We start from the raw sequence: 144,179 nt of genomic DNA, 5'->3' as shown, positions 1-144,179 counted from the left end.
ACCGTAAACCACACTTCCATAGTCAAGGCGGGATTGAAAATGGGCTCCATAGAGGTGCAGCAGCATAGAGCGATCTGTAACCTAGTTGGTGTTGCTCAGGCAGTGGAGAACATTGAGGTGCTGCCAGCTCTTCCCCTTAATCTGACGAATGTGAGGAAGCCAAGTCAATTGGGCGTCGAAAACCAGCCCTAAAAATCGATATGTCTCCATTACAGTGAGTGGATCGTCACTAAGGTAAAATTCAGGTTCCGTATAAATGGTACGATGCCGACAGAAGTGCATAACACACAACTTTGCGGCCGAAAACCGGAAGCTGTGAGCTAGAGCTCATGACTGCGCCTTGTGGATGGCTCCCTGTAGGCGCTGCTCAGCAAGACCAGTTCTGGTGGAGCAGTACGAAATGCATAAGTCATCTGCATACAGAGGAGGTGAGATGGGCGGCCCTGCAGCTGCCGCTAGACCGTTAATGGCAACTAAAAATATACACTCAACACAGAGCCCTGCGGGACCCCATTCTCATGGATATGGGGGGAACTATGGGAGGCACCAACTTTGACACGGAAAGTACGCTGGGACAGGAAATTTTGGATAAAAATCGGGAACAGGCCTCTGAGACCCCACTCATATAATATGGCAAGGATGTAATGTCGCCAGGTGGTTTCATACGCTTTTCCTAAATCAGGAAAGATGGCAACCAGGTGTTGGCCTCTGGAAAAGGCTGTTCGGATGGCAGACTCGAGGGACACAAGCTTATCAGTGGTAGAGAAACCCTGGAGGAAGATGCCCTGTCATGGAGCCAGTAGGCCATGCGACTCCAGGACCCAACCCAACCGCCAACACACTTGATGTTCCAGCAGCTTACAAAGAAAGTTGGTGAGGTGATGGACCGACAGCTATCCATATCAGGCAGGTTTTTACCGGGTCTGAGCACCAGAATGATGGTGCCCTCCCGCCACTGCGATGGAAAGACCCCATCACATCAGGTCCGATTGAAGATGGCTAGGATATGTCGCTTGTAGTCAGACAACAGATGTTTGAAACTTCCTGGCAGATTAAAACTGTGTGCCGGACCGAGACTCGAACTCGGGACCTTTGCCTTTCGCGGGCAAGTGCTATAGCAAGTGAGCTACCCAAGCACGACTCAGGCCCCGTCCTCACAGCTTTACTTCCGCCAGTACCTCGTCTCCTACCTTCCACACAGCGCACACTCCGCTGCAGAGTGAAAATCTCATTCAAGAGATGTTTGATCGGTGGCCCAGGAACTGTGCCAGGGCAATGTGCAAGGGCGCTGAGGAGCTCCCACTCTGTAAATGGAGCGTTATAGGGTTCACTGTGGCACATAGTGAAAGAGGGGCCTTTCTATTCCATCTGCCGTTTGAGGGTGCGGAAGGCTGGAGGGTAATTCTCTGACACAGAGTTGTGGGAATGGTGCTCAGCAAAGTGCTTGGCAATGGCGTTTGCATCGGTAGATAACACGTCAAACTTGGGACGGTGACATATGGCACCCAATGGTCGAGATGTATCTCTCCCAACACTCCTTTTTTCATCTTTTTACAAGCAGGCGAACGCGGGCACCAAGCTGTTTAAAAGTTGTTATGTGCTCCAGGGAAGGGTGCCACTTATGTCGCTGTGGAGCCCACCTACGCTCTAATGGCCTCAGCAATTTCAGGCGACCACCAAGGTACAGTCTTCCGCCAGGGACACCCTAAGGAACAAGGGATCGCCTTTTCCGCAACAGAAACGATTGTTGCAGTGACCTCATCAACCACCACATCGATGGCACCTTGTGGGGGCGACTCAACGGTGACAGCAGCGGTGAAGGCTTAACAATCTGCCATGGTTAAAGCCCTTCTGGGGAGGCGACCATGGGCATGACGCTGGGGGAGTGACAGGAAGATGGGGAGATGGTCACTACCACACAACTCTTGTGCTGTGCAGGGGGTAGGTGGGAGAAGGTCAGGACTGCCCACAGAGAGATCAATGGCCGAATCTGTGCCATGTGCCACACTGAAATGTGTGGGGGCACCTGTATTGAGGAGGCAATGGTCGAGGTGAGTGAGTAGGTCCTCAATGTCTCTGCCATGGCCATTAACCTGGGCTTCACCCCACAAAAGGTTATTGGTGTTAAAATCACCCAGAAGGAGAAAAAGTTGGGGGCAGTTGCGAAATGAGTGCAGCCAAAACGTGGGGTGGTGCTTCACCATCTGGAGGGAGGTAGATGTTAAGATGGTAATTTCCTGCATTGTCCTCACCGTGAAAGCCACAGCTTATAACGGTGTTTGAAGGGACATAGGTTCGTTACAGACAGAGGTAAGGACGAAAATACATACTCCACCTGACAGTCTGTCATAGGCAGGACAGCTTTAGTAGTACCCCCGATAACCACGAAGGACGAGGGTCTGCGATGCAGGAAACCAGGTCTTTTGAAGGACAATGCAAAAAGTTGGAATACTGCTAAAAGTTGAAGTAACTCAGCCAGGTGGGAGAAAAAACATCCACATTTCCACTGGAGAATGACGCTTTCTGTCGTCTCGGTTGGCGTGGAGTAACCAAGGATGCAAATTAGGCCTCAGCATCACCTGTCGCTACTGGGTGAGTGTTCATATCCAGTACCATGGCATCCGAAGTGTCGGCAAAGTCTAGGACCTCAGGGGACGCCAGAATCTCCAACTCGTCCTCAAACGCAGTGCTGTGGGGGAGTGCAGGTGTACAGGGCACTGGAAGCTCCCGTTTCTTAGATGACTTCTTTAAAATTTTGTCCTCTCGCCACTCCTTATGGGCTTGCTGGGAGGGCTTCTCAGAAGTAGCTTCAGGGACAAAGGAAGACCTTGAAGCCCTTCGACCAGCAGCCACAGGTTCTTTGAACCACTGGCTGGTGTCCACTGGATCACTGGGGGGGGGGGGGGACCATGGAAGGTACAGTCCCAAAGGACCCCTTGTGTGTGAGAGGAGCTGGAGAAGGCTGTTTCTTCTTCAGCATTTTTGGGGGCGATCCTCCCAAAGTAGAAGCTTTGGGAGCAACTGAAGAAGATGTGCCCCCAGCAAACTGGAGAGGGGAGGAAGGTGGGCAGCCATGTGGGCCCACTGGAGTAACTTGAGATAATGGGCATAATGGCGTCAGCGATGGCGACGCTGTCGTGGCAGCAGCACAAGAAGATTGCAAGGGAGCAGGGTTAAGTCTTTCATATTTGAGCTTAGCCTCGCGATAAACAGCCTGTCCAGGATCTGGTACTCCATAATTTTGCAGTCCTTTTGGAGTAACGGGCAGTCTGGCGAGCAAGGATAGTAATGCTCTCCATAGTTCACAGAGGTGTGTATTCACATGTAGTGAATGTCCGTAGTCTCTACATGTGGCGCTGGAAAGGCACCGGGAAGACATTTAAAGCACCACGTAGGGGGAGGGACATAGAGTTGGACGTCACATCGGTACACCATCACCTTGATATTTTCAGGCAATGAATCACCCTCAAAGGGCAAGATGAAGGCACTGGTGGCAGCCCTACTGTTTTTGGGTCCCCTGTAAATGCGCAGGACGAAATGAACACCCTGACATTCAAAATGGGCCCATAGCTCGTCATCGGACGGTAACAAGAGGTTGAGATGAAAAATAATTTCCTGGACCATATTGAGGCTTTTGTGCAGAATGACTGAAACATAAATATCCTCCAGCTTGTCACAGGCGAGTAACGCCCACATCTGGGTTGGGGAAGCCATCTAAATCAAAACTGCATTACGCATTTTGTACAACGGTGTCACTTCCCCAAACTTATCCTGAAGGTGCTCAACAAAAAACAGAGGCTACGTTTCCAGAAAGGAGTACCCATGAGTTCTGCTGCACACTAAGTAACTTGGTGAGTACAGATCCTGTGTCTGTGATACGTTCCTCCCAATGTGTTGCTAGGGAGGGGAAAGATTTAGGGTCATACCTGGTAGCATGGAAATCAACCTTTCCTTTCTTAGAGACTGCTGGGGCCATTCAGTCCCCAGCAAAAGACAGTCCACTTCACTGCAGGTCATCCACCAAGATGCCACCCACTCCGATCAGGGGCTCTCTCCACAGGCGACACCCAGTCACAGCAAAGACCACCTGACATAATTGTCAGGGGTCCAATGCCCAAGGAAGACGAGCACCTAGTCCTTGGCATACATGGGGAGTTGACAGCTCAGGCATCAGCAGTGCGATCCCTGTGTTGTCAGGGGCTACCGCCAAATGGGTAAATGACGTCCCCATCACAATGGACTGGCTACTGGGCTGGATACTAGGCGCAGAGGAATCCAGTATTGTCATGGGGGTGAAAGAGGACAGGGGACAACAGAAGATGATGACGTAACGCGGAAAATGTCCTCGCCCAAATGCTTGAATTGCAGGTGACGAGAAGAGGTTCAGGAAATCGAATCTAAGAGCACTATGGAGAACTCGTGAACCATGTAAGGCGCCCTTACCCAAATGGTCCGCACTTCGGTAGAATTTGGAAAGTGGCAGATAAAAGCAGAAAATGTGACCTGGACTGATAGGGCCAAAACTTGTGAGACTCTTTTTAGTCGGCTGTTACGACAGGCAGGAATATCTCGTGCCTATTCGTACCCACAGGGGGATTTACTGCCAGTATCAAGGAGGATCAGTGACAATAGTTGTGGGCTAGCTTGCCACAGGGAAGGATACATGAGCATTATGACAACCTTCCCACCTAGATCAATACATGCATTCATTCCAGATGGGGTCTGATGTCAAACTCATAAGTGTGCTCATACTTTATAAATTTGAGTCCGCAGCTCGTGGTCGTGCGGTAGCGTTCTCGCTTCCCGCGCCTGGGTTCCCGGGTTCGATTCCCGGCGGGGTCAGGGATTTTCTCTGCCTCGTGATGACTGGGTGTTGTGTGATGTCCATAGGTTAGTTAGGTTTAAGTAGTTCTAAGTTCTAGGGGACTGATGACCATAGATGTTAAGTCCCATAGTGCTCAGAGCCATTTGAAACATTTTTTGTAAATTTGACTCGATATTGTAATCACTGAAGTAACACCATATAACTCCTCAATCCAATAAGTCTCTTTTCGTGTCTTCCTTCCCTTCTGCGTGGTTCACTTCTGTCGCCGGCGTCTCTCTAATGTGCCTAGTTGATGTGTGATAGATGCTCGTGACGTTTTTTTGCTTTTCCTCTCAATCCTGATTAACTTGTTTCTGGTGAATGGATCACTTAGACCTTTAACTACGGGGGGCTAACAGGCATAACCTGTTGAAAGAGCAAGTGGATGTAGTTCCGTTTTTAGTTGCAGGCAGTAAACTCTGAATCCAATTTTGGGTAGTCACTTACCCCTGGTCTATAAATTACAGACATCACACTTCTGTGGTGTTCATAAGCCATTGCGTCACTCGAGTTCGTGTGATAATCGTGTGGTACAGGATGGTGAAATCAGAAAAACAACAGTCACTGCGCTCTCGAACCTTGGAATACTGAGTGTGCCTTAAAGACCATATCTGACATTGATCTCCGAGGATCTACGGCCGTAGTTGAACTTACAGTACCATTCTTTACTTTGGCTGTGCTACTGACACTTTCCATGGATTGGTGTGACTGGTACGAGTATCCTGAACGAGTTAGGCAACGAAGTGGCAAGTAGTCGCCGTAAGTGGATACTATGGCCTGAGTATGACGTGGACGCTGTAGAGAGCAGTAAAGTAGTGACAAGAGGCATGACAAAGTTCTATCGGATGCTACCTAGGGGTGGCAAATCGTACCAGGATGAAATATCTCAAACCACCCTTGGCGTGATACAGCTAATAACGACTAACGACCCACGTGCGACGTGCCTCTTGTGCTGTAAGTCTCACGAGTTTACCGGTCTCAACATTCAGAAATCGACAGCAAGTAATCGATACATATTTGTTTGATTGCCTTCAATTAAAATCTCTTTGGATCTCTAACCTAAATTTTCACATCTTAAAAGTTTTTTTAATGGTAACTCTTTAAGCTACAATGTTATTTGAATTTTACTGTTTCTTGTCATACCAATCATTTCACTTAGATTTACTTAGTTGGCAGTCAAAATATAATTAAAATTTTTGGTTTTAGTTTCCTTCTTACAAATTATGTTTAAGGTTGCTAACTGATTGTCAGTCAGTGCGGTAGTAGGTTTTCTGTAGGACAGTTGCCATGAGTCGATCCCCATCAAGCTTGTTTCAAGACACTTTTTAAAAACAACATTTTGATGTAAGTGAATGACTTCAGCTGAAGTAAGGAGAACAATACATAGATTCTGTTGATGGTGTTAGGACAGCAACCAGCCTCAAATTTACTTTCAGTTCCTTGGAAACCGTTACCGGTTTCGAATCGTTGTGATTCATCCTTAGACGGTTTACACGCTTTCTTTATGACATTTGGTGTGTTTTTACAGATTAATTGTCGCGAATCGTCGGTTTCGAGTGTTTGTTTTCATAGCATTCGTCCAACAGATGTAAATCTGTAAAAACACACCAAATGTCATGAAGAAAGCGTGTATACCGTCTGAGGATGAATCACAACGATTCGAAATCGGTAACGGTTTCCTTTGAATAAAGGAACTGAAAGTAAATTTGTGGCTGGTTGCTGTCCTAACACCATCAACATTTGTCTTCAAACAACAGCCACGGTCTCCATCATGTCATCATATGACAAAATTGCACATAGATTCTGTCATGAGGTTTGTCCACACAGTAGACTTAAATTGTTGTAAACTAATTAAAATATCGGCTTCAAACAAAGCGTTACTTTTTATCTACTGTGCCTGGATAAACATTGTTTCAGGTCCATGTTCCCCTCAAGCGAACCTGACGTTATAGCTGTCACGTCTGAAGATGGACAGTGACTGGGAGCCACAATAATCGAGTGTCATATTCAACCGATATTTGTTGATGAATTGTATCAAGCTGTAAGATTGAAATTTATCTCAATCTCATCGACAGACGTGATGGAGGGAATGAAAACTTATGGGGGAAAAGCACCTGGTAATATATGAAATACATATTCGACTATAGAAGAAAATTTAAACGTTTCGACTTCATAATGGTTACAGGGCACAACTGCAGGAATTATTAGAACCGAAGAACACTTTTCTAAAAACAAGCCCTCTCGATCGCGATCGTGAACACCTATTACATTCTTAATTGAAATAAGCTTCCGTTTCTGACAATCTGCTGCTGGTCACCAACCATTAACACCTTCTCAAAAATGTCACTTTTGACTGAATCGTAAACGTTTTTTCATGCCTATAAGCACGTGATCTGCGGTAGATGTTTAATGATTCTGTTTTGCAGTATGCGGTTTTTCGGGATCTGATGACGGTGTCCGAAATGTTCCGACAGATGTAATTCAGAACATAAATTAAATTGATAGGCACACAGAGTAACGAAGTAGTATTGGATTTATTTATAAATGTGTTTCACTGAAAACGTAATCGGCCTGTGAGTTCGCTCCGAATTTCATTTTAATCAAATGAAATTAATTTTAATCAGTGGCGCGGAATACCTTGGATCCCTCTATGGTTTTTTCCTGCAGCAGAAGCGTACTTTTGTACTTTGTGCCACGAGGCTAACAGAATTTCCATGAAGACCATTATGCTACGTATGCTATCGGTGTTAAGAGTGAATCTCTTAACAGTTCCTGAAGCCGAAGCAATTCATAATTAGTTATGTATTGGTAAATAATGTAATTGCGCTTTTTCAGTAATTAAACCGGTTGTTGAATTCCGAAAATAGATTTCATCCGATGTATTTAAGAACGCGGGAGACTACGAGTCTGAGTTGTTTAAAAAAGTCACTCTCAGGAACTTTATCAAATACAGGAGCCACTCCATTACCTGTTCGAGCTGTTACTCGTTTCCGTTGTTGCTTCTGATTTAATGCTGCTCCAGCAGGCTGTGTGTGCCAGCATTAAAGGCTTATTTGAGAGCTCTTGAATGAAGTGAAAGTTTGATGTACTCGGTGTTTTATTCGTGAACTGTTGCCAGACTTAGCTCCCACTCGTTCACCGAATGTTCCAGTGAGTAAATATGAAGTAGCTCGATGGTCAATGGTTGCGAAAAGTTATTAACAGCCCTCAGCACACCATATTTATGGACTAACACCAGAGGAAAGCTGACATGAATTCTCTGAATATTGTAGTGTTTCGTACGCCGTGGTGGTAAATGCATTAAACTGGCAGTTATTCTAAATTACTACGAAAAATGTAGTGAGACATTTAAAGCAGGGATATATACAGCCACCATAGTGGACTCTCTGTAATTATGCCAGCACCTAAGTCTTTATCTACATCTATACATCACTGTGAAGAGTGTGACAAAAGATATTTTTACTGCAGTATATTTTGAACTTTCCGCCTCTTCATCTCATCTCACGAAAGGGTGTATGAATACTGACTGTTTGTTTGCTTCTGCGTGAGCTGTTACAGGTCTATACATTTTATCTATGCGCGACCGATAAGTGGGAGCTAAAAAACGGTCGTAATGATGACTTAATCACGGTCCTTTAAACATCTTAAGGAGGATCTTGCCAGATCTACGTCGTTTTCACACTAGTGTCTGCCAGTTAAGCTCGTTATTTCGGTTAGAGTGTACATTATCTCTCTCTCTCTCACTCTCTGTCTCTCTCTACCTAAACACGTGACACACGTGGATTTCCTATTTGGCAACTGAAGTGTAAGTGTCTATACCAAAGTGCGTGCGATAGATAAGGTGAAGTGGTTTTATTAGCAAGTGGTGTAAACTACTTAGTTCGGACTACGCAGCACGCATCCTCACATATCACTCTTAATTTAATGCTGACAAAATCATGAAGTCCGAACTAGCTGAATATTAACTCTTGAATCAATAGTTCACTAAATGGTACTCCCAGTTAACAGATATCAAATATATGAGAAAAAGTACCACCACAGCTGTATCTTGAGAACGTCTTTATTGTCTCAAACGATTAGTTTCGGCGCCATCCTCAGGCACACTGCCAAAAGCCGAAACTAGTCGTATGAGATAATAAAGGCAGTCTCAAGGCACAGCTGAAGTGGTACTTTTTCCTAGTGTATATCTTCAGCTGACGTCCCTCGTCCATGCAATAGGATGGACATCATAAATTTAACAGATTTGATCTTTAAAGTAACTCTTGAGTATGAACTTGAATTTCGCGAATCACAAATAATTGCAACGAATGTCGAAACACAAAATTGTGAACTGATATAGAGACGCAATATCGATCTTTAATTCTGCGCAGAAGAATTAATTAATTGCTTAATCAGTCGATACAGATGTAACTCTCGATCACTCAAACCGCACACACAGTTTCACTTGCTTGACGAAGTTCAGTCACTTTTTACGTCGATGTCAAGAAGCTGCAGCGCCTCCTGAAACTTTTACTAGGACACACAAATGAATAGTTCTACGCCGTGCAGGTAGATCAAGGGCTCACTGGGTGCAACAGTCAATTTTTTGTTTTATTTGTTTTGTTTTAGGGCGCAAAAGCACTTAGGGTCATACTCGCTGATGTCAGAACTGTAGAACACGAAGACGAAGAAAGAGTCAAAAGCGACTACATGCTAAGTCCAGTCGATGGAAAGAAAGACAACTAAAAACAGGAACTTTGATAAAGGGCCATACAATATGCCACACTGACAATGGAGGTTCTGAGCTGAAGATTAAATGTCCTTCGCCATATTGCTGCTACGGATAAAATCTAAATAGCGGTCGACAGTCTGCGCGTCGTTCGCTAAAATGGCCGATAACTCAAATGGCAAACGTAAATGAGTGATAAAGTGTTTATAAAAATGGCATTCGGTCTGGAAGAGGCAGACCGTCAAAGATGAAGCACAATGAACATGAAGTTGTAAGGAGATAACCACTTAATTAATGGCGAAGGCTAAGAAGACAGTGCCCGATACCCAGCGCAGCTCAAATATTCTCCACGCTGCTAGACGGGAAGACTAGTGGTAGTGCCTAAGTGACACCCTCTGCTGACAGACGGCCACACAGAGATCACTGGAAGGTATGGAAGAACTAGCGGGCCGAGGTAGGAGGACTGCACCCTTGGCAGCAGCGTCAGTGGCCTCGTTTCAGCATCACAGTGGATCCATCAAAAGTGAGCAAGCGAAAGCTTTCCTGGACCCGTTGCACTAATGGATGGACAGTGTACAGCACACAGAAGCTCTAAAGGGTACTGAAAGAATCGGAGAAGATGACACAATTGGAAAGCCTGTATCGCCGGATCTACTGCTTGGCCTGATACAGGGTGAAGAGCTCCGCTGTAAACAAGCAGACATGTTTCGGAAGCCGATACCGAAAATCTTTGGTGCCAATGACGAAGGCACAGCTGACACCACGGGCAAGACGAGGGCCATCAGTGTACCCAAAGGTACTATCGCGAAGTTCCGTGCGAAGGTCGAGAAACGTATGGCGGTAGAGTGAGGCTGGAGTAGTGTCCAAAGGAAGCGAATGTAGTCCAAGGTGAACAACGGCCGCCACACGAAGCCAAGATGGTGAAAGGTTCACGCTCACTGGAAAAGTGGCAGGCAGCGTTAAGTTAAACTGCTGGAGCAATAGACTCAAGCGAACTCCAGGAGGTGACTGTGAAGAGGGGTGCGGCCCATACTGGCGATCAAAGGAGTCACTCAAGAAGGAGGCGTAGGATGGCTGGCCAGGGATGTCAGACAAGCGGCATGCACATCTGCAGAGGTGAAAATCACGGCAGTACGACAACAGTAGTTCGGCAGCTTCTGCAGAGATACTCTGAACTGGGTTAGTGTAAAAGGCGCCAGTGGCCAAACGGATGCCGGGGAAGGTCAAAGCGAACTTGAAAGACATGCAAGAGGTCAAAGCGGTCGAGAGGACGCAATTTTGTTTCGTGGAGGTAGGGAACAGGTGGACGCTGCGATTCCGAGAACAGCCTAAGTTCCTTTCTGTTGGAAATAAGGCCACGAACTTTCCATTGGAGGAGAGGCATGAGCAGGATAGGGGAGGAGGGAAAAAATTACTGGGTGTCATCTCTGCAATTTCTGAGTGTGTCTTCGAAGACTCACTGCTACAGGATGCAGATTCTGGAGGATCCTGTTCCATGAGATCTACAGAGGTGTCGTCATTGTCCCTCTGTCAGTCTGTGGAGTCCAGGGGAGAACAACGGTTGGCGGTGCACACTGGCGACACAGAGGTGGCGTCACCGTTGAAGAGGATCTATGAGCTGGTGAAGGAGAGGACCGTTTGCCTTTGTTTGATGTCTTGGAGCCTTTGCGGGTGGCAGATGACCATTAAGATGTTTGCTAGCTAAAGGAACGTAAAACGTCTTCGCGGGAGTATTTCTTTGGTCCTTTTCGACCTGCCAGCAGTGTAGCAGGCGACTTCGCCATGAGAGGCGAAAGTTTTGGTGGCTTCTTGCACAGCTGGAGGAGGAGGCAGCGATGCTACGGTGACACTGGGCAATTTTACAACTGCGGTGCTTAGGTCGCATGTCTGCGTGGCCATGTCTTTTGTGAAGCGAGAAATAGCAAGAACTGTATTATATGGTCTGGAGGGTAAAACGCAGAATTTACGACCAGCCAACAAGTTGCGAGCGACAGGGTAAGGCACTTTCTCCTCCTCCCCGATCTCCTGGACGGCCTGCTCATCAAGATACACGAGACAATCTCGGGAGGAGGCTGTATGTTTGCCATTGCAATTGATACACTGGGGAGGAGGGGGACAACCACCCTCGTGAGCATCCCTACCACAGGTTACACCTTTGGCTGGATGTCGAAAGGACATTCGAGTGTGGTAACGACGATACTGGTAGCAGCGCATCAGGTTCGGAATTTGGGTCGGATTGTGACAACTTCATAGCCTGCTTTGATCTTTAATGGAAGCACTACTCTATCAAACTTGAGAAAAAAAGTGCGTGTGTCACTAAAGATTCATTTACCATTTTCACCACACTATGGGCTGCAGTGGTGATCTGATGAAAGGTACGTCTCGATTTCTGCCATGGTCAGACCATCGAGCAGCCTAGTGTAAATAACCGCACACTAGGAATTCAGCGTTCGAAGGGGCGCGGCAATGGGCTCCTACACGAACAAGATAGGCAAGGAGGAGCGAAACAGCATGCATTAGTAGTGCTTGAGAATCAGAAGTAGTTTCCAAAAGCAAACTGACATTGTGTGAATGAGAACAGGATTTCACAGAACCGGCAATGGCAGCAACACCTTCCTGAATAAACGGATTTACTGTAGGAAAGGACTGACCATCTTCATTACGTGAAACCATGAGGAACCCTGGTGCAGCAGGGAGGCTCTTTGAATCGTTAGCCTCATCCTGTTTACGTTTAGTGGAGGGAGATTGTGAAGATGATAATTGGCTCATTGCGAGAATGTCCCCCATGATTGCCAGCGTCTCTGATGGCGCGCTCCTTCCAGCTTCGGGATTCGGGATCTTTCAGAGGGGGGAGGGGGGGGGTGTCGCACCCGCCATTAAGTGGTTGTTCACACCTCACGTCACCCCTAAGTAACACCTGAGAGCAATATGAGAAGGGAAGAGCTCAGGCAATCACCCTCCCTGGGTCAGGTCTGTACCTGGGGATACGTGCGAACCCTACTGAAGACCCAGGGCTGGGAATTACTCGTTCCCAGTCACCTGGTACCGTGTCAGACGCGTGGGCCGGCCTTCAGGAGCGCACAGTGGGGAAGAAGAGAAAGAGAAACCTCAAACGCCGAAGCGGTGGAAGGATAGAAGGAACGAAGGAAGAAGAAATGAACTAAAAACACTAGAGAGACTGTTCTGATGTCAAGCTACGGAAAACGCCAAACACATTTCAAAATCTCCACTATAATGCCTACAACGGCGCACTGGAATACCTGTCGCATCAACAACTAAATACACGGCTGGAGGCCTAGGCAATACAACGGGGGAAACCAACGCAATCCCAAGAGGCGGCATACGCTGCTTACTACGTTGTTCTGCAATATAGCACATCTCAGCCAGAGAGCGTCACACTGACAGACAGCGCCACACACAGAAAGTGGCGGAATTTTTTAAAATTCGCTAAAGGCAGGGCCGCACGGCACAAAAATGTTTTAACTTCTTTATAATACTTCATCCTAATTTGAGTTTATTTACTAATTTTTGCTGTGTAACAGGGTAATAATGTAACACATTTACTATTAATTGCTGTGCTGATCAGTTTTTCTCGATTGCAACATTTCAGATTCGAATGTAATACTTGTTGCTAGATACATGATTATGATGTACCTTGTCATAGTTTATCACATTTGCTAACACCATACTTCCACGGAGTAATTTTTTGTAATTTCAGGAAAAAACTGCAGCACACATAAAGTGAACGCCATCATTTCAAAATGCAACGAGAAAAAATATTAAACTTCTGATGCACGTGTGGCTAAAGACGAAACTTTGAAAAGTATTTCAAGGTTCATCAGTGTTCCCTACTCTGTTAAAGTGAGATAGTACACGACCGATTGAATGGCTTTAACTGTCTGCTGGATACAGAAAATTGATTGAGAATAAACCAAAGAAAGACGAAAGTAATCAGGAGTAACAAAACACATTCACTTAGTATCAAAGTTTGGTCGACGGAGTGGTGGATGCGAGGGAGATGGTTCAAATGGTTCTGAGCACTATGAGACTTACTGCTGAGGACATCAGTCCCCTAGACTTTAGAACTAATTAAACCTAACTAACCTAAGGACATCACACACATCCATGCCCAAGGCAGGATTCGAACCTGCGACTGTAGCGGTCGCGCGTTTCCAGACTGTAGTGCCTAGAACCGCTCAGCCACTCCGGCCGGCTGCGAGGGAGATATGCTACGTTGGGAAAAGAAGAAAGAGAAAAGGGAACAGCATTATGTGGGAAGCAAGTGTGATATAAGAAGCGGAATACGGCAGGCAAAGAGGGCTTTCTCCGGTAAAAGAATTGAGCAAATATGAAACATCACGTGTAATTTGAACAAGAAACTTCTGAGAATGTATCTTTTAAGCATAGCGTTTTATGGAAATGAATCATAGCCAGTGGGAATACAGGAAAAGAGAAGAATCGAAGTGTTTAAGTTACATTGTTATGGAACGATCCTGTAAATTAAGTAAACTGATAAGAAACGTCCGTTACCCGTGGTCTAGGGGTGGAGTCTTTGACTTGTCATCAGAACGTCGTGGGTAACGGTTTCGAACCTCGCCACCGCTTAAATGTTGAGTAAAAGTCGTTAGCAGAAGTCTCACTCGTCGAAACAACTGCTTTGGCAAAAGCGGTGGAGGAGCACAAAGAATTTGAGGGCTCTCTCTTACGAAAGAATCCTGGAGGATTAACGTCATGAAGATACAAAAGGAAATGGAAACCACTGCATTAACAACACATCATGTATATCAACAGGACATGTGGCCTGGAGTTAAAAAACTGTCATGATGATCTCTCCATTGGAAAAAATCTCCGGAAAGGGACTTCCAGTGGGGGATGTGACTATGACAAAAAGATTGAATAAACAAGAAAAGGATAACGTTCTACGAGTAGCGCGTGGAATATCACTGGTTTGAGCTTGGTAAGAATGCTAGGAAAACTGAAAATGGAACTGCTAAGGCTCAGTCTAGATATAGTGGGAGTGACTGAAGTGAAATGGAAAGAATGCACAACTTTCAGGTCAGATGAGTATTGGGTAATACCTACAGCAGCAAAAAGTGATGTAACGTTATAAAGAGGAAGGCAGAGGAGAAAGTCATTTACTGTGGATAGTGGAGTGATGGAGTTGTTCTTATCAGAATCGACAGAAAACTAACAAAGACAACAATATTTCAGTTATACATGCCGACGTTGCAAGCAGAAGATGACGATGTAGAAAAGTGTACAAAGATACTGAGTGGGTGGTTGGTAAGAAAAGGGAGATGAAAATCTAATACGCATGGGGGATTGGAACGCGGTTGTATGGGTAGGAGTAAAAGAAATGGCTATGGATAAATTTGGGCTTGGTACTAGGAATGAGAGAGGAGAAAGACAAACTGCATTCTGCAATATATATCCGATGGTAATGGCGAATACTCTGTTCAAGAATCACAATAGGAGGAGGCATCATGGTCAGGTACAGGATTGGAAGGTGAATGCAGGAGCAGATATAGACTCAGATCACAATTTAATAACGATGAAAAGACGGCTGAAGTTTATGAGACTTGGCAGGAATAATGAGTGTGTAAAGAAGGGGGATATCGGAGTGCTAACAAATGAAGAGACATGTTTGGAGTTATGTGAGGCTGTATACGCTGGGTAATGAATAACTCAGCATTTATCTCAGCTGAAGAGGAACATACATCTCCAAGAAGGGTACTCGCAGGAGTTGGAAAGAAGGTAACTGCGAAGAAACCATGGGTAGCAGTTGAAATACAACTGATCGACAAAAGAAGGAATTGCAAAAACGCTCAGGTAAATTCAAATATACAGATTTACAAGTCACTTAGGAATGAAATAAGCAGGAAGTGCAAGGAAGCTAAGGAAAATGGTTAGAGAAAAAATGTGGTGTCACCGCCAGACACCACACTTGCTAGGTGGTAGCCTTTAAATCGGCCGCGGTCCGTTAGTATACGTCGGACCCGCGTGTCGCCACTATCAGTGATTGCAGACCGAGCGCCGCCACACGGCAGGTCTAGAGAGACTTACTAGCACTCGCCCCAGTTGTACAACCGACTTTGCTAGCGATGGTTCACTGATAAAATACGCTCTCATTTGCCGAGACGATAGTTAGCATAGCCTTCAGCTACGTCATTTGCTACGACCTAGCAAGGCGCCATTATCAGTTGCTATTGATCTTTTGATTCATGTACCGTCAGACCGACGTTCACCATTAACGGATTAAAGTTAAGTATTCCACCAGCTACGTCCGTTTTTCTAAATTCTAATTTCCTTGTCCTGTTCCAGACCTCACGGCAGCCTGCGTGAGCTAAAACGCGTGCCTTTCGGCTTCCTCTATTGAGGTATTGGCTCTCCTGCCAACGGACAACAAAAAATATGAAAAGATCGAAGAAGTAATGATTGACAAACAATTGACTCAACATATAGAAAGGACAAAATGGCGTTCGGTAAAATTAAAAACAAGGGTGGTAACATTAAGAGTGCAATGGGAATTCTGCTGTTAAATGCAGTGGAGAGAGCGGGTAGGTGAAAATTGTACTATGAAGACATGATGGGAAGAACTCATGTGTAGCGGCACCACCGTTTAAGATGGAAAAGGTTAGCTCTGGTGTAATATTTTGGAGCGCACAAGTTACAGCCAGGCGTGGTCCTGTTGTAAGTTACACTACCAGTGGTTGCGAAGTAGAATGGAGGTCACAGGACTGTAGACCCGCTTTAAAGAGTAAACGCAGCGGTTTGCATGGCGCAAGTTACAGGCAGAAGGGGTCCGCTGTCCCAACCCAGGTGTTATGAGTAAATGACTTGGAGTGGTTCATTAGCAAAACAGAGGCGCACAGCTGCATTTAAATAGGCGCCGGTTCACTAACAACGCATTCAAATGTGACAGCCCTCCTGGATGGTGGGCCGTGTCACGCCACCGGCTACACGCAGCAGCAGATTGTACACCAGCGTTCCAGTCCACGGCAGGTCACTGTGGCCAACACAGGGTCCGCAGCCAGCCAGTAGTGGTCTGCATTGCGAGCAGTTTTGTTGGGTCCCAACACATGCTGTAGGCATCCCAAGGTGAGGGCTGCAGATTTGGACTCTGGATCATGGGTGCTTGTTGTCGCCGCGGTCTTAGCCATGCCGGCGAGGAAGCACGCCGGGGGATGCCTTGCAGCTCCCAGTGGGTGGCGCAGAGGCGGCAGGGATGGAGTCGACTGAGTCGACTGCCGGCAGATCCTGATGTCGTCACAACTCTGTGGCCGTACAAAGCTGACACACAGAAGGGCGTTGCATGGGTCGCTGAGGCAGCCATTCCGCGCCAAGCCATTTTACAGACAGCGAACTGGTGTAATCAGCATCAGGGACCCGGTGATGCAGACTGAGAGGAATGGGGGCACTGTAGGTGGAAATAATAAATCACTTGGAAAACTTGGATGAGTTTTAATATGGCTCATCCTGACAGCCAATCTTCGTCCAACATTCCTCTACATTTGGTGTCAGAACAGCGGGCGTCGTCTCTACAGTATGACGTTCAAGCCCACCCTGTGCATTACAGATTAAAATGTGGTGGTGTTGACCAATTTTTCTTTTTGAGTGTTGGACGTTTTCTTTTTTGTTTGTGTTTTGAGTATGGCTCCTGGCAGGCTGTTTTAGATGTTTTTTTGTCATAATAAGTGTTAGTGCTTTTGGGGCAGTAAGATGTTGTTTCTCGAGGCATTTGATTACTTTTGTATTGGTATACGATTATACTTAGTATGATGATATGGAGCTGTAGGGAGTCAGGTTATTCTTGTACTTAAATGTTTTATTTCAAAACTAACTGGCAACGAAAGCCACACAATGGCAGAGTCAGGGATGCAAGGTGTGTCGGAACTAGAAGCGGTAATTATTTTGTTGGAAAAGGTAGTACCATTGAAAGTGGACAATATTCAGTTGAGAAGTGAATTAACATCTAGATATGAGCACGAAACCGCGTCGGATCAGTCGTTTTTGCCTAGGGTGCCACAGCAGGATGTTGATCCAGGTGCTGCAAGTTTGATTAATCCGTTTTCTGGCAAGGCATCTGAGGATGTGCGCTCATTTGTGGAGGACTTAGAAACTTCAGCTATCATGAATGGTTGGTCTGATGAACAGTTGTTGCATGCAGTTAAGATTAGATTAACGGGTGAAGCAAAGACATATGTAAGGTGTTCTGAGGCCTTAAGGAAGGCGGGTCAGTTTAATCAGTTGAAGGGGTGCTTTTACAGAGGTACAAGAAACAGAATAGCACTAGGTACTTTAGGGAGAGGGTGAGTATAATGACGAAGAGACAGGGGGAAATGGTAGAGATATTTGCGGAGAGGATAAGAGAATTTAACGAGTATACTTACGAGTTGGGTCAGAGCGATGGAGCAAATGGTTTTCTGTTGCAAGAGGTCGAGCAAAGGGCACTTGATGTATTTTTGAGGAACTGCGAAAGATTTGTATTAGGCCATTCAGCTGGCAATTCAACATGAGGAAGTAGGTGTGGCAACGGGGGTACGTGATAGACAAGCAGTGTTTACAGCGAGTATAAAATATGTTATAGGTGTGGTCGTATGGGACATGTGCAGAAGCAATGTACCCAGTCACCGCGGAATAGAGCAAGGGGTGGAAATCAGCAGTGTGGAGGATGTAGAAGTGGAGTTAGTAGAGGTGGACAGTCGTTAAACTGCAGAGGGCCCCAAGATCCACCCAAGGGAGCTCCTGTTTAATTTCAATGCTACAAATACGTATGCTGAGGTGGAATTTTCTGTCAGTGGCCACTAAGGGTTTAATGGGTCGAAGGAAGTTAGACCCACCACATTATAGGTTGCGTGGTGTGGGGGATAAAGAGGTCAAACTTTTGGGGTCAGTGACATTTGACTTTCGCATAGGGAAAGTCCGATTTGATTCATACGTAGAGGTAGTACCATGGGTAGGAGAGGGCTACGACATTATCCTAGGAGTAGATTTCTTGCATCAACATCATGGCAAAATTCACCTTGGACAACGAACTGTGGAACTTGGTGGAGTGTTATTTCATCTAAGGGAAACTGTTGTCTATGCAGAGCTGTGACAAGGGGTGTTCAATGTAATGAACAAACCAATAGAACTGCGTATATTAGCATTAAGGCTTAATTCGCATGAGTGTGTGTCTAGTGACACCGGGAAGTTGCTTTCGGTAAGTGTAGAGTCAATTTTTTTTTTAATCTTATGGGTCTTAACTGCTAAGGTTACCAGTCGCTAAGCTTACACACTTCTTAACCTAAATTATCCTAAGGACAAACACATACACCCATGCCCGAGGGAGGACTCGAACCTCCGCCGGGACCAGACGCACAGTCCATGACTGCAGCACCTAAGACCGCTCGGCTAATCCCGCGCGGCTAGAGTCACATCTACCTATGGGTACGGTATGTGTTTTTGAACAGCTGGAGAATAATGAAGTTTTGGATCCATTAGGTTGTTTTGTGAAATTTAGTATTGTACACGTACAAGAAGGAAACGACGGGCGAGTAGTCCCCGTGAACGTGGATAATTTTAGCGCTGCAGACGCGAATTTGGGAAAAGGAGTTTTAGTAGCAAAATTGGATGTACCACAAGACGAAGACTGGAGTTCAAGAGATGGGCGTAGCGATCAACCACTAGCTGCCGATAGAACTGCATTGCGTAACAAAGTTAAGCATTTGGAAGGAGGAGAAAAAGAGCATATGGAAGAATTGTTGTGGGAATTTAAGGATTTGTTTCTTCCGCAAGGGCCATTAATAGCAACTCCATTAGTTCAAGATAGGATACCAAAAGGTAGCGAAGCACCTGTTTACCATAAACCATACAGAATACTGAGATATTTGCAGGCGATTGTGGAGGATTTCATTGATCAACAGATTTCGGACGGTATTATAGAGCATAGTAATAGTTGCTGGGGAGCGGGCATTATTGTTGTGCCTAAAATATGGATGGAACTAAGAAATACAGTTTCTGTTGTGACTACCAATACCTCAATAATAAGACAGTAACGGACGCATACCCCATTCCAAACATGTCGGAGACTTTGGATCACTTAGGACAGTACCAGTACGTTTCTACAATAGATTTGACAAGTGGTTATCATCAGTTAGAGGTGGCTCCTGAGGATCGTCCAAAAACTGCTTTCTCTACACCTGGAGGCCTTTACCAATACATCGGAATGCCATTCGGTTTGAAAAACGATCCGGCAACGATTCAGAGGTTGCTAGGCAGTGTGTTGAGGGGTTTGAAACCACGGCAGTGACTTGTCTATTTGGATGACATTACAGTTTTTTAAGTAGTATGGAGCAGCATAGACAGCGGTTAAGGGAAGTCCGCTACAGTCGCAGGTTCGAATCCTGCCTGGGGCATGGATGTGTGTGAAGTCCTTAGATTAATTAGGTGTAAGTAGTTATAAGTTCTAGGGAACTGATGACCTTAGAAGTTAAGTCCCATAGTGCTCAGAGTCATTTGAACCATTGAAGGGAAGTCTATGAGGTTAAGAGCACCTCGTTTAATGTTGGGCCTGGACAAGTGTCATTTTGCATTGGAAGAAGTGGAATATTTAGGTCATATCATCAGTAAGGACGGAGTGCGAACTGATCCGAGGTTGGTACAGGCTGTAAGGGATTTTCGGGAGCCGAAAACAGTTAAGGAAGTGCAATCATTCGTCGTAATTTGCAATTTCTATCGAAAGTTCCTGAAGGGTTTTGCAAATTTAGCACAGCTATTGACGCAAGTGTTATGGAAGGGTGCGAAATTTGAGTGGACGGAGGAATGGCAGAAAGAGTTTGACAAACTGAAAGAAGTGTTAACATCAAGTCCAGTTCTTGTGTTTCCATATTTCGAAAAGGAATTTATTCTGGCATGCAACGCATTGAATCAAGCATTAGGGTGTGTTCTTAGTCAGGAAATTGATGGGAAAGAACATCCTGTAGTCTATGCGTCTAGGCAGTTGAATGCAGCAGACAGGAACTGCTCAACAACAGAGAGGGAGATGCTTAGCGTAATGTATGGATTCACTTTTCTTAAATGTTATTTATATGGGAGAAGATTTCGGATAGTGACAGATCATGCTGCTTTGAAGTGGTTCTTGTGGTTGAAGGATCCATCCACTAGACTCGCTAGGTGGGCTGTGAGGCTTAGTGAATTCGACTACGAGGTGGTGCACAAGCCTGGGAAGAAGCACGGTAATGCGGATGCACTGAGTAGAAAGGTGGCAAAAGTAGAAGTCGTAGGTTGTGACCTTTCAGTATGGAAAGAATTACAGGACGCTGACAACGATTGTAAACTGTATCGTACACAGCCACATTTTAATATCTACTATAGTCTTTTGTGCAGGGAAACGAAGTTAGGGCCAAGGGTAGTAGTGCCAGCGAAATTGAGAGATGAGGTTTCGAAAGAAGCAGATGATCAAGTGTTATCTGGTCATGGTGGGTGTAGAGTGACGAATAGGGGAGTGGCGGAGAGGTATTGGTGGAGAGGTAGGAAAGTGGATGTGGATCTATATGTCAAGAATTTTATACCATGTACGCAGAGAGCAGATTTGAGTAGGAAAGAGATACAGCTACAACGATTGCTGGAAGCGACATGACCATTTTCTATTTTGGGAATTGATCTCTTAGGACCTTTCAGTCAAACACCGTTGGGGAAGAGATTCGTTCTCACAATAATAGACCAATATTCGAGGTATGTGGAGATGGTGGCTATGGCAAATCAACAGGCAGTAATGCTCGTGCAAACATGAATAAACAACAGGATTTTGAAGTTTGGTGTACTGGGGACAATAGTTACTGACCATGGGACCAACTTCATGTCGGATTTAATGAAGGAACTGTGTAAACTGTTGAACATAAAGAAGATGATGGCAAGGGCATTGCATCCACAGGTGAATGGAAGGACAGAACGCGTACACAGAACAATCGGGAAGATGCTGTGATTTTATGTGGACTCTCATCACCGTCAGTGGGACGAGTATTTGAATCATATTGTGTGCGAATACAATTGCAAAAGTCCATACCAATACCAGTTTGTCTCCGTATGAGGTAGTGTACGGGCGAAAAATGGCGTCACCGTTTGATTTAGTGAAGCTACAGAAAGTAAGGACCGGTGAATCTGTATGACAGTTCATGAGAACAATTCAGTATGTTTGGAAACAGGTACAAAAGGTGAATACGAAGGCCTTGTAAAGGGAGGAAGACGCAGCGAAGTGGGAAAGGAAGTTTACTGCAGTATAGAGTGGAGCAATGGGTAATTCCATCCACCCCCTATACGCCAAAATGGGAAACGAAGAAGTCCATCACAAGGTATCAAGGGTAATACCAAGTAGTTGAAACCATATCCCCCGTTATTGTTAAGCTTCAGCTGCCAACTATAACAACGATAGTACACATTGAGTGGGTGCAGTCATTTAAGGGTTGTCCTGGTGTGGTTCCAGGCATGTCACAGGGAGGAAAGAGGAAAAATGAGAGAGTGAAGAGAGGTGTTCAGTGTAGAGGAAACCAGGAAGATAGAGTATAGCATGATGAACAGCATGCTTTGAGATCCAGAAAGTAGTGGAGTATTTGTAGTTTTTTGTCTCTTGTTATGTGTCATTGGGTATGTGTAGATTAATTAGGCACTGTATTTTCATATGTTGTGTGTGTTTTCGAGTACTGTAAGCCTGTACTGGGAGGAAGGATGATGGTGATCCCTGTCCTCAGGTCACTGAAAAGGGGAGCGTTGAGCAAGTTTGTAGAAGTAAAAGCTGAGGGGGTATTGCTGATCACGGCAGTCAACACGCGGTATGCTGAGGAATTACGGAGCTGTCATAGAGGAAAAGTAACGGTATGTCCAACCAGGGTGATAAGGACGAGTCCTGACACGTGCACAGTGCAGTTATTTTTAGCGAAGAGAAATAAGTAAACTGTCCAAGGGACATCGTGGAGCCAAAATTGAGCTTCCAACAGGTTCGGAAGCATTGGATCTTCTCCACCTACGAAATTTTGATAGTAGTAGCAAGTTGTTTGAGAAGGGAATATTTGCAGAAGCGAAACATATAGAGCTCGAGTGGAGGGGAATTTAAATCAATGGAACTGCATGTAAGATAATAGGACCAACCTTCCATCTGCCCGTGTCAATTTCAGGAGTCACGCAATTGAGTGTTACACAGCCACAGCTGTACTGGCCAGAAGCCACTTTAGAGTTTTGCGAAGGCAGAACCTGACCTTGTTAAACCAAATTTTGGAGGTAGGTCTGTTGAGATCTGTAAACCAGTTCATTTCAGAGCAAGAGGGGCGAATATCAGCCATCAGCTTGCGCAGCATGTCGCTCAATATAGGGAAAGGCAACGACAAGTCACGATTGTTTTTAGCACCTCTGTGCCAAGTGCCATCGCAGCTTTAAGTCTGTTGTGTGTTTTTTTCATTCTGGTCAGATGGAGAACGAATTCCAAGAGGGAACCAACGGTAGTCCAAATATCAGTTAATTGGATTAATTGGATACCGAGGTCATAAGACGGGTAGGTAAGGGGTTGATCGAACATTAAGTGGTCATTCAGTAAGGAATTTTTACCTTTTGTCTCATGGCATGTGTTTTAAGAGGACTATTCCACATCTAAGTTTTCTAGTAGTAGTAGAAAAAAGTGGCATAAGTTCATGCCAACCTGTGGTGTGCATACTGTAAGACCTTCAGTACACACACCATCAGATTATTTGACTTGTCGCTCTAACGAAGTAGGCGAGTGTCAGCAATATGTCTCGTGGTCTTATCGTGGCGTGTCTATCTTCTGCCGTTAGGTCAGACGATAGAAATGCCACTTGCACGCTTAGAGTAGCAGATTGACGGTGACCAACTATAAACAGAACTTGATTAATTTTCACACACATTTATTAAAATAAAGAAGATCATAGACATTATGTAACTTGATTCTGGATGCTGTTTACAATTGACAATCTGAAGTTCCTTTGGTCTTGGTACATTAATCTTATTCTCACATATCTCTGATACTTGACAAAGTGTGTATACATTTATCTTCATGGCTATGTACAGGTGTATGCTAATCTTACTAGGCGCAGACTGAAACTTGACTATAGACTAAAGCAGACTAATGCAGACTAATGCAGACTGACTAATCGGAGGTCTGTACACTCGTTATAATACCTCGCGCGTTCAGGTATCACTGCGCGAGTGTGATCCGTGAGGAGAAAAGGTTCTACGTTAGCAGCAATCTCATTGGCTGCGTTACATATTAATACGCGGATAGGCGGAAGCAGAATTTGTTCCGTCTCTAAGGCAGCGCCATCTCATAGTGTGGAGACGGACGAGAGCTGCGCCTGCGCTGTTGTGCTTAGCGCGGCGCGCTCTGGTGGGAAAGTTGTGTACGCACTGACTACGGGGAACTATGTACACAACACAACCCAAACAAGTTTCAGAGTGATTCTTCAGTTTCTCCCGGCTTATTTGTTGCTCGAACAGTCCACAGGTATACTGCCGGTTCATAGTGTCCTTTAATGTTTTCGGCAACGATCTTCGATGGTGCATACCGTTTGCCCGACAGAAGTCTTCCCACACTCACAGGGAATTTAATGGGGAATACTATGAGAGTTGCAATGAGCAGCCCACTCTCGCTGGTAGTCGCCAATTTGCACATGGAGCACTTCGAGGAGGAAGCCTTGGCGTCATCCAATTGGAAACCTACTTGTTTCTTCCGCTATGTCGATGACACGTTCGTCATTTGGCCCCATGGTAGGGACAAGCTCCTGGATTTCCTTACACACCTAAACTCCATACATCCAAACATCAAATTCACTATGGAGACCGAAACACAAGGCAGATTACCATTCCTGGACGTCATGGTCAATAGAAGAGCTGATGGTACCCTGAGCCACGGTGTGTACAGGCAGAAAACGCACACTGACCTATACCTGCATGCAGACAGCTGCCACCACCCTTCTCAGAGGAATGGAGTACTAAAAACACTAGTACACAGGGCGGGCAGCATCTCAGACGCAGAGAATCTGCCCCAGGAATTGGAACACCTCAAAACCGTGTTCCGAAAAAACGGGTACTAGGAATGGCAGATTAGACGCGCTCTCCGTCCCACCACCACAGAACAACCTGTGGAGGCGGATGAAGTCACGGAAGAAGAGGTAGCCACTGCCTTTATTCTGTACAATGGCGCACTATCGAGGAAAATCTGCCGTATATTAAAGAAACACCGAGTTAAAATCGTCTTTTGCCCGCCAAATAAAACACGGGAATTACTGGCAAGTGTGGAAGATGAACTCGGTTTGAGGAAGGCCGGCATAAACCAAATTCCCTGTGAGTATGGGAAGACTTATATCAGAAAAATAGTAAGCACCATCAAAGATCGTTGCCGAGAACATCAAAGGCACACTCGACTGATATATCCAAATCAGTCGGCGATAGCAGAGCATTGTTTCTCCGAGAAGCACGAGATGGATTATGAGCGTACCAAGATCCTGGCTCAGACCTCTAAATATTGGGACAGCATTATAAGGGAGGCTATCGAAATTCGCACCAGGGAAGATCTTATCAACCGAGATTGCGGCTACAATCTCAGCAAGGCTTGGGACTCGGCACTGAATGTAATTAAGAAGACTCTCAGCGAGAAGTACGAACTGGCGACGAGGGCGGACGTTCCAAGCACATCGACGCTACGACAGATTCCGACGCCCACGTCTTCGCGACCGCCGGCGCGCGGGCGCGGACGGCGAAGATAGCGGCCCGCGGTGGGAGGGGATCTAAATCGGCTGCCCGCCCTCAGGAGCTCAGTTCACGCACGCACGCACTGGCTGACGCACGCACGTACGGCTGGTCCGGGCCTCACGCTCGCGCACCACGCGGTCGTTCACGCACAGCAACTTGTCGTGATCCTGTACCTGTTGGTTGTGCAGTGCTTTCTTTAGGAATAAAACACTGCACACCCAGTGACCGATAGTGAGGGATTTTGCGAGTCAGGGCCCCCTTCGCATGGGACAAGCCCGCGCTAGCAGAGGCCAAGGCTAGCTTTCCTTCCTCTATGTGCAAATCTCTTCGCCTTTATTGGCACTATGTCTGACACGCGAAAGGCGCCTCGCTCGTCCGAGGCTTCGAAGAAGAAGCAAGAACTCGACGCCAAGAGAGACACTTACTTGCATCACATTGGCAATGCAACGTCCAACCAAGCCGAGCAAGATCCAAATGAAAGCTTGAAGCTTCTTACCGACTTGATGCCAACGACTATCATGTGTTCTACACCAACAGAAGAACTTCCTGGACCTGCCAAGAGGAAAAAGATGGACGAGACAACCCCGAACTCGTCAGCTAGCGAAAACCGACACAAGAAGTCCCGTCCCATCGCCGATGAGGAGGGATTCATTCCAGCCACTCGGACGGCTCATGCCCGAAAGATTACGAGTGCTGCTCCTATATCAACAAACAACTCTTTCGCGGCTATGAACGCCGAACCAACCGACCAAAGTGACACCTTCGCCACCACGGCCCAGACTTCTACAAAAGCACAGAAACCTCCTCCTATCAACATTGAATTCAAGGAGGCGTATAAAATACTATTGCAAACTATTAAGGGCCTTCTTAGCAACCCTTTCCAATTCAGAACAGCTGGTAAAGACCTCTATAAGCTTCAGACCGCAACTACTATGAATTTTATGAAAGTCACAGAGGAAATCTCCAAAAGGCAATGGGAATTTTATACCTATTCGCTTGACAAGCCCATCAAAGAAGTCATTCGAGGGTTTCCCTTCAGTTTCTCGTGCGATGATCTGAGGGAAGAACTGGAAGCCATCGGAATTGTCCCCAGGTCTATCTCCAGAGTACAATCGCCTAGAACTCATAAAGACACCCCCCTCTTTATGGTAGTGCTCACCAACACACCAGATAACCGAAAATTACTGACAATGAAGATCATAGCCAACACAGGCGTCACAATTGAGGAACCTCGGGGCAAACGTGGTCCCACAATTTGCTAACGATGCAAAGGCATTGGCCATGTAGCCAGACACTGTGCAATGCCCTTCAAGTGTGTGAAGTGCGGCCAAGATTGCCCTAAGGACAAAGACACTCCTCCCACATGTGACCGCTGCAACAAAGCTCATTCTGCTAGCTTCCTTGGCTGTGAAGTCATTAAAGCTTATAGGACTAGACAAAAGGCAACCACTCACCAGGGTCTCACTTATGCTGCTATTGCAGCTGCCAGGAGAAATACAAATGTAGCAACAACCAACGCCAATAATGCTTCATCCTCTAAGGCCAATGCCTCCACTTCCGGCATTCAGAGAATCAACCCACACCACCATAGGCGTACTCAGTTTACTCCCCATCGCCCAGCTCCACCTCCTCCGACCATTGTTGCACCTCAGCAGCACATAATCAGTGCCGGATCGCCAACAACTCAGGCACAACACAACACTTCCCGCCAAGAGTTTAATCTGACTTCAGTCATGCAAGTCATGACGAAAGCTATTACTGGTGACCTTCAGGCTATCATGGCTACTATTCCGCAGCAGATTTCTGCTGCAGTTCAAGTTGCCCTACAGGCTATTCCAAAGCCAACCTCTACCACCCAATATGGCAGCTAGATTTGGGCTGACTGTGTGCACATGGAACGCCAATGGAATTTGCAACCAAGTAGGAGAGTTACGTCAATTCCTCCAAGATGAAAGAATCGACGTGTGCCTGGTCACCGAGATACACTTGAAACCCGACATCCAAGTACGAGTCGCCAACTACAGCTGTTTCCGGACGGACCGGCCGACTGCTGGTGGAGGAACAGCAAAAAAATGGTTCAAATGGCTCTGAGCACTATGGGACTCATCTGCTGTGGTCATCAGTCCCCTAGAACTTAGAACTACTTAAACCTAACTAACCTAAGGACATCACACACATCCATGCCCGAGGCAGGATTCGAACCTGCGACCGTAGCAGTCGCACGGTTCCGGACTGCGCGCCTAGAACCGCGAGACCACCGCGGCCGGCAAGGAACAGCAGTATATGTAAGAAACTCCTTGATGCATCACCAATTGCCACTTCCAGCATTAGCCACAGTAGAAGCCACATCGGTTGCAGTCCAGACATCAAGAGGCCGCATACAATTCATTGCAGTGTATAGCCCCCCCCCCCCCCCCCCCCGTGGCCATCTAGAAGAAGCAGACTTTCAGGTGCTACTGTCACAACAGGGAAATCTTTTTCTTGCTGGTGACCTTAATACCAAAAATACTAACTGGAATAGCCGCATCACTAACATCAGCGGACATCGTCTCCTACGAGTTGCAGAAAGAAACCACGCCATCATCGTGGGACCATACGATCCCACTTGCTTTCCGAATAGAGGCCAGAGTGACGTGCTGGATATAGCCATTATTAAGGGATTTCCAATGGTGTTACTGCCACTAGCAGAAGGGCCCTTACATCTGACCACGAACATGTCATTTATGATGTCGACCTCGTCGGCATCAATAAACCGCCTAGACACTATCTTAATATTCGAGGAATCAGCTGGGAAATATATCGTCAACTGTTTGAAAGAGACCTTCTGTATACACCAGACCCAGAGACAGCAGGAGCAGAAGCCACTCTATTATTCCTAACATCTAAAGCACTAGACGCTGCAACAGAAGCTACACCTCCGAGACGGCCTACACCACCAAAAACTCACCAACTGCCTCCACCTATCATAGCAGCCATCAGGGAAAAAACCGAGCATTCAGAGAATGGCAGGCAACGCGCAATCCAGCCACAAAGTGCCTAGTAAATCGACTGCAACGAGAAATTAAGTCAGAAGTAGAAAAACACAGGAATCAAGTCTCGGCAGATAAGGATGCACTGCTTCAATTACAAGACCAATCGGCCTGGAAGATGACGAAGTCTCTACTAAGAAGAGGACAGAAGTTACCCCCACTACATGTGGGCGACCATATAATTAGCGAACCAGATGCCAAAGCAAATGCTTTGGCAGATGTATTCGCAGAAAACTTCACACCGATGAATGACCCTGCCGACGCTGACCACATTGGCCTAGTCAACGAGAGACTTCCACGATTCCTCACCAATAGAGCCGAAGATAACCATATGCAACCGATCACGACAGCAGAAGTTACAAAACAGCTCGAAGAATTAAACGGAAAAAAGTCTGGAGGACCAGACCTTCTAACAAATGAGCTGCTGAAGCAATTGCCACCTACTGCAGTACCAATAATAGCGGCCGCGTTCAATGAGATCCTGGCAACTGGCGACTTCCCCATCACATGGAAACATGCAGAGGTCGTCGCCATACCGAAGGCAGGAAAGGACCCTCGATCACCTGCTAGTTACAGACCAATCAGTCTTTTACCTGCCATATCGAAACTTTTTGAACGTTTATACATAAAGAGACTTCAACAGCATGTGGAAGCAGAGCATCTGATACCAGACATCCAGTTCGGTTTTAGCCAAGGCCTTTCCACCACCCAGCAGCTACTACGCCTAGTTGAGGAAGCATTCAGCGCCATGGAAACGAAAGAATTCTTCGGGGCTGTATTTCTGGATGTTTCTCGTGCCTTTGATTGCGTGTGGCACGAGGGACTCCTGTATAAACTCCTAGATATAGGGGTCCCCGTGTCACATGGAACACTCCTGAAGAGTTATTTAGAAAACCGGACATTTCATGTCCGCACTCAAGATGGTATATCGTCCACCAGACCAATCAAAGCAGGAGTACCTCAGGGCAGTGTTCTGGGACCACTGTTATTCATCGTGTATACATCCGACCTACCATCGACGGCCAGAACACACCTATCTTTATACGCCGATGATACAGCCATTTACTCCAGAAGTATGAATGCTGCACACCTCCAGGCAAGACTGCAACAAGCATGCAATAAGCTGAGTGATTGGGCAACGAAATGGCGACTGTCTTTGAACTCCACAAAGACGCAGGCAATTGCAATTTGTAGAAGATTACTTCCACCTACATCCAGCCCATTGAGATAAGGGGCACCCCGGTCACATGGTCAAAAACATGAAAACTCTTGAAAGGCGATTGACATGGCAACCTCATATAGAAGATATTCGAGAGAAAGCCCGGAGAAGAATGGTACAGCTCTACCCATTATTAAATCCAGCGTCAACACTACCATCAAGACTGGGGGTGATATTGTACCTTACACTGGTGCGACCAATCTTAATGCTGCTGTTGTGTGGGGCAATGCTGCTCCAACCCACATACAACGGCTCTGAAAAGAGCAATCCATCTGCCATACCGGTTCCCAACGAAAGAACTTCACCAACTCGCATGGGTATCCTATTTGAAAGGCCGATTCAGAACCACTGCAAGAACCTTCTATGAAAACACGCAAAAGTCAGACAACGAACTTGTACGACAACTTGGACACAGGGTGCACTACCTGGCCTCCACCAGATGGTCCGATGACCTACGTGAATAACAAGACTACACATCTAGTGTATATATTTTATATAATTTTAATAGTTTTAGTAATTTTAACAGTTTTAATAATTTTACCTTTAATTTTAATTTTAATTAATTTTAATCTTAAAATTTATTTTATTTTAATTATATTTTAATCTTATTTTATTGTATTTATCATTTATTTATTTATTATTATTATTTTATCAAAGGTGAATGAATGAGTGCGAGAATGTTCAAATGGTTCAAATGGCTCTGAGCACTATGGGAGTTAACATCTATGGTCATCAGTCCCCTAGAACTTAGAACTACTTAAACCTAACTAACCTAAGGACGTCACACAACCCCGCCGGGAATCGAACACGGGAACCCGGGCGTGGGAAGCGAGAACGCTACCGCACGACCACGAGATGCGGACTAGTGTAAGAATGTGTTAACTATAATATGTATGTGTGAGTACAATGTATATATTGTGTAAAGTGTGAGCGAATGGGGAAAAAATTAAACAAAAAAAAAAGAAAAAAATAATATACAAGGGCTATCCACAAGTACATTACGTTTTGGAATTAAAAATAAATAAATTATTGGAAATTTTTTTTATTATATACAGATTAAAGCCACACTTAAATACTACTTTTCTACATAGTTGCCATTTAAATTAAGGCACTTATCGTACCGATGGACGAGCTTGGAAATTCCTTCGTCGTAAAATTCGGCCGCCTTCGCCTTCAACCACTTCCACTTATTCCCAGCAATGCAGAAGTGGTTGGCTATGCAGCGTTTTAATGACGACGCACAGCTTCAAGAAGAGGTAACCACGTGGTTGAAGGCGCAGGCGGCTGAATTTTACGACGAAGGAATTTCCAAACTCGTCCATCGCTACGATAACTGCCTTAATTTAAATGGCAACTATGTAGAAAATTAGTATTTAAGTGTGGCTTTCATCTGTATATAATAAAAAAATTTCCAATAATTTATTTATTTTTAATTCCAAAACGTAATATACTTTGTGGATAGCCCTCGTATGTATATAAAATAACAATACAGCTAATGTAATTTTAAATCATTTAAAAGCAGAAAAAAATATGACAACCAGAAAGCTATTGTTTTAATTTCAATTTTATTATTGAAGGCGTAGCCGCATGGCTTGAACTTCTATTCTCAGACTGGGCAATCCTTGATGCCCCAATATATTCTGCAGCGCGGCGAGAGGAGCTCAGTTCGTCAGCGCACCTGACGATGGCGACATGTCTGATCGCCGAAATATTGTGCAAATCAGTCGGCGGTAGCAGAACACTGTTTGTCCGAGAAACACGAGATGGATTATGAGCGTACCAAGATCTTGGCTCAGACCTCTAAACATTGTGACAGCGTTATAAGGGAGGGTATCGAACTTCGCACCAGGGAAGATATTATCAACCGAGATTGCGGCTACAATCTCAGCTAGGCTTGGGACCCGGCATTGAATGTAAATAAGAAGATTCTCAGCGAGAAGTACGAACTGGCGACGAGGGTGGACGTAGCAAGCACATCGACGCTACGACAGATTCCGACGCCCACGTCTTCGCGACCGCCGGCGCGCGGGCGCGGACGGCAAAGAGAGCGGCCCGCGGTGGGAGGTGATCTAAATCGGCTGCTCTCCCTCAGGAGCTCAGTTCGTCAGCGCACCTGACGATGGCGACATGTCTGATCGCCGAAATATTGTGCCCGTTGGACACTATGAACCGGCAGTATACCCGTGGGCTGTTCGAGCAAGTTTCAGACTATTTTAGAGGTCGACCCGGGGACCAGGTCTTTCTGAATGGGGGAATAATGTAGCGGCACCACTGTTTAAGATGGGAAAAGGTTAGCTTCAGTGCAATATTTCGGAGTGCGCAATTTACAGCCAGGCGCAGGCCTGTTGACAGTAAGTTACGCTACCAGTGGTTGCGAAGTAGAATGGAGGTCACAGGGCTGTCGACCCGCTGAAAAGAGTAAACGTAGCAGTTTGCATGGTGTAGGTTACAGGCAGAAGGGCCCACTGGCGGAACCCACATGTTATGAGTACATGACTTGGAGCAGTGTGTTAGCAAAACAGAGGCACACGGCTGTGTATAAATAGGTGCCGGTTCACTAACTAAGCATTCAAGTGTGACAGCTGTCCTGGAAGGTGGGGCATGTCACACCACCGGCTACACGTAGCAGCAGATGGGGCGCCAGTGTTCCAGTCCACGGCAGGTCGCTGGTTCGACCCTCTGAGGCCAACGCAGGGTCCACAGCCAGCCAGCGGTGGGCCACACAACGGCTCGTTACTGGAGGCAGTCTTGTTGGCTCCCAACACATGCCAGAGGTATCCCGAGGTGAGGGCTGCAGATTCGGACACCGGATTGTGGGCGTTTGTTGTCACTGTGATCTTAGCCACAGTGGCGAGGAAGCACACTGTGGGCCGCCTTGCAGCTCCCAGTGGGCGGTGCTGAGGTGGCAGGGAGACCACTGAATCGACTGCTGGCGCATCCTGATGTCCTCACAAATCCGCGGTTGTACAAGGCAGACACACCGCAGGGCAGCCATTCTGAACCGAGCTGTTTTGCAGACAGCGAAGTGGTGTCCTCAGCATTGCAGGACCCAGTGACACAGATCGAGAGGAACCGGGCCTTTGTAGCTGGAAATAATAAATCACTTTTGAAACGTGGACGAGTTTAATACGGTGCATCCTGATATCCCATCCTCGTCCAACATTCTTCTACACATGAGATGACGTGACAGAAGGAGGAACATGAGTCAACAAGGTAGAAGAAGAGTTAAGAGAGCCATTATTAGAATCATAAGTTAAAACAGCTTTAGACATCTTAAAATCTAATAAGACAGAAGGAATGAATACGATTGTATTGAGTTTATAAAATCATTGTGAAAAGTGGCAAAACACCACTATTCAAGTGTGCAGAATGCACGAGTTTGGCGATGTACTCGTCGTCCACACAATTCCGAAGATTACAAGAACCAAGTACAAGAATTACTGCACAGTCAGTTTAACAGCTCAGGCGTCCATGATGCTGACAAGATTAATGAACAGAAGAATGGGAAAAAATTGAGTATGTATTGGATGAGGATCAGATTGGCTTTAGGAAATGTGAAGGCACCAGAGAGACAATTCAGAAGTTGCGGTTGATAAAGGAAGAAAGAATGAAGAAAAATGGAGACAACGTTTATTGGATTTGTCGACCATGAAAAAGCGTTGGGCAACTGAGAATGGTGCAAGACGTTCGGAATTTGAGAAAAACAGTGGTAAGACATAGGGAAAGACGAGTAACACAGTATGTAGAAGAACCAGGCGAGAACAATAATTTTGTAAGACCAAGAACGAAGTGCTCGGATTGAAAAGTAAGACAGGGATACTGCCTTCTGTCACACTGATCTATACATCGAAGAAACAATGACGGACATAAAACAAAAGTTCAAGAATGGGATTAAAACTGGGAGTGAAAGGATATCAATGACAAGATTCGCTGATGACACTGCTATGATCAGTGAAAGTCAAGAGGAATTACATGATCTGTTTCATGGAATGAACAGCCTTGTTAGTACAAATGGAGTTAAGAAATTCAGGTACCTAGCCAGCAAAGCAACTCATGATGGACGCATCGAGGAGGGAGAAAAAAGCAGACTACCTCTGGCAAATGTAGAGCCTAATTTGAGGAAGAAATTTCTGACAATGTGCGTTTGGTGCACATCATTGTATGGTGGTAAAAAATAGACTGTGGAAAAACTGGAATGATACAGAGTCGAAGAATTTGAGATGTGATGCTACAGATGAATGTTGAATCAGCGAAAATGTGCCGGACACCCATCGTGTTGATACCACATTCTGTTCCTTGTTCCTAAAGGTATTTCTTCCAATAACAGACCTAATGCTTCTTGTAGGAATGTGGTGTACTTCCTGCCATTAAGATTTACTTCAATGAAATAGAGTCCTGTAATTCTGTCCGCTACAGTTCCACACCATACATTCAAAAATGTTCAAATGTGTGTGAAACCTTAAGGGACTTAACTGCTAAGGTCATCAGTCCCTAAGCTTGCACAGTACTTAACCTAAATTATTCTAAGGACAAACATACACACCAATGCCCGAGGTAGGACTCGAACCTCCGTCGGGACCATCCGCACAGTCCATGACCGCAGCGCCCAGACCGCTCGGCTAATCCCGCGCCGCCCATACATTCACCGACCACGGTTTTTTGTGTGTAACTTGCCGCAGCCAACATGGAGTTTCATTTGCCCAATAATGCAGGTTATGCCAATTAACATTTCTATGGTTCGTGAATGTAGCCTTATCAGTAAATAAAATCAAATTAATAAACGTGTCATCCCTCTCAATCTGAAGTTGAGCCCATCGGCAGAAACCAATGCGACGCATACAATCGGTACTAGTTAATTCATGGTGGAGAGTGATTTGTAAAGGATAATATTTATGGTGATGCAGAACGAACAACACTACTCTGGCTCATGCCAAATTCCCTTGTGATTTGACGCGAACCAAGACAAGGATCTCGAACCATAGTGGCAAGAGTACCAATTTCCGTTTCCTCGTTAGTAACTTTGCTTTGCCGGATATTTTTCCGATGTGTTTAACATCCAGTTTCTCTCAATTTATCATACACATATTTAAATGTACGACATGTAGAGTGAGTACGTTGAGGATACCTTTCAGCGTATAAGTCTCTAGCTGTCACTGAATTTCGTTGGCATTCTCCGTAAATAAGAAGCATATCGACTTGTTCTTCGAAGGAATACATCAATCACATTCGCTTGATTCGACGATAATAGTCTTACCGTTCCTTCTAGTGTTGTATTCCGAAACATTCGAATGGTGTTTACATGTCAATGGAAAATTAGATAGATACGCAGTATTCGACGAATATTTACTATTTGCACGATATGCGAGAGAGAATTGTCAGTGCACGTGCTTCGATATGGGCCGAAGTGATAAGGAATACAACTCAATCCATGACAAGAGGATTGCAGCACTGCACTGACACCAATGGTCATCGCTTCGGACACATTCTATAAATGGACGTTCATGCCACCTTTTTGACCTTCGTTGACCTTCAAAGACCTTAGTGTTACACATCACTGGATTCGTCTCGATAGCCGCTATCAGAAAATAAATACCAAAATATAGCATCCCATTTAAGAAAACAGAGCTGACCATCATATCTCCGACGCGACCCCATCTAGCAACAAAAAACCAACGCTCTATTACGACCCCAGTTGTCGCATGCAACTCTTGTCGCACAAACTTTTCAACTCCTACCATACATTCGGAGTTATGCTAGGTGGCAATAGTTAGTGACTCACCCTGTATAGTACGGATATCTGAGAAAGTTGGATGTACAGGTCAGTGCTACTCTGAGGACGTGGACGCAGGAGACGATATCGTGCACGTCACATCAAATCAATCGAAATGCTTATAAGCCAAACAGAAGCATCCATGTCGGGGAGGCTAATTAAATTACTAAAAATATTAAGATGAGAAACACTGGTAGTCAGTAGAGATGACTCATCACTCGTTCAGTTACTCTACATGACAGAAATGACAAGTTATAGCCGATTACCGTGAAAACCAGATGATATCGTTTGCCTGTGTTTATTACCTGTGAGCTGGTAATATTCTTGTAAGGTAATACATCAATATCGTGAAAATACGTCCAGAGGCATCGACATATAAATAAGGCGTGAAATTCGTCCATATGTAGACAACGCACGTGACTCGCGCAGCCTCCCACTGCTTCAGCTGTCTTCCATAGGGCGCTCAATAGCGACACGAAGGTATTGAAGCAGAGACGCCCACGCGACTGCGTCGCCACGAAAGAAGGTTCCCCTTCCTTCCAGCGGAAGAGATGCCCGTTTTCCGGAACAAATCCTGTCTGCTGGTACAAAAGTGAATATTGCCTGTTTTCCGGGTGGCTGCCGCGTCCTCGCCCTGCCGGGACGTAGCGTGCAGCATCGGATCCTGGGAGTAGTGCGGTGTGGAGCACAGCAGGCCCGCCGTGTGCGGAACCGCCGCCTGCGATCCAATTACGACTGCTCAAAGGCCGCCGCATAATGCCCCACCGCGACACGGATGACCGGCCGCGCGCACAGCGCGTCGCGCATCCACCTGCCAGCGGCCGCCTCTCTGACCGCTCTCCGGAGACGCCATAACAGATTGATATGGGACATTCTACCCGTTCTACCTTCCCTCTGTAGTAGCAATTGCTTTCCAGCTGTCTCGACACTCGTGGTCTATCGCTACCCTTTAAGGGTTTTTTTTTTTTTTTTTTTTGAGTCATCAGTAATCTGACTGGTTTGACGCGGTCCGCCATGAATTCCTCTCCTTCCTCGAACTCTTTACCTCAGCGTAGGACTTGCAATCTACGTCCTAATTATTTGCTATACGTATTGCAGCCTCTGTGTCCCCCTGCAGCTTTTAACCTTTACAGTTGTCTCTAATAACATGGAAGTTACTCCCTGACATCCAAACAAGTGTCCTGTCATCCTGTACCTTCTTCTTGTCAGTGTTTTTCATATACTCCTTTCCACATGACTGCTAAAAGGAACTCGTTAAACTTCGGATACACGATGTTGTTGTTGTTATGGTCTTCAGTCCTGAGACTGGTTTGATGCATCTCACCATGCTACCCTATCCTGTGCAAGCTTCTTCATATCCCAGTACTTACTGCAACCTACACCCTTCTGAATCTGCTTAGCGTATTCATCTCTTGGTCTCATTCTACGATTTTTACCCTCTAATCTGCCCTCCAGCTAAATTTGCGATCCCTCGATGCCTCAGAACATGTCTTACCAACCGGTCCCTTCTTCTTGCAAGCTGCGCCACAAACTCCTCTTCTCCCCAATTCTATTCAGTACCTCCTCATTAGTTATGTGATCTACCCATCCAATCTTCGGCATTCTTCTGTAGCACCACATTTCGGAACCTTCTATTCTCTTCTTGTCCAAACTATTTATCGTCCATGTTTCACTTCCATACATGGCTGCACTCCATACAAATACTTTCAGAAACGACTTCCTGACACTTAAATCTATACTCGATGATAACAAATTTCTCTTCTTCAGAAACGCTTTCCTTGCCATTGCCAGTCTACATTTTATATCCTCTCTACTTCGACCATCATCAGTTATTTTGCTCCCCTAACAGCAATACTACTTTACTGCTTTAAGTGTCTCATTTCCTAATCTAATTCCCTCAGCATCACCCGACTTAATTCGACTAGATTCCATTATTCTAGTTTTGCTTTTGTTGATGATCATCTTATATCCTCCTTTCAAGACACTGTCCATACCGTTCAACTGGTCTTCCAAGTTCTTTGCTGTCTCTGACAGAATTACAATGTCATCGGCGAACATCAAAGTTTTTATTTCTTCCCCATGGATTTTAACACCTACTCCGAATTTTTCTTTTGTTTCCTTCACTGCTTGCTCAATATACAGATTGAATAACATCGGGGAGAGGCTACAACCCTGTCTCACTCCCTTCCCAACCACTGCTTCCCTTCCATGCCCCTCGACTCTTATAACTGCCATCTGGTTTCTGAACAAATTGTAAATAGCTTTTCGTTCCCTGTGTTTTAGCCCTGCCACCTTTAGAATTTGAAAGAGAATATTCCAGTCAACATTGTCAAAAGCTTTCTCTAAGTCTACAAATGCTAGGAACGTAGGTTTCCCTTTCCTTAATCTTTCTTCTAAGATAAGTCGTAAGGTCAGTATTGCCTCACGTACTCCAATATTTCTACGGAATCCAAACTGATCTTCCCTGAGGTCGGCTTCTACCAGTTTTTCCATTCGTCTGTAAAGAATTCGCGTTAGTATTTTGTAGCTGTGACTTATTAAACTGATAGTTCGGTAATTTTCACATCAACACCTGCTTTCTTTGGGATTCGAATTATTATATTCTTCTTGAAGTCTGAGGGTATTCCGCCAGTCTCATACATCTTGCTCACCAGATGGTAGAGTTTTGTCAGGACTGGCTCTCCCAAGGCCGTCAGTAGTTCTAATGGAATGTTGTCTACTCCCGGGGCCTTATTTCGACTCAGGTCTTTCAGTGCTCTGTCAAACTCTTTACGCAGTATCATATCTCCCATTTCATCTTCATCTACATCCTGTTGCATTTCTGTAATACTGTCCTCAAGTACATCGTCCTTGTATAGACCCTCTATATACTCCTTCCACTTTTCTGCTTTCCCTTCTTTACTTAGAACTGGGTTTCCATCTGAGCTCTTGATATTCATGTTGGCAGTATCTATCTTACCCCTAGTGAGCTAAGCCTCTACATCCTTACATTTATCCTCTAGCCATCCCTGCTTAGTCATTTTGCACTCCCTGTCTATCGCAGTTTTGAGACGTTTGTATTCCTTTCTGCCTACTTCCTTTACACGATAAATCAGTCTAATCTAAAACCCGTAAATTTAACTAAATACGCAGGTATTACAATTACAAGCAACTTAAATGTTGTGGTAAGGCTAACCAAAGACTGCGTTCTATTGGCAGGACACTTAGAAAATGTAACAGACCTACTAAGCAAACTGCCTACACTACGCTTGTCCGTCCTCTTTTAGAATACTGCAGCGCGGTGTGGGATCCTTACCAGATAGGACTGACGGAGTACAAAAGTTCAAAGAAAGGCAGCACGTTTTGTATTATCGCGAAATATGGGAGAGAGTGTCACAGAAATGATACAGGATTTGGGCTGGAAATCGTTAAAAGAAAGGCGTTTCTCGTTGCGACGGAAACTTCTCACGAAATTCAAATCTCCAACTTTCTCCTCCGAATGCGAAAATATTTGAGACCGACCTACATAGGGAGGAACGATCACCATGGTAAAATAAGGAAAATCAGAGCTCGTACGGAAAGATATAGGTGTTCATTCTTTCCGCGCACTATACGAGATTGGAATAATAGAAAATTGTAAAGGTGGTTCGATGAACCCTCTGACAGGCACTTGAATATGATTTGCAGAGTATCCGTGTAGACAATGTAGGTTACTAGGAGCACATCCACTCGGTGCTGGGAAACTGCCGCCGCTAGAGTCACCTGGTGTAGTTTCAAGTACAAGTTTATTCAAAAATGCACCAAAATGATTAATTTTTATTTCGTGAAAAAGAATGATATGAATAGTCTACACGCTGTAGGAAAGAATACCGATTATCGCCGCTAGAACATACACTGGCTGACAAAAAATGTGAAGCATCCAGAAGACATGGTCAGATGTCAAGTAACGTCGTACACGTACACTCCATCGTCAGGTACGTAAATACAGTTACAGTTCTCTGTGACAACCAGAACTGCCACCAGAGCGCATTGGTGTTGTTCATGTTTCGTGTTGTTACAAGGACTGAAAGGATATACACTCCTGGAAATGGAAAAAAGAACACATTGACACCGGAGTGTCAGACCCACCATACTTGCACCGGACACTGCGAGAGGGCTGTACAAGCAATGATCACACGCACGGCACAGCGGACACACCAGGAACCGCGGTGTTGGCCGTCGAATGGCGCTAGCTGCGCAGCATTTGTGCACCGCCGCCGTCAGTGTCAGCCAGTTTGCCGTGGCATACGGAGCTCCATCGCAGTCTTTAACACTGGTAGCATGCCGCGACAGCGTGGACGTGAACCGTATGTGCAGTTGACGGACTTTGAGCGAGGGCGTATAGTGGGCATGCGGGAGGCCGGGTGGACGTACTGCCGAATTGCTCAACACGTGGGGCGTGAGGTCTCCACAGTACATCGATGTTGTCGCCAGTGGTCGGCGGAAGGTGCACGTGCCCGTCGACTTGGGACCGGACCGCAGCGACGCACGGATGCACGCCAAGACCGTAGGATCCTACGCAGTGCCGTAGGGGACCGCACCGCCACTTCCCAGCAAATTAGGGACACTGTTGCTCCTGGGGTATCGGCGAGGACCATTCGCAACCGTCTCCATGAAGCTGGGCTACGGTCCCGCACACCGTTAGGCCGTCTTCCGCTCACGCCCCAACATCGTCCAGCCCGCCTCCAGTGGTGTCGCGACAGGCGTGAATGGAGGGACGAATGGAGACGTGTCGTCTTCAGCGATGAGAGTCGCTTCTGTCTCGGTGCCAATGATGGTCGTATGCGTGTTTGGCGCCGTGCAGGTGAGCGCCACAATCAGGACTGCATACGACCGAGGCACACAGGGCCAACACCCGGCATCATGGTGTGGGGAGCGATCTCCTACACTGGCCGTACACCACTGGTGATCGTCGAGGGGACACTGAATAGTGCACGGTACATCCAAACCGTCATCGAACCCATCGTTCTACCATTCCTAGACCGGCAAGGGAACTTGCTGTTCCAACAGGACAATGCACGTCCGCATGTATCCCGTGCCACCCAACGTGCTCTAGAAGGTGTAAGTCAACTACCCTGGCCAGCAAGATCTCCGGATCTGTCCCCCATTGAGCATGTTTGGGACTGGATGAAGCGTCGTCTCACGCGGTCTGCACGTCCAGCACGAACGCTGGTCCAACTGAGGCGCCAGGTGGAAATGGCATGGCAAGCCGTTCCACAGGACTACATCCAGCATCTCTACGATCGTCTCCATGGGAGAATAGCAGCCTGCATTGCTGCGAAAGGTGGATATACACTGTACTAGTGCCGACATTGTGCATGCTCTGTTGCCTGTGTCTATGTGCCTGTGGTTCTGTCGGTGTGATCATGTGATGTATCTGACCCCAGGAATGTGTCAATCAAGTTTCCCCTTCCTGGGACAATGAATTCACGGTGTTCTTATTTCAATTTCCAGGAGTGTATAAGGGGCGTTAACAATATCAGGTGTTGAGTGGTCCCTCCAAATGACACGGATGTGTTCCATACTCACGAGAGGTAGTGTTATTAGCACTAGACAAAGTTTGCAAAGGCCTCGTTGTAGGTCTCCATTTGGTCGCATGATCGAACCGTGCAATATCCAGATATTTGTATCATTTGGCTGTGGTAATGACCTTATGATGGACTTCAATGGATGTTGCGAACAGTTGTACTCGGCGTCAAATCCGACCACCAGAAGGGATGATCGCTGTCGTAATCCATTCACATACGCACCTGCCCTCAAGTTTCTCTGTACCATCAGCGTGAATGAACGCATGTGCTGCGAGAATGAGTATGGATGAAAACATCTGCGCAGAACCTCCTCATTCCTTACCTTATTAGTCCACCTCGTTTACGACATTCTTCTGTAACACCACATCTCAAATTATTAGATTCTCTTCTGTTCCAGTTTTTCCACAGTTCGTGTTTCACTAGAGTACAATGTTGTGCTCGAAACGTATATTCTCAGAAATATGTTCCTCATATTGAAGCCTATGTCTGATACTAGTAGACTGCTCTTGACCAGGAATGCCCTTTAGGCCAGTGCTAGTCTGCTTTTAATGTCGTCTTTGCTTCGTCCGTCGTGTGTTATTTTGGTACTTAGGTAGGAGAATTCGTTAACTTCGTCTACTTCGTGATCACCAATCCTGATGTTAAGTTTCTCACTGTTCTCATTTCTCTTGTTCCTCATTATTATCGTCTTCCTCAGATTTACCCTCAGTCCATATTCTGTACTCTTTAGACCATTCCATTCAGTAGATCCTATAATTCTTCTTCACTTTCACTCAACATAGTGATGTAATCAGCGAATCGTGTAACAGATATCCTTTCACCTTGAATTTTAACTCCACTCTTGAGCCTTCCCTTTATTTTCCCATTTGCTTCTACGGTGGATAAACTGAACAGCAGGAGACTGTCTTCAATCCTTTTTAGTTCGAGCACTAAGTCCTTGGTTTTCCACTGTATTAGTCTCTCTTGGCTCTTGTACATGTTGTATATTACTCTTCTTCCCCTATCGCTTACTCCTATTTTCCCCAGAACAGCATTATTTTACATTATGCAACGATTTTTCAGGTCGACTAGTCCTATGAACTTGTCTTGATTCTTCTTCTACTTGTTTCCATTACGAACCGCAACGTCGAACTGCCTCCCAGTGCCTGTACCTTTTCTAAAGCCAAACCGATCGTAATGTAACAGATCCTCAATTTCCATTCTTCCGTATATTTTTGTTGTCAGCGACTAGATGTATGAGTTTTTAAGCTGACTGTGCGATAATTGTCGCAATTGCCGGCTCTTGCAAGTTTCGCGATTGTGTTGACGATGTTTTTCCGAAAGTCTAATGCTATATTGCCAGTCCCATACATTCTACACACCAACGTGAATAGCCGTTATGTTGCCACTTCTCACAATTATTTTGGATATTCCGATGGAATGTTATCTATCCCTTCTGCCTTATTCAATCTTAAGTAGTACAAAGCTGTTTTAAATTCTGGTTCTTATACTGCATCCCCCGTCTCTTCTACATCGGCTCCTGTTTCTTCTGCTGTAAATGTCATTAGACAGGTCTCCCCCGTATAGACACCTTCAATGTACTCTTTCCACCTATCCGCTCTCTCCACTGCATTTAATAGCGGAATTGCAAATTGCACTCTTAACCACCCTTGCTTTTAATTTCACATAAGAGTGTCTCGAATTATCTATATGTTGAGTCAGTCTTTCCGACAGTCACTTCTTTCTCCATTTCTTCACATTTCCCGTTAGCTTTCCTGTACTTCCTACTTATTTCATTCCTACGCTTCTTGTATTTCTGTATCCCTGAATTTCCCTGAAGATTTTTGTACCTCATGTTACGTCGATCAATTGAAGTATTACTTCTGTTACCCATTGTTTCTTCGCAACTACCTTTTTTGTACCTATGTTCTTCTTTCTAGTTACCATGACTGCCTTTTATAGACATATCAATTTCTCTTCAACTAACCTGCCTACTGCGCTGTTCCCTGCTTCAGTGTCTATAGCTACAGTCAACTTCAAACGTTTCTGTTCATTCCTAAGTACTTCTGTATCCCACAGCCTTGCGCATTGATTATTCCCAGCAAGTTTCTTAAACTTGACCATACTCATCATCACTACTAAATTGTGATCTGAGTCTGTACCAGCACTTGGCTACGCCTTAAAAGCCACTATTTGATTCCCTAATCTCTGCCTGACCATATAACCTAACTGAAAAATTCCCGTATCTCGCCGCCTTTAACAAGTAAACATCCTCCTTTTGTGATTCTTGAACCGAGTATTCGCTGTTACTACGTGAAATTTATTGCGTAACTACACTATGTGATCAAAGTTATCCAGACACTCCCAAAAACATACGTTTTTCACATTAGGTACATTGTGCTGCCACCTACTGTCAAGTATTCCTTATCAGCGACCTCATTACACAACGTGAGAGAGCAGAATGGAGCATTCGGCGGAAATCACGGACTTCGAACGTGTCATACGTCTGTACCCGTGATTTTCACACTCCTAAACATCCCTAGGTCCATTGTCTCCGATGTGATAGTGAAGTGGAAACGTGAAGGGACACATACAGCACAAACGCGTACAGACCGACTTCGTCTGTTGACTGGCAGAGACCGCCGACAGTTGAAGAGGGTCGTAATGTGTAATAGTCAGACATCTATACAGACCATCACACAGGAATTCCTAAATGCATCAGGATCACCAACGACTCCTCGCTTGGTATAAGGAGCGTAAACATTGGACGATTGAACAGTGCAAAACGTTGTGTGGAATGACGAATCACGGTAAACAATGTGGCGATCCGATGGCAGGGTGTAGGTATGGTGAATGCACAGTAAACGTCATCTGCCAGCGTGTGTAGTTCCAACCGTAAAATTCGGAGACGGTGGTGTTATGGTTTGGTCGTGTTTTACATGAAGGAGGCTTGCACCCTTGTTGTTTTGCATGGCACTATCACATCACAGACCTACATTGATGTTTTAAGCACCTTCTTGTTTCCCACTGTTGAAGAGCACTCGGTGATGCCGACTGCATCTTTCAACAGGATCGAGCACCTGTTCATAATTCATGGCCTGCGGCGGAGTGGTTACACGACAATAACATCCATGTAATGGACTGGCCTGCACAGAGTCCTTCTCTGCATCCTTTAGAACACCTTTGGGATGTTTTGGAATGCCGACTTCGTGCCAGGCCTCACCGACCGACATCGATACCACTCCTCAGTGCAGCACTCCGTGAAGAATGGACTGCCATTCCTCAACAAACCTTCCAGCACCTGAAACATCCTGGCAGATTGAAACTGTGTACCGGACCGAGACTCGAATTCAGGACCTTTCAACTTTCGCGGGCAAGTGCTCTACCAACTGAGCTACCCAAGCACGACTCACGCCCCGTCCCCACAGCTTTACTTCCGCCAGTACCTCGTCTCCTACCTTCCAAAATTTACAGAAGCTCTGCTGCGAACCATGCAGGACTAGCACTCCTGAAAGAAAGGATATTGCGGAGACATGGCTTAGCCACAGCCTAGGGGATGTTTCGAGGATGAGATTTTCACTTTGCAGCGGAGTGTGCGCTGATATGAAACTTCCTGGCAGATTGAAATTGTGTGCCGGACCGAGACTCGAACTCGGGATGGTTCAAATGGCTCTGAGCACTATGGGACTTAACATCTATGGTCAGCAGTCCCCTAGAACTTAGAACTACTTAAACCTAACTAACCTAAGGACATCACACAACACCCAGCCATCACAAGGCAGAGAAAATCCCTGACCCCGCCGGGAATCGAACCCGGGAACCCGGGCGTGGGAAGCGAGAACGCTACCGCACGACCACGAGATGCGAGCCGAACTCGGGCTCTTTGCCCGCGAAAGGCAGAGTGAAAATCTCATTCTGGCTTCCAGCACCTGATTGAACATATGCCTGCGAGAGTGGAAGCTGTTATCAAGGCTAAGGGCGGGCCAACAAAATGGTTCAAATGGCTCTGGGCACTATGGGACTCAACTGCTGAGGCAATCAGTCCCCTAAAACTTAGAACTACTTAAACCTAACTAACCTACGGACAACACACACATCCATGCCCGAAGTAGGTTTCGAACCTGCGACCGTAGCGGTCGTGCGGTTCCAGACTTTAGCGCCTAGAACCGCTCGGCCAATTCGGCTGGCCGGCTGGCCAACACCATACTGAATTTCAGCATTACCAGTAGAGGGCACCACGAACTTATAAGTCATTTTCAGCCATGTATAGTGTAAGTTAGTCTTCTCCTCTCACGTTGTTAGTGCCAAGCTCATATTCTCCCATAAGCCTTTCTTCTACTCCTTCCCCTACAACTGCATTAAAATCATTAAGATTATTAAAGTTTCTATCCCATTACGTACTGAATTATCCGTTCAATATCCTCGTATAGTTCTCTATCTCTTCATGTTCAGCTTGCAACGTCGGCATGTATACCTGAACTATCGTTGTTGGTGAAGAACCTGTAATACTACTGAAACCTTCTGGACGATCAAAACCGAGCTTCAGACCGGGACCCTGACCGGGACCCACTTATCCTTTAGAGGAAAAGTGGCATACTGACATATTTCCTTGTTTCTTCGTTGGATCTCTATCAACCCTTGCAACCCGATTTTGCACTCGATAACAATGACTTTTTGGGCTGGTTTCACCGTAGTACGAGGTATTTAGAGGAATAAATGACCTTTATAGCCCAGTATTAAAGATGTTAGTGACTCATAAAGGAGTTAAATACACAGTATAAAAATTTTTTTTATCATTTGCCCAGTAACATAAAATATCTCACAATGATAAGTCGCGTATAAGTTTTAAATCTAACGTAAAGTCCTTTCTTGTGGAAAACCAATTTTTATACGGTAATTTGAAAGAAAAACCTAGTTATCAAGCGGAGTTGCATGAGTATGGCTAAAAAATATTATGTTCATTAGTGTTAACACAGTTCAAGTACGCATAACCTGTAATTTCTCTCGTTCTACATCATTTGGATGAAAGATTCGTTCAAAAGATCTATGGAACATGTAACTAACTAACTACCTAACTAACAAACTAACTGACTAACTAACCCACTCACATATTCAAACAGGAGGTATTATTCGTCAAAATTAGAAGAAAATTCCCTATAATCATGTGTCGGAAACTAATCTCCGTTCAGATACGCGCCAACGTGTCCTTTACTTAGAAGTAGGCGTTGTAGGCAGTGCTGCCTGTGGTTACCACACATACTTACACATGCTTCAGCCCTTCTTCTCAGTGAATCATGCACTTTTAGGGTCCCGTGCCTCAGTCTATAAAAACGGAACCCTCGTGTGATCGCTTTGTTGTCCATCCATCCATCGGTCTGCCTGCCTGTCGGTCTTTTCGACTGTTAGGGTCCCATTTTCCCAGGAATGAATTGATGTATCAAGTCCAAAGTTACGTCAATGATTAAATTCTAGGCTCCCTTCGCGTTTTTAAAGTTCTAAGCTTCTAAGTGAATTCACTCAATAACTATGGACTTTTCTGTCGCATATTACGCTATTCGAAAATTCACTCATCAAAACCTATAGAATGCTTTCCGTTGACCAAGAATATGAATTATGCAAAGAAGCAAAGTTTCACAGTACAAGTAAAGAAAGGAATCCCATCATTGTTAATTTCTAATTACATCACTTCAAACTTGAAATTAAAACATTTTCGAAAGCCTTGGAATCACTGGGACCAATACCCTCCCAGTATCAATGCCAATAAGAAGCGATATACTCGCTTCCCGGAATGGAAAAACTTTCTATAAACATAATTAAGTCTATACGGACCTCTCAGTGCGCGAGTGCTACTCGCACCTGGCCAGTTTTTTCAAATAGATACACATAAATAAAAAAAAATGCATCATCCGGGTTCCCAGAATTCCTGAAGATAGACGCTGACTGTGGATGTTGTATCACAGGCACAGTCCGTTTGAATGTTCAGAAATGTCACTAAAGCCGCCCAAAGCTGTTAACAACCATGCATGGGCAGCAAATATTAGACAGAGGGGGTCCGACAGCCGATCACTTTCAGTCATTCCTCCAGGAAGGTAGTACACGACTCGTGTTGTCTTTAGTTCAACCATGCCTAGACGGTCAATACCGCGATGCGATCGCGTCCGCATTGTTACCTTGTGCCAGGAAGGGTTCTCAAAAAGGGAAGTGTCCAGGCGTCTCGGAGTGAACCAAAGCGATGTTGTTCGGACATGGAGCAGATACAGAGAGACAGGAACTGTCGATGAGACGCATCGCTCAGGCCACCCAAGAGGTACTACTGCAGTGGATAGCTGCTACCTACGGATTATGGCTCGAAGGAACCCTGACAGCTACGCCACCGTGTTGAATAACGATTTTCGTGCTGCCACAGGACGTCGTGTTACGACTCAAACTGTGCACAATAGGGTGCATGATGCGCAACCTCACTCCCGACGTCCATGGCGAGGTCCACCTTTGCAACCACGACACCATGCAGCGCGGTACAGATGGGCCCAACAACATGCCGAATGGACCGCTCAGGGTTGGCATCACGTTCTCGTCACCGATGAGTGTCGTATATGCCTTCAACCAGACAATCGTCGGAGACGTGTTTGGAGACAACCCAGTGAGGCTGAACGCCTTAGACACACTCTCCAGCGAGTGCAGTAAGGTGGAGCTTCCCCTCTGTTTTGCGGTGGCCTTATGTGGGCCCGACGTACGCCGCTGGTGGTCACGGAAGGCGCCGTAACGGCTGTGAATGCCATCCTCCGACCACCAGTGCAACAATATCGGCATCATATTGGCGAGGCATTCGTATTCATGGACGACATTCGCGCTCCCATTGTGCACATCTTGTGAATGACATCCTTCAGGATAACGACACCGCTCGACTGGAGTGGCCAGCATGTTCTCCAGACAAGAACCCTGTCGAACATGCCTGTTTATGGACGACGACGTGACTCACCAACCACTCTGAGTGATATACGCCGAATCGCCGTTGAGGAGTGGGACAATCTGGGCCAACAGTGCCTTGATGAACTTGTGGATAATATGCCACGACGAATACAGGCATGCATCAATGCAAGAGTGTATTAGAGGTACCGATGTGTACACCAATCTGGACCACACCTGTGAAGGGCTCGCTGTATGCAACAATGCAATGTGTGGTTTTCATGAGCAATAAAAAGGGCGGAAATGATGTTTATCTTGATCTCTATTCCAATTTTCTGTGCAGCTTTCGGAACTCTCGGAACCCAGGTGATGCGAAACTTTTATTTATGTCTATATCTGGCTGCATGCGAAATTGCGTCACTTGCATTTGTCACTTGGTCCTGTAACGTCAGCATGTTGCTGATCGGTTTCGGATACACCAGTGACTTTTACTGTCCCCATAGCCGGAAATCCAAAGGACTCAGGCCTGGTGAACCTAGACCCTTCGACCAATCTATCGTTCATGAACACTGCGGTGATGAACCGTCGCACGACCAGTAGAAAATCGGACGTTGCCCCATTGTGCGTAAGGTACTGAAGTTATCTTTCTGCATGGGTATCTTTCCCCATTAGTGCTAATAATTTATCGCGCAAAAGTGATATACAGCGGTTTTACAAAGTCCAAAACTGCCAATACATTGATACTGAAGCGATTATGACGCCTTTCCTGCATTATTTCTCACGGATTGTCATCTGCACCCGCTTGCATACTGTGGTAATTTAGTATGTCGGTGTTTGAGAATCTTGCTTCATTTGTGAAGACTATAGATTACTCGTCAGAAGTAAGCCATCCTATGTCTCAGCAGGTATTGGTTTCCGGATGAATAATTATCTGAACTTTTCATCTAGTTTTGAATTTTACTATCTCCTGTGGATATATGTGATATTTTTAAACTCTCTGCATTTTTTAGCTGTTAAACCGAATATTTCCACTTATACTTTTTATTTTAACTAACTGGAAACCTCTAAGCTGCAAATAAAATAATATCGTCTCCAGGTCGTGGGGACCTCAAGTTGTTCTTTCTTTGTATGAACTCATTGTTGGTCGTTACGAAATAAAATAGGATCTGTAAAGAAACAATACTGATTTTGTTGAAAATGAAACACTTCTCTTCTTAAAACGAATTAAAAATATTAAAGAATATATAAAATATCTTAAAACTTTTATGTTTCGTGTTTTGGTTTCTTTATTGCTTACTGTCGTTAGTTAGAACATTAAAACCCTTTTCAAAAATTGAAATTAAACAGTAAATTTTGTTCCCATTCTTCTTGTTTGAAATTTAAGTGTAAAATGTTTGTTTGTGGGGAAATGGAAATCTTACTTCATCAAGAATTTAAAATCACACTTCTTCAAAGCTAGCATCTTACCTTTTTATTTCTGATTCTAATACCATAATTCAAAATTTTCGCATTGGTTGGACTTTCTCTCTTATTGTGGTGTCGCAAACTGAGTCGGTGGGGGACCGGCTGCTAAAGGCAAAGATCCCAGGTTCGGGTCACGGGATGGAACAGTTTCCATCTGCTAACATATTTCAGATCGGCACTCTCTCGCTCCAGAGTCGAACTTCACTTTGAAATTATACTATAGTCTTCAAAGGCGCAAGATGTTTGGAATACGTTCATCAGATTTCACAAGGCTGTGCATCTACATGCTTGAAGATTGAAATTTTACAGACAGGCGGATTTTTATCAACAGTTCAAACATGGCTCTGAGCACTATGGGACTTAACTTCTGAGGGCATCAGTCTCATAGAACATCCATGTTCGAGGCAGGATCCGAACCTGCGACCGTAGCGGTCACGCGGTTCCAGACTGTAGCGCCTAGAATCGCTCGGCCACACCGGCTGGCTTTTATCATCAGTGATATTATTTGTCGGAATGTGCAATATAGGTCATTTTTTTTAAAACTGTTGTGGCCGGTTTCGGTCCAGGTAATCAGTCTTCAGATTTAATAGAGTAAAGTAAAATAAAATCATCAGTCATTGTCTATTATCTGTTTCTAAAACTTCATAAAAGAGATAAGGACACAGACGGAAAAAATATCACAACGCCAAGAAGGGATTGGGCGACGAAACGAAAATGGTAGGCGTGTTTCTACATCTGAAAGATGATGTCTATTCAAATTTCGCGCCAGTCGCTTCAGAATGGAGCTTTGAGCGCCACATGAGGATGCAAACAAGGTTTGCTTTAAGAACGCGCTGTAACGGTCGTGAGCGTTAGTTACCTTTGAGATTGTACGTAATGAGTTAATGTTAACAGTGCTTTTAAGAAGACGAAGACGCCGTTGTGAACTGCTGACTGAGTTTCAACGAGGTCGTGTAATAGCGCTACGAGAAGCTCTTCAGAAACACCTGGCAGGACCATAGCCACTGGACGTGATTTCTGGCACCGGTGCTCATGGGAAGGTGCGGCTGCAAGAGCACCGGGCTCCGTACGATCACGTGGCAGTATCGAGAGGGAAGACAGTTGTGTTCGGATATGGCTTTTGCGCATCGTACTGCGTCTTCAGCAGCAATTCGAGCAGCAGTTGGCACCGCAATGACACGAAGAACTGTGACCGGTCCGTTAGTTCTAGGACAGCTACGACACGCACGCCATGTAGTGTGTATTCCACTGGCCCTAAACAACCGCCTTTTACGATTTCAGCGGTGTCAGACGAGAGCTGGATAGAGACCTCCAGTCCACCCTTTAATCAGCTCTCTCTTGACACCACTGAATTATTTAGTGTTTTCTGATGAAAGCCGGTTCCACCTCGGTTTCAGTGATTGTGTTGATTGGAAAGAGGCGAGGTGAGCGGCTGCAACCAACCTGTCTCCAGCGTAAATACACTGGACCTACACCTGGGGTTGTGCTCTGGAGTGGGATTTCGTATAACGACAGGAGCTCTCTGACTGCAAATTCGTACGTCAGTCACGTGATTCGACCTGTTGTGCAGATTTTCATGAATGGCATTCCAGTGGGTGTTTCCGAACAGGATAACAGTCTCCCACATACCGTTGTTGTGACCCAATATGCTCCTCACCATGTTGACACGTTGCCTTGGCAGGCCGGATCATAAAAGGTATCTGCAATCGAACACGTATTGGACGTCATCAGACAACTCCAGTGGCATACACAACCAGCATTAACGGTCCTTGTGTTGACCGACCAAATGCAACAGGGATGGAGCTTCATCCAACAAACTGACAACCGGCACCCGTGCGACACAGCACACGCACGTTACCGTGCTTGTATTCAACGTTCTGCCGGTTACGCAGGTTATTAATAAATCAACATTTCACATTTGCAAGGGCTTTTATCGCACTTACATTAACCTGTGATCTTGCAACTTTAATTACTTAAACATGTTACCATGCGAACGTATTCCTGAAATTTCACTGCTGTGTGTTATTTATTCCTTGATGTTGGTTTTTGCGTCATTGTATGGAAATGTATCACACACCCTTAAATACTGGAATGCTGCTGTCACCGGAGTCGGCTGGTGACTGTCATCGCACCTGAGACGCCAGAAAAAGCTCCGAGATAATGTGTACGAAGGTTGCCAGAGACATGTCGTTAACAATATGATACAAATCATGTACCTACTGATGTGTGCTCTTGTGCTACTGATACATATAATAGATTATGTTACAATTTCCTCAGTTAACAGTGTACTTCTGGACGTTCTGCGAAAGTTCGTTTTCGTTTAAAATAATAATAAATTGGAAACAACATCTCCGTAGAATACTCGATAGCACACGATTGATCAGTGAAATAAAGTGGATACCTTTGAGGATCGTAGTATCAAAAAATCAAAAATAGTGTGTTAAATCATCTGCGCATTGCAGAGACATTCCAACTGCTCTGCGGACCGTAGAAAGCACCACCAATGAAATTGGAAAAGTATTTCCTGTATTTCGGATTACGGAGCAACGTCGTTAGTTCGCATAAGTCCAAAAATCGAGAACACCCTTCTCTCCAGTGGCAAAAAATATCGAACAGCAAGGCGACAGAACCAATCCACAGAGTGATTGTTCACCTGCGGGTAGTACACGTCACGTCATCCAGGAAAAACATCGCTTGCGCTGTTATTCCGACAAGTAGCTTTTCCAGTCTCCATAGGTTCCAAATAGCTATATGGAGAAAACTATATGCGACTGAAATTAGTCACTGTGTCCTGCGAGTCTGCCGGCCGCGGTGGTCTAGCGGTTCTAGGCGCTCAGTCAGGAACCGCGCGACTGCTACGGTCCGCAGGTTCGAATCGTGCCTCTGGCATGGATGTGTGTGATGTCCTTAGGTTAGTTAGGTTTAAGTAGTTCTAAGTTCTAGGGGACTTATGACCACAGATGTTGAGTCCCATAGTGCTCAGAGCCATTTGAACCATTTGAACCTGCGAGTCTTTGGATGTTAAGACCTCTTACTTGCTCTCTCTCTCTCTCTCTCTCTTTCTCTCTCACTCACTGTGTGTGTGTGTGTGTGTGTGTGTGTGTGTGTGTGTGTGTGTGTGTCAGTGCGTAAATGTGAGACAGAGGTAAATAGAAAAAGGGATATATATCAAGTAAGAGGTCTTAACATCCAAAGACTCGCAGGACACAGTCACTAATTACAGTCGCATATGGTTTTCTCCATAAAGCTATTTGTAACCTATGGAGACTCGAAAAGCTACTTTTCGGAATAACAGCGAAAGCGATGTTTTTCCTGGATGACATGACGTTTACTACACACAGATGAACACTCACTTGTGAATTAGTTCCGTGGTATTATACCACGGAATATACACTCCTGGAAATTGAAATAAGAACACCGTGAAATCATTGTCCCAGGAAGGGGAAACTTTATTGACACATTCCTGGGGTCAGATACATCACATGATCACACTGACGGAACCACAGGCACATAGACACAGGCAACAGAGCATGCACAATGTCGGCAAGAGTACAGTGTATATCCACCTTTCGCAGCAATGCAGGCTGCTATTCTCCCATGGAGACGATCGTAGAGATGCTGGATGTAGTCCTGTGGAACGGCTTGCCATGCCATTTCCACCTGGCGCCTCAGTTGGACCAGCGTTCGTGCCGGACGTGCAGACCGCGTGAGACGACGCTTCATCCAGTCCCAAAAATGCTCAATGGGGGACAGATCCGGAGATCTTGCTGGCCAGGGTAGTTGACTTACACCTTCTAGAGCACATTGGGTGGCACGGGATACTTGCGGACGTGCATTGTCCTGTTGGAACAGCAAGTTCCCTTGCCGGTCTAGAAATGGTAGAACGATGGGTTCGATGACGGTTTGGATGTACCGTGCACTATTCAGTGTCCCCTCGACGATCACCAGTGGTGTACGGCCAGTGTAGGAGATCGCTCCCCACACCATGATGCCGGGTGTTGGCCCTGTGTGCCTCGGTCGTATGCAGTCCTGATTGTGGCGCTCACCTGCACGGCGCCAAACACGCATACGACCATCATTGGCTCCAAGGCAGAAGCGACTCTCATCGCTGAAGACGACACGTCTCCATTCGTCCCTCCATTCACGCCTGTCGCGACACCACTGGAGGCGGGCTGCACGATGTTGGGGCGTGAGCGGAAGACGGCCTAACGGTGTGCGGGACCGTAGCCCAGCTTCATGGAGACGGTTGAGAATGGTCCTCGCCGATACCCCAGGAGCAACAGTGTCCCTAATTTGCTGGGAAGTGGCGGTGCGGTCCCCTACGGCACTGCGTAGGATCCTACGGTCTTGGCGTGCATCCGTGCGTCGCTGCGGTCCGGTCCCAGGTCGACGGGCACGTACACCTTCCGCCGACCACTGGCGACAACATCGATGTACTGTGGAGACCTCACGCCCCACGTGTTGAGCAATTCGGCGGTACGTCCACCCGGCCTCCCGCATGCCCACTATACGCCCTCGCTCAAAGTCCGTCAACTGCACATACGGTTCACGTCCACGCTGTCGCGGCATGCTACCAGTGTTAAAGACTGCGATGGAGCTCCGTATGCCACGGCAAACTGGCTGACACTGACGGCGGCGGTGCACAAATGCTGCGCAGCTAGCGCCATTCGACGGCCAACACCGCGGTTCCTGGTGTGTCCGCTGTGCCGTGCGTGTGATCATTGCTTGTACAGCCCTCTCGCAGTGTCCGGAGCAAGTATGGTGGGTCTGACACACCGGTGTCAATGTGTTCTTTTTTCCATTTCCAGGAGTATATATATATATATATACATATATATATATATATATATATATATATATATCCGTTTTGCGGATGTAGGCACAAAGCAAACAAAGCAAACATGCGAGTGTTAGAACTTTAATAGTAGCAACTATTTATTTACAGCTCGTACAAAATAGACATGTGTTTCAAAGTTTTACTGACCTTCAAAGTAGTCAACAGCATTGGGTATAACGCGTTGCCAGCGATGTGGAAGTCGTAGGATACTCTTAGCAGTGCCAGTTGTGTTGACAGTTCGAGCGGCGCTGACTATTGATCGACGAATTTGTAGCAGTTCTGAAGCGAATGCCGTGAAGTGTATCCTTCATTTTAGAAATCATGTTGAACTCACGAGGGCTAAAGTCAGGGGAGTGCAGTAGATGGTATAGCACATAGCAGCCCCGTCAGTCAAACAAATCAGTAACAGATTGCACTGTACGTGCTTGAGCATTGTCCTGCAAAATGGTGGTCAGGTCCTGCAGAAAGTGGCATCACTTCTGTTTCTAAGCTGGTCGTATGTTGTGTTCCAAAAATGAACAGCATACAGACAGAACTGATGACACTTTCTGCAGTACCTGACCATCATTTTGCAGGACAACGCTCTAGCACTTACAGCGCAAGCTCTTATTGATTTGTTTGATTGCTGGGGCTGCTAAGTGCTCTACCACCTACAACACTCCCCTGACTTTAGCCCTCGTGAGTTCAACTCGATTTCTAAAATGAAAGAAACACTTCACGGCATTCGCTTCAGAACTGCTACAAATTCGTCGGGCAATAGACAGCGCCGCTCGAACTGTAAACACAACTGGCACTGCTAAGAGTATCCTACGACTTCCACATCGCTGGCAACTCGTTATACCCAATGCTGTTGACCACTTTGATGGTCAGTAAAACTTTGAAACACGTACCTATTTCGTACGAGCTGTAAATAAATAGTTGCTACTATTAAAGTTCTAACCCTCGCATATTTGCTTTGTTTGCTTTGTGCCTACACCCGCAAAACGGATATATATATATATATATATATATATATATATATATATATATATATATATATATATATATATATATATATATATATATATATATATATCAGGAGAAAGAAAACTGGCGTTCTACGGATCGGAGCGTGGAATGTCAGGTCCCTTAATCGGGCAGGTAGGTTAGAAAATTTGAAAAGGGAAATGGATAGGTTAAAGTTACATATAGTGGGAATTAGTGAAGTTCGGTGGCAGCAGGAACAAGACTAAGAAGGGATCGGTTGGTAGGACATGTTCTGAGGCATCAAGGGATCACCAATTTAGTATTGGAGGGCAGCGTGGAGGGTAAAAATCGTAGAGGGAGACCAAGAGATGAATACACTAAGCAGATTCAGAAGGATGTAGGTTGCAGTAGGTACTGCAGTAGGTATATATATATATATTCCGTGGTATAATACCACGGAACCAATTCACAAGTGAGTGTTCATCTGCGTATAGTAAACGTCACGTCATCCAAGAAAAACATCCCTGGGGAACACCTGATATATATGTGGTCTTTCCAACAAGTTGTTTGTAATTTTAACACCCAGGTACTGAGTTGAATTGACAGCCATGAGAATTGTACTATTTATCGAGTAATCGAATTCCAACGGATTTCTTTTGGAACTCATGTGGATCACCTCACATGTTTCGTTATTTAGCGTCAACTGCCACCTGCCACACCATACAGCAATTTTTCTAAATCGCTTTGCAACTGATACTGGTCTTCGGATGACCTTACTAGACGGTAAATTACAGCATCCTCTGCGAACAACCTAAGAGAACTGCTCAGATTGTCACCTAGGTCATTTATATAGATCAGGAACAGCAGAGGTCCCAGGACGCTTCCCTGGGGAACACCTGATATCACTTCAGTTTTACTCGATGATTTGCCGTCTATTACTACGAACTGCGACCTTCCTGACAGGAAATCACGAATCCAGTCGCACAACTGAGACGATACCCCATAGGCCCGCAGCTTGATTAGAAGTCGCTTGTGAGGAACGGTGTCAAAAGCTTTCCGGAAATCTAGAAATACGGAATCAACTTGAGATCCCCTGTCGATAGCGGCCATTACTTCGTGCGAATAAAGAGTTGGCTGTGTTGCACAAGAACGATGTTTTCTGAAACCATGCTGATTACGTATCAATAGATCGTTCCCTTCGAGGTGATTCATAATGTTTGAATACCCTACTGCAAACCGACGTCAATGATATAGGTCTGTAGTTCGATGGCTTACTCCTACTACCCTTCTTAAACACTGGTGCGACCTGCGCAATTTTTCAATCTGTAGATACAGATCTATCGGTGAGCGAGCGGTTGTATATGATTGCTAAGTAGGGAGCTATTGTATCAGCGTAATCTGAAAGGAACCTAATAGGTATACAATCTGGACTTGAAGACTTGCCTGTATCAAGCGATTTGAGTTGCTTCGCAACCCCTAAGGTATATTACATTCGTCTTCCCTGGTGAAGGAATTTCGGGAAACTGCGTTCAATAACTCCGCTTTAGCGGCACAGTCGTCGGTAACAGTACCATCGGCACTGCGCAGCGGAGGTATTGACTGCGTCTTGCCGCTTGTGTACTTTACATACGACCAGAATTTCTTAGGATTTTATACCAAATTTCGAGACAATGTTTAGTTGTGGCACCTATTAAAGGCATCTCGCATTGAAGTCCGTGCCAAATTTCGCGAGTCTGTAAATTTTAGCCAATCTTCGGGATTTCGCGTTCTTCTGAACTTCACATGCTTTTTCCGTTGCCTCTGCAACAGCGTTCGGACCTGTTTTGTGTACCATGGGGGATCAGTTCCATCTCTTACCAGTTTATGAGGTATGAATCTCTCAATTGCTGTTGCTACTATATCTTTGAATTTGAGCCACATCTCGTCTGCATTTGCATAGCCAGTTCGGAAGAAATGGAGATTGTCTCTTAGGAAGGCTTCTAGTGACACTTTATCCGCTTTTTTAAATAAAATTATTTTGCGTTTGTTTCTGGTGGATTTGGAAGAAACGGTATTGAGCCTAGCTACAACGACCTTGTGATCACTAATCCCTGTATCAGTAATGATGATCTCTGTTAGCTCTGGATTGTTTGTGGCTAAGAGGTCAAGTGCGTTTTCGCAACCAATTACAAATCGCGTGGGTTCGTGGACTAACTGCTCGAAATAATTTTCGGAGAAAGCATTTAGGACAATCTCGGAAGATGTTTTCTGCCTACCACCGGTTTTGAACAAGTATTATTGCCGACATATCGAGGGAAGGTTGAAGTTCCCACCAACTATAACCGTATGAGTGGGGTATTTATTTCTTACGAGACTCAAATTTTCTCTGAACTGTTCAGCAACTATATCATCGGAGTCTGGGGGTCGGTAGAAGGAGCCAATTATTAACTTAGTTCGGCTGTTAGTTATTACCTTCACCCATACCAATTCGCACGGAGTATCTACCATGACTTCACTACAAGATAAACCACTACTGACAGACACAAACACTGCACCACCAATTCTGCCTAATCTATCTTTCCTGAACACCGTCTGAGACTTCGTAAAAATTTCTGCAGAACTTATTTCACGCTTTAGCCAGCTTTCTGTACCTATAACGATTTCAGCTTCTGTGCTTTCTATTAGAGCTTGAAGCTCAGGGACTTTCCCAGCACAACTACAACAATTTACAACTACAATTCCGACTGTTCCTTGATCCAAGCACGTCCTGTATTTGCCATGCACCCTTTGAGATTGCAGCCCACCCCCTACTTTCCCGAGGCCTTCTAGCCTAAAAAACCGCCCAGTCCACGCCACACAGCCTTCGCTAAAGGTGTAGCCGCCAGCTGAGTGTAGTGAACTCCTGACCTATTCAGCGGAACCCGAAACCCCATCACTCTATGGCGCAAGTCAAGGAATCTGCAGCCAACACGGTCGCAAAACCGTCTGAGCCTCTGATTCAGACCCTCCACCTGGCTCTGAACCACGGGTCCGCAGTCCGTTCTGTCAACGATGCTGCAGATGGTGAGCTCTGCCTTCATCTCGTAAGCAAGACCGGCAGCCTTCACCAAATCAGATAGCCGCTGGAATCCAGAGAATTTCCTCAGATCCAAAGCGACACACGTCATTAGTGCCGACATGTGCCACCACCTGCAGCTGGCTGCACCCTGTGCTCCTCGTGGCATCCGGAAGGACCCTTTCCACATCAGGAATGACTCCACCCGGAATGCACACGGAGTGCACACTGCATTTCTTCCCCTCCTTAGCCGCCATGTCCCTAAGGGACCCCATTACGCGCCTAACATTGGAGCTCCCAACTACCAATAAGCCGACTCTCTGCGGATGCCTGGACCTTGAAGGCTGAGAATCATCCTCTGAAACAGGGCAGGCAGCTGCATCTGGCTCAGTCAGAGACAGTACCCAAAACCTGTTTGTCAGACGCATGGGGGAGGCTTTCTGATCAGCCTCCGGAGACATCTTTCCCTGCCTGCCACGCCTTGGAACGACCTCCCAATCAACCACAAGCGAGGGCTCAGCCCCATTGCGGGCAGCAACCGGGGCAACCACAGCGGAAGACCGATCTGGGGACGGACGGGACGAGGTTGACATCCCCGTGATACCCAAGTCCGGCTCCCCACAGTGGTGCCCATTGGCAACAGCCTCAAGCTACGCGACCGAAGTCAGCGCCGCCTGCAGCTGTGAGCGAAGGGATGCCAACTCAGCCCTCATCCGAACACACCAATCACAGTTCCTGTCCATTCTAATTGATGTTGAACAACAGTTACTGAAACACGAGTCCATGCCTAGATAACGCAAGGGAAACTCGCAAAGAATGTATGAACTAACCTGTACAAATGCCTAACGATTGCGCTACAACCTGCCTGAATTTACGATTACAGTAACTAAAACTCGAAATTACACCTCCTATACGAAACTCACACGCAATTTAAGTAAGAATCTACGAAGTAAACACAGAAAAGAAGCTATATACGTATCTTTCTGCGCTGTCGATGTGCACCAACTGGAAGCTCAGGCCACGGTCGACGTTGGACATTGCCAAAGAGTGTGGACACAATAGATCAGGTTCCCAGTTGGAGCCTTTCCAGGGATGAGGATGGGGAGCAGCGAATATGGTGGCTGGAGGGGTGGGTGTAGAAGGCACCTCCTCCATCTTTTCTGCACTCTTCCTCCAATCATGTACTCAGCAAACACTTCAGCAGTTACATGAAGCGAACCCTCAGACCACTCTTCTTTACTTGAACCTGGCAAACTATGTCATAATGTTGGTGAAGTTCAGTGATGACAAAACTGACTTTTATACAGGGTGATTCTGTTTCGATGTTACAAATTTTCAGGGATGATGTCTAAGGGTAAATATATATATTTTATAGAAGAGGCATTGGTGCGAAAACGACTGAGTAGAAAGTTGTAAGCGAAAGTCGTTCTGACACCTCTCACAATGGGAAACGTGTACCAGTACTCTATGAAGAAAAAAAGTCAATTACAAAGTTATTTTTACTACAAATAACACGACTCGCTTGGTTAAGGCTTCATGAGGTTTTACCTAAAAAGATGACAAAAGCGTTGTTCTAAGAAACAGTTTAAAAAGTATTTAAAAAATTTTTCAGACAACGACGGAACAAATAAACATTGACGAAACTCTTTTAATGGCAATTCATATCACCAGCTGGAAAGGCATTTGGTCAGAAGTGATGGTGAATAAACCATTCAACAGACATTTCTGTCGGAGTAGATTCGCTGCAAGAAGAGCATACATAAAACAGTAACAGGAATTAACCGAGAATAAAAGTGGAAGAAACGTCTTTACAAAACATCTGAAGTAATGGAGAAACGTTCGCTGAAAAGTGGGTAGGCGAAGGACGTCCTATGCTGTGACAAGCACATTCACCTGATCTGACCCCATTTGATTTCTTCTTTTGGTGCCACATGAATTTCTATGTGTGGGACGCCTGTCGTGACAGAAGAATATCTCCTGCCAAGGATTCTCGATGCCTACGACTGTGTTCAGACAACACCGTTGATATTAGAAAGGTTATGACAGAACTGTATTGAAGCTCGGCTATGCTGTTGTGGACAACTGTTGTAAATGTAGCAGGTTGTAGAGCTTGTACAATTAAATGGAATTCAGAATTACTGTGCTGTAGACTTAGGATATCTTGTCTCTCAGATATCAAGTTGCATTGAAGTATGGAGTGGAAAACTATGTTCAATTTTTGAAAGAATAAGGAATACATTTGTGCTGTAGAAATTTAAGATACTCTTGAATTAACCAGAAAGAAGGCTTATAGTGACATTCACTTGAAATGACAAACTTAAATCATAACACGCAAATGATATCAAGAGCTGACTCTCTAGATAATCCGTTCCTCCATAGTAACCATAAACGGCCTGCGTAATGTTACACAACCCGTTCAGAGAACAATTGATCCAGCACATTAGAGCCAAAAACATACAAAATTCTCCATATAAATTGCAAAGCACCCTCCACCCAATTTAAAATTAATATTGTTCCAGATGTGACTCTACCGTAAAATAACCTACAGCCACACTATTTTATATTACTAGAACCTCTGCTAAAGAATGCTTACAATACTTACGTAAGGCACCAATATAACAGAGTGTGATTTACTCATCGTATCTTTCATAGATGGTACGGTGGGTCTGGTAGAATTCCTAATCATGTCTCTGAGTGAGAACACTTACAGACATGTATGCATCCAACTAATCAAGATCTAGTAGTCTTTCACACTTAATACTGGGACCTTCGTCCTGCCAGCTCCCTGTTCCAACAGGGCAAATTGAAGGTCTCTACACAAGAACTCATACGACATGTGCTCCTACAGCACGTAACTGTAGCAACTCACTTGAAATGTCATTAACAGAGCTACAGAAACCGTGATATTGTCTGGCACTACTCCACTGGACAGTGTTCTAACAACCAAATGGGAAAAGTAGGCTCATCAACACAATTTTTCTCAACCGCTGGCTACAACCGAAGTGTCCATGAGAGCACGAATTCACCTTCGTGTTACTTTTCTAAGATCCACATATCATCTGATTTCATACAATTTTGGTTCTGTAACATCAGAACATACAGTGACATTCAACAGCTTACGGCAACGCAACATCGCGATTTCACTTAGCGAACTGAATACCTTCTCCCAAGCCGCCGTTACTCGCCAAAGCGCGGCAAACACGCTTGCTACTGTTGCGACTAGACCGCTCGCTTCCCAACCGTGAAGCCGTCTCTTGGGTCCGACCCTGAGGTAAAAGGCGCTGGGCACTAACCGACAGCAAAAACCCAGTCGATTCGTGCCAACCAGCACAGATTTTCTAATGACTACAAAAGTATTATTAGACTACCATGGAGTGAGGTTACGAGTTCTGGGTGAGCTTTCTTACTCTGATGTAACGGTGGTTCTGTGATGAGGAGAAAAATTAATTTTGTACTGCAAAGATAAGATTTCTTTCTCAAGTGTTGATGATATTTTTCATGATTCAGGATCTCTTTTTTCACACCTTTATGCTGGTACGTTAGACTTGCATCTTAATGATTGGAGAGGAATTAAGTATTTACGTATATTTCATTAAGTTTCAAAAGAGAGGTATTAGAGAAGACAGACATGTTTGGCACTTGATGGATTAAATGCAGATATTGATAGTATTAGAGAATAATCTGCTGCGTAATTCATCTTGGAAAATCAAGATTTTGCGACATAAAAAATATACCACCTCCAACCTTCTTATGACAACTTACAGTCAAGGACTGGCCATACAGAGCTAACTGAGGAGGCGTTTTCGTATTATGAAAGCATAATACAAATACTGGGCACATTATATTTGCTCTTTCTGGAAAAAAAGAATCTGGGTCCTAGCAAGTGATGTGATGGAGAATGTACTGACTGATTCTTGAGAGTCATTAGGTTATCGTGGACATTCAGGCATTGTTTATTATCTATAGTCTGCAGAATATTTTTAGCTGTTTCATTGATACAGTTATACTTTACCCATTTTTGAAGTTTCCTCATGACACGTATGTTTCGGTCGTATATTTGGTTGTGATTATAATTTGTGATACTGAGAGGAAGTTTTTAGCTGTGGTACTCATTATGTTCATAGTTAATTTCTTTGTAGTGAAGTACTAGAGGTGGTGTGGATGTTTTCCATTTTTGTAAGTGAACTGGACTTGCAATATAGGGGTCATTCTGAGATTGTTATTTGGTTCAGTACATGATGGAGAATCGTAAAGCTAGTCATTCGGAGGTGACGAAAGCACATTCTGGAAAAAGTAAAGAGAGAGCTGAAGAATCTAAAGTGATTGTGATTCAGATATCTTATCGACTGATGTTACTCAAGAGACTGATAACTTACTTAATAGTGACACAAACATTATGTCTGGCACTCAGCTAGAAAGTGCTAGTGCTAGTGATATTAATGCCGAAATTCAGGGAACCAGAAGTGATCATGTGAGTAAAAGTTGTGAGTTGTTTCTGATGTGGCTCAGACACATGAGTCTACTAATAATTGTGTGGTTGAGCAGTTCCCCCTCAGATCTTGATTCCTTAGTCTATCTCCTATTGTGCAACCTTTAACTATTCTAAGGAATTTCATTTCTTATGCCTGAATATGGCTTTTTGGTAATCAGCCTGATCTCTATTCCATAGAGGAGTTTGGGGACTGGAATAGTTTTAAAAATTTAATTTTACTGTCTTTCCTATCTTTGCTCTTAACTTTTCTGCTCCATTCGTGCTCCACATACCAAGCTGAATTTGCCCAGCTTAATTTCTATATCACGCAGTAGCTACATGTTACCTCAGATCCTAGGTACTTGAAATGGAAGGGGTTTACTTGTTCTAAAGTCTTCTGATCTAGTACTGTTTTGGGTCTAACATGATCTTTCCCTGTAAAGGACACTATCTTTGTTTTTCTATTGAAATCTCCATGTCAGATTTCACAGGTACTTATGTGTTTAAGTAGATTCTATTCTGAATGTCCTGATCTTTCTCTGCTAAGATATAGTAAGTCTATGTATAAACCTTCTTGAAATTCTGTTTTGCCCTCCAAAGGGATGCTGCCTTATCGAAGATACCTTCAGTACTGGGCGGGAGAGTTTGAGTGCTCCAGCGCAGTTTAGGGCTATGCTGGCAGTAGCAAACCTACTGGCAGGGTCACCCAAGCTGGACAGGCCTCAGCGGTGGCCAGACGAAATGTGTCCCACCCAGGGAAGGGGGTCTCTATAGGCGTGGTGAAGTCAATCCTCCTAGGGGAGTAAACCCTGATATCAATTGCTGGTCCTCCAAGTTGAGGGTTGGGTCAATGGACCAGCAACCCATTATCCACAATAAACTTCTACAAGCTCTAGAATCAAAAGTGGAGCCTCGGAAATTGGATAGAACCCTTTATGACAATTATTGGCAAGGAAAACGATATTGAGAGTTGGTACATGGAACATTCAAAAACTGACAAAGAAACATATCGAAATAGAAAATGAAATTAGTCGACTGGATGTGGACATAATTATTCTGACAAAAACGAAAAAGAAGGGACAAGGCAATGAGAAATCTGGAAATTTCATCCATTTTTGGTCTGGAGTTGATAAACATAAACGAGCAAAAGCAGGCGTTTCCATTCTAATTAACAAAGCTCTGAGCACTTACATCAACGACTATGCATTTTTATGCGAAAGAATAGTCACTATTACCGTCAAGTTATATGGCGTTGAAACAGTTATATAGGGGTGTATGCACCAAACGATGATGTGGCACAGCAAACCAAAGACCATTTCTACCAGAAATGGTCTACTCAACAAAGTCTAAAAACACCAAGAAGTAATAATAGCAGGAGATTTTAATGCGAGGATTGGCTCACAAGTAAATGATGCAGTAGTAGGAAGATATGGAGAAAATGCCATTAATAGTTCTGGAGAAAATCTTGCAGATTTCTGTAACCAATATGACTTGAAAATTCTGAACACACACTTTTCACATAAAGATATCCACAGATATACATGGGAGAGACCATCATTACAGCAGAAATCAATAACTGATTACATCATTACCAAGCAACGGCCAAAAATGGTAGTTCAAGACTGTAGAGTAATGCGGGGAGCCAAATGTGGGTCTGTGCCACTACTTAGTCTTAGCAAAGTTGACATAAGCATTTAGGAGAAAACCATCAACAAGTGGACAAGTGGCTGATCGCAGAAATCATGAGAAATTAGAAAAGGCAAGATATAAGCTCTTTCTCCTGAAGCAGTCCAACATCAATGATTTATTTCAACATAGATTAGAAAATGAACTAAATGCGATTCCAGAAGATGGCAATGTTGAAGTAGATTATGAAAATATTAAAAAAGCACTTATAATAATTTCTCTAGAGGTACTAGGGACTGAGAGTAAGACTCTAGGCAAACGGGATCCTCTATGGATGTCTGATGACCTGAAGATGTTGATTAGGGAAAGGAAAAATCTCTACAAAAATGGCTGTCAACTAAATCACTACAGGACAGGCAAAACTACCAGCAACAAATTACGAATTAAGAAACAAGATGTGGGAACAGAAATGTGTTGAACCTGGGAGTCTAATAGGTGGATCAGAAACAACAGAAATGTGGAGGACAGTCACCATTATGAAGAAGATACAAGTAAAGAAAGCAGTAGACATCATAATTCCCTTAACGGAATGGGAAAAGCGTTATGCAGACCATTTAACTGAAGATAGGCCATATTATACGCAAGGGAATGAAGAGTAGATGGAAGTAACTGATCGAAATATAAACATTACAGTAGAAGAAGTGAACTGGGCAGTAATTAAATGAAGAATGGCCAATCACCTGGTCCGGGAAACATTCCTGTTGAATTATTGAAGGCTGGAGGAAGATATCTGAAGAAATGAATAACCTGCCCGATGAACAACTGTTGTAAAAGGATTGAAACTCCCTCAGAATGGAAAATGTTATATGGTTTCTATTTTCAAGGAAGGGAACAGAAAAGATACAAACTGCTATAGAGGCATTAGTGTCAACTGTACAATGAGCCGCTTATTTGGCAAGATAATCTCTCAAAAAATTATACAAAATGTTGGCCACCATATTGCGTAAAACCTGAGTTGGTTTAAGCAGAACAGATCATGTACAGATAACCTATTTATTTTACCACTAATGGAGTAATTTATAGCAATAGGGAAGGAGCTACACATTGGGTTTTTTAGATTTAGCAAATGCTTACGATACAGTCCCTGGATCTAAGCTATGGGAAGCTGTGAAAGATACAAGTATGGATGGTCACCTTTTATAAATTATTATTGAAATGTACAGAGATAATTTGGTACAGATTAACGAAGTTCAAAGTTATCAGAATCTATTAATGTCACTAAGGGTTTGTGACAAGGTTGCAGTATGTCACTCATCTTGTTCAATTTATATGTAGAAGTGGCTCTCCGAAACTGGAAGAACAGCTGCAGACGAACGGCAATCACTGTCAACGATGCACAGATATTTTGATAAGTTTTGTTGACGACTAAAGCTATTATAGCACAAGATGATTATGACCTTGAGCTCATGATACGACGATTATATCAGGAATACAACAGATGGGGGCTACGAATGAGTCTAACAAAAACAGAATATCTGGTGGTGAATAGTGATGCTCAATTTGAAGTACACATCAATAATAAAGCAGTTATGAGACAGTTAGAGTAATTTAAATATCTCGGGGCACATATTGATAAAAATGGATTGAGCCACACAGAAGTAAAATATAGAATGCAGCAACTCAGAAAAGTATTAGGTAAGATAATGGTTGAATCAGTGTTATGCCATGGATCAGAACTATAGATCTTAAATGCAGATATCAAAAGAAGACTAATAGCTGTGGAATGGATTATTTGCGTAGGAGTGCCAGAATATCAAGAATAAAAAAATAAAAAAAATATGGTGAAGTAAATGAAGGCAAATGATACAGTGACAGATAGAACTGAAAGAAAATCATTAGAATAGTATGGACATATGATGAGAATGCCAGATCATCGGTGGCCAAAGAAAGTTTATGAATGGAAACCACTTGGAAGACATAATCGTGGAAGACCACGATGTTCTTGGACATACCACATAAATGGAGTAATGGAACATCTAAGCACCGAGAAGGAAGATGCGCTGGATAAAGTGGCTTGGCGGAGAATAATACTGTAATAATAATATTAATAATAAATTCTGGTTTGCTTGTATGTGTTGTTTCATTTATGTAAATTTTAAACAGAGTTGGAGACATACAATGGCTTTGTCATACTCCTTTGTTAGTTGGTACCTCATTAATCATTTCCATGTTTATATCCATAATGACATCCATGTTCTGATACAAACTTTTGATCGTATTTATTATATATTTCTTATATCCTCAATTCTTCATTATCGTCAATCGTTTCTCTCTATTGACATATCAAAATCTTTTTGAAAATCAATAAAAGCTGTGTGTGTTCCTTAACTACTTGTAAGATATCTGCAGTTTTGTGTTATCTGCTGTAACACACAAGTACATCTATCGTCCTTTCCTAAAACCCATTTGTTCCTCATTACTACTACTTCTGTTAGGTTTTTAAGTCTTGTGTTTAAAATTTTAGCATATATGTTTTATACTGAGCCCTGAAAACTTGTTTCTCTGTAATTACTGCATACTCTCTTGTCTCCTTTTTTAAAAATTGATATCACTCTAGCGGTCTTCCAGTCTTTATGGATACTCTTGCTCTTCAAACATTAGTCAAAGAGATGTAACAGTCGTGGATGTAGCATTCAGTCATTCATATTCTAGCAGTTCAGCGATTATACCACCTCTTCCTCTTATTAAGTGATATAAAGTCAGATATTATTACATCAGACTGTATTTCATCTATTCCCTTCTCGTTTATTGATTAAATTTGTGCCTCGTACTGTATCAACATACTATAATCCTTTGTAACAATTTGCTCAGTGTTCTTCTTCAATATTGTTTACTTGGAAATGGAAACAAAGCCCTATGCTACTTAAAGGAAGTACATAGGGATCAGCAGTCCAGGAACATCCAAATGTATGAGCATAGAGCTTAGAAAATCATGAGGGACAGTCTTCAAATGAAGTTCTTGCAGCTATGAATGTTAAGCGCCGGTACAGATGTTCAGAAATTGTAAAGGCACCTCTGACCAACATGATTGTTTCTGAAGTGGAATCAATCACAAGTAGAAAAGCAGTTGAGTTTGAGCGTATTCCAGTCAAAATGGCTCTGAGCACTATGGGACTTAACATCTATGGTCATCAGTCCCCTAGAACTTAGAACTACTTAAACCTAACTAACCTAAGGACATCACACAACACCCAGCCATCACGAGGCAGAGAAAATCCCTGACCCCGCCGGGAATCGAACCCGGGAACCCGGGCGTGGGAAGCGAGAACGCTACCGCACGACCACGAGATGCGGGCGTATTCCAGTCAGCTCTTTAATATATAATGTGTGTTTTTGATTGCATTTTGGCACAGAGTACACATTATATATACGTATTTTATTCCAGATATTTGTCGAGTAATTTATTTCACATTTTGTGAAAATCCTGAAGACAGGGATGAAATGTGTGCTGTGAAAACTCCTGAGTTACTGATAGATGAGTACCCAAGCATACCTAGTGCTTTAGCTATGGGAGCCTGCTAATGGGATGCAATAGGACAGAGCTGGAAGAGGATTCAATACGCAGTTGGGACAGATAACCTTGAGGTCAGAATGGAAGAATAGAGTTGTTTAACGTCATTAGAATTTTGAAGATGATTTGTTCAGCAGGGGTGATACAGTACATCGATTTGTGTACTAATTAATAATTTTCTTTTGTGAGGGTAACCAAGTAGTTTTTGCATTGGATTTGCTAAATGAATCCTTAGTTAATAATTTTATGAATAGTTAAGCAGTTTGTCAATGGATTTCTTGTTATATTTTTCTAAGTGATAAGATTTTCTGGGATGATTATCTGGCTGCTGTTCAGTGTGTCTATCGAGGTGGCACATATGAAGTGGAGATGGAGAGAACTCTTCACACAGACTAGGTTTTACCACTTGTCAGGGATGTGCTTCATATGTATTTTTGTGTTTATTGGTAGTAATGTTTTATTCTTTAAGATGATGCGTGGTATGTACTTGAAACATTATTCTGCTTTTGTGCCTGAAATCTGGTGTGATGATTGTTAGGGCTACTTGATTATGGTGTTTCAGGTTTTGATGGGCTCACCACAAATATTTCTTTCTTGATGAACATGTGGGTATAATACTTGATGATTTGAGTATTGTGTGAGGCAGTGAGTTAATATATGATGAGTTACTTTGCTTTGTGTTTATGAAATTCTGAAAAGTGATAATAACAGGGATTATGTCTCTTTGAATTGATGAGTAGTTCATGGAGGAGTACTGAGTGATTTATGAGGACAGTTTGTACCAGAATACATAGTGTGGCTTGGTGTGTGTAACTCTTCAGAGTGCCCTGACTGTATATTGAATGCAGTGTGAATATCTCGTTGGACTCTCAAGGGGTATAATGTATGTAGATGGCCATTCTTCTGCATCACCACATTTCGATAGTTTCTATTCACTTCTTGTGCAAACTATTTATCGTCCATGTTTCACTTCCATACATGGGTACACTCCATAGAGCTACTTTCAGAAAAGACTTCCTGATACTTAAATCTATACTCGAAGTTAACAAATTTCTCTTCTTCAGATACGCTTTATTTTATATCCTCTCTACTTCGACCATCATCAGTTATTTTGCTCCCCAAATAGCAAAACACATCCACTACTTTAAGTGTCTCATTTCCTAATCTGATTCCCTCAGCATCACCTGATTTAATTCGACTACATTCCATTATCCTCTTTTTGCTTTTGTTGATATTCGTCTTATATCCCCCTTTCAAGACACTGTCCATTCCGTTCAACTGCTGTTCCCGGTCCTTTGCTGTCTCTGACAGAATTCCGGTGTCGTCGGCCAACCTTAAAGTTTTTATTTCTTTTGCATGAATTTTAATTCCAACTCCAAATTTTTCTTTTGTTGCCTTTACTGCTTGCTCAATATACAGATTGAATGACATCGGGGGAGAGGCTACAACCCTGTGTCACTCCCATCCCAACTACTGCTTCCGTTTCGTGCCCTTTGACTCTTATAACTGCCATCTAGTTTCTGCATAAATTGTAAATAGCCTTTCTCTCCCTGTATTTGACCGTTGCTACGTTCAGAATTCGAAAGAGAGTATTCCAGTGAACATTGTCGAAAGCTTCTCTGTCGACAAATGCTAGAAATGTAGGTTTGCCTTTCCTTAATCTACACTCATGCTCATAAATTAAGGTTAATGCTGATAAATGGTTAAACAACGATCTGGTGGGTGGTAAGCGGGCTTAAATCATTTTGGGGTATGACCATGTGGTGCATTTGACCTGTGGTCGTCGCACAGTGGCGCTGCCAGCAGTCCTCATACGCAGAGGTGTGTTGGTGCATGACAGAATTCGGTGCAGCGAGTATGTGTGCAGACTTTTTGAGACGTGCTAATGGTGACTGTGTGTTGAAATGGGTCAAAGAACACATATTGATTGAGTTATGAGGGGTAGAATACCAGGCCAACTTGAGGCTGGTCAAACACAGCAGGTCGTAGCACAGGCCCTCCATGTGCCACAAGGTGTGATCTGAAGATTATGGCAACGATTCCAGCAGACAGGAAACGTGTCCAGGCGCTACAGTACAGGAAGTCCACAGTGTACAACACCATAAGAAGACCGATATCTCACCATCAGTGCCCGCAGAAGGCCACGGAGTACTGCAGGTAGTCCTGCTCAGGACCTTATCGCAGCCACTGGAACAGTTGCCTCCAGACACACAGTCTACAGACGACGGAACAGACATGATTTTTTCACCCAGACACCTGCAAGATGCATTCCACTGACCTCTGCTCACAGGAGAGCCCGTAAAGCCTGGTGTCAAGAACACAGTACGTGGTCATTGGAACAGTGGTCCCAGGTTATGTTCACAGACGAGTCCAGATATAGTCTGAACAGTGATTCTCGTCGTGTTTTCATCTGGGGTGAACCAGGAACCAGATACCAACCCCTTAATGTCCTTGAAAGGGACCTGTATTTAGGTTGTTGTTTAGATGGAGTGGGGTGGGATTATGATTGGTGCACGTACACCCCTGCATCTCTTTGACAGAGGAACTGTAACAGGTCAGGTATACTGGGACGTCATTTTCCACCAGTATTTCGACCTTTTCAGTGCTGCATTGGATCCCACCTTCCTCCTGGTGGATGATAACGCACGGTCCCACCGAGCTGCCATCATGGAGGAGTACCCTGAAACAGAAGATAGCAGGCGAATGGAGTGGCCTGCCTGTTCTACAGACCTAAACCCCATCGAGCACGTCTGGGATGCTCTCGGTTGAGGTATCGCTGCATGTCTTCAAACCCCTACGACACTTCAGGAGCTCCGACAGGCACTGGTGCAAGAATGGGAGGCTATACCCCAGCAGCTGCTCGACCACCTGAACCAGAGTATGTCAACCCATTGTGCTGCCTGTGTACCTGTGCGTGGTGATCATATCCCATATTAATGATGGGGTACATGCATGCGCAGGAAACAGTGGCGTTTTGTAGCACATGGGTTTTGGGACGGTTTTCTCAACTTATCACCAATACTGTGGACTTACAGATCTGTGTCGTGCGTGTTCCCTATGTGCCTATGCTATTAGCGCCAGTTTTGTGTAGTGCCACGTTGTATGGCACCACATTCTGCAATTATCCTTAATTTACAAGCATGAGTGTATCTTCTAAGTCGTTGGGCCAGTATTGCCTCACGTGTTCGAACATTTCTACGGAATCCAAACTGATCAACCCTGAGGTCGGCTTCTACCAGATTTTCCATTCGTCTGAAAAGAATTCGTGTTAGTATTTTGCAGCCGTTTCGAATTATGGTGAGTGACTATGGTCCGATAGAAGTCAGAAAGTGCAATACAAAACCAACACTTGTTCCAAATGTGAACGTGGGTTGAATTAATGATTGCCAGTGACTAAATGGAGGACTATTGTTTGTGAGACGTTATGTTGATGTGAATGAATAGACTTGCTTCTTGAAATAATAAGATACATTTGTGTTTGCCAATGTAAGATTCACTATATCAGCTTAAGGGATAAAGGGATAGTAATAGATAGCCACCATAGACGAAGAAATCCTCTGATACTAGTAGACTATGATGATAGTTTAATTTTTGTATGCTTTTAAATGGAAAGGAATAATGTTTATTTTTCCGAGTTACACAATGGTGTGGTAATAGTTGAAGGATACCAAGATTGTAAGGCTGCTGACACCAGTACGTAGATTTTTAAGACAAGAATAGGAGGATGACTGGAAGATGAATACAGCCGGCCGAAGTGGCCGTGCGGTTAAAGGCGCTGCAGTCTGGAACCGCGAGACCGCTACGGTCGCAGGTTCGAATCCTGCCTCGGGCATGGATGTTTGTGATGTCCTTAGGTTAGTTAGGTTTAACTAGTTCTAAGTTCTAGGGGACTAATGACCTCAGCAGTTGAGTCCCATAGTGCTCAGAGCCATTTTTTTTGGAAGATGAATACAAATTGTATTGTGTACAGCTTCATACAAAAGCATAAGGAGAAACGGGCTACAGAGTTGTGTATCAACTGTCGTCATAAGAAAGCTGTAGAGGAGCAGAAATGATTACTGAACAAGTACATGGATAACAGAAAATTTACTAAACTTGTATTTATCCAAACGTATGAAGACTCATTGTAAATGACACATCAAGAAACAGAGTCCATCTATCAGTGTTAAGAGGGAAGAAGCTTGCTGTACTAGGTGTCAGTGTGATGAGGCACCAAGCACGAGAGGGCTGAGCAGTTGCCACTAGTTGTTCTATACTGCTTTGGCAGAGGGCTCCTGAAGCGCAGAGCTGCTGTAGGTGTGCCTTAGCAGTTGCGAGCCATTGTGTCTACCAGATCCCGCTTGACTGCTATCAGTGTCTGATGGAAACTTGCAATTCGTTGCTGTGACCCCCATGGGGTGGTATCTTCTGGATATCCCTCACTAAACAGAGAGAAGAATTTCTTAATGTTCGTATTATTTAAGATTCAGAATTTTTATTGATTATGTTATTGTCTGTCACAGTTTCTGCTGGGTGTTTAAGGGAATGGAGATACAAACATGTACAGACCAGATTTTGACTTTAAATTAGGCCACGGTCAATGATAGAATCACTGTAATTGATTTGGGACCATTGGTGTTGAATTCTGGAAGTACTGCGGTAGGTAGTTTGAAGTTGTATGTAGTGCATTAATAGTTGTTTACGAAGCTGAAGAGATGGTTGTGAGACTAACATGAAACATCTGGCTAGTGAACCTATTTAAATAATGTTTTATTGTATTAATATGTCAATTATGGACTACCTGTACAAAGCAGTAGCAGATGCTGCAAAACATTTTATTATACTGATAGAATATCTTGCTGTTATTGGGATTTATCGCTACTGTTGTTAGGCTGATTGTGCCCTTAAGGTGATTTCGTAAATCTGTGACAGCAGCATTTGATTTTCCTTCATCACTGCCTTTTTTGCCCAGGTGACTGTGTCTGTTGTATAAGTATGTTACGTTTATGTATTTCAGGTTCGTAATAAAGTTTAGATGCAAAGATAATTGACAGAAAGACAAGCTTATTGTATATATAACTTTACTGGAAGGCACGTGAGGAGGCTAGTGGAAAGAGAGAGAAGCTGTGTTAGCATAAGAATGGAACACCTGGAAATATTGAGACCTATGCATACTCTGCTGTGACCACACTGATCAAGACTGTATACCACAACTAAAAGCAGACAAAGTGACCTGACTGTAATGGCAATGAAATGTCTGCAGGTGTTACAGGACATTATTAACCTGTACAAACACCTGCCTGGTAAACACCTTCCTGATGGTTGAGGAGAAAACATAGGCCACTCAGGAGCGTGATGTCTGCCAGACTGTACAGAACATCATTGGTGCCTAGATATTACCCACGCCAAAACTGTTCACAAGTGCTGGTGGAAGGAAGTACACTTGGTCTGTTCAGCATAACATGAAGAAATACAGTCAACGCCCATATTCACTTCAATTTATCTGTTATGACAGAAGCTGATGAGATATTTAAGAGTAGTCACATCCACTCTAACTACAAACTTTTATAGACAGTGCCTCTCAACCCAATTTACCCTTCCCTTTCCATCATTACAAGATAAAGCCCCTATGATTTTCTCACTACCTCTAGCTTCCAAAGAGAATTACAGTTCTTTTATTATGGTCAGTGTTTTGATATTTTGTATAGAAATAACTATTTGACAATATTATTTACTTTTATGCTAATGAAAGAATCAAAGTTAATGTTCTTTTAAATAAGCATTTGTGTTAACAATTTTTAAAACGTTTAACTTCGTGAAATTTATTATTATCTCATTACTCATTTTGAAGAGCCAACCAATGTATTTTGATTATTGATATTTTAGCATGAATTTCAAATTTTCTGAGTTCCAGATCATAATTGCAAATTAATGATTTTATACCTTAGGATCGATATAACTGAAGTCTTGTTTTCCCTTGATAACTTGTCAATATAGTAGAAAAAACTTTTTATTGTACTGATTACAACTAAGATATTGATAGAATTATTCAGTCAGGCTGTACTCTACTGGGTAATTTGACAGATATTTCGTATATGATGACACAGTGTTTATTTGCAGCAACAAATTGGGAATAAAAGCGTTATAAGGAAGGAAAGGAATACAGCATTAAGTTAGCTATTTTCCTATCCTTCTATACAATACAATACTGTTGCTGTGCACAACAGTTCTGCATGGAGTCAAAGTTGGTCAAAAGGTATTACCCTGTTCATTCAACATTTTAAAAGTAAATCTTCATTTTCTTATTATTTAGTTTTTTCTTTTTAGTATTTGAATGCAAAATTTGGAATGTGGTCTGGTTGTCTCCTCCACCTTTGGATCCTTCTTAATTCATGAAGGTGGAGGTGATGGAAGATGGATGTTTCCCAACACTTAAATTTTCTCACAGCATATCTCACGCAGTCTTGATACTAGCTATTTTGCAACCTCATTGCTTAATCGCTGTGTTAGTATGTAATCTTTGGAGCATTGTTTTCCTCTCACCCAATAACAACGTTCGCGAATATCAAGCCATATGGTTTCCTTGTTTGGAGAAAGTTAGTCATCTATTGCACTGCTACTTACATTCTGGTGTAGTGCGTGTTCTGAGTTGGAGAATTACGTTCAAGGCCATTTGGTGTTGAGAAGTAATTTCCCTTTTTTCTGAAGGAGATCCATATTGCTGAACAGACATTACCATATATATGGAATCTGGTAAGATCAGTGAAATTTATCTCCTGTGATAAAGTTTAATTTTGTGAGAGCTGTTTGCTTATGAAAGTTTGTTTGGTCAAGTTATTCCGTGCAGTGAAATATGTGGTTGCTAATTCAAAACTATTTAGAAACCGGTTAGTGCATTACATACTATATATTTCGCTTTGTGTTGTTTTAAATCCAGTCTGTTGGCTCTACTGAAGGTGCAATGAACCATGAATTTATTAAGCAGGATATCTAGTACGATTGTGACTAGAATTACGTGGTGGTAATATTTTGAATAAAATTTGCTTTATAATAATACAGCAAATAAATTTAATCCTTGAAAATACATTTGCATCTCCAAAGTGCAAGTGTGATATTATAAGCCAGACGACAAATTGCAGATTATTCTGAAAATTAATTTCCCCAGATAACATGAAATGTGTAACTCATTATAAAATATACCATTAAGCTTTTCAAGAATATATACATAAATTTTCAGTTTAATATGATATATCTTGAAATGAAGTCTCATGATTCAATGTAATCAAGTATACATATATTAGAAATTACTTTTGCTATACATGTATTAATCATTGATAATATTTTCATTGTGATCGTTCTCATAAGTGAAATATAGAGATATATTAGACGTGAGCTATGAAGTCTGACCAGAAGACAGATCAGAACCTAGCCATCAAATGAATCTTTTTCATTCGTCTATAATACAGTTTTCTCTCCATCGATGAGAATGAAACCACGTGGCAACCCTAATTTCTGCATGGAGGTACTATGTCTGGCTTGCAGGTAACTGACCTGCTGAGGTGAACCTAGCCTAAAATAAGCACACTGAAAGTGAAGGACTGCAAATTATAAACACTAATTTTCTCAAAGATGTGTAGTGACCTAGTTCGTGAGTTAGGTAACATTTGCTTGTGAACCTAATACCCAGAATCATGGATTAAAAAGATTACCTCTGCCTGTTTTTGACATTATAGCGATGGTCAAACGGCTCTCAGGATTTTATTTTACCTAGAAACCCACTATTCTTTTCATACAATTCATTTGAATGTACCATGCTATGTAGCAGCCATCTTGTTGTTTTGTCTCACGAAAAGTAACTGCTGAAGTGAGAGTCACTTTGATTAAATTTATGGCTGCAGAGCCATGATTGAGGCACAACGGTAAGCATTAGCGGTTCTGTGCATGCTAATTAACTTACAGGGATTGAATAAGGCCAGGTTATGTGTAGATGATGCTGGATGCTGTTATGACTTGTGGTTGCACTGCCTCACAGAATTCTAAGGATATGTTAGATTGAAAATTACGATTTTGTTAAATGATCATTCTGTTACTTAACAATTTTCTGCATTTCGAATTATGTAGACAGAGCTATGGAGACTGTCCCATTGCGCAACAATGGACGCTACATGTGGAAGGATAACATATGTTCAAAGTTTTCAACGTCATTTAGGAAGTAATACATTTATGTATTGCATGCAATGTCCTGATAAGCAGGCCTTCTAGTCCTTCTGTTGTGGTGAATTTATGAAAGTGTATACTGTGTGATAACTTTATATGCAATTTTAGAGTCATATCGTGTTACTAGATTTATTCTTATCGGCATCACATATTTCATGCTGTATATCTTGAAAATACCAGAGCTTACTTGTCACCACCCGTGAGCATAGTCTATGCTACATTTCAAACCCAGACACAACTTTGAACTGGCGATGGAATTTTTTAATTTGCGTTAGTCAGCTTGAGGAGACCACATGGTGTCTAAATTTGAATAACCGGACGAGAATTTAAATCCACTTGCTCCTGAAAAAGACTTCGGCGCCTTAACTACTTCTGCCTCTTTGGTAATGTTTCGTGACACAGTGTGCTACGTGGTGACGACGTGGTATGGCTGCATCACAACGGAGGTATATTCGGACCGGCTGTATTATTTCCGTGAGAGGAAGATTTACTCTATATGAAATGAGACGCCTGGTAGGTGTACACTGTCCATCACAGACGGACGATGTTGGAAACTTCCGGTAGCTTATGTGCGACCATGCTCTCTGCTTGCCTACAGGCGGTTGGGGGCTGCTGCAGCACGGGATATGGACGGAACTCTGCAACTGGGATAACAAGGTAGGGAAGTTTCACTAACAGCTAGCTGCAGCTGCCTGCGGCTGCCAGAGATAACTATCCAGTGCGCTGGTGCGGCTAGTTGCGTCGTGTGGTGCAGCTCCTGACTCCACCTGTCGTTGAGTACGTTCAGTTTGTGAGATTTGGATGACTTAGAAGTAATTTATTTAGCACAGCACGTAACTTTCCCTTTGCAAGAAGTAGTTTTGAGACCAACATCCGGAATCATGTCTTATAGTTGACTGTCATTATTTATCACTTTTATACCTCAGAACAGAGCAATATTTTTTAAATGACAATGTGATTTTTTCTTCGATATATTTGTTATACTACTCTATTTGTTAGACATATTGCAAAGATGTCAAATATTGAGGGTGCTACGCCTCTTACAAGTAAAATCTGGCCAGCTGTTCGAATCTTTTGAATGATAGAAACTGCTTTCCCTAATTCTTCTCAAACAGTTGGTAATGTACTACGTGAAGAAGGAACATTATTGTTCCAACATTTACAGGATCCAGGATATATGGTCTAGATTAGTTCCATAACGTTTACAAATGATATGGGGTACCAAGTGGAATACGTGATGAGACGTTCAAGAAACGGAAAAAAGATCCAACTGCAACTGTCAAATAAATTGACAGGATTAGATGAAGAGGTCAATATCATGTCACTTGTGAACATATATTATGTCTTTATGTTTTACGTATTGTAGAATATGTACAGCAGCGTTATAACTCATTCATTTAACAATATTTTTGTTTAGTCATATGCTACGGAACGGGTTTCCTAACTGTAACAATTGTTCGTCAGTTGTCTTAATGACATATCCAATAACAAAATATCAAATTTCTGAGATCTTGTCGAGATTTACGTAACACTGCGTGGGATTGTTCTGACATACTTCAAATTAATGACTGTCTACATACCAACGCAGCCGTTACTCCAGAAATGAAATCTTAAAACACTGCTGGAAAAAATAAATATAGTACACCTGGGAAGACAACGTCGATTTTGATTCGATTACGGCATATGCCACTTGGGAAATTGCTAATTAATAAAGAGCTATAAACCTGTGATTCTTCAGTTTCTCCCAGCGTACTTCAAGTCGAAACAGTTCACGGGTGAACTGCCGGATGACGGTGTCCAACGGGCACAATATTTCGGCAAACGATCACATTGTCATCATCATGTGAGCTGATGAACTGACTGATTGGGGGGGGGGCAGGGGAGAGGGTGGCGCCGCGCTTTTATCACCTCCCCTTCTCCATTTGATATGCCGCTCCATCGGCCGTCCGCGCCCAGCACCCCAACTACACTGCTCCCGCCGACCCAGTGTTCCGGCCTAGATTCGCGTGAAAGAGTGCTGGATGCACCTCTGCTGTTCCTCGGCCTGCCTGCGAAGTCATTTCGTTGTCTAATATCTCATTCCTCTTCTTGACAATTCTAACAGTGGGCCCCGTGCCTTACTAAGCACGTATCTGCCATCAGGATTTATCAGTGGTTCCTTTACCCTAATCTCAGTTGATTAGATTTCTTAATGACACAGTCGGAGAATTTGGACGTCTGTGTCAGAACATTGGTGTTGCTGTTCCGTCAGGCAATGTTCTGTGACTGCCGACTTGTTAGGCTGCTGCAATGTGGTATGGCGTTTGTGTCCTCGGCAACGATCTTCGACATTATGCGCCGTCTGATCTATGTAAGTCTTACCACTTTGGCTGGGCACCTGATAGACCTCAGATTTCCGTAGTCCAAGATAATCTTTCACAATATCAGATAGAGCATGTGTTTTAGGTGGCTATCGGAAGACCGTATTCACTTGGTGTTTCCGAAGAATTCGTCCTATCTTGCCAGATAAAGCGTTACAAGAAGGAACGAATGCTATGACCACGTCCTCCTGAGAATCCTCTTCCGATTCCATCTGTAGTCCGGAGGGTGTAGGGCATAGGGTTCTCCGAATTTCCGACTCCTTGTAGCCATTCTTCCGGAAAAACACCCTCAGATGATCACGTTTTTCGTTAATACCTTCGCTGTCAGAGATAGTGCGAACCCTATGTACAAGTGCTTTGAGGACGCCATTCCTCTGAGCCAGGTAATGGCTGCTGTCTGGATGTAAGCATAAGTTGGTGTGCTTCTTCTTCCTGTACACACAGTGGCCCAAAGTGCATCTGCTCTTCTTCAAACCAGGACATCTGGATGTAGCTTGAGTGTAATTATGTCTTTGAATAGAAGTGCCATTTTTGTTCATCTTATTGCATATTTCTTTCAGCTACCTTCTGTACTATACTGTAGCAGCTATTTCTATGTATGGTCTTAGTTTCATATAGCTCTGCTGTTTGACAGAGTTACATTCATAGTTTTGCACACCGGTGAAGTTTTGTTAAAAATGTAGTTTCAGCGAACGCTTGAAGGTGGAGTCATTTAAAGATCTGACAAGCATCACAGTCTCAACTGCATGCATCCACGATACCTCTGCATGTTTTCCAGTGCACTCTACCGCCAACACCTTTTCCATTAGGTCACCATCGGTGCATTTTTTGAATACGGCGAACTAGTTCTTTGTCCCATCTATCATGAATCCGCCTTCTTAAATGTTCCGCCCACCTTCATTTCACTTTCATTGCAACTACTCTTATGTCTTTCTCTACAGCCGATTCTGTGATTCATTTTATTGCCTTTCTGCATCCGCTGGTAATTACCGACAAGCACACCTCCATTCCTCGCTCCGAATTCCTCAGTGTCTGGGCAGCTGACGCATTAGAATCCCACGTCTCGCTGCCTTAATTCCAGACTGCTACTACGGAATGATAGTAATCCTCTTCAGACACATTGGAAGCTATTTGTTCAAACAGCCTTTTTTAGCTTACGGAAATTAATGAGGGATAATTACATTTTCTGCATGTTTCGTATGTTTTCCCCTGTCATCGTGTTCAACTAAACTGAATACAAAAAATTTTCAACTGCTTCTGTCACTTCGTCGATAATTTGCACTTGTCTCTACTCGGTACCTTGTTCATAAATTAAAAACTTTTAATATACCGAAAAAAACAGTACAAATAAAAACTGAAGTCCCACGATGAGTTGAATAATTTTTTATTTTCGTGTTTTGAGTAGAATTTTTCGATGATAGGTAGGTTGGAATGAAATTAATTTAACCCTTTCGGTCATGGCGTCCTCATATAAGGACATACTAAATAAATGCTGAGTATATTGAAATTCGTTAATTTTTATCATTTGTCATTGCTGAACTCATATTGTCACAAGCAGAGAGTTTATTTGAGAACAGTGTCGACATCTCTTGTCAATCTGTGGTATCAAAAAACAAAATTGAATGTGCACAGTCACATGGATGCTTCCCAGTAATCTGTGTATCTCCCATTAGCCAGTTAATGACTGCTGAGTTTAGGTAAATAAATTTATTTGTGCGTAGAAAGGTGCATTCTTGAAGGTGAAAACTAAAGGTATCTTTCAGAACGAAATGTATGTGACGTATTTATAACTTCATACATTTCTCTTGAGGACATTGTGATTGAAAGTAACAGCATAGAAATTTAGGACATTATTTCGCTGTCTATTTAGTCATCTTACGGATATTTGACAATGCCCGGAGTCCAATATAGACGAAGGCCACTTACAGAAGAAGAAGTTGTAGGGCTCCTTAATTCATGTGGAACTGACGATCTATCCGATGATCCTGGCGATAATTTTGAACAATAGGGCAATGATGGAGGTAATGTTAGACGTTTCGTATCACACGGTATATTTTGAGTAACCTAGACGCAAAGCTCGCTAAATGCATAATCACGTAACAGTCTTCTCATCCAAACGACAATACATTGGCAGCGAGAATGTTATTGTTGCGTGTGAATATGTTACAGCGCAGCCAGCCTAAAGGTGGGGAACCTGAAACGTATTCCATCTCGTTGGCGCTGAAAAAGTGTATACGGCTGTGGGCCCACCTAAAAATCGACGTAATATGAATTTAGCCGCTTTTTCATCTGGTCTACTCTGATGTACGTTTTCTATGAGTTTTTCTTTTTGTAATAGCATTTTTTACTATAGGCTCTGGAGATCCCCTTACCATCAGGATTAGGTGTTCCTGAAAATAAGACCCTTGATTTGCTTCACCTAGGGCAAGTGTGGCCAAAGTACAAACAAAAATAGATAAGCCAGGTGCCAGGAAAAGAGGACATCCCACTAGCGAGAGACCAATACCATCTCCAAGTACTTTAAAACGAGCCAATGCGTAAGTTCGTCCAGAAGCTGATGTTCGTTTGGACGACGTTGGGCATATTCCAGTGGTCAGTGACAGAAAAACATGTGACAGGGGCAAGAAACCGGGTTGCAAAGGAAAAACAAAATTTTGTTGTGTAAAATGTAACATTCACTTATGTCTGGATAGAAAAAAATTTTTTCTGTGATTATCATTCTTCACATGTTTCGCTGAGCAGCCGGACATAGTTTATGTATATAATCATTAAGTAAGCTTTGCGTAAGGTAAGTATTTTGGTGAAATAAAAGCAAATAAAATACTCTGACTTTACGATTTATACTGCACCCCCTCGAACACAATGTCCTCATTAGGCGACGCGTTGTATCCCCCCCCCTCCCCATTTGGGGAGCACCTCGGAATATTTTCTACATCTGAAGAGTCATAACTTAATTCGAAGAACCGGATAGGAAGGCTATACCGAGCGAGGTGGCGCAGTGGTTAGCATACTGGACTCGCATTCGGGAGGACGACGGTTCAATCCCGTCTCCGGCCATCCTGATTTAGGTTTCACGTGATTTCCCTAAATCCTTTCAGGCAAATTCCGGGATGGTTCCTTTCAAAGGGCACGGCCGATTTCCTTCCCCATCCTTCTCTAACCCGAGCTTGCGCTCCGTCTCTAATGACCTCGTTGTCGACGGGACGTTAAACACTAATCTCCTCCTCCCCCTCCAGGAAGGCTATGACTTTTTTTGCAGGAAAAAAATAGTTCGTGACCGAAATGGTTAAAGGAAGCAGAGGTTGAGTTTCAGATGAAGCTGTATGTAACTGTTGATTGATACAGGGGAAAGGAATTTAACTGAAAATGGATGGATAGTGAGCCGTGGGTGAGCCGCTGGCGCCAGTGATTCTCATATCTAGTAGGGGCAGTAATCCCGTTCGTTCGGACATGCGCGTTTTCTCTTTGGTTTTCCTCTTCTGGCCGCTGTTTAAGTGCGATGCGTACGGCTCGCCCGTTGCTTGGGCATACGCTGTGTTGGCGAACCTTGGAGTGACTCTTACTGAGGAGCGTTGGTTGCTCTCGGCGCTGTGTTATGATTTGAATAGTGTGTCGGCGGCGGGCTGGTGCTGATGGCCTCCAACGCACTAGCAAGTGTTTATATTGTACTACCTGATACTGGATGCCTATGTCTGTTATGTGGATTCTCGTCGTTTGCTGCTACTAATGGTAGGCATCTACTATTTCTTTGAAGTTGTATTTTGTGATCAATCTGATCGTAATTTGTGTTCACAACCGGAAACAGTGATTTCTATGTGATTATTCCAGCCGTGGTGAGAATTAGGAATTCACTCTAGGTTCCGGTATGTTTTGAGTAGTGGTGATAAGAGTGTAAAACACTGCTCAGTGACAGGAGCAGTAAGCGTGAGTAGTGTAAAGGCTGCGTGAGCCGTTCTAGGATAGTGCGCAGGCCATGTTTAGTGCTAATAAAATGTGCTTGTAATATTACTTGAGTATTTTATGATTTATTCTGTGGTCTCCGTTTGAAGGGGCCGTAACTTCGGTGTCTTGTATTATGGGTTTTTATGCTCTTGGTTCGGCAGGCCGTTAACTTCTCCAGATCTTGTGCTTGTTATTAGGGTCAGCCTGTAAGACTAAAGGAATATGATCTGTAACAAGTGAAGAATTTTCCATGCTATTTGTTTGAGGTCTTTCATGTGTTAAATTTAAATGGGGGCATAACTCTGATATAAGAAGGTTTGTGTTCTGTCCTTTGGTTTGGTTGTCTGTCCTTTGTTATTTTTTATGTTACAGTGTACTACGAGCGGTGTGCACAATCTTCTCCGGATGACCGATACAGGGGGCGACGCCTTGACTGAAATATGTATGGACGCTGTTAGCTCGGCCAGCTGCGTTTTGGTGACGCTCGGCGCTATTTGGTTGTATCCTGTCAGCGTCGCTGCTCGCCCCAGTAGTTGACAGAAGTTGAGTATTCTCTCTTGTAATTATCTGGAGATTCCGTTAGTTAATGTGTTCGGGCCGCGCCAAGGTGCTTCCCCTGTTCCTAGTAGTTTGGTCACTCTTGTATTAGGGTGAGTCATCCGTTTGGGTTGTGCCCGCTGTTACGTGGAGCTTAACCTGACTATTAAGATAACTGTCTTTTCTGCCTAAGTATTGTAGTTATACTTGAAAGGGATATCAGGAGTGAGTTCAGTGGAATAAGCCACTATTTTTGAAAGGGATATCACGAGTGAGGTCAGTGGAATAAGCCACTATATAACTGGTGGAATTCCGTTCTTCTACGATCCGTTTATTGGTCTGAGGCTCCTGTTGGAAAATTTGCTCTTTTACTTAATATCTGTTATTTAAAATTCTGTACTGTTGCTTGTTTTATCAATGGGCATTCAGTCCCGGTAAAGTCCTGTTAAATTTGTGGATAATTATGCTTGTCTTCTACATTTATCTGGGGCTATTTGTTATTGAGTTAAAAGGAACAGTCTTTACTCAACTTGTATACTGTTGTAATGACTGTGTAACGTTCTTAATTATATTTCTTATCGGTGGCTACTGGAAGGCCGGTTTTGTATAAGATTTTCTAAAACTGTTTTTGGGGATATGTGTAACAAATCTTTGTGAACTACAAGCCTGTGTTTGCGTTTTCTTGTGATTGTCCTTCGTGACTGGTTTGAGGATTGTAAATTTCATGTCGCAGATAGCTTTGAGAGATGAAATAGCGGAAGCCGTCGAGATACAACTAGACAAAGAGAGAAAGTGGTGAGAAAATAGACAGCTAGAGTTGCAACTAAAATGGATATTTATGTAGTCGGTGACCTGTTTTGGGACACGCCCATTCTCAGACCAACCAATATTTGCCAAGTAAAATGTCCGTTCTAATCAGCAGTAAATAAAGCACATAGCCTGAATCCGGCTACCGACCAAATATAGTTGCAACTATGGCTGTCTCGTTTTCCATCACAATGTAAAATTAACTGCTGCCCTACATTATCAAGCACGCTGTAATTATGAAAGAGAGAGAGCCCGATACGAACCCTTGGATGATACACGATGTAGTTCATTTAGTTTATCAATAGAAAAGAAATTGTAACATTGCAGTAAATTTAAAAAGCAAAAGGGAATAAAAAAGTCTAAAAATAACATTGACAAAAATGTGAAATGTCAAAGTAGGGAAAGATAGACGAGAAACCCAACATAGAAACATGCAAATATTTCCTCTGATGGAACACTTCGAGAATTCTGGTACTTTCAAATATCCTCCTTATTTTGAAGATTAATGATTTAAAAAAATGAGAAATATTTGTTTTATTCAGTGATTATGTCACTTTTAAATCATAACTAATAACGCAGAACTCATAATAAATTTAAAAATATTATTATCATCAAAATGAAAAAAGGACATGTTATCAATAGCTTTTTATGGGACACTTGTTCATTTCCCGTCCAACATCAGCGTTCTGTGGAGCACAGTTTGAGAAATACTGGACAAGGGAACTATATAAGCAGCAAATGGAGGAAACACAAGCGGCTGTACGAATTTCAGTAACCCAAATATCAAGCAAAAAAGGACAGGCTGAAATAAGGATTATGTAGAAGGAATGCATTGCGTCGGCTACTGTGGGAATCAGCACCAACACAAACTAGAAAAGTGAGAAGTTGCAACAGCTGGTGGCAGGAATCCAAAATCGTCTGTACAAAACACTTACAAAGTAATATAACATTATATTTCTACAAAGAGGAGAACCATTACTGGTTGTGCCTCCTATATGCAAGCACATTGACAATGTATTATTGTGCGCAGAAGGCAGGCTAATTATTTTCTTCTTAGTACTCATTATTGAAGCTCTCTAACTCTACAACCGAACGGGGGACGACCAGTGATGGGGGGCTGGTTAAATTAGAGTTGAGAGGGGCGCGCTGAAGCGGATTGGGACTAATTTTTTAGGCTCCTTAATAACACCACTCGGCAACATCTCGACCTAACAACGACTGACAATGTGGTTGGTGCTGTTAATTACCTCACCAAAAAAGTCCAAAAGGCGATGAAGGCCTCTACTTCCATGGTCCCAAGGGCTTTAACCCCACTCGATGACTTGCCTTCTCTCTTGCGCGAACTCAAAATCCAGAATAACCGCTGTCGCAGGCGATGGAAGCAGTTTAGTGATCCTCGGCATAATGTCGCATGAAGCGTCTCCAACGTGAATTCTGCCACCGACTCGGAGATTGGAAAACGGAACAATGAGAGGACAAGATGTCCGCCTTCCTCCTCCAACATAAATCCGAATGGGCTTCCGTCCGAGCCCTGCGGCACTCCGCAGTGAAGACCAACCATCCCATCCACACAGTAGATGGCTTAACTTATGATGCCCTCCGTGTGGTAGAAGCTATGGCCAATGCATTTGAGGCCCAAAACCAATTGCTCATCCTGGACCTCATGCCTGATGAAGTACAAGATGAACACGATATTCTAGCGGCCGTTCCGCTTTCAGATAAAGACCACCTCTTTCTGCCCCTCAACTGACGTCCACGGCGGAAATCCAACGGATCCTTCGGCAGAGGAGTAGGCAGTCGGCTCCCGGTATGGATGTTATTTTAAACGAACAACTCCACTGACTCCCACGCAAGCGACTGCTCTTATTTACCAGCATCCTGAACCGGTGTCTCAGAACTGGCGTTTCCCCCCCACAGTTGGAAGTAGGCCAAAATTATTGCCATCCCCAAGCTCTCGAAGGATCCTACGGTCCCTACAAACAACAGACCCGTTAGCCTTCTGAATACCATGGCTTAGGTTCTACACTCTTTGAAACTCCAGTCATTTCCCAGCCTCTTGCGGCGGCTGGGACCATCTGTCCGCAACAATTTGGATTCGCTTCCGGAACTCCAAGTCTTTCGGATCACGGAACATGGCAGCAAGGGCTTTAACTCCACCATATCGACGCCAGCGGTTTTCCTGGACTTACAAAACGTGTGTGACAAAATCTGGCAGGACAATCTTGTGCACAAAATGCTGACACAGATGACCATTCACGAAATATATGTGATTGCCTTCAATTCCGCCAAAACTACAGCAGTCTACTTCGTTAAACGGCACCCCATCCTCCGCCACAACATCTCTGTTGCAGGTGTCCAGGTCCCATGGTCCCCTGTTACAAAGTACCTACGTGTCCTGATGGATAAAAAAAACTGCTCTTCCATGGCTATGAGGAATATGTAACCCAAAAAAGACTCTACCTAAGAAAAGCGTTGTACCCAGTGTTCACCAGCAGGGAAATGAGCCTCGATATCAAGCTTCGGCTGTACTGGATGGTTGTCCACCCTTCCCTTAACTATGGCTCCACTGCGTGGACCACAATTAGTGCCTCCTGGATGCAGACCATCCAGAACCTGGAGGATAAGGTGCTTCGGCGAAGTCTGCATGCCACTCGCATCAGATGGTTCAAATGGCTCTGAGCACTGTGAGACTTAACTGCTGAGGTCATCAATCTCCTAGAACTTAGAACTAACCTAAGGACATCACACACAACCATGCCCGAGACAGGATTCGAACCTGCAACTGTAGCGGTCGCGCTGTTTCAGACTGTAGCGCCTAGAAGCGCTCGGCCACATCGGTCGGCTACTCGCATCACGAGGCTAGTTACCCTACACGAGGAAACGGACGTGGACACACTCCAGATGTCCATGCGAGTGAAGGCAAGGCGTTTCTATACCAAAGTAGAAGCCCTACGCGACATGGTCGCTGGCTTAGAAAACATTGGCACAAAGCCTCCCCGGCAATGGCACCGACACCCTGTTCCTCTCACCATCCTTGAGGACTCCGATTCCGACCACGGTTAACGTCAGCATTCTTGCGGCCACTCATACAGCGTTAGTTTTGACTTCACAACTCGATGGTGTCGATCATCGTCAACCACCGATGTTCATACCTAATGTTTTTCGTCATTATGTTACCTCTTGCCTGCAACCTGACCTTCCACCGTCGGAGGGTGGTATGGGATACAAGTCCCACCACCACACCTTCAAAGTGCACTCCAGTGACATCTTTGGAACGGCATCACTGTCGAATGGAACAGTTTTACCATCCACCGACATAGTAAGACCGTGAGCAACCAGTCAAGCTGTATTCTCTCTCTCTCTCTCTCTCTCTCTCTCTCTCTCTTTCATACACACACACACACACACACACACAAAAGGGCGCTGAACTCAGTCTTCCTAGAGGTGTGGCTCTGCCCGCTGTTTCCACTGACTCGCGGGTCAGCGCCTTCTTGATGCCGTTTCGCGGCGCTTCACTGGTCGGCGTGCAGTCGATGCTTTAGGACTGCACTGAATGTACATAGGAAAGGAACTTCAAGATAATATTATGGAAAGGGAAGTAGATGAGCATGAGAAGATAGATATACCATAAGAAGACTAACAGACAACTGAAACACCTAAATCGAAACAAGACACTTATGTTCCCTCAGAATTACGAGATTCTTGGGAGAAGAAACTGCAGTAAGGCTATTCCCCATTTTGTGCTAGACGCATGACACAATCGACATACACTCAGATTAGTAAAAAAAATAAAGCACTCATCATTTTGAACACCACAGTGTGTTACTGGTAATGAACCATTTCTCCGACCTTTGAACTAACGTACCCACTCAGTTATAATGTGACCTACAGCTTAAAGTGGATTTCGAGCCACGATGCAGCTCGACATTTTTCACATCAACAAACATTGCCAGAGGTGAAACACATGATAAAAGACCGATCAAAATTCTAGGACTGATCAGGGAATCAAACCCAAGACATCTGAATTTCCGTCTGTCACTTTAACACTGGAATACTACAAGCAGTATTTTCACAATAAAAAAGAATATAGATACTGCCAAGTACGCAGGATCGTCAGTTCAATAGTGATTGTTGAAAAATAGCAATACACATTAATTTGACAGAAGAATGGAAATGCTGGTAGAAACCGACCTCGGTGCAGTCCAGTTTGGATTGTGGAGAACTGCAGGATCACACGAGATTATACTGACAGTACGACTTAGTTTAGAAGATAGATTAAAAAAAGGAATCGTCATATATAGCATTTTATATTTAGAGAAAACTTTTGACCGTATTGATTACAGAATGAGGTGGCGCAGCGGTTAACACACTGGACTCGCATTCGGGAGGACGACGCTTCAAACCCGCGTTCAGCTATCCAGATTTAGGTTTTCCGCGGTTTCTCTAGTTAGAGGCAAATGACGGGTTGGTTCTTTTGAAAGGACACGGTCGATTTCCTTCCATTTCCTTCCATAATCAAAGCTTGTGCTTCGTCTGCAATTACCCCGTTGTCGACGGGACCTTAAACACTAATCTTCTCATCCTCTGTACTGACAGGCACACATTCATTAACTACGGAGGGTAGACGAATTGCATAATGCTCAGGAAATAAGACTGCAAAATGAGGCGCCAGAGATTTGGTATTTTGGTAGCAAAATAACCGGAACTAGCAGAAGCGAGGAGCACATAAAGTGCACAGTGTCAGTACTGAAAAAGAAACATTAATACGTAACTAAATTTTTCACTAAAGGATTTTTCGCACGCCATATAGTTGAAAAATTTCGCATACAGCGAATTTCAAACTACGCGAATAGGTATTATTGCAGCCCTTACGTTAATTACTTTGATTGTTGGTAGCTGTATTATGCTGTGATGCTGCAAGCAAGTCTCGCAGTGATGGTCGTGTCGAACCATTGCAATCCAAGATGTCATAGATTTCCATTTCACACAAAGTCTTATCGGCGATGGCGCACTCTTTTTACTCTCTCCACATGTAGACTCGTACCCCCTACGAAGACTGCAGCCTTGGCAGCAGCGTCAGAAACGTGTGAGTGGCTATTGTGCGTTCAAAAATGTGTGTCAATGCCTAAGGGATCAAACTGCTGAATTCATGGGTGCCTAGACTTACACACCACTTATTATTGCGTCTCAATCACTATTCTCACTGAGGAGCAACTGTCCTTTCACATGTCGCCAGGCGTAGAGATCCTCTCTCTTCTCTTTATTAATGTCTTTTCTAGTTTAACATTGCTGCTGTCAGACTACCGGACTCAAGCATGGGAGCATCACAGAGAGATCATGTCTCTTCACGAAAATTACTCGATCATTTACCTAATAGGAATACGTGTCTCTTATACTTTTGAAATATTAAAGTTATTCATTTAAGGAATGAAAAATGTCACTTTAAGGAAATAACAGTACAGTTAAAATTACTCTTGGTTTATTGTTCCTCTTACAGGTAACACGCTTCCTACGTTCATCTAGCCTCAATTAGAAATTATTTTCATTTCACATTCCCACTAAAGTAACCACTGCTACGTTTCGTTTCCACATTAATCAAACAGGTAATCACTGATCACAAAAATCTTTTCATTTACGTTACAAATAGCCCAGGCAGATCATTAGTTCCACAGATATTAAGTAATTCATAGAACTCAGTAACTGAAAAAATATATCTGTATTGCGAGAAGTGATGAAGTGCTTCCGAGAAGTTTGAAAACTGAACCTCTACTTGGAATAGCTAGTCACATATAACTTTGTTTCTACATTGTTTAGTCACACTAATGTGACCACCTGTCAGGAGCCTGAATCACAACATTTCGTAACGGGGAACGCTGCGAGATATATATGAAGAGAGTAAATGAAGTTCTGGAAGGCATCGATAGGGATGTGGAGCAATACCGGCTACAGTGCAGTGGCCAGCTGCGCTAGGTTTCTCGGTTGAGAATCCATGGCGCGAACGGCCCGATCGAGGTGTATCCACAGATTCTCGAGTAGGTTTAAATACGGGGATTTTGGTGACCAGCGGAGCATGGTAAACTCAGCCTGGTACTCTTAGAACCACGTACGTACGCTGCGAGCTGAGTAACCTGTTGCATTGTCCTGTTGGTAAATTCCATCGTGCCTAGCAAAAACAAACTCTACGTAAGGGCAGAGATGGTCAGTGAGTAGAGATGCATTCTTTTGTCGATCGATTGCATCTTCCAGAATGACAGGATCACCGAGAGAATTCCACGGAACATTCTCCGGACCACAGCGCTCCCCCTTCCAGCTTGGAACCTTCCCACGTTTGTTGCAGTGCGATACACGCCAAAGGCCATGTAATGGAGCACAAAACGTGATTAATCTGAAAAGGAGGACATCCAGTTACGGTACCGCCCTTTAGAATACAGCCTTTATCGCCGATGAGCAGCAGTCACCATGGGCGCATAAACTGCTGCAGAGGCCAATACGCACGAACGTTCGTTAGACGGTCATTGAGGAGACACTATTGGTAGTACGTTGGTTCATCTGGATGGTCCCCAACTCCGCATCCGTCGTTCACCCCAGTCATCTAAGTCCACTTATCAAATGACGATGTCTAAAAAGGCAGTGCCCAATACGCAGCCTAGTTAAAATGACCTTCTCCCGGTGAGAGGGCCGAGAGGAGGTCGTGCAAGCCTGTGGGAGATGCTTCATAAGCCGGAGCTTATTCCGGCAGACGGTAACACAGAGATCATCACAGGGAATGTAGGAACTAGTGGGCTGAGTACGAAGACTGCAGCCTTGGCAGCAGCGTCAGAAGCGTGTGAGTGGCTATTGTGCGTTCAAAAATGTGTGTCAATGCCTAAGGGATCAAACTGCTGAATTCAAGGGTGCCTAGACTTACACACCACTTAAACTAACTTATTCTAAGAGTAACACACACACCCATGCCCGAGGGAGGACTGGAAACTCCGCGCGGGGGCGCGCAGTCCGTGACATGGCGCCTTAAACCGCGTCGAACATAGGCTGTGGTCACATCAGTGTTACTGGACCGAGTATATAGACTCAAATAGTGAGAGCTATTAGGTTCTTTCTTCTTAGTAGCTACATGACCTATACATAAGGTTGAACAATATTAGCAGTTCCTCTCATGAAACCGGAATAGCAGACTTTTTGCAAGACATCAGCCGCCTTTCTCAGTATATATACCAGTTTATCTCTCGTTGTCTATCGGAAGTCAGAAAATTCCACGATAGATACGCTCACTTTCAATCCGTGTTCGCCTAATATTCCCAGTTTGATCAACAAAGCCTCCAGTGCAATTTGCACACAAGAAGAAAGGAAGATTAAGTTTAACGATCCGCCGATGACAATGTTGCTAGAGACGGAGCAATACTTCGGACAAAGGAAGAAGGCGTTCTGCTGCATCTTATTCGTAGGAACTGTGCTGGAATTTAGCTTAAACAGTTTAGAGGAGAACTTGGAAAATCTAAATCCAGTTGACCAGATTTCAATCGCTGTCTTGCCTTAGCGGATCGTGCCAGCGCTTTATGAATTGGAACCTGTTATTGTCTTTACCTACGAAATGGTTCAAATGGCTCTGAGCACTATGCGACTTAACTTCTGAGGTCATCAGTCGCCTAGAACTTAGAACTAATTAAACCTAACTAACCTAATGACATCACACACATCCATACCAGAGGCAGGATTCGAACCTGCGACTGTAGCGGTTGCTCGGTTCCAGACTGTAGCGCCCAGAACCGCACGGCCACTCCGGCCGGCTTTACCTACAGCCGAGTCTATGTGACTGGTAGTCCCAAGTTCCATGTTCATGACTAAAGTTGAGAGACAATATTTTGCAAAATGCCGTTACATTTTCAGTTAAAATACTTAAGCAAATTTGAACATAGAAATACTCACCTTTAAAGAAAAGAATGTTTAAAGGCAACCAATGTATATGATTTTCAAATTTCTTGAAATCTGTAACTTCACATACATTTTGGTGAAGAGGTAGTTTCAGTTATTAACGTCGTTTTATTGTGGAAAGATGTGACTTAATTACTATTTTTTGTACAGTTTTGTATGAAATGGCATTTTTATCTGCGGAAATACTGAATTCTAGATATCGTAAAAAATGTACTTCAACGGATCACTAATACACGATTTACCATTTTTTTAATTTCCTATGTTTTTGTTGAACCCATAATCAGGAGCCCAACAGCAATCATATTTAGATTGGACTAGAGTTGATGAGGAAATCATGATAGGGATCGAGATTATTTTCCAGTTGTTTGCATCAAACATCATATCTGTATTACGCAGTTGTCGCTCACATGTATTTGAGTGAAAAGATTTGCACTAGATTATGCGGTATTGGTTATAATTATCATGTTTACTAGTAGTAAATACTGGAACTAGATGTGCGTTCCATGAAGTACCGGGAAGTGAGGCAAACACTTGTCCTTCCAAGAGCGGTGGTTATAGTTGTGTAAACTTTTACGGCGGCCCAGGTACTGGTAAAGCGAATGTAGAATCTATAAATATACTCACGGAAAAAACCGCAACACCAAAAAAAATTCATGTAGAGTAACGAAATTTCGGGAAAACATTTGTCCAGGTAACATACTTAAGTGAATAACGTTCCAAAATCATGGGTAAGCGCGCGATAACCAATTGAAAATATGAAATGCTGCAACATTAGTAACTTATGAAACCTCCAGAATGTTAAATGCAAGAATGCATATGTTCATCCGTTGTGTTGCACAGGAGCCGGGTATCTATTTGTGGGTTGAAGTTCCATGCCTGCTGCACTTTGTCGGTCAATACAGCGACTGTTAATACTGTTTGTGGCTGACGCTGGCGTTGTAGTCCGATGATGTCTCATACGTACTCGATTGGAGACAGAACTGGTGATCGAGCAGGTCAAGACAGTGTGTTTACACTCTGTAGAGCATGTTGGGTTACAACAGAGGTATGTGGTCGAGCGTTATCCTGTTGGGAAACAGCGCCTGGGATGCTCTTCGGGAATGGTAGCTCAACACGTCGGATCACCAGACTGACGTACGTATAAGTGCAGTAACGGAGAACTGGGAAGCAGAAAAAAAGTGTTCGCGATGTAATTTGCTATTTCGATAAATGTTAGCGGAAATTTGTGACAGACGTTGAACTGTGTTAACCCCATTAAAACCAATGGAGGGACAGAGAGGTACTTTACACCCACCTTTCGTAAATAAACATTTTAATCTAGTCATTTGCGACATATTTTAATATTTTGAATAAAATTTAACTGTTTTCAATTAATACTTCTACCATATTCTTTAACTGTTTTAAATTTTTCTGTTAAATTAAGTCCAAAAATCGAAGTGCAGTTAACGTGACGTGTCCCAACGAATGTCAAATTAAATATTTCAACATTTCGGACCTTAAAAAGTAGACAGCAATTAACGAAATTTATGCTATTTTGTGATGGTGGTCTTAAAGTACACCGCAGGTGTTGGGTTCTGGACCTTACTTACACATCAGAAGATCTTTGAAAAATATGTTGTTAATAAAAGTCACAAAAAATCAACGAAATCTGTATTTTTTATGGTGATGATAAGGTACCCACCACCCCCACCCCCCGTTAGTTGTATATGTTATGAAAAAGGCACTCGTAATACTAGGGTTGGTGGAAAGAAAGTTTTTTGCTACTGGAATTGTATTTCAGAAAGTGATTCGTCTCTGTTGACTATCGTTAATCACGTACGAGTGTACATATATCACAGGAAGGCACTTGGTCCTGTTTTGTATGCTGCGACCTAAGAACAGTTTGTTTTAATCTAGCCGTTTTTTGATTGTGTATTATGGAACCCGTTCAGGAGTACTCGAAAAGAGAAATTGTCTCTAGGGTGGCTGCCTAAAGTTCTGTAATTCTTGTTATACAAATGAACGTTATATGTGGAAATAATGGTCTTTGAATATCTCAAAAAACAACATTCCATGGAGTTTGCTGTGCGCTCCGGAAGTTAGGTCAAAATCATTTCTCTAGGAGGCACATTTGCATTTCGAGAGACTTTAGGCTGATATAAGGGGAATATTGTACGTTAATACTGTAAAATAAATTTTATTTATATTTTATCTTTTTCTTTTTTGTTGCTCCAGCTCACTTTTGACAGACGCTAGTAACCGCCTACATTACGTAGATGACATTATGTAACAAAGAGATAAAATACAGTTAATGTCACATTTAATACGCTGCATATACATAGAAATTTATTACTTTGTGATTCGTAAATTTTAGAGTGGTAGTCACCATGGAAACATTTGTAATATAAACAGAACACTACGTAGCACTCCATGCTACAACGAGATTTAATTTTCAATAAATGTAGGGATAAACTTATTTCATTAACATTCAGAAATATTGTTTTTTTCGTATTTTCATATATTAATTTTGCAGCCGTATATCAGCCTCTAAATTCATTTAGCGATCTTTTTCCTTATCGGAGTTATAAAACAACGCATCTACACAACGACAAAAGTAAATTTAAACTACCACACGATTAGCATCGGAGACTAACGCCTACCAGCTTGACGCATACTTTCTCGCTTATTTTGACATTCTCAGTGGGGGTTCTATTTTAATGGCTCTTACATAGATAGACTGATGTAGTCCGGTACCGGGGGTATCTCCTGTATGAAGGCTCACCGGTGTGAGCGACGTTACTCTGAGATATATGAATATATATGTGAAGATGGTATCTGTTCCAAAGAACTCCTGTAAGCAGCTGATGGTCTTGATTTCATTGTAATTTCATTCTTCGAGAGCTGCAAGATCGACAATGGTATCTGACCCAAAGAACAGGCGTTGATAAAATCAGCGGGGGACAGTTGCAAATGTGTGCCCCAACCACATGACTCGAACCGAGGATCTCCGTACGTAACAGACGCTCCATCCAACTGAGCCATTGAGGATCAGATGACAGTGCGACTGCTGAGACTTATCTCTGCCAAGCTCCCACATTTCCAACTTACTGTCCACACAGTACGTTTTTAGTGCCCCTGACCACTATACTCATTACTCGCGGCAGTTAATCTACCGATTCCCGTAAGAGTTTGAGCAATGTGAGTGTATCCGCATTGAAGAATATCATTGGACGGTAAGCCTTATTTATATGAAGATGGTATCTGTTCTTTCGGACATGCGCCTAGTAAACAGGAGATCCCAGGTTCGAGTCCCAGTCGGGGCATACATTTTCAACTGTCCCCGTTGATATTTACCAGAGCCTGTAACCAGCTGGCTTTCATTGTAATTTCATTACTGTGAGACAGCTGGCACCTCAAGCTACATCACCGTTTAGTCCATTCTTAGACCCAATCCCTGACCAACATCCTCCACTTGTGAGGAAAGTTTTCTTGCTATGAAATTTGTTGCTGAAAAGTGCCAGAATAAACGTATTTTCATACGCAAACTAGACAAAATAGTGTCAAAAATGGAAAACTACGTTAGATCTTTACGAAAATATGAACTGTACGAATGAAAGTGTTCAGTGGTTTATTTAAATGAAGGGTGGATTTATACACAATTATAACCCCACCCAAGATCATTTAAAGAATCGAGGTTCCATCTGTAAATCATTGCAAAACGTCCATTTCATGCCTCTCAGTGTGTATGACGTCATATTTCCAGAATTAAGTATAGTACAATGCAATAACTTCGCGGGTATATTCGACAGTATGAGTAGATACTGTCTGTCAAATATTTTGCGGATAGATTTAGTAATAACGAAGTAATAAATTAAAACGTCTTGCGTGATACTGATGTTTTATGGATGAAAGCCGCATCTCGTGGTCGTGCGGTAGCGTTCTCGCTTCCCACGCCCGGGTTCCCGGGTTCGATTCCCGGCGGGGTCAGGGATTTTCTCTGCCTCGTGATGGCTGGGTGTTGTGTGATGTCCTTAGGTTAGTTAGGTTTAAGTAGTTCTAAGATCTAGGGGACTGATGACCATAGATGTTAAGTTCCATAGTTCTCAGAGCCATTTGAACCATTTTTTTATGGATGAAAAGTGAAAATACGATTAAGTAATAAACTTATTTCTTTTCATTATTATCAGAGAGAAACAGTGGACCTAGGAATGTTTAGAAGTGTGGAAATCTCGCGTACAGACGTATGACATAAGTGACACCCAGTCACCTGACCACGTTCGAAGTCCATGAGTTCCGCAGAGCGCCCCATTCTGCTCTCTCAGTATGTCTCATGACTACTGAGGTCGCTGATGTGGAGTAACTGGGAGTAGGTGGCAGCACAATGCACCTAAAATGAAAACTGTTTGTTTTCGGGGGTGTCCGGATACTTTTTATCACATAGTATATAAAGGGCCAATGAAAAGTGAAAATACGATTAAGTAATAAACTTATTTCTTTTCATTATTATCAGAGAGTTATCAACAAGAAAAAATTTAAAAAAACAATAATATGTAAACTTCGTTGTTAGTCACTAAGCACTCTCATTCTAAAATATCAGAGGAACACATTCTGTGAAATTTGTGTGCCGTGATTTATACGGCCTTAAGGAATAAATACGGTCTGTAATACGAATACTTGCCTTAGTGTATTAAATCTTTAACGTAAGGTTCTAGCAGCAAACGATAGGATTAGGGGTCGCATTTTTAGCTTTGGTAGGGAAAGAGGAAATCTGAGAGCCAGCGACTTCTTTTTTTTTTTGGTTTATTTCGTTGTTTACTTTGAATATAATTAGAACTACAAATCATTCAGTGCTTTGTGCATTTTATAGCCGCATAATATATAAACTGCATTTTATAAGTAATAAAAATTAATTGCTCGCTTAACTTCTCCGCTTTTATGTAACCAAAGCAATTACTTTTGATCAAAACAGATTACATACATGACCATAAAAAACATATAATTGTTGTGTCATTACTACCAAGTGCAACGTTCTTCCTCACGATTATAGGCAAGAATTTCGTGTTATTATTGATAAATGCGAAAATTGTTTATGAATAACAGAAAAAGGTTTATTTACTTTGACGAATTATTGAAGCCATGCTTGATATATTTCTGTTTCTGGATTTTTTTATTATTTCACCTATTGAGGAAGAAGCTGTGTTTTGTGGCCCTGTATATAAATTGGTATTGTTTTCTCTAGTTTTACCGCAATACCCCTCTGATTCACGTTAAAAATCAACAGTTTTAACATGAGGTAAGGATTGAAATTTTCAACTTTGCCATAAATATTGTTTACTTTTAAGTAAAGAAAGTAGGATAACTATGTAGAAGTAAAATGTTCTATACGCCACCTGGCCCTTTATATACTATGTGATAAAAAGTATCCGGACACCCCCGAAAACAAACAGTTTTCATTTTAGGTGCATTGTGCTGCCACCTACTCCCAGTTACTCCACATCAGCGACCTCAGTAGTCATGAGACATACTGAGAGAGCAGAATGGGGCGCTCTGCGGAACTCATGGACTTCGAACGTGGTCAGGTGACTGGGTGTCACTTATGTCATACGTCTGTACGCGAGATTTCCACACTTCTAAACATTCCTAGGTCCACTGTTTCCAATGTGATAGTGAAGTGGAAACATGAAGACATCCATCCAGATCATCACACAGTAATTCCAAACTGTACCAGGATCCACTGCAGGTACTATGACAGTTAGGCAGGAGGTGATAAAACTTGGTCATGGTCGAGCTGGTGCTCATAAGCCACGCAGCACGCCGGTAAATTCCAAACGACGCTTCGCTTGGTGTAAGGAGCGTAAACATTGGACGATTGAACAGTGGAAAAACGTTGTGTGGAGTGACGAATCACGGTACACAATGTGTCGATCCGATGGCAGGGTGTGGGTATGGCGAATGCCCGGTCAACGTCATGTGCCAACAGTAAAATTCGGAGGAGGTGGTGTTATGGTGTGGTCATGTTTTTCATGGAGGGTGCTTGCACCCATTGTTTTGCGTGGCACTATCACAGCACAGGCCTACATTGATGTTTTGAGCACCTTCTAGCTTCCCACTGTTGAAGAGCAATTCGGGGATGGTGATTGCATCTTTCAATGCGATCGAGCATCTGTTCATAATACACCGCCTGTTGCGGAGTGGTTACACGACAATAACATCCTTGTAATGGACTGGCCTGCACAGAGTCCTAATCTGAATCCTATAGAACACCTTTGGGATGCCTTGAAACGCCGACTTCGTACCAGGTATTACCAACCGACATCGATACCTCTCCTCAGTGCAGCACTCCATGAAGAATGGGCTGCCATTGCTCAAGAAACCTTCCAACACCTGATTGAACGTATGTCTGCTAGAGTGGAAGCTGTCATCGAGGTTAAGGATGGGCCAACACCATACTGAATTCCAGCATTACCGATGGAGGGCGCCACGAACTTGTAAGTCACTTTTGATCACATAGTGTATGTCCTCGCTCAGTTTCTAGAGGGTTCACCGCTTCCGGTTTCTAGGGGACTGAAGTAAGACACAGATCGCATATGGAAAGTAAGCTATCGTTAAAACGCATGAATAGTATGCAACACTTACAACGTATAGGTAACGCGGCTACGGACCTAACTGACCAATGCTACTAGGATAGCTACTGTACTCTATGCTTACGATAGTCAACGGCAGTCTACGGTAATTTTAGAACTCTAGTTTTACCACTTGAGCCATTCAGGGAGCGATTCTGCTTATCGATTAAAGAGAAGTGTCGCTAACAAATGCTGTTGTGGATGAGAATTCTCTGTGGACAATAAGAATGTGGACGTAGCGTTGGCTTTTGTTTGGCGTCGGGTGAGAACGACGGAGGAGGAAATTCGGAGCACCGCGGGCGAGCAGCAGGGGCAGTTATTTGCAGGTGAGAGGCATCCAGCTTGGCTCTCTCTCTCTCTCTCTCTCTCTCTTTCTCTCTTCCTTTCGTGTGGCGGTGTACGGAAGATGGTATACTGGTGCAAGCTACACATGTCATTTTCCGATACGGGTATATGTGGAAGTAATGGTTACATGCCAGAGACTGCCAGCTGCGATTTCCAGCGTAATTAGCCTGCAAGATTTGTTTCCTGGTTGGCGGTGAACAGTATTTCTATCATTGGTGAAGGCTATAAGGTATGTTTGCTACTGCTCTTGAGGACAGTGTAGTGTGGCCGATTGTATTGTGCCTGATCGGCGTCTGGACGGCGTTGTTCTTCAAGCATTTGATTTTGTCAAAGCATTGACTTGCTTACTTGTTGGCCCTGCCAGGGTGGTGTCGTTTATTAGTTTATATGAGGTTCCTGCTAGAATAATGTAGCGTATCATCAAGCTGTACATTTTAGTCTATCTTTGTTTAGTACGAGTTTTTCTTCTTTTTTACTTAAATAAAAATAAAGATCCTTCCTCGCCCGTCTCTGATCGTGGATTGGAAGCATTAATTATATAAATTTATTTCAAAAATTCGGTGCACTGTGGAAACCAATATATTATCTTATTAATTTCATATATGCTTCTAATTTATGTGCTTGAGGAATTGGTTTTCAAGCTTAGTCTGTCAAACTTGGAATTAGTTGCTACTGATTTGTAAATACTTTAGTGCTTTTGAAAATGAAGACTGATGTGTGTAGTCACTGATTTTGCCTAAATACATCTGGCTGTTAAGCTGTGGCTCTTTGGCCGATTGTAATTTAGTTCTTGCAGTGAAGTGTCAGTTTGCGGTCGTTTTCTCTAATACATTTTATTTTTTGTATGTCCATGTGCAAAACGAGCATCTTCCACTTCAAATGCCAAGGTTCAATACGGTTTAACTTCTTAATGCGTAGATTATGAAAGCATTTTAAGTTTTTAAATTCTGTCAAGAACGAAGCAAAATGTTGAAAATCAATTTCGGCCCTAGACCATTGTCAGGTGCTGATATTATGGCTTTGAGCCTTGTCAACGTAATGTAAGCTGACACGTTTGTATGTTGTTGTCAATACTGATAAATACAATCGTGACGTTGTTGCAGTGTATTTAACATTATTGACAACGACATACAAATTTGTCAGCTTGCATTACGTTGACATGACTTAAAGCCATAATATCAGCACTTGATAATGGCGTAAGGCCGAAATGGCAATAGTGTAATAAAAACTTATAACAGTCACTGGCGTAAAGATGATGTCCTAAGCTCTGAATACCAGCTACAAGTTTATTCAAATGCAGGAAAGTTAACAGTGTCTGCGGAGAAAAGACAAACAACACTGTCAGATATGTAGTTATTGTGCTACGCAGGGCATTGACGTATAGACGTGTAACGTGTGGGAGCGATCCATTGCAAGAATATCGGAGTTTAGCCATTACTTGCTCCCCTCCACACGGCGCTGCTGCCACCCTAATTAGGATTTCAGTTCAGATTGCCACGTAGTACTTGCAGTCGCTCTCCCTCAGTGGTGACAGCTTTTCGATGTCGACGAACACTAACAACCTATCAGTCCAGTGGTAAAGTTGTGTGAAACAATATGGGTACTTGTCTTGTAAACGAAAGGGGAACAGCGTGGAGCTAAAAAATGAACGTGTGCAGTGTACTTTCCATACTCTGCCTTGAATTTAGCCGTTATGTGAAAGTCGTGGAAGCAGACGCAGATGAAATGCGTAGCTGTGAGCTTGCTGGTTTCTCGGGAAGCGGTTGGATTTGCCGAAAGTAGGATCTGCGATCCTTGGCGTTGGGGCGAATCGAAGATGGAGGGGCACAAACTCGGTCAGTCAGCGAATCTGCGGTCCAAGATTTGGGAGGTAAACAAACGTGGTCCCTTTTGTAAGGGCATCCACATCGAAGGACACGGAAACGAGGGATAAAGCAGGGACGGAAGAAACGGGGCGCGCGGCCTGCTGCCAGGAAGCAGGGAACAATGTGAGCACCGGCTGTTTATGCGCTCCCAGGGAGAGCAGCGGGAAGCTCTAACATCCCTCTCCTCTCACTGCTCCTACCGAGACACAATGTGTTCGTCAAGGAAGAAGGCAGCAAATCATCACTCAGAAATGGTTTTCTCGTAGACGAAAATTCAAAAGAACTTGATGTAACGAATACGTAGGTCGTACGAGGAAAGTAAGGTCGAATCGCTAGCGAAATTGAAACAACAGCGAAAATCAAAAATTATTTATGATTTATTTGCAACAGTTTGCTACAACTTCCAGCTCCGTCTCTACACAGTCGCCGCTCCGAATTAGACATTTGTCGTAGCGCTGTATCATCTTTCTAGTACCCTCGTCATAGAAGGCAGCCGCCAGTTCTCTTCGCTGATCTACAGTTCCTTATGAGTGTCAAAATGTTGTCTTCGTAGCCAGCAGTTCATATGAGCAGAGGTGAACACCAGAGGGGCCAATTCCGGGATGTATGGTGGGTGAGCAAACACTTCCCATCTTAAATGGTAAAGGGGTGTCTTTGCCCCTGCAGTGTGCGGCCGAGAATTGTCATGGAGAAGGGAATGTATAGCAGGTACGTTATGTAGGGTTGCATGAAATCAGGCGAAGCCTTGCAGTGGCCACCCACACTTAGGGCATCTTTATGTGCTCACTCTGTGCTCAGAACTGAAATGAGCGACATGGTGCGATCGACAGGCATACTAGAGACACTGCCCAACACATCTGTTCAGAGCTTCATCGGATTTTCACTGTCGTTTCCATTTCGCGACTAGTCGGGCCCTACTTTCCAGATAACTCTACTTTAACAGATACAATGCTTTGATGTTCACACTTCATTACGAAGGACGTAATTTTGTTCAGTTTTCCGTTTTCTGGAGGGGCGTGGAGGAGGGGGGGGGCAATGACTGGATGGGTTAGTGTCAGGATATACCACATGTTGTTGACTGCTTCCTTTTTGCCTGTACAGTAAAGGGGAAAACAGGTGGTGGCTAATCAAAAATGTTCGCAATATTAACCTGAATTAATTCCAAACCTCCCCACAGAATCTTATGAAGAGCAGGCATGTGACACTGTTGATGCTAATCATTTCGTCAGATGCGGACGTTAAGCTCTGTGGCCTCTTTTGTGCTGTTTGAGAGGAACAGATTATGCGCTGGCACTGTGTTCCACCCTCTCCCTTCTCTCATAACCGTCCAACAGAAACACGACACCACACCACACACACCCATTATAATTATCTTCACTTACCAGGTACACTTAATCACACACAGAAGACTTTTGACACTATACCACACAAGCGGTTTGTAGTGAAATTGCGTGCTTATGGAATATCGTCTCTGTTGTGGCAGGATTCGTGATTTCCTATCAGGTGACAGTTCGTAGTAACTGACGGAATGTCATCAACAGAAGTGATTTCTGGCGTTCCCCAAGGTGGTGTTATAGGCCCTTTGCTGTTCCTTATCTACATAAACGGTTTGGGAGACAATCTTTGTAGTCGTCTTAGGATGTTTCCAGATGATGCTGTCGTTTATCGACTAATAAAGTCATGAGAAATGTAAAAAAACTGCAAAACGGTTTAAAAAAAGATATTAGAATGGGGCGAAAATTGGCAATTGACCATAAAAACGAAAAGTAAGAGGTCATCCACATGAGTGATAAAAGGAATCAGTTGAACTTCGGTTACACGATAAATCAGCCAAACCTAAAGGCCGTAAAATCAACTAAATACCTAGGAATTGCAGTTAAGAACAACTTAAATTGGAAAGAACACATAGTAAATGTTGTGGGGGAGGTTAACCAAAGACTGCGTTTTATTGGAAGGACGCTTAGAAAATTTAACAGATCTACTAAAGAGACTGCCCACGCTACGTTTATCCGTCCACTTTTAGAATAATGTTGGGCGGTGTGGCATCTCTACCAGATAGGATTGACGGAGTACATCGAAAAAGTTCAAAGAAGGGCAGCACGTTTTGTATTATCGCGAATAGGAGAGTGTCACTGAAATGATATAGGATTAGAGGTGGATATAATTAAAACAAAGGAGTTTATCGTTGCAGCAGAATCTTCTCATAAAATTTCAATCAACAACTTTCTCCTCCGAATTCGAAAATATTTTGTTGACGCCGATCTACATAAGGAGAAACGATCGCCATAATAAAATAAGGAAGATCAGAGCTCGCACGGAGAGATATAGGTGATCGTTTCTTCATCGCGCTATACGAGATTGCAGTAATAGAAAATTGTGAAGGTGGTGCGATAAACCCTCTGACAGGCGCTTAAATATAATCTGCAGAGTATCCATGTAGATATAGATGTAGATGGAGAACTCTTACAATTCACGAAGGAACAGTGTCATTGTTCACGAAGGATAGCGGAAACCGTCTCAGTTAGGGATATGAACTGGCCCTTTTGGGTCTCCCAGCCAACAATCTACATATACTTCTACATGGATACTCTGCAAGCCACACTTAAGTGCCTGGAAGGGGGTTCGTCGAACAACTTTCACAATAATTCTCTATTATTCCACTCTCGAATTGCGTGCAGAAAATACACATACTTACATCTTTTCGTGCAAGCTCTTATTTCCCTTATTTAATTATGATGATCGTTTCGCTCTATGTAGCTCGTCATCAACAAAACAGTTTCGCATTCGGAGGAGGAAGTTGGTGATCGAAACTTCGTGAGATGATTCCGCAGCAACGAAAAACCCCTTTGTTTTGATGGTGTCCACCCCAAATCCCATATGATTTCAGTGACACTCACCTATTTCGATGAAGGCATAAACTATGCTCTTGCCTGACTAATTCTTCACAAGCAGTTTTTTATCCATGTATCTGTCAGAATGTGCCAACTGTTATGTCACAGAACAGAACAGATTATACTTCTTCCGATGGATTCTAAGACAGAGCCCTGAAGATCTGCAGTTCATAGGTTGCATTTTGGGTACAGATCAGGCGAAATATAGTAATCTACGAGGTATCATTGACCTACAGCATCAGGTTCGCTTTAGTGGCAACATGTGAACAAAAAAATGCAGGTAAAGGATCCATAGTGACATACGCATTACTCGAAAAATGAAGAAGTGCTCTTTGCCACCAGTTCCAGCGTGATGAAGTAACCGCAATGTTGGAGGAAGGATGACCGATGTTTACGCAGAACAGCATCCATTTTTCTATTCCTCTTACTACAAAATGTAACCAAAAGTTAAAGGTAAAGTTACATTTCAGTTGCACAAATGATAGACTGAAATTATAAATTGAAGTTTATTTCAATCTGTTGTTAAATGTATCTCCACGTAAAAGCTTTACGTTTCTCACTTAAATGTGATTATTCCTTTATTACATAGAACTGTAATGGTTTTCTGCCAAACAGTCTTAATGTTATCATTTTTGTACTTTTTATATCTCTGAAGACACCCCTGTCAAAAGCCTGAATAACCTTCTTTCCAGCGTGATGCGCTGCTAGATGTCCATCCTTCTGACTGAAGATTTGAGGGACCTCGGCCGTTCACTTGCGTAATAAAATGGAACACCTGCAGTCGTCCTTTCCATGTTATTAACTAAATGACTGAAAGTTACTGGCAGATTAAAACTGTGTGCCAGACCGGGACTCGAACTCGGGACCTTTGCCTTTCGCAGGCAAGTGCTCTACCATCTGAGCTACCCAAGCACGACTCACGCCCCTTCCTCACAGCTTTACTTCTGCCAGTAACTCGTCTCCCACCTTCCAAACTTTACAGAAGCTCTCCTGCGAATCTCGCAGAACTAGCACTCCTGAAAGAAAGGATATTGCGGAACATGGCTAATCCACAGCCTAGGGGATGTTGCCAGAATGAGATTTTCACGCTGCAGCGGAGTGTGCGCTGATATGAAACATTCTGGCAGATTAAAACCGTGTGCACGACCGAGACTCGAACTCGGGACCTTTGCCTTTCGCGGGAAAGTGCTCTACCATCTGAACTACCCAAGCACAACTCACGCCCCGTCCTCACAGCTTTACTTCTGCCAGTAACTTGTCTTCTATCTTCCAAACTTTACAGAAGCTCTCCTGCGAACCCCTGAAAGAAAGGATATTGCGGAGACAAGGCTTAGCCACGGCGTAGGGGATGTTTCCAGAATAAGATTTTCACTCTGCAGCGGAGTGTGCACTAATATGAAACTTCCTGGCAGATGTTCTGGAGACATCCCCTAGGCTGTGATTTAGCTATGTCTCTGCAGTATCCTTTCCTTCAGGATTGCTAGATCTGCAAGATTCGCAGGATAGCCTCTGTAAAGTTTGGAAGGTAGGAGACGAGTTACTGGCAGAAGTAAAGCTGTGAGGGCGGGGCGTGAGTCGAGCATGTGTAGCTCAGATGGTAGAGCACTTTCCCGCGAAAGTCAAAGGTCCCGACTTCGAGTCTCGGTCCAGCACACAGTTTTAATCTGCCAGAAAGTTTCATATCAGCGCACTCTCAGCTGCAGAGTGAAAATCTCTTTCTGGAACTATTTGGCTACCAGTTTCGGAGATTCAGTACACCATCGTCAGGCCTTAACTGACGCTGAGGGGATTAACTCCAGTTGTGTACATGATTCTATCGGTGGCCAACATCTATGAATAGGTTTCTGCAGACTGTAACAATGATGTTGCATCTCACATGCACCATGGAAAGACAAGATCGTTGTAACAGTCTAGACGATGGAGACATATCATTGTTGTTACAGTCTATGGAAACCAGTTGACAAATGTTGTCTGCTGATGGTACCATGTATACGACTGGAGTTAATCCCCTTAGCGTCAGTTAAGGGCTAAAAATCGTGCACTGAACCACCGGTAGCCATATAATAAATAACATCGTCAGGATGGTTGCACGCCTTCCATTTTGTTACATAAGAGTCAGTGAGATTTTTGGAAGGTTTCGATGGTGATGTGGTGCCCTGACGACTCCAGTGCCATGGTAAGTTGCGTTAGGTTCGTCGGTTGAAGATTCATGGCGTGAACAGCCCGATCGAGGTGGTCCAGCAGATTCTCGATTGGACGTTTGGTGGCCGGGACAATACGGTAAACTCATCGTAACGCTCTTTAGTCCACGCACGTATACTATGAGTTGTGTGACGTGTTGCATTGTCCTGCTGGTAGATGTCATACTACAAAGTGAAAAACAAAAGACTGCATTTAGGGGCGGAAATGAGCCCCAAGCATAGATCCATAGTTGTGCTGACCTACCGTGACTTCTAGAATGGCGAGATCGCCCAGGGAATACCACGTAAATACTCCCCATTCCATAAAGCTCCTTCCTTTCGTTTGGACCTTTCCCAAGATTGTTGCAAGAAGATGGGGAACGTCTTGAATACGTTCAACCCATAGTACACGTAATAAGACCTCCCACACAACCCAGTACAGACAATACAAGTGTAAATGTGTCACCGCATGGTTCACTGTAGTCAGTTGCGGACAGAAACGAGAATGTAAATGCATAACAAAGCGCGCTGGAAGAAGAGGTAGTAAGACCCGTTAGTTTGTCGGGAATTCTCCAGTAATTAACGCGCTCCATAATATAAAACAAAGAGATGAAACAACCACAATAACAGATACGTGATCAGAATGCAGAAACAAATAGACAACTGCGTGAGATCAAACAACAGTTTGATCACATAGAGGAGGAGGTAAAAGAATCCCGAAATGTGATCGAACCTTTGCTAATATTTCACACGCAATTGAGAACAGATATTGACAAGGTACAAGTGAACGTATAAAGATTGCCTGACGACACACAGACAGAAATCAAAACATTATATGATGACAACAAAGCATTACGTGACGATACTGACGGTGAAATTCTAAAGATAACCAAACAATGCAATTACACGCCAAGCAGCGGGCACGGCACGGCAGATAGTTAAAGATAATGTGTTGCAAAAACGGATTGCTAAAGCGGTTCTTAAGAGGTACGATACTCGCATCATGAGAATAGAAACGAAAACCAAAATTCTATTCGAAAAACTCAGAGAAGAACTGTTGCAAACTATACAAGAGCCAAGTGATCAAGATCATATAAGCTGTGAATCCGTAACAACTTCCGAGTCAATAACGCCACCAGAAAGGCAAGAAGTTTCGCAAGGAATGACAAAAGAATTCACGGAAATACAACTCTAGTCACAGGCGGAGAAGTAATTACGCGATAGCAGACCACCTGCAATGCCACAGGCGCGTTTCGAAACTTACGAAGAGCAGATGGCACCACGAAGACATCGGGCACCACAAGCATACATTTCGGAACGATTCGGACCACATAATGAAGCAGCAAGATTAGGCAGACAAGACACCGGGTGAATACGTGACATGGAAATGCAAGGGCGCGAAGGTTAAACCGTAAAGCATACCGACACTCGCGCAGAGTGGATGGAAGAAAGTCACTGCGTTCCATTGCAAAGATATCATGCAAGACTAGGCGTATGTTACAGTGGGCAGTATCCAATCGATTTACCACTATCTGAAAGACTGACACGTGAAATGATTGGGGACAGACGTGGCGAGGACTCTCGAATTTCGTACTGTACCATGACGAGATACGACAGCGATCATTTCCTCACTTTAAGGAAGTTTCAACATTTCCGTAGAGGAAACTCACTGCATCCACGAACCTTCATTGATCGGTTCAGAGTAGGACTACCAGAACGTTGGACATTAGCACACCAACTTGATTTTATATGTGCCCATATGTATGGAACAATAGCAGAAACGATGCAAAACGCACCACCTACATGTCGATCATATGAAGATTTCAGAGATGAGTTTCTCTCACGCTATTGGTTGAGTGAAGAGCAAAACAGGTTGAAGTATGTACTATTACAAATTCCATACTTCGCGAATTGCGGAGAGAAGAGCCCTGTAAAATTTTTCGGCGTATTGAAAAAGAAAAACCAATGTCTGGATGTGCCATACAGCGATGGAGAACTCATTAAATTGTGTACCATGTAGTTGCGACTAAAACACCAACAGCCATTCGTAGGGCGTGGAGGCAAAGTCGTGGAAGCCTTCAAAGAAATTTTGAGAGAATTATAATTTATATTCTCGGAAGAAGAGGCAAGAAAAAAGCGGAAACCACGTTAAACCGTGAATGAAAGAATGCGAAATGTGCCGCAGACTGCACGAAGGAGTGTCAGCTATTACGAACCGCGTGACAACTTCGCGCCGAGAAATGACAATCGATTCCAACAAAGAAACGGGTACAGGTACGGAACAAGAAATGGCAATGGTTATACACCCAGGAATGGCAATAATTGCTACAGGGGGGATAACGACAGTCGTAACGGTTATTGGAGGCCACCAGGTCGACAAATTACCAACAACTAAACCCGTGTAACTAAGTCGAACAAAAGAGGAAGGACCGAAAAGAGACGGAGCTTTGGATAAGGCCACCAAATCCAAATAAACGTTAGAATTGACGGGAGAGGGCCCATGTCAAGGAGGACAGCGCTCCTACCAAGCAAGCAGCAGCAAGGCAACGAAGGAAATATACTCCCTATCAAGACAGGTGAAAGATCAAGGATCACAACCGCAGGGACTGAAAGAAGTCGAGATACCGCAACATCATGTTGGACAGGAATTAGTTGGCAAGTTTTCGAAAAAAAAAAAAAAACGGACTACCAGAGCAAAATGATGCAAGCATAATGTAAGTCGAGTTAAAAGGCAAAGTAGTTAGCATTCCGGAATTACTTAGTACTGGAACTAGGGAAAGCCGATTCCAAGAGGGTAACTTAATGTCTAGGGATATAAACATTTTGTCACGACAGGTAATAAACGACGAAACAGGATTGCAGGGAACAAACGAAGGCAGTAAAACAAAAGCAGCTTGTTGGGAAGGAATTAATTGGGAGGATACTGACGAAGAGAAAGAACTACGAGAGGCAGGCACAACAGAAGATAGGAATGGGGACGGAGTAATTAGAATTGAACAGTTACTTGAGGTTAAGACCAGGGAAATGAAATCAAGGAGGATAATGCGCAGTCGACGGAAGATGAAAATAAAGTGAAATTGAGCACAGGTTGAAATGCATTCAATGGTGGAAATTACAAGTATAATAAGGGCATTAGGTTCAGTTGTTTGAGAGTTTCGGCAAAGAAAGAAGAGGCAGTTGTAGCTGAGCTGAGGGAAGACGAAGTTAAATGTGAAGAAGAAGTTTAAAGAGAGAGAGAGGTAGTTTTCGAGGCATATCTGACAGAAGGTTCGAATTCACAGGTAAAAATCCTGAAACGACTCATATATGATTGAATACAGGGTGCTTAATGGAGGCAGATGAGGATGAACAGAGCAAACCGGTCGAGATTCAACCAGTTGTGAAGGCCATGGTAGCAAAAATCCCAATTAATATAGTCATAGATAGCGGAAGCGAGATAACCGCGATTTCAGAGAACCTATTTAACCAAATAAGGTTAACCCTTTCGTGTCAAGGTCAAAAGATCGAAGCAAATTTTGTTATAATACCGAAATATCGTTGAACATGATAATAGGTGCGGATTTTCTGAATGAAAGACGAGTTGTGATAGACATGGTAGCGTGACGTTTGGGACCATTACATTTATCTTTGAGCAAAGTCTGAAATTAGAAGAAATACCAGTAATGAATAAACAATTAAGAATGGCGTTAGACAAGGACGATGACGAACCAGAATTATATGTGTGAAGGGGGATCCCCACATCTCACTGGAGAACTCCTGTTAGAAGTACATAAAGAAATCGATCAGGAATTACTAGAGGTAAAAAACGTTCCAGATGAAAATAAAAGGGAATTAGAAAATATTCGGCGGGATAGGTAGAAGTTTCTTTACCCAAGCGAGGCAGCATTAAACACTTCCAATACAAATTTGAAGCCGAGGACCACAAACCATTTAGAGTACCATCTTATACAATAGAGGGATAAAGTATTTAAAGAGATATTGAAAATGGTAGACGATCACTTCACTGAACCAGCCTCCTCAACATATAATAGCCCTCTCCATATTGTGAATGAAAAAGACGGAGTATCGGGTTAGTGCTTGACTCCCAACAGATGAACACCACCATTATAAGAGAGACAGAACGTCCTGAAAAGTTAGAAGAGCTAATTCAAAAATTTCGTGGCGCAAAGGTTTTCTCATCCACTGCCTTCCGTTCTAGCTTCTGGCAGATTGAACTGGCACCTGTTGGCAGATGTTATCAATTTAAAGGATTATCATTTGGCCTGAATATATCATCAGCGGCATTCATTATGGGGTTCAACACCATACTGAGTCCTGAAATATTACAGAAAAATGTGTGTTACCTCGAAGACGTCATTACAGCAGAATTGTCATGGGAATAGACCACCAACACACTAAGCCAGTTTTTACAGACCGTAAATCATCATGGTGTAACATAGTCCAAATTTGGTACGATAGAAGTCAGATTCTTAGGGCATATGATATCAGAAAAGGGAGTGATGCCAGATCCATTCAAATTAGCAACAATAAAGAATTTTGCACCCCATATAATAAAAAGACTCGGAGACCATTTTTAAGGACCAATAAGCTTTTACAAAAAAATCATATTTATTGACACTCTGGCAACACCACGCCTATGTGCAGTTACTGGAAAGAATACGCCATGAGATGGGATCAGCAAGCAAATGAAGAGTGTTTAAAATTGAAAAATGCATTAGCAACAGCAGCAGTACTAGCTCACCCTGACCTGACACAAAAATTATGTATGGCCACGGGCAGTGCGAAAACAGGGTTAGGAGTTGTTTTGTTCCAGGAATACGAACAGGAAGGGCAGACAAATTACAAAACAAATGCATTTGCCAGTCGAGTACTCAGGAAAAGTGAGAAAAATTATTCGATCACAGAGTCGGAAGGTTGTATGGGGCTTCCAACATTTTAGATATTTCCTGTTCTGAACGAAAACAAAAGTATCTACAGATCACAAGGCTTTAGAGTTCCAATTATCCGCCAAATTAACTCATGGAATTCTAGCTAGATGGATGCTAATTTTACAAGAGTTTGATTTCAGAATTACACACATTGCAGGACCAGCCAATATATTAGGAGACGCCCTATTACTATGTCCACAGGGTGCATCTAAGAGCGTAGGTTTGTAAGTGGAGGATGATCAATTCAAAATGTATTACATGAAAAACATACCCTTCGAAAACTACATTACAACTGCATTGCAAAACAAAGGTAAAGAACAGGACAAAGACCCAGATGTACTCAGGATCAAACAAAAATGGAAAAGGAGAGATTTCCCAGAGGTTAGACAACATTATCTCCTGAAAAATGTCTTATTTTTCAGACGAAATGTTGCCACCAGATAATAGTTAGTTTTTATCTTGGCTGAAATAGATTATAAATACTCATGGTACACACTCTTGAGTAATGGCCACATTGCGCATAAAAAATTCTTCCTAAAACTAAAATAAAGAAGACACTTTCCTGATATGGAAAGGCGAATAATGAAAGTTCTATTAAAGTGCAAGAAATGCACGAGAGGAAAACATGTCACTTTTCAGACCAACAACCTGTGTTTCCAATAATCCCTGACAGATTAATACAGATAGCAGCAATAGATTTAATGGGACCTCTCCCACGCACATAGAAGGGCTACACTTTCATCTTTGTGGATGATTAGAAGTCGCTTGTGAGGAACGGTGTCAAAAGCTTTCCGGAAATCTAGAAATACGGAATCAACTTGAGATCCCCCGTCGATAGCGGCCATTACTTCATGCGAATAAAGAGTTGGCTGCGTTGCACAAGAACGATGTTTTCTGAAACCACGCTGATTACTTATCAATAGATCGTTCTCTTCGAGGTGATTCATAATGTTTGAATACAGTATATGCTCCAAAACCCTACTGCAAACCGACGTCAATGAAACAGGTCTGTAGTTCGATGGATTACTCCTAATACCCTTCTTAAACACTGGTGCGACCCGCGCAATTTTCCAATCTGTAGGTACAGATCTATCGGTGAGCGAGCGGTTGTATATGATTGCTAAGTAGGGAGCTATTGTATCAGCGTAATCTGAAAGGAACCTAATCGGTATACAATCTGGACCTAAAGACTTCCCCGTATCAAGCGATTTGAGTTGCTTCGCAACCCCTAAGGTATCTACTTTTAAGAAACTCATGCTAGCAGTTGTTCGTGTTTCAAATTCTGGAATATTCCATTCGTCTTCCCTGGTGAAGGATTTTCGGGAAACTGCGTTCAATAACTCCGCTTTAGCGGCACAGTCGTCGGTAACAGTACCATCGGCACTGCGCAGCTAAAGTATTGACTGCGTCTTGCCGCTTGTGTACTTTACATACGACCAGAATTTCTTAGGATTTTATACCAAATTTCGAGACAATGTTTCGTTGTGGAACCTATTAAAGGCATCTCGCATTGAAGTCGGTGCCAAATTTCGCGCGTCTGTAAATTTTAGCCAATCTTCTGGAGTGTAGCCATGTATGGAAGTGAAACATGGACGATAAATAGTTTGGACAAGAAGAGAATAGAAGCTTTCGAAATGTGGTGCTACCTAAGAATGCTGAAGATTAGATGGGTAGATCACATAACTAATGAGGAAGTATTGAATAGGATTGGGGAGAAGAGAAGTTTGTGGCACAGCTTGACCAGAAGAAGGGATCGGTTGGTAGGACATGTTCTGAGGCATCAAGGGATCTCAAATTTAGTATTGGAGGGGAGTGTGGAGGGTAAAAATCGTAGAGGCCGACCAAGAGATGAATACACTAAGCAGATTCAGAAGAATGTAGGTTGCAATAGGTACTGGGAGATGAAGAAGCTTGCACAGGAGAGAGTAGCATGGAGAGCTGCATCAAACCAGTCTCAGGACTGAAGACCACAACAACAACAACTTCTGGATTTCGCGTTCTTCTGAACTTCGAATGCTTTTTCTGTTGCCTCTGCAACAGCGTTCGGACCTCTTTTGTTTACCACTTCCATCTCTTACCAATTTATGAGGTATGAATCTCTCAATTGCTGTTGCTACTATATCTTTGAATTTGAGCCACATCTCGTCTAGATTTGCATAGTCAGTTCGGAAGGAATGGAGATTGTCTCTTAGGAAGGCTTCTAGTGACACTTTATCCGCTTTTTTAAATAAAATTATTTTGCGTTTGTTTCTGGTGGATCTGGAAGAAACGGTATTGAGCCTAGCTACAACGACCTTGTGATCACTAATCCCTGTATCAGTCATGATGCTCTCTATCAGCTCTGGATTGTTTGTGGCTAAGAGGTCAAGTGTGTTTTCGCAACCATTTACAATTCGCGTGGGTTCGTGGACTAACTGCTCGAAATAATTTTCGGAGAAAGCATTTAGGACAATCTCGGAAGATGTTTTCTGCCTACCACCGGATTTGAACAAGTATTTTTGCCAACATATCGAGGGAAGGGTGAAGTCCCCACCAACTATAACCGTATGAGTGGGGTATTTATTTGTTACAAGACTCAGATTTTCTCTGAACTGTTCAGCAACTATATCATCGGAGTCTGGGGGCCGGTAGAAGGAGCCAATTATTAACTTAGTTCGGCTGTTAAGTATAGCTTCCACCCACACCAATTGGCATGGAGTATCTACTTCGACTTCACTACAAGATAAACCACTACTGACAGACACAAATACTCCACCACCAATTCTGCCTAATCTATCTTTCCTGAACATCGTCTGAGACTTCGTAAAAATTTCTGCAGAACTTATTTCAGGCTTTAGCCAGCTTTCTGTACCTATAACGATTTCAGCTTGTGTGCTTTCTATTAGCGCTTGAAGCTCAGGGACTTTCCCAGTACAACTACAACAATTTGCAACTACAATTCCGACTGTTCCTTGATCCAAGCACGTCCTGTATATGCCATGCACCCTTTGAGATTGCAGCTCACCCCGTACTTTCCCGAGGCCTTCTAATCTAAAAAACCGCCCAGTCCACGCCACACAGCCTCCGCTACCCGTGTAGCTGCCAGCTGAGTGTAGTGAACTCCTGACCTATTCAGCGGAACCCGAAAACCATCACCCTATGGCGCAAGTCAAGGAATCTGCAGCCAACACGGTCGCAAAACCGTCTAAGCCTCTGATTCGGACCCTCCACCCGGCTCTGCACCAAAGGGCCGTAGTCGGTTCTGTCAACGATGCTGTAGATGGTGAGCTCTGCCTTCATCTCGTAAGCAAGACCGGCAGCCTTCACCAAATCAGATAGCCGCTGGAATCCAGAGAGAATTTCCTCATATCCAAAGCGACACACGTCATTAGTGCCGACATGTGCCACCACCTGCAGCTGGCTGCACCCTGTGCTCTTTATGGCATCCGGAAGGACCCTTTCCACATCAGGAATGACTCCACCCGGAATGCACACGGAGTGCACACTAGATTTCTTCCCCTTCTTAGCCGCCATATCTCTAAGGGGCCCCATGACGCGTCCAACATTGCAGCTCCCAACTACCAATAAGCCCACCCTCTGTGATTACTACGCGTGATCCGCAAGAGGCGTACCATGGACTGCTTCCGAAAGTGGAAACGGCGTTGGGAGCGGTGTATCAATTTTGGTCAGGAGTACTTCGAAGGAGACCATGCGCAATAGGTAAAATGTAAGCGTAGAAAAATTTTGTGGACAAAGCTTCTGGAATATTTTTTTATGCAAACCTCTTAATTCAGCAGCGTGCTGCTAGGTTTGTTACCGCTCGTTTTGATCAACATGCGAATGTTACGGTGGTGCTTCGTGAACTCAAATGTTAATCCCTGGAGGGAAGAAGATTTTCTTCATTACGAAACAGTATTGAAAAACTTTAGAGAAGGGAATTAGCGGCTGAATGCAGGATGATACTACTGTCGCCAACATATATCTCGCGTAAGGACCGTGAACACAAGGTAATAAAAGAAAAGAGTGCAGTGACTATCATAGTTTATATATTGACGATGTAATTTATATTACGATGCGCCGACAGTGAAAAGTTCACGGTTTCTTTACCTGACGTCAGACATTTAATACTTGTCTACTATGATGCTGTAAATGCATTTAAGAACCTGATGATGGTCTGTCGTTGGCATCTGGTTGTTAAAAGAAGTATTTTACCTACCGTCGGAGGTGGTAATCATGACATCTTTCAAACAGAAATTACGGAGGCACACAAAAAGTAGTCTTTTTCCCCTCTCCATTTGCGAGTGAAATGTTGTTGTTGTTGTTGTGGTCTTCAGTCCTGAGACTGGTTTGATGCAGCTCTCCATGCTACTCTATCCTGTGCAAGCTTCTTCATCTCCCAGTACCTACTGCAACCTACATCCTTCTGAATCTGCTTAGTGTATGCATCTCTTGGTCTCCCCCTACGATTTTTACCCTCCACACTGCCCTCCAATGCTAAATTTGTGATCCCATGATGCCTCAGAACATGTCCTACAAACCGATCCCTTCTTCTGGTCAAGTTGTGCCACAAACTCCTCTTCTCCCCAATCCTATTCAGTACCTCCTCATTAGTTATGTGATCTACCCATCTAATCTTCAGCATTCTTCTGTAGCACCACATTTCGAAAGCTTCTATTCTCTTCTTGTCCAAACTATTTATCGTCCATGTTTCACTTCCATACATGGCTACACTCCATACAAATACTTTCAGAAAAGACTTCCTGACACTTAAATCTATACTCGATGTTAACAAATTTCTCTTCTTCAGAAACGCTTTCCTTGCCATTGCCAGTCTACATTTTATATCCTCTCTACTTCGGCCATCATCAGTTATTTTGCTCCCCAAATAGCAAAACTCCTTTACTACTTTAAGTGTCTCGTTTCCTAATCTAATACCCTCAACATCACCCGACTTACTTCGACTACATTCCATTATCCTCGTTTTGCTTTTGTTGAAGTTCATCTTATATCCTCCCTTCAGGACACCATCCATTCCGTTCAACTGCTCTTCCAAGTCCTTTGCTGTCTCTGACATAATTACAATGTCATCGGCGAACCTCAAAGTTTTTATTTCTTCTCCATGGATTTTAATACCTACTCCGAATTTTTCTTTTGTTTCCTTTACTGCTTGCTCAATATACAGATTGAATAACATCGGGGAGAGGCTACAACCCTGTCTCACTCCCTTCCCAACCACTGCTTACCTTTCATGCCCCTCGACTCTTATAACTGCCATCTGGTTTCTGTACAAATTGTAAATCGCCTTTCGCTCCCTGTATTTTACCCCTGCCACCTTTAGAATTTGAAAGAGAGTGTTCCAGTCAACATTGTCAAAAGCTTTCTCTAAGTCTACAAATGCTAGAAACGTAGGTTTGCCTTTCCTTAATCTTTCTTCTAAGATAAGTCGTAAGGTCAGTATTGCCTCACGTGTTCCAGTATTTCTACGGAATCCAAACTGATCTTCCCCGAGGCCGGCTTCTACTAGTTTTTCCATTCGTCTGTAAAGAATTCGTGTTAGTATTTTGCAGCTGTGGCTTATTAAACTGATTGTCCGGTAATTTTCACATCTGTCAACACCTGCTTTCTTTGGGATTGGAATTATTATATTCTTCTTGAAGTCTGAGGGTATTTCGCCTGTTTCATACATCTTGCTCACCAGATGGTAGAGTTTTGTCAGGACTGGCTCTCCCAAGGCCGTCAGTAGTTCCAATGGAATGTTGTCTACTCCGGGGGCCTTGTTTCGACACAGGTCTTTCAGTGCTCTCTCTTCACACCGTATCGTATCTCCCATTTCATCTTCATCTACATCCTCTTCCATTTCCATAATATTGTCCTCAAGTACATCGCCCTTGTATAGACCCTCTATGTACTCCTTCCACCTTTCTGCTTTCCCTTCTTTGCTTAGAACTGGGTTTCCATCTGAGCTCTTGATGTTCATACAAGTGGTTCTCTTATCTCCAAAGGTCTCTTTAATTTTCCTGTAGGCAGTATCTATCTTACCCCTAGTGAGATAAGCCTCTACATCCTTACATTTGTCCTCTAGCCATCCCTGCTTAGCCATTTTGCACTTTCTGTCGATCTCATTTTTGAGACGTTTGTATTCCTTTTTGCCTGCTTCATTTACTGCATTTTTATATTTTCTCCTTTCATCAATTAAATTCAATATTTCTTCTGTTACCCACTTGATCCTCTGCTGCCTTCACTACTTCATCCCTCAAAGCTACCCATTCTTCTTCTACTGTATTTCTTTCCCCCATTCCTGTCAATTGTCCCCTTATGCTCTCCCTGAAACTCTGTACAACCCCTGGTTCTTTCAGTTTATCCAGGTCCCATCTCCTTAAATTCCCACCTTTTTGCAGTTTCTCCAGTTTTAATCTACAGGTCATAACCAATAGATTGTGGTCAGAGTCCACATCTGCCTCTGGAAATGTCATACAATTTAAAACCTGGTTCCTAAATCTCTGTCTTACCATTATATAATCTATCTGATACCTTTTAGTATCTCCAGGGTTCTTCCATGTATACAACCTTCTATCATGATTCTTAAACCAAGTGTTGGCTACGATTAAGTTGTGCTCTGTGCAAAATTCTACCAGGCGGCTTCCTCTTTCATTTCTTAGCCCCAATCCATATTCACCTACTACGTTTCCTTCTCTCTCTCTTCCTACACTCGAATTCCAGTCACCCATGACTATTAAATTTTCGTCTCCCTTCACTATATGAATAATTTCTTTTATTTCATCATACATTTCTTCAATTTCTTCGTCATCTGCAGAGCTAGTTGGCATATAAACTTGTACTACTGTAGTAGGTGTGGGCTTGGTATCTATCTTGGCCACAATAATGCGTTCACTAAGCTGTTTGTCGTAGCTTACCCGCGTTCCTATTTTCCTATTCATTATTAAACCTACTCCTGCATTACCCCTATTTGACTTTGTGTTTATAACCCTGTAGTCACCTGACCAGAAGTCTTGTTCCTCATGCCACCGAACTTCACTAATTCCCACTATATCTAACTTTAACCTATCCATTTCCCTTTTCAAATTTTCTAACCTACCTGCCCGATTAAGGGACCTGACATTCCATGCTCCGATCCGTAGAACGCCAGTTTTCTTTCTCCTGATAACGAATAGGGAAGGAAATTATTATCATTAGCAAATGGTAGTTTCTGACATACCGAAGGTAGCCTGCGCAGTAAGTATGCAGATGTATTTGACAGCTAACATGCCGTGTCGGCTTCACTGTACTCGAATCAGAGGCCGGCCACGCCAGGACTTCAGCATTCGCCAGAAGTTGCTGGTGATGCTTCAGTTACTTAGCTGAGCAGGCGGCAGTGTTCAGCGTGTGAGATATGTGGAAATAATAGTACAAGAAATACCACGGCTTCAGGACTGCAGCAGGTAATGGTGTGTGGCTTATCGATGACAAAAACCCGGCTGTACTTCTGTAAAATAATGAAGCACATCCACATAAAGGGAAAAGGAAGACGAGTGCGTACATGTAAACGCGACCTAAATATCTAATTTTTGTTAAAGTATTTATCTGTAAAAGTATTTGTTTCTATACGTTTATAATTTTTAGCCAGCGTAAGATCCCAAATAAACTTTTGTACTGAGAAAACCGAAATTTAAGAGAAAAGTAAAAGTTTCATCGGAAAACTAAGGATATTATCGAAAACCAGAGAAAAATTCAGTCCAGTCCGATATATGTTTACTATAAGACAAATATTTGTTGAGATATATGGATATGAGAATATTCGCATCGACGGACAGAGAGCTTAAACAGTCGGCAGCCATCTTGGCCTGGATCAGTCGATCTTGAGAGGTGGTGCAGGGCATGCGTATGTCCACTGAGGTGACAAAAGTCACGTGATAGCGATATGCACATATGCAGATGATGTTAGTATCGCTTACAAACAAGGTATAAAAGGGCAGTGCATTCGCATCTAATTTGTACACAGGTGATGCATGTGACAAGATTTCCGACGGGAATTACCAGACTATGTACACGGAGTGATAGTTGTAGCTAGACGCATAGGACATTTCATTTCGGAAGTCGTTAGGGAATTCGGTATTCCGAGGTCCACAGTGTCAACAGAGTAACAATTCAGTGACCGACGGCCTTCACTTAACGGCCGAGAGTAGCGGTATTTGCACAGAGTTGTCAGTGCTAAGCCGGCCGCTAAGACAGAGCGGTTCTAGGCGCTTTAGTCCGGAACACGCTGCTGCTACGGTAGCAGGTTCGAATCCTGCCTCTGACATGGAGGTGTGTGATGTGCTTAGGTTAGTTAGGCTTAAGTAGTTCTAAGTTTTGGGGGACTGGTGACCTCAGATGTTAAGTCCCGTAGTGCTCAAAGTCATTTGAAGCATTTCAATATTTTCCGCTTTTTCATGAAACATTCACGTAGTTATTAAAAAAGAAGACGAACTGCCAGTTTCAATGACTGATGGGTACCAAATTCTACATGAACATGAAAGAAAACGTTGCTAGTTTGGGAAATATTCTGAATTAAAATTTCTGTAGAGATAATCTAGCTTTCCTACTAACAGTTCGCGACACGACATTTTTTTCTACGTTTGATAACGAGAACAATATGTCAGTGTGAGGTTTACTGTGGCCTTGTTACGTGTAAGGTATTCATAATAATTATATCACGTTACTAAGTGTAAACTCATAAAAAGTATCGTGTAAATGTTAAGTTTGCCCGCATCTCGTGGTCGTGCGGTAGCGTTCTCGCTTCCCACGCCCGGGTTCCCGGGTTCGATTCCCGGCGGGGTCAGGGATTTTCTCTGCCTCGTGATGGCTGGGTGTTGTGTGATGTCCTTAGGTTAGTTAGGTTTAAGTAGTTCTAAGTTCTAGGGGACTGATGACCATAGATGTTAAGTCCCATAGTGCTCAGAGCCATTTGAACCATTTTTTTGTTAAGTTTAATACGACGGAAATATACTTTCATGTATCACCAAAACACCTGAAAAACAATGAAAAAATTTAATACGCCCCGCATGCCTAAATTGCGTAACGACAATGATGTGCTAGGCTATCCTCTCCGTGACATTTGTAACTAACCAAGAAAGCAATAAGTGCCCATATTCAATTACCGGAAATGACTGGAAGTAATGTACTTTAATGTGGCTCACTAAGAAATTCAGACACTTCGAAAAAAGAGAGGACTACCAAGTATCTGTGAAAATCTTGGAAGACAGATTAAGTACTGGATAGGAAACTTTTCATTAAACAATAGTGGGACTTGAAATTTCGTAGTTTCCAAATATTCATGGATTTATGCAATACCGTGTATCAAGATCCCGCAATACGCAAGTTTGCAGAATTACGATTGAAACATTTCACTGAAAGGTAAAAGTGGTAACAGGTGACCTACAGTGAAGTGAAACACTGAATTTGCGTAGTAGTCAAAGAAACAAACCGAGAAATGTAAATAGCTGGCAGCAAAAACAGGCAGTGCTTCTGTCGATCTGTATTCCGACACAACACTGAATATACTGCCAACGTTAAAGCATATAAACAGTACCACTTATAAAAACAAAGCTACCCTCATCTCCGCTGTTAACTTGTCGACAAGTAAATATTTTATGACATTTTCGCGAGCGACAACTGACAGGTCACGTTGCTATACGCCCATTTGTAGCTGAGGCCTATTTTTGGTTCCGAAGATACGAATGCAGAGCATTGCGGCTTATCACTTTGGTGAAAAATTGTACACAGAATGTCTGGTACAGATTATCAAGAACGAAATTTTCTGTCATAATAACTGAATAAAGGAAACGTCATCATGCTTCGTTACAATGCCGATACAAGTGATATAAGTCAAAGGCCCAAAATTTTCTGCTAGACTGTCTGATCAAAAGTGTCTGGCCACTCATGTGTAATGCGGAATAGACTATTAGACGCCACGAGAACCACACTAGCCAGAGTAAAAGGAGACGCAGTATTGTGTTGTCAGTCCCATGCCTCGTCATCCAAGACGAAAAAATTTTCAAAGGTGATTACTTTTTGGACACAACTTGCCAAAAAGAAACAGGAAAATATGTGTTATCTGTAGAGAAACACTAATAGCAGAAGGGATCGCTCAGGAGTTCAAATGGCTCAGAGCACTATGGGACTTAACATCTGTGGTCAGCAGTCCCCTAGAACTTAGAACTACTTAAACGTAAATAACCTAAGGACATCACACAACACCTAGTCGTCACGAGGCAGAGAAAATCCCTGACCCCGCCGGGAATCGAACCCGGGAACCCGGGCGTGGGAAGCGAGAACGCTACCGCACGACCACTAGCTGCGGACTCGGTCAGGAGTCCTCACTGCTTTCGAACCAGGATTAGGTATTGTACGTCAGCTGGATATCAAATCCATCAGGGGGGTTTCAATCCTACTAAAGCCACCCGACTGTTGGTGTTAGGGTCGGCATGTTATACGATGGTCAGATGGCAATTCTGACATCACAACACTCCCACAGGATGGAATCTGTGTACCCCACCTGTCTCTGTCTATTGTAAATCTCAGAGAAGTATAAGAAAACTTTTTCTAGAAGTGTGCATATCATGTAATTGATGCGGAGCGAAGCAGAAGATTAAGCCAGCCGCGATGGAAAATAAATTATTGACTTCCAAGTGTGACAGACGTAGATACAGTGCCCAAAGGAGTGGCGCGGCAGTAGTCTGGCCAGATAGGAATGAAGACCAGCTCGGTATTTACACATTCGGGTATGGGAATCTACCTAGAAACCACACCAGGTGTAGTGGACTGTTAAGGCAGCCAGTCCACAGTGAAGTAGCCGAAAGGGCACGCGTCAACTCACGCCGTCTGGCGTTAAGTCTGAAATAGGATTCGTAATGAATGTGATAAAGAAAAGAACGTAGCTACTAGAACACTTAACTTTTATATCGTCCTTTGGTATACAGCATTCTGGATGATACAAGTGAGACTCTATCTTGATGTACATGCAATGGTACAAATGGCGCCTTGCTAGGACGTAGCCATTAACTTAGGTGAAGGCTATTCTATCTGTCTCTCGGCAAATGAGAGAAAGGCTTCGTCAGTGTAGTCGCTAGCAACGTCGTCGTACAACTGGGGCGAGTGCTAGTACGTCTCTCGAGACCTGCCTTGTGGTGGCGCTCGGTCTGCGATCCTGACAGTGGCGACACGCGGGTCCGACATGTACTAATGGACCGCGGCCGATTTAAGCTACCACCTAGCAAGTGTGGTGTCTGGCGGTGACACCACATTCCTCCCCCGCAAATCGGCGAACGGTCGTGTGATAAGGCTTCCGCCCGCCGTGGGGAGGACCCCATGTTGACGTATGCGATGGGGTGGTGAGCCTAACAACAGGCGAGGCTGTGCCACCCGCACCCTGCCATTCGGTCCGAGGGGAGCTAGGAAACGCCTGAAAACCTAGTCCAGGGTGCACGTCAACATGCGGTGTATGCGCCCGTAATGAGACAGGAGGGGCCGAAGGGTCGACCTCCATTGCGTCGGGGGATCCGACGCGCGATGACATCTGGGCCGGAGCGGGCAAGAGTTCCATGGCGGAGGACAGCTGGTCACGGGAAGCGATCGGCGGCGCGTGACCCAGGGAGGCGCTGGGCGGCTGCAGCGAAGCGTCCACTGCGGGCGGCGCCGGCGGGAGAACAGGCGGCGGCGGCGGCGGCGGCATGTCGCCATGAGACAATATGGAAGGCAGCGTCGGTAACACCTGGGGATGAGGCGAGCCAGTAGATGGGTCCCCAGGGCGTTGCCCGGACGGCACCGTCGCTGAAAGCAGACGGGGAGCGGCAGAACCCAGGCGACGACAGAGGCGCAGCTGATTGAGATGCCGACGCACCTCACCAGAGGCCCCCAAAACCAAATACATCACGCGACCGAGGCAGCGAAGAATGCGCCCTGCGAGCCAACGCCTTGAACCTCGATAGTTGCGATAGAAGACAACGTCGCCAGGAGCAAAAGCAGGAGTCTGCTGCTGCACAGGAACCTGATGCGGCGGATGCAGAAAAGACATCAAGGTTCGATGAGGACGACCACGGAGCAACTCAGCCGGCGAGCGACCATCACGGGGCTGAGAGCGATACGAGGACAAAAAGAGCAACAATGCGTCCTCCTGAGAATGCGACTCTTTCAACTTCAACATCTGTGACTTGAAAATCCGGACCAAACGTTCAGCGGCACCGTTTGACTGAGGCGAAAACGGCGCGGATGTCAGATATTGAATACCATTGGCCTTGCAGAATGACTGAAATTCTGCAGACATGTATTGTGGGCCATTGTCGGAAACGATAGTCTGTAGAAGACCTTCAATGCAAAAAATAGCAGATAACGCTTGGATGGTGGCAGATGACGTCGTGGAAGACATCCGGACAACAAAAGGAAAATTACTGAAAGAATCGACCACAACCAACCATCGAACATTCCAGAATGGACCAGCAAAATCGATGTGCAAGCGTTGCCAAGGGGAAGTGGCTTTCGGCCAAGCAAAGAATTTCCGCGGTGGTGCGGATTGTTGTTCGGCACACGCCATGCAAGAAGAGCACATATTCGTAATCGCAGCATCGATTCCGAACCAAGTACAGTGCTGACGAGCAAGTTGTTTCGTGCGCACTATACCCCAATGTCCTTGGTGAAGAAGCCATAAGACAGAGGACTGTAACGAACATGGGACCACGACTCTGGACTGATCATTATCAGAACGCAACAACAAAACACCACGTCGTACAAAAAGTCTCTCCTTGTGAGCAAAAAATCGGCGAACCAACGGATCCTCGATCCGTGACTTTGACAAGGGCCATTGCGTAGCAACAAAACGCAAAACAGTAGCAAGGACAGGGTCAGCAGCTGTGGCTGTAGCTACACGACGAAAATCAATCGGAAACGATTCGACCACGACATCGGTTTCCAAATCAATGAACATGCAAGCAAGTTCGGAAGAATCGAATGCTTTATCCTCATCACGCAATGCGAGGGGAACATTGCGCGCTCTGAAAAATTTCGGCTGCGCGTGTACTTTCAGTTCCAAATGTGCTTCAGAGTTCTTAGCGCAACCAAGGCCCGGTGCAAAAATGTTGGCAAATTCGTCACATAGACTAGAAACACTGGCTGAAGGCACAGTCTGATTCACTGATAGGACCTGATTGACTATAGACGTGTTAAACAACTGAAATAAATCTAAACCAAACAAGTTCACTGCCGAAGAAGAACGAAGAACGTAAAAAGACACAAGTTTTGTTTGTCCCTTGTATGTTGCAAGAAGAGTGCACTGTCCTAACACAGGGATAGCTTGTCCGGCGTAACTCGTGAGCTGAACATTTGCGGCACGCAGCGGAGGTGCGCCCAGTTGTTTGTACGTGGCGTGATTGAGCAATGAAACTGCAGCTCCAGTATCGAGCTGGAACGGTATCACTTGTCCGGCAAAGTCCAAATCTACAAAAAGTTTATTGTCCTGCTGACGACAAGAGCGACTGTTTTGTGCAACGTGAACAGACACTGGTACAGAATCACGTGCGACGTGACGGGATTTGCGTCGACGTCGACGCACACTCTTTGTGGGACGAACACAGTCACTGTTAGCGAGAGGAACGCTGGGCGGAGTGGCACTAACTACATGAATGTACATGGGCGAAGGTTCCCGAGCCTGTGTGTCCTTGATTCGATTCCGGCGCGAAGCAAAGGGCCTGGAATGGTGGTGATTGTCTGATCCGAGCTTTTTCTGGCAAACACTTTGAACATGTCCTTTCTTATGAGAGTAAAAGCAAATAGCCTGGCGTGACGGGCAATTCTCACGCGAATGTCTAGTTGCACACCGCGGGCATGATTTCACTGCATTTGCTTGCTTGCGCGGGACACGGGGCTGCGCGGACGTGCGCGAGGGCAGGTTAGCGTTCCGTGCAGCGGACCCGGCGGGCCAGTTAATGTGACACACGGCTGGTGAAGTTGCAAATGATTCCTGAGCAAAGTCAAGTGTGTCGTGCCTATCTAATATGTCTATCACTTGCTGAAGGGAGGGATTTACTAGTTTCAAAATCTGTTCCCTTATACGAACATCAGAAACGTTCTGTGCAATTGCATCACGTACCATTGTATCTGAATAAGGGAGTCCACAGTCACATTCAAATGCACACTCCCTAGTAAGTCCCTGCAAAGTTGCAACCCACTCCCTATTACTCTGACCGGCCGTACGTTTTGTACGAAAGAACGTATACCTTTTTGCAACGACATTTACTGTTTCCTTGAAATAGGCATCTAAAGCAGACAAAATTTCTTCGTATGACAGAGTTGCAACGTCGCGTCGGGGAAACAATTTCACTATCACACGGTAGGTGGACACACCTACACACGAAAGCAAAAACGGCTGCCGCTCATTACCTTGAATTCTGTAGGTGGCGAGATGAAATCCAAATTGTCGTGACCATTCTGTCCAAGATTCGTTGGCTGCTACAAAGCTACGAAACGGGGGTGCAACAGCATGGTGTGGCTGCGGTAGCGATGAAGCGGCGGCGGCCGCATAGTTTTGCAGCGCACGGTGACCCTGGACGAACTGTCCAAGGGCATCCAACAAGGCCTGCGTCTGCTGATTCTGCAAGCGATAAAATTCGGACAGTACATCTAGAGAATGTGGCGAAGCCATGACACAAGTAAATGTAAGCAATGAGAAAGAACAAGATCCTGATTAATCCGCGTCGCCAATGTAGTGGACTGTTAAGGCAGCCAGTCCACAGTGAAGTAGCCGAAAGGGCACAAGTCAACTCACGCCGTCTGGCGTTAAGTCTGGAACAGGATTCGTAATGAATGTGATAAAGAAAAGAACGTAGCTACTAGAACACTTAACTTTTATATCGTCCTTTGGTATACAGCATTCTGGATGATACAAGTGAGACTCTATCTTGATGTACATGCAATGGTACAAATGGCGCCCTGCTAGGTCGTAGCCATTAACTTAGCTGAAGGCTATTCTAACTGTCTCTCGGCAAATGAGAGAAAGGTTTCGTCAGTGTAGTCACTAGCAACGTCGTCGTACAACTGGGGCGAGTGCTAGTACGTCTCTCGAGACCTGCCTTGTGGTGGCGCTCGGTCTGCAATCCTGACAGTGGCGACACGCGGGTCCGACATGTACTAACGGACCGTGGCCGATTTAAGCTACCACCTAGCAAGTGTGGTGTCTGGCGGTGACACCACACCAGGCTGGAAAGCTCGCTAGCCCCTGTAAGTCCATGGAGCGGTTTCGATCCAGGGCAGGTTCACTTGCCCAAATCCTAGAAGTAGTGCCTTAACGCACTTGGCTATTTTGAGGGCTCATTGTTGGTGATGAGAATGAAATAGAAATGCGAAGGAATAACCACAGTCAAAACAAGATAAGGAAGATCTCATGTATTGGCGGACAGGGACTGTCGAGCAATGGGGAGAATCGTTCTGAAAAATGGTATAAAATCCGCAAAGGAAATCATTTGTGAGCACAAAAATTCTACAAGAAGTCCAGCTAGCACAATGACAGTGTGCTAGGAGTAAAAAAGAACGAGGTACAATGGTCGAACAGATACTCGTAAGTCACACAATTCTGTAAGCGATACTAGAGGAGACGTGAACAGCGATGTCACTGAACAATGGATGACTGGAGTGACTACACCTTGTGACAGTCCGATCGAAGGGTTTGGGTTTGACGAATGTGTGGACAACGTTACATTTTGTAGCATTGTGTTCTGCATATAGTAAGATGAATTGTTCAGAGGAAATGTTTTCTTATATAATGATATAGACAGGGTGTAGGGAAATGATTCTCTGGTGGAGGTGGAGAATAGGTGCAGAAGGCGAAGGCAGCCAGCAGTGACAAATTATTGACTTGCGAGTCTTACAGGCGTAGATACAGCGCACTCGGAAGACGGGCAACGGCGCCGGGAAGTGGAACTCTGGCCAGGGCGGAATAGCGACGGTGTGTCAGAGCCAGCACTTTTTGTCAACAAGGTTCACCGGCGATCTCAACAGCAGCACACCGTACTTCGTCGGTGCTGCATCAGCCAGCAGCGCCAGTGTTCTCGTAACTACGATTGGAACGAGCCGATCTGTAGCTCCAGTGGCAATCGATGGTGGCCCAGGGTCAGACCCACGACTGGTGTGTGGATGGCGGTGGTAGGCGCTGTTGGACACCAGTGGCTAAAAGCTGATAGGACACTAGCTCTACACTGGCTAGCCCTATCCTGGCCCATTCAGACTACAGCAGTACCTTCAACTGGTGGTCCAATCAGGATGTCGGAAGAACGTTAGTGGCCTCGTGGTGGCACCCAACACACAGTGGACACATTCAGAGCCTGGCTTTGGCATCATGCCCAACCTGACCAGACGGCCAGCTTATATAGAAGGCAAATCTTATTGCAGCTTATTCAAGGTGTACCAAGCGACGCCAAAACGTCTCGAAAAACTGGTTATTCACATGCAACTGGTTGCAGAACAGCTCTCATCTGGTAAATGTTGAGCCACCAATATTGTTGGCAAGCACTTGTATTTCTGAATCCGATTCTTGCTTGAGCCTTGTCGTTACACTCTCTCACTCTTGGAATATTTTGACCAACCTTCTTGGATAAAGTCTTGCTCAAACAGATGTGTTCTTACCTTTACGTTTTACACTTTCTCAATTCGTAATTACAGCAAGCCCAGATTAGAAACACTACTGTAGCTTCTGTACGCATATATTCTTCATCCCTCTCTTTATGTTTGTACTATTTGCGCCATTACCTTTTCATGTGGTTTATTCACTGAGTCCCTGATCCTTGAAATCTACTACCTCACTTAAAATCTCCAAAGTTCGATCACTTCGTCACTCATGGTGACGTATTAGTATGGACCCTCAGGTCAAAGGAAGGTGAAGGTGGGATCTGGGCAATTTCACACTTGAAGTAGCAAGAAAAAACGCCTACTATCACCAAGTAATTGAATGCGAGCAAAGTGGTAGTTTCTACTGAGGTGAGTCGGCGCTGATGGTTGGTCCATGTTCCAACAATACACTGCCATTCTTGGCGCCCCGCATCTGGTCCAGGGAGGCTATATGGGTCAGGTCTAAGTCGTCTTTTAGATGGGATAGGAGGATATAAGATGAACATCAACAAAAGCAAAACGAGGATAATGGAATGTAGTCGAATTAAGTCGGGTGATGCTGAGGGAATTAGATTGGGAAATGAGACACTTGAAGTAGTAAAGGAGTTTTGCTATTTGGGGGGGCAAAATAACTGTTGATGGTTGAAGTAGAGAGGATATATAATGTAGACTGGCAATGGCAAGGAAAGCGTTTCTGAAGAAGAGAAATTTGATAACATCAAGTATAGATTTAAGTGTCAGGAAGTCGTTTCTGAAAGTATTTGTATGGAGTGTAACCATGTATGGAAGTGAAACATGGATGATAAATAGTTTGGACAAGAAGAGAATAGAAGCTTTCGAAATGTGGTGCTACAGAAGAATGCTGAAGATTAGATGGATAGATCACATAACTAATGAGGAGGTACTGAATAGGATTGGGGAGAAGAGGAGTTTGTGGCACAACTTGACCAGAAGAAGGGATCGGTTGGTAGGACATGTTCTGAGGCATCAAGGGATCACCAATTTAGTAATGGAGGGCAGTGTGGAGGGTAAAAATCGTAGGGGGAGACCAAGAGATGCATACACTAAGCAGATTCAGAAGGATGTAGGTTGCAGTAGGTACTGGGAGATGAAGAAGCTTGCACAGGATAGAGTAGCATGGAGAGCTGCATCAAACCAGTCTCAGGACTGAAGACCACAACAACAACAACAACAGGTTTTCTTTAGGCAAAATTTCGAAAAGGAGATCCCGTAATTAAAGTAACAAGTAGGTGGTGTTCATGTTCAGTGTTGTTGCTCCCGAGATGCTGGTAGATGATCAGAAGGCAGCTCCGGAAATATTGCAGATGGTACCATTGATCAACAACCCTTGCCCCTGCGGTTCAGGGTGCTATGTACTAACAATGCGCTCGAGATCATAGCAGGTGCAGGTGATGACTATGATATCTGTTAGTGAAAAGAGCCAACGCAAATTGATGTTTTACAAGATCTCGCTTTAATTACAGTTATTTCCCCAAGAACAATCAAACACAGGTTTTTCGTCACAGAACAGTATGAACTCGCGTTACTCTGGGACCATAAGTACTAGTTGTTGGGTATGATTACTTGTACTTCTCCAAAGCGGAGAGCCGTTCGTACAACATCCTGTCTGGCGCTACCAGAAGTATGTCACGTACCCTCGGTTAAACGAATTTCTTCAGTGCTTCCATTGCCACATCGTGGTCTAGTGGCTAGCGTTGGTACCCTGGATCACGGGCTCCTGGGTTCGATTCCCGGGGAGGGGTGGGGATTTTATCCACCCAGGGACTGGATGTTTGGGTTGCCGTCATCATTTCATCATCATTCAGGAAAATGGTGAGTCTGGACAGTTAAAAGATCGGGAATTTGTACTGGGGCTGTTAACCACGCCGTTGAGTGTCCCACAAGCCAAAATCATCATCATCATGCCTTTCCACTGGATAGGAATGAATTGCGAAACATTTCAACTGAAAATCCTTACAGGTCAGTGACATCTGCACTCGAACATGTAACTTGAGTCTTCTTTGGGCGATAACAATGTTAGACATATGGTAATATAGTGGCAAGGTTTCTTGCAGTAGCTCCTCCTTAATCTTTCGTAAGACATCAAAATACTAACCACAAGTAGTGTGGATGAGCACATCCTACAGCTCCCTGACCTCAATGCTTCCATTGGTGGTGGTTTAAGAGAGGCTTCGAAGCAGCTGAGTGAATAGTATGTCATGATTAAAGAGACGTCCTAGAATTACACAATATGTCCATGGCCATCACTATGTCATTGCCCCCCCCCCCCCTCCTGTTTCACAAATCCCTTTGTCCTTTATTTGGTGGTCAGAAGCTGCACAACCTCATATTGTCCCCCACAGACTGGTTCTGGACTGGATCTGGGAAAACCACCTGGTAGCTGTGACTTCAGGGTATATGGGTACCTGAAGTAACTGATGAGGTATCTTATTCCTTTCTGCTCCCCTGTCTACTTTCCAAGGAGCTGCTGGAAACTGTAGCAGTGCTTCAGAGCTGCCATTAAATGAGATTCGAGCTATATATACAACTGTGGCATGGGTTCAGGAGTTGTTGTTTTTCATGAATTGGAGATAAGCATGCAATAAACTTCATCATTTTCCTTTCTGACATTTAGGGTTTAGTTAACATTATCCACTGTTTGATACAATACTTGGCTGCTTGGTTCTTCCTTCTTGTGCACCCTCTCGCCATTCAGTACTTTCACATTCATCTTAGAACCTGGTACTACATACCCTTTAATCTCTTAGAAAAATTCTGAAAGGAAGGTACATGTTATCTTGTTAGTATTTGCATAATTATGTAATCTCCCGTAAACAATTCAAGTGGTAATACACCGTGAGGTCTTGTACCTTTGAATCAATCCCCACTCACGTTGCTGGTTATTTGCGTACTAGTAATAACTAAGCATTTTCCCTATTATTTGGTGCTTTCTTTCCATCTTACAGTTGGCTTGTGGATACAATATATTAGTCTGCAACTTCGTAATTTGTAAAAGTCGACCCAACTGCATCACTAATTTGGATATAAAGTTTATGCTCTGATGTGCTATTAATAGTCTCTGACTTCCCAAATTGTAATAACCCGTGGCAGCTTGAGATACTTTTTCTGACTGGTGATACAGCACAGCAATCGCAGAAGAAAATCGTGACAAATGATCAGTTATAGTTCCCTTGCCGGTGTCTGTTCAAAGAGACCAAGAATATCCATGTCCATTATTTTTTATGGTCTGTCAGTGTTACTCTTGATGATTCAGATCAACTGTTTTCATGCACGGTACATAACTCTTTATGTACTGTATCACATTCTGGTTATGTGTTCTGCAATTCATTGTTCTGTAGCTCGTTGCTCTCCATGTCTTGCCGAAATAGAATCATGAGCCTATCTCAACATTTCATCATGTAAACTTTGTGGCCTGAGTATGCACGGACCACGCATCTGTCATCAGCACTGACCTCAGCTTGTGTCACAAATTGTTGACAATGTCTGTCACTGGCTGAGCTTTCTGTGAGTTATCTGCAAATATATCAATATTTTCCATGGTGTGTATCTCATTACACGTCCCATCTGCATTACTATGACTCTTCCCAGAACAAAATATGACTTAAAAATCGAAATCATTTTACTATAAAGTCGATCGACTTAAGCAGGTAGTCGGAACATTGGGGTCCGAAAGCCATTTCAGCACCTCCTGATCTGTTATAATTGAATTGTCGACCATACAAGGGGCAATGGTAATAAACTATTCCATATACGAATGTAAGTCTGTTATTATCCACAAAGTAGTTGTAAAATTTTATTGTAATCACGAAGGAAACTTACAAGAACATCATTTTTTGACATAGTCTCCTTGCGTTTCAATGTACTTGGTACATCGTTGTACAAGCTTCCTGATGCTCTCATAAAAGAAGGTTCTCGCTTGAGCTGCGACCCAGGAATGCACCTCTTCTTTCACTGCTTCGTCCGAGGTAAATCGACGGCCTATTAATTCCTCTTTGAGTGGACGAAACAAGCGATAGTCAGAAGTGGCAAGATCGGGACTGTATGGGGGATGATGCAGCACTTCAAATTTGAGTTTCTGGAGCGTCTCAACAGTGTGGGCAGCAGTGAGTGGACGGGCATTGTCGTGCAACAACACGACACCTTTTGACAGCAGTCGTCAGCTTTTGCTTCGAATTGCAGGCTTTAGCTTGGCAGTGAGCATCTCACTGAAACGTACTCTGTTTATTGTTGTGCCCCTCTCCCCATAATGTTCCAGTACTGGACCTTGTGCGTCCCAAAAAACCATAAGCATCAGCTTTCCTGCGAACGGTTGGGTCTTGAACGTTTCCTTGCACGACGAATTTCATTCCATACTCTGCCGTTTACCCTCCGGCTCGTAATGATGGATCCTGTCTAAGACGTTGTCTCTTTCGTTACCATAGCGATCCAAATGTTTTAAGGAGATGTCCTGGTGCGTTTGTTTATCCAACTGTGTGAGATGTTTCGCGACCTATCTTGCACAAACTTATGAAACCCAAGGCTGCTGTGGATTATTTCGTAGGCAGAACCGTCACATATTTGCAGACGATGTGCCAATTCGTCAATAATTAATCGTCTGTCTAGGAGTATCATTTCACGTGAACGTTCAATGGTTTCTTCATTTGTGGCGGTAAACGGTCGTCGGGCTCTTTCATTGTGCGTAACACTTGTGTGACCATTTCGGAATTTTTCAATCCATTCGTAGACACTCCGTTGTGGCAATACACTGTTCTCCTACTGCACCAAAAGTCTTCGATGAATTTCTGACCCTGATGCGCCTTCCGACCACGAAAAACGGATCATGAACGTTGCTCTTCTTTGGTGCAAATAGACAGCGGAGCAGCCATGATTTACAGCACACAGCGATAACGAAACTAACCTAGCAGCTTGAAAATGGCGAAGATATAACAGCAAAGATACAAAGCATGCGTCTTCAACATAAAGCGACAGTACTACCAATATAAACAAAAATATAACTAAATTGAGGATAATAATTGACTTACCCTCGTATTTAACTCATCATTTCCTTTTCAGCAGCTGATCAATTTTGCTGATCAATTTTCCTCTATCTTATCTAGCTGTGTAGAGGCATAAGGTACTAGGCCCTCCACTTTTTCAATTCACTGACTCAGAATGCAATAATGGCATGATCATATGATAGTATAAAATATTCCTCACAACCCAGGAAGCAAGAATGGAACCAGTAGTCAATAAATCCTTTAATCAAACAAAGGTTTCTTCACATTCTGGAGTCCAGTGAAATTTCAAAAAATTTATCATGGGTCTGGCTACTTCTATAAACGTGGCAGCAATTTACTATAATAATTAGCTATCGAAAGAAAGCACTGCACTTCTTTCTCTATTCTGCGACTCTGGAATTCTTGCATGGGCTATACACACTGAGGGTTAGTTAACACCCCATCGTGGCAGATAACATGGCCCAAATAGCCAACTTCTTTTAGTACGAAATGAAACTTTGCGACACTTGTAACAGACTAAAGACGTCACGTTATCATACCATATGGTCCTAGATATCTACAGAAAAGTCTATAATACGAGGTGCATTCAAGTTCGAAGGCCTCCGATTTTTTTTCTCCGGACTGGAAAGAGATAGAAACATGCGCATTGTTTTAAAATGAGGCCGCGTTCATTGTCAATACGTCCCAGAGATAGCAGCACCGTACGGCAGATGGAATTTTACCGCCAGCGGCGAGAATGAGAACTGTTTTAAATACTTAAAATGGCGACGTTTTTCTTACTTGAACAGAGTGCAATCATTCGTTTTCTGAATTTTCGTGGTGTGAAACCAATTGAAATTCATCGACAGTTGAAGGAGACATGTGGTGATGGAGTTATGGATGTGTCGAAAGTGCATTCGTGGGTGCGACAGTTTAATGAAGGCAGAACATCGTGTGACAACAAACCGAAACAACCTTGGGCTCTCACAAGCCGGTCTGACGACATGATCGAGAAAGTGGAGAGAGTTGTTTTGGGGGATCGCCGAATGACTGTTGAACAGATCGCCTCCAGAGTTGGCATTTCTGTGGGTTCTGTGCACACAATCCTGCATGACGACCTGAAAATGGGAAAAGTGTCATCCAGGTGGGTGCCACGAATGCTGACGGACGACCACATGGCTGCCCGTGTGGCATGTTGCCTAGCAATGTTGACACGCAACGACAGCATGAATGAGACTTTATTTTCGTCGGTTGTGACAATGGATGAGACGTGGATGCCATTTTTCAATCCAGAAACAAAGCGCCAGTCAGCTCAATGGAAGCACACAGATTCACCGCCACGAAAAAAATTTCGGGTAACCGCCAGTGCTGAAAAAATGGTGGTGTCCGTGTTCTGGGACAGCGAGGGCGTAATCCTTACCCATTGCGTTCCAAAGGGCGCTACAGTAACAGGTGCATCCTACGAAAATGTTTTGAAGAACAAATTCCTTCCTGCACTGCGACAAAAACTTCCGGGAAGGGCTGCGCGTGTGCTGTTTCACAAAGACAACGCACCCGCACATCGAGCTAACGTTACGCAACAGTTTCTTCGTGATAACAACTTTGAAGTGATTCCTCATGCTCCCTACTCACCTGACCTGGCTCCTAGTGACTTTTGGCTTTTTCCAACAATGAAAGACACTCTTCGTGGCCGCACATTCACCAGCCGTGCTGCTATTGCCTCAGCGATTTTCCAGTGGTCAAAACAGACTCCTAAAGAAGCCTTCGCCGCTGCCATGGAATCAGGGCGTCAGCGTTGTGAAAAATGTGTACGTCTGCAGGGCGATTATGTCGAGAAGTAACGCCAGTTTCATCGATTTGGGGTGAGTAGTTAATTAGAAAAAAAATCGGAGGCCTTAGAACTTGAATGCACCTCGTACGCTAGCCAAATGGTACTTGAATGTCAGTGGAGCGTTCTTCAGTTTGAATGCATTCACTGGTACTGATAATGACTGAATACAACAGTAAACACAATCTTGGGGCAAGCCTCTGGTGCTACCTCTAACTGATGGTATTCACTTTGAAGTTACAGAGTCATAAAGTAGCGGCATTCCCTAGGTTATGCAAGGTCTCTGATACGTTATTACTGGGTATGTATCTGTCATTGACTTTTGATTTGAATACTTGTAATAACAAGAAAATAGACAGGCCTTACTTCCCTCTGAACTCTTTTCTGGCACATTTACCACAGTTGGTGCCCAAGGGCTTCTATAATGCCATCATGAAGCTGCTCGTTAATAAATTCCTCCATTACTGGTTACGGATAGTGTGGAACTTGTTACAGTTACCAGTGGGAACTTAGCTGCATCAGGAGTGTACCTGGTAGTGGTCCAGGATAGTAAACAGTTCTGAATATTCTTTCAATAATCTTTTTATCTTCTCCCCATTACATCCTTCTAAACGTGGTATTTCCCCCCACAGTGTTGCTGATTGACAGACTGTTCTGGCTCCTATTATTCTTCCATGAAATCTCTATCAAATTCTTCCTCCTCCGATACTTCTAAGTCAGCTATTAGTGTACCTTGTGATAGCTCCAGTTTTGGTGCACCGAAACACTCCCCACCGAAAGACACCACCTGGCTTCGGTCAATGTCTTGAAATCACGATAAATTGTGGTGAGTAAAAACTAGTGCCTTCTCTATTACTTTGTTTTTCACCAAGAGTACGTCCACCCAATCTTCCCCCTACCTTGTGGGATTATATCCTTATTCAGCTTCCACAGCTGCTAAGAGAGTTCCTTGCATGTTTTTGGTCTTTTCAACAACAGAGCTGACATTGAAAGATGCCAAGCCAAAGTATATACAGGGTGTTTCAAAAATGACCGGTATATTTGAAACGGCAATAAAAACTAAACGAGCAGCGTTAGAAATACACCGTTTGTTACAATATACTTGGGACAACAGTACATTTTCAGGCAGACAAACTTTCTAAATTACAGTAGTTACAATTTTCAACAACAGATGGCGCTGCAAGTGATGTGAAAGATATAGAAGACAACGCAGTCTGTGGGTGCGCCATTCTGTACGTCGTCTTTCTGCTGTAAGCGTGTGCTGTTCACAACGTGCAAGTGTGCTGTAGACAACATGGTTTATTCCTTAGAACAGAGGATTTTTCTGGTGTTGGAATTCCACCGCCTAGAACACAGTGTAGTTGCAACAAGACGAAGTTTTCAACGGAGGTTTAATGTAACCAAAGGACCGAAAAGCGATACAATAAAGGATCTATTTCAAAAATTTCAACGGACTGGGAACGTGACGGATGAACGTGCTGGAAAGGTAGGGCGACCGCGTACGGCAACCACAGAGGGCAACGCGCAGCTAGTGCAGCAGGTGATCCAACAGCGGCCTCGGGTTTCCATTCGCCGTGTTGCAGCTGCGGTCCAAATGACGCCAACGTCCACGTATCGTCTCATGCGCCAGAGTTTACACCTCTATCCATACAAAATTCAAACGCGGCAACCCCTCAGCGCCGCTACCATTGCTGCACGAGAGACATTCGCTAACGATATAGTGCACAGGATTGATGACGGCGATATGCATGTGGGCAGCATTTGGTTTACAGACGAAGCTTATTTTTACCTGGACGGCTTCGTCAATAAACAGAACTGGCGCATATGGGGAACCGAAAAGCCCCATGTTGCAGTCCCATCGTCCCTGCATCCTCAAAAAGTACTGGTCTGGGCCGCCATGTCTTCCAAAGGAATCATTGGCCCATTTTTCAGATCCGAAACGATTACTGCATCACGCTATCTGGACATTCTTCGTGAATTTGTGGCGGTACAAACTGCCTTAGACGACACTGCGAACACCTCGTGGTTTATGCAAGATGGTGCCCGGCCACATCGCACGGCCGACGTCTTTAATTTCCTGAATGAATATTTCGATGATCGTGTGATTCCTTTGGGCTATCCGAAACATACAGGAGGCGGCGTGGATTGGCCTCCCTATTCGCCAGACATGAACCCCTGTGACTTCTTTCTGTGGGGACACTTGAAAGACCAGGTGTACCGCCAGAATCCAGAAACAATTGAACAGCTGAAGCAGTACATCTCATCTGCATGTGAAGCCATTCCGCCAGACACGTTGTCAAAGGTTTCGGGTAATTTCATTCAGAGACTACGCCATATTATTGCTACGCATGGTGGATATGTGAAAAATATCGTACTATAGAGTTTCCCAGACCGCAGCGCCATCTGTTGTTGAAAATTGTAACTACTGTAATTTCGAAAGTTTGTCTGCCTGAAAATGTACTGTTGTCCCAAGCATATTGCAACAAACGGTGTATTTCTATCGCTGCTCGTTTAGTTTTTATTGCCGTTTCAAATATACCGATCATTTTTGAAACACCCTGTAGTTGCTTAAGGGAAAATTCCGCACAGGCTTAGAAGCGTTCTGTCCCTTCAGAAACGCAGCACAGCCAAAACGAGCACATGGACACTACCCAAACCTAGACCACTTAGCCTGCAAATAGCAGGTTCAGATTTATTATAACATGTATTACCTGGCTGCTACAGTTACCTCCAATCCATTATGTAGCAAAAATCTGCACACTGTTATTCCTGTATAGCTGGTTAAATAATTATCTGCCACTGAGTCTGCAAGGGGTTGCTTTATGCTAACGTTTACCAGAAACGCTGCGCATTGGCTGCAATATGGCCTCCTGCATTCCCACCTTGCGATCTCTGCCTCCTGTTTGCTTATTCCTGTGGTGTGACCAGCCCACTTACACTTCTTTCTTTACGACTTTCTACAATGACAGTGAATGTCGCCTGCATGACTACATTTGTAACACATGGCCTCAGTATTGAAAACATGTCCCCCCTCCCTGGGCTTGGTCACTGCATGAATCTTGGCAAAGCTGCCACGGTTGTTACAGCCTCGTTTAGAGTTTGCGGGAAGTCTATGTGGATTTCACGCGACATCTGGGCAGGCAACGCCTCCCCCTCTCCCACTCCAGTATCACCCTTTATTCTGCCTCATGCAAAAAGGTTCTATTGACGTTTTTGTCATCCCTCGTTCCCTATTTATTAATATATACTTTCCTTTTGCAATTCAAAAAACTCTCCACCAGCTCTCCCTGTTCCTCAATTATCCCATCAAGTTGTTTCTGGTAGCACGTGGATGCGTTTTTCTTCTATAATGCTCCACTAGTCCTCCTCAAAATATTGGAAGGACTGAACATTTCGCAACTTATTGTGACACGTCGCATTTGCTGTAGCATAGCCCGCTTAACAACGACTCATCATTCCAGTTCCATAATTTTGCAGCTATTTGTAAATCATAAAAAATATAATATCCACCCTCCTCCTACATATGGAGTGACTAACGAGGTGATGCTTACGTCTAGAACAGATAGTGATATTAGGGGAATTTACTATTCCGTTCCTTCCATTCTAAGCCTTTCTACGTCCCTGCGTAAATCGACATTATCAACCCGCACCTCAACCAAGTGGTCCATTACGTGCGGAATTATTTCCTGAGTTGTCGAATTTCCGCTTACTGTCAATTTTCTCATCTATTACCACCAGAAGCGTGCAGTATAATACGTAGAAGAAAGACAGACAGGAAAAAACTCGTATGGAAAAAAGTTGACGCTTACTTGTAAATTCACGTTGAACGCTACTGTTGCACTGTCGCTGTCATCATCACTTCACCATCAAACAGCTCTTCTGACATCATGTTAACGGGGCAGGCGTAGATACAGCACCCACAGGACGCAGACAGCAGCGATTCTCTTGTCTAGACGGTCTAACAATGATGCCTCAGAGTCAGGGCTTTTCCTCAATACGGTTCGGCAGCGACATTGTAGCAGAGAATCGTAATGTCTCGATGCAATGTAATCCATTAAATATCTGGAAGTATGCGTCTGGAGCGATTTAAAGTGAAACAAATACGTAACATAAATGGAGAGAAAGGCAGATCCACAAGAAGAGTAAACAGAACGTGTATTCCAGTAAAGAAGAAAGTAATCTGTAAAATCCTCGTTCGACGATATTGCTATTTTTATTCAATTTTATGGTTTTACAGACAAAATTAGCATGTGTTCTTGGTTTTGATATGATGTATTGAAATATCCACTGAAACTAACCTTGTGTGGCTGCTTTGTCATGTGGTAATATGTTGATATAGAGCTGTGGCAAATTTCTTGTTGTGTGCTCTCGTGTCCGTTGAAAGTCGCCTTGTATATTCGCAGGTTCGTTCTAACTCCACGTCGACGTAGTGTAGCTGAAACTTTCTACAGTAATTAGAACGACTAGAAACAGTAATATTTGCGTTCGAGTCTCACCTAACTAATTATCTGAGATGAGTACTCGTTTATTTCGTCCTTGACTTCAACTTTTACTCTTACTATCGAGCTGTAATACTTAATATTCACAGTTATAAGGTCCCTTCACAGAGCAAGAACAAAATCGGAGTCCTTAACAACAGAGAAAAGAAAAATCTGAGATAAGGCAATGATAATGTTCGCTTTTCTTATGCGAGGAGTAACGACTTTGGTTCTTACACACACCACCGTATCTGACACAGTTATTTCCGTAATAAAATGTGATATTCCACGATCAGTAGTTGAATACCGGTAAACTAAAGCCTTCAGTTCTTTAAAGAAACGAACTCCTGTGTATAAAACTGCTACAATCATCTGATTACTTAACAAATGTCTTAATGTGTAAAATATTTTACGTTTAGCACTGAAGCGAATAAATGCTTAGAAATGATTTGAAACTATGTTCGAAGTTTGTTGGCAATCGTCAGGCGCTTTTATCATCGGTCAAGTCCGCGTAGTTTGCGTCCCATTCGAAGCAAAAGCTAGTTTTTCACGAACCCGAGTGTTTATGAGGTCACATCTTCTGAACTATGAATCGTACAATGATGCAATTTTTTCAGGTACATTCAACGGCATTTGTGACTACTGTCCCAAAAATATGCTGTGCATGGAGCTAGCAGTACAGAAGTAATAAACCAAAACTTCATCCATGATGCTGAAGTTTTATTGCACGAACGGCGAAAATTTAGTGAGTGATAAATTTTTTCCTTTCATCGTTTTGGGGGGGGGGGGGGAGAGGGGTGTTACGAAGAAATGATTGTGTAAAGTTCTTTGGAAGTTGTGAAGAGCTCTCTTTCTCAAATGCTGCATGTATATACTGAGGGTAATTAGCACCTCGTGGGTTACTCAGCTTCAAGACAATACCCGGTTTGCTATTGTAATACTTGTCTTAGTGTGCTGAATCTTTGAAATAAGATTATAGCTCTAAGTAGCGTGGTTACTGCAAAATTTTAAATTTGTAAATTTTGTGATGTCGGCCAGTAAACATATGAAACATTAAAAATCAAGTTGTTTCCTCACGTAAGCCGTTAGAATAGGCACCTTGCAAATAGGGATGTGCACCATGCATTAGGTTAATCATTTTATAATAAAGACTTTTCATGTGTCTGAAACCCGTTCCCAAAAGAATTGAGAAAGGCAGCAGAGAAGATCTAAAGACGAACAGAGCTTTTCGTCACAAATCCGTTCGAGAGGCGTGACAGGGTCACAAAGATCCTGAACCAGTTCCAACGGCAGGCCATGCGAGAGATGCGTTGTGCGTCACGAAGTCAAAAATGGCTCTGAGCACTATGGGACTCAACTGCTGAGGTCATTAGTCCCCTAGAACTTAGAACTAGTTAAACCTAACTAACCTAAGGACATCACAAACATCCATGCCCGAGGCAGGATTCGAACCTGCGACCGTAGCGGTCTTGCGGTTCTAGACTGCAGCGCCTTTAACCGCACGGCCACTGCGGCCGGCTCACGAAGTCATTTACTGTTAATGTCCATGAGCGTAATTCCCTAGAAGAATTAAAGTATATTGCTTCCTCCCGTAAATAGGGTGACACAGCTAAGACAGGCCACCCGCAAATATATCCATAACGAGTAACTGTATGGAGATGCGGTTTTCGCAAACTTATAGCGAACAGTAAGACAAATTTTCAAGTTCACTATTAATTTCTATCCTTTATAGTCGCCGAATTATATTATCAAAATTTTTTTTCTAGTAAGACTATGTAATTTTTTCTGTGGAATTTGAAAGAAGCTTCTAAGGGAACTCCAATGACATATCATATTTGGGACTTGATCAAGTAATATTAAAATAACAGAAACGCAAACCACTCTCCCGCAATCAGGGGAAGAGGTTTCTGAAACGTTTGCCATATCACATCAAATGTAACCAAATACGTGATTCAGATATGGTTCTTTTACCTGTGCGCTTGAAGCCTATCAGTCTGTGTTCTGCTGTTGTAGTAGTCAGATAACTTTCTCGTAAATCTACTGAGAGATTTCCAGTGTATACGACAGTCGCCGCAAAAGTGAATATCGTATATGTCGAATGTCACCAAACCATTAAAGCAGGCTTGCGGTTATATGCTGAAGGGTATTCAGATCGTCACAAGCACACGATCTGTTTTTACAAATTTTATAAAAAAGTTCTTGAAACGGGAAGCGCGGAGAATCAAATACACCAGGGAAAATGAAGAGCAACTGGTGAAAGAAATAAAACTAACATTTTAGCAGCAGCAACACTCAATGCAAATGTCACTAAGAGACATCTCGAATGTACGATAGGGATCTGTGAACAATAAATCTCGTCGCACTTCATCCTCTTCACATTTCGCTGCATCTACAGATTCATGATCATTACTTACACAATCGATTTCAGTTCTCCGAATGATGTCTATCAAAAGTGCAAAGTGATGCGGTATATCTGCACGAAATTTTGTTTAAGGGAGAAGAATCGTTCACAAACCATGGGTAAGTAAATTTTCGCAATATGCTTTAATCTCAGTTGAAAATCCACATTTACTCAAAGAAATAGATAAAAACATCGCTCGAGGTTTCTCAGCGTTTGGTGCGTGTTTTTCAAAACCCGTATCATCGGTCTCTGTTTTATTGATGCAAGTCTAAATACAGTCAAGTATCTCGAGCTGCCGCAATTACTGGAAGATATCCATCCCACTGGACCTAAGGCAGTCGGTGTGATACCAAGAAGATCGATGTCCCTCCCATGCCTCACATGTATTGACAGACGATCTTAAGAGAACATTTGGAGAGCACTGGAACGTTCTTTTAGGAAACACAAAATGGTGCCGGCCGCTGTGGCCGAGCAGTTCTAGGCGCTTCAGTCCGGAACCGCTCGACCGCTACGGCCGCAGCTTCGAATCCTGCCTCGGGCATGGAGGTGTGTGATGTTCTTAGTTTAGTTAGGTTTAAACAGTTCTAAGTTCTAGGGGACTGATGACCTCAGATGTCAAGTCCCATAGTGCTCAGAGCCAGAGCCACAAAATGGTCTGCACATACGAAACTTACTTTGATCTTGGCGGAAATTAAACAAGAGACCTATTAGGAAACATCGGCGACTCCTGAAGGAATGATATGCCTTATAAGAAGGGCCTGTGCCGCCGTTAACTCCATATAAAAGTCAACATGCAGTATGATTTCTCCAGAAAAACTTTAAAGTGTCTAACAGTGCAACAGTCAAGATTTTGAGCACTTCGTGTGATAGAATAGGCGATAAACAAACAAACCGTACCTGAGTTACGTGCTTGTTTACACCTGAGTTACGTACCTGCTTACATTTGGTATAACAGGGAGATTGTTTGTGGAACCCCTTCTCCTGGTAGTTGGACAATAGCTTGCGGCCATGGTATCTTGATATATTTGATCAAGTCTCAAACATGATATGTCTTAGAAGTTCTCGTGCAAGTTATTTCAACTGCCACAGATAAATGTATATAGCTCCGCTAGAAAAAAGTTATGGTGTCGGAATTCGGCTACTGTACACACTAAAATTTACTTGCGAACGTCATGGAATTTCGTGTATCGATCGCTATAACTTGGTCAAAAACGCACCGCGATACATTTATTCATTCTGGATATATTTGGGATTATCTGTCTCAGCTAACTCACTCTGCATATACAGGGTGAGTCACCTAACGTTACCGCTGGATATATTTCGTAAACCACATCAAATACTGACGAACCGATTCCACAGACCGAACGTGAGGAGAGGGGCTAGTGTAACTGTTTAATACAAACCATACAAAAATGCACGGAAGTATGTTTTTTAACACAAACCTACGTTTTTTTAATGGAACCACGTTAGTTTTGTTAGCACATCTGAACATATAAACAAATACGTAATCAGTGCCTTTTGTTGCAATGTAAAATGTTAATTACATCCGGAGATATTGTAACCTAAAGTTGACGCTTGAAACCTCCGACGTTCAGTTGCGTGTTGTAACAAACATGGGCCATGGTCGGCGAGCAGCATCTGCAGGGACATGTTTACGATGACGACCGTGTTTACGAGTGTGGCTGTAATGCACTGTTGTGGTTTGGTCTAGCTGTCGCAGTGTCCGCATATAGCGCTTGCTGCTATTGTTATTCTGCATTCGTCTCCGCACGCAGACCAACTGTAGTACAACGTGTTACCAGACGTCTGTGATAGTGTAGTGTTGTAGGAACTGTGACCATGGTGTATTCGAACTCTGAAAAGGCGGAGATGATACTCATCTATGGCGAATGTCGACGAAATGCAGCTGAAGCCTGCAGGGTGTATGCAGAACGGTACCCGGACAGAGAGCATCCAACGTGCCGCACATTGCAAAACATCTACCGCCAACTGTATGCAACAGGTATGGTCGTAGCACGCAAACGGGTCCGTAACAGGCCCGTCACAGGAGAAGCGGGTGCAGTTGGTGTGTTAGCTGCTGTTACAATGAACCCACACATGAGTACACGGGACATTGCGAGAGCCGGTGGACTGAGTCAAAGTAGTGTCATGCGCATACTGCATCGTCACCGCTTTCAAAAATCGTTCAAATGGCTCTGAGCACTATGGGACTCAACTGCTGTGGTCATTAGTCCCCTAGAACTTAGAACTACTTAAACCTAACTAACCTAAGGACATCACACACATCCATGCCCGAGGCAGGATTCGAACCTGCGACCGTAGCAGTCGCACGGTTCCGGACTGCGCGCCTAGAACCGCGAGACCACCGCGGCCGGCGTCACCGCTTTCACCCATTTCATGTGTCGCTACATCAGCAATTACATGGTGATGACTTTAATCATCGAGTGCAATTCTGTCAACGGGCATTAACAGAAAATGCGTTGCAGTTCTACCTGTTTAACAAACCACGGGGCAGTGAATCTACGGAAAATGCATTACTGGTCCGTGGACAATCCTCGCTGGCTCAGACAGGTAGAGTGACAGCGACCGTCGACTGTAAATGTATGGTGCGGAATCATTGGAGACCACCTCATTGGTCCTCACTTCATTGCAGGGGCCCAAACAGCTGCAACATACATCGCGTTTCTACAGAATGATCTGCCAACGTTGCTCGAAAATGTCCCACTGGAAACGCGTCGACGTATGTGGTATCAGCATGATGGTGCACCTGCACATTCCGCAATTAACACTAGGCTGATCCTTGACAGGATGTTCGACGGGCGTTTCATAGGACGTGGAGGACGCATAAATTGGCCAGCCCGTTCTCCTGATCTTACACCTCTGGACTTCTTTCTGTGGGGTACGTTAAAGGAGAATGTGTACCGTGATGTGCCTACAACCCCAAAGGATATGAAACAACGTATTGTGGCAGCCTTCGGCGACATTACACCAGATGTACTGCGGCGTGTACGACATTCATTACGCCAGAGATTGCAATTGTGTGCAGCAAATGATGTCCACCACATTGAACATCTATTGGCCTGACATGTCGGGACACACTCTATTCCACTCCGTAATTGAAAACGGAAACTACGTGTGTACGTGTACCTCACCCCTCATGGTAATGTACATGTGCGTCAGTGAAAAAGACCAATAAAAAGGTGTTAGCATGTGGACGTAATGTGCTGTTCCAGTCTCTTCTGTACCTAAGGTCCATCACCGTTCCCTTTGGATCCCTACGTAATTCGGTGCTCTCCGATACACACGATCAAACAGCGGAGGAGTGGTACTCAAGCGTCAACTTTAGGTTACAATATCTCCGGATGTAATTAACATTTTACAATGCAACAAACGGCACTGATTACGTATTTGTTTATATGTTCAGATGTGCTAACAAAACTAACGGGGTTCCATTTAAAAAACGTAGGTTTGTGTTAAAAAGCATACTTCCGTTCATTTTCTTATGGTTTGTATTAACCTATTACACTAGCCCCTCTCCTCACGTTCGGTCTGTGGAATCG

This window comes from Schistocerca nitens, chromosome 7, assembly GCF_023898315.1.
Source record: "Schistocerca nitens isolate TAMUIC-IGC-003100 chromosome 7, iqSchNite1.1, whole genome shotgun sequence".
NCBI classification, from domain to species: domain Eukaryota; kingdom Metazoa; phylum Arthropoda; class Insecta; order Orthoptera; family Acrididae; genus Schistocerca; species Schistocerca nitens.
The sequence above is the reverse complement of the archived record's forward strand: the minus strand, read 5'-3'. Positions refer to the sequence as shown.